Genomic DNA, 144,179 nt, shown 5'->3' with positions numbered 1-144,179 from the left:
ATGCTAGTGCTACATCCTTATCTTTGTACACGCTCCTTTGAATTGTACTTAAGTGCAGTACTCCATCTGCTTTCAGCAGTCCAGTTTGGAATTTGCATCTCTTCCCCATGAGAGCAGGTCAATCATTGCGAGGTGCTTGGGAATTTCTTTGACAAATGAGAGGGACTCTGCTCTCCCACAAAGAACTGACAAAGCATTTTCATGTGCTGCAGGCCTTTTACTCATGCATGCAGTAGCATTTGTATTCAGAGTAGTAGGAAATGATGGATACTTTTAAAATGGTTCATCTTTCATACAGATCACATATTTACTATGTCATAATCAGAACTTGGCAGTAGTACAAAGATGAAAAATCTGTGAGGACCAGAGCACTGTTTTGGTTCCCCCCCCCTCCCCCTCCCCTTTCTTCTAGGGAATAGCAGCATGCCAAAGAGCATCTGGGATTGTCAAAAGGCAGATGGGTCCATAGTGCCTTCACACCTGATACTCTTTACTCTTTACTTGTGGAGTGAAGCCACTGCATGAAAGGGAGAAATATATTCCTTCACTAATTGAATGCTTGCCTCTCTGATACAAGTAAACTCCTGGCAGAAAGCCCCACCTGACTCCCACATAGGGGTGCTGGGTGTGGTGTATGGAAAGGTCTAATATACAAGTGATGCTAAACCACATTTGAATAGTTGGTTGAAATTATGGCTGCTCTTGGGTTTACTGGTGAGTGAAGCTGTGAAGACCTAGCCCTTCTATCTTTCAGCCTGCTGTCCAGTTTTGCAAACTGTTCTCAGCCCTGACCTTGCCTCCACACTGAGATGAAGGCTGTGTCCATCTGTGATTTCTGCAAGGACCACTTATATCTTCCCTGGAGCTCTTCCTGACAAGTGAGCTACCTTGATGATTTCTGTCTACCATAGTTCAGTAAGAATAGTTGCATGAGCAGTTACTCCCAGGGGATAGAATACAAAAGGAAGGAAAGGAAACAAATCAAGATATCCTGTGATCAGAGTTAAAATCGCCTCAAGCTGTGATATTTGAGTCAATAACTGTGAGTTCTTGCACAAAAATGATGATTGTAAGCTGTCTAGGTGGTATATGGAAAGGCCCTAGCAACTCAGCTTAAATTATGGCTCCCAACTATTAGCAAGTTATAGCTTGTGATCAATTTAATGGTTGCCCATCAAACTATACAGGCAATAAAACTGATTCACAAAAACAAGATGGAACTTGGTGAAAAAATAATGATGTGCAATGTATTAATCCAGCTCCAGACAACACAAATAGTCCATTACTTTTCCTGAGTATGTTCTGTTCTGAAGTAAAGTATTTGTAGGAAAGCTCATCATCAATGAAATAAAACATTCTGTGACTCAGTCAAAGGAGTGGCACTGTGACATACAATCTGTAACACACATGTTTACGTAATTTCTCAGGAGTGGAAAAGTAAGTTAAAATTTTGTATAATGAAAATGCTAACTGGAAGACCAACTGCCAGTGAAGCTGATAAGCTTATTCACTCTGTCTTTCTGGAAGGAAGAAAAAACAAACAAACAAAAACATATTGAATCTGATTCTGATCTCCTTTGCACTCAGCTTAAGTGAGAACATAATTAGGCCCACTCATTCTTCCTTTAAAAATGATTTCTTTCATTAGGGCTAAATGCTGATAACAGCATGCTGGATGAGTTAGGGATTTTTTATAGTGTGGGTGAAAAGTTAAATATGTGTTGCAGCAGCATATGTCTGCACAACTAGATCTACCCCCTTTCTTTAGAGAGCAAATTGGATGCAGAAGACAACACATTTGCAAAGGGATGTCTCAGTGTAAAAGAATAATGTAATTTCATCAGTTAACATGACTGAAAAATAAGTCCAAAAGGAAATAGAACCATTCTGATTTAATCCCAGACAAATCAACACATCTCTAATTTCCCAGAAAAGAAACTGCACTGATGGTGAAATAATCTTCAGTTTCATGTATAGGTGCCTCGATAAACTAGGGAATACAATAGAAGTTTATCTGTTTAAATTCTAAACATGCTTAGATATCTGTTTTTATTAATTCTTTCTCAAATATTTTTGCTTGTATCTACAACGCTACATTTTTGTTCAACTACAAAGAAAGGCAGGATACAAACAAAGAAATAAGTAAATTCCTCTAACTGGAAGTCTGATGGGCTTAGCTTAAATATTCAAAGTAGTGCAAAAGAACTGGTAGGTTCTGACATCAGCTTGTGCTGTGCTTTTTAGAGAGCTACCTCCAAGCCTTAATTCCCTCACTTACTGTCTTCTTGTAAATGGGAAGTCACGATGTGAATGAAGCCAGTTACTGCATTTCATATGCAGCTTCTCCAGCACAGATTATACAGACTGTGAAGGAATCAAACTCTATCTTACATAAAATTATTGATGGAGAATATGTGAGTTCTTACGCATATTAAGTAAGAAATCTGTCACTTTATCTTTTGATGTGTTTGGCTCTAATGGGAAGAAAACAAGATTTTACGTATGGTGCTAACACCTTTCCCCCTTCACGTTGCTAATATTTCATAGTTTTAAAACCAAATCAGAATTATAAAATGCTGCAGGATCAAAGCAAACAGACTGCATTAGAAACCTAGATAAAAACTCAGATAGTCTAGAGACAATATGGGGAAATTTAGGTTTATAATTTCAAGGATTTTTCTCATGGGAAAAGTAGCACTTTGCTTTAATGAAAGAAAATAAGTAGCTAGAAGCACAACCCATTTGCTGTTTGATGTAACAATGTTATCTACTCCTTGGGCTTTTTTTTTGTTTCTGTTCAAGGCATAAAATAATTATTGGAGAGGGCCGTTTCATCTCCTTGGAGTACAAAAGTCCTCTTGCTAATTGCCACATCAAATGACTAGAGGACCCCAATGGAAACCTTCAAATGACTGTGAAAAAATTCAGGCCATCACTAAATGCTGGGCACTTTTTGTGTGTGTGATTTCCCATTGCAGATTAGGTTACTTGGGTGTGGGCTTATCACACAGGAAAGGCCTGGCTGCAGATTAGTTCTGCACCATTGCAGGTCTGTTATGCCAGTTTCATCATTGACCAAATCGATGGCTAGCACCTTTATTGTATTTTTGTGATACGAAAGAACACTGGACTGTCCAGGCAACAAAAGAAGCAGCAAAAGGCCTACTGTGTTTCTAAAGTGTTACTTCTCTACTTTTTGTCATGCACCAGTGACATGAGTGCCAAGTCCCAGACTTAAACCTCACACAGAGTGAGAAAAAAGCTGTCAGTCTCGGCTTGTTCAAAGACAATTCCTTTGTGAAGATCAGACTAAAGTGGCATGGTCCATATACTCCGTAAAGCATGCCAAGGAGTCAGAAAGTCATAATCTGCCTTTGTACTTGTTGCCATTCACATTTTCCTCCATAGCTGGTGCCCAATTACCAGTGCTGTAATTTTTCTCTATTGTTAGAAAGCCATAAGAGTTAGCTACCACTTATCCAATCAGGGTCGTGACCCGATGTATTTAGGCTTTGCAAATATAAGTAACAGTTCCCTTATCGGTGTCACCAGGACTCTTTAACACTTAGCAAGCAGAAAGATAAATATACTTGGCAGATACAATTTGATCCATTGCTAAGCCTTCCATTTTACCAATGACCCATGGTGCTCTGCCATTCAAGAGTATGTTAACTGTTATAACCTTATACCCTTCACTGTTGGCTCAGAAACTGACCAACTTATGCTCCCAGGAAAGACTTCTATGACAGCCTGTAAACCTGATCTGTAACACAAGGGTTTGCTTTGGGAAGCCTGTGATGATTCTGAGCTTGTTTACACAAGTCATGCTCTTAGCATTTTCCTCATGATTCACACAAGGGCAAGAGCTGAGCTAGAGCTCAGGTCTACTTACTTCAGGGAAGAGGAGGTAAAAATGAATTTGAGTTCTGTATTGTGATCAGAAGCATCTCTTCTTACCTACTGACATTCTTTGGTTAACTGGCAAAATCATATTTTGCTACAATGCCACTTTAGAGCTCAAACCTATCCCGAAATGTTCTGACAGCATTCCTCTCCTCTTTCAGGTGCTTTCTTTGATCTCTGTCAGCCACAAAGCCTACAAGAGAGAGGACAGTGCTGTAAAGGCCTGACTGCAGGAGAATGCTGCAGGAAGCTGACGAGAGCAGATTTGCAGGTATACATTCCATTACAAAGGTAATGTGCACTTAATTATACAGGCATACAACACCTAAAATTGCAGGTAGTTGAGTATCGTTTCTTCATTTTGTAATAATCTAATTTATCTGTAGCCTCTAAATGATGTTACCACAAATTTTACCAAATATTTTCAGAAGATGGTATGTTTCTATGGCTCCAGTCTTCAGTGCTGGGAAGATGTGCTAGTGGCTCTAAAAAAAATTACAACCAAGTTTCTTTTGCATTTATATTTCTTAACAACTAGGTCCAAAATAAACTTAAAGAATTGCAGTAATTCAAGATGTTGAGAGAGCACAATGCTGCAAAACTTATCTGTCCCTTGTAGTGTCCAAACCACCTTACAGCAGCAGCTCTGAATCTGAAATTCATGATATGCAGTTTAAACCAGAGCAAAGTGAGCAATGTCACAAGAGACACCTTAGAGTTTCACCCAGACACTAGCATAATACTGTTTCAGAGTGGCAGAAGTGCTTGAACCAAAGCCAGCAAATGCTGTAAGGTCTGTATTCCTTTGCTTGTTTACTTTAAGACCTTTTAAACTTAAGTCTATCTATCCCTCTAACAGATATTGAAATAAGTCCTTAGCAGAATTATATTTAGAAGGAACTTTTTAGAGAAATGGCTGAAAATGCAGTTTCAGATCTGGAGAAGCACCTTTTTATGTAGAATAGGACAAGAAAATTGTGTAAGTCAGGTAATAAAACTATCAAGGTGACTGGAGCTTTGGACTGTCTTGTAAAATGCATCTTGATTAACTATAGATTTGAAAGTTTGAGGGATTAAGCTATTGCCTCTTCTAAAGCTTCTTGAGAAACATATTTCTTATTTATCACAATGAAAGTTCTAAATGCTATTTTGAAATCTAAATTTGCAACTGAAGTAAGTTCATACTAAAACAAGTAGGCACTGACCAGCCACACTCTCTAGACTGCTGTGTGAATGTCCTTGTTCATTCTCACTGTACAGTTTCTTTGACTCTCACATTGAGATCTTATTTATATCACTATAAATTGCATGGATGACAAAATGGGAAAATGAGAACTGTACTGTTCTGTCAGTTCCTGGCTTTATGAGACGTTTGGCAATGAGGCAGTGTTTTGGAGCATAAGCAGTAAGAACTCCGTCACTATTCAGAGTGGACTGGTTTGGAGGTTGCCATTAAGAATCTCTTTCCAATTAGAGCAATATGCACTGGAAGAAACAATGCTGAAGATTTTATAGCAGCATGAGGATAAAAGAGTTTTGTAGAAAGAAGAAGCAGAACATGAAATTTGTATGCTAACACATCTCCACATTGTTTTGTACCACTGACTGCTAATATCATGAAATTCAGTAGAATCCCATTATTATGTTTGATTAGACAAAAAGCAACACTGGCAAATACCAGAGCTAGCCCTTGCACTAACCATGGAGACTTTACACCTTCAGATATATGTATTTAATTACAAGGAGCTTACAGACTGTTTCCATTTATTTTTACTGTGTCAGCAATTTTTATGAGCATAAAGAACAGCTTCTATCAAAATATTTTTGTTGATTGAGTGATTATATGCTTTAGTTCACTAAGGTACTTAGAGAATACTACGTAATGTATTTAAATACTAATTTGCTGGTATAAGAAAGAGGACAACATATTTTGGGAAAATTGAAGTAACCTAGTTCATACAGTGGAACTTTAACAAATCTGAAAGGGTAGCCAAGACTCCTCATTCTTGTAAAATGATTTAACCAGAATTAATGGCTGAACAGCAGTAGCAATTCACTTATGTATGCAGCTGGGTCATGACTGAGTCAGCATTTTAGTCAAGATTAAAGCACATGGTCAACCTTTCCACTTGAACATATATCTGTGCACATAAAGAATTGTTTGGTCTTCTGTCCCATGTCAGGAACTCAGAGGTGAATTTATGCACTTTAATGTAGCAAGCTTCCTCATCCCCTCTCCCACGTAAAAGTTAAAAGCTTCATATGAATAAAATGTACTTGGTCAGTTTTATACTCTGAATAGCAAGGAAATGTTGTGTTACAACCAGTGCTTTCAAGATTATGAATCCAATATTTTACCGCTAATGACGCAACATCAGCACTATAGCTACTAAAGTTAGAAGCCAGGAGAGGTCTTATTTCTTTTTTAGTTGTTAAGAATTGCCTGGGCAAAGTGAAGAGAGGGGAAAAAAAAAAATTTAAAGGGACTTGCTAAACATCCTGTATATTCTTGGACAAAGACATTACACTGACAAGGTGCCCTTCCTCCTTGGAAAAACTTTGTAGAGTTGAGTGGTTATCACTCCTAGTTAAAATCAGCAGGTAGAAGGGCATACCCACTGATTACATGGCTTCTCTAAGTCCACATGGTTTCTGCATCTGGCTGCTTCTTTCCTCTTCCTTTGAAAAACCCCGCCTGACTGACATTTTGAAACCACTGTGAATTGATAAATTAATGCTTGGAGGTTTTATTTTTCTTTCCTTTTAATACCATACAGTCTTCAAAATTACTAACATATTTTTTAGAGCACATTTTCTGATAGTTTCTAATCCAATAGTGATTTAGTTGCACTCCTAGCTCATGGTATTATGCAACAGGAGATGCAAAGACTAAGCAGAATCTCCAAGGGTAGTGAAGTCCGTGCTTTGATGATACAGTACAAACTTTGCAAGCATGGCTCTACTGCTGCCAGCTGAACTTCTAGATTTAGACTCTGCTAGTCTTAGCCCCAAATTATAGTAATATTATTGTTCAGCTAAATCTCTAGTGCAGTTGTCTTAGAGGTCACATCCTTCAGAAATAGTTCATGGAAGTTTTCTTTTTAAGTGGCATCTACATGGGACTAAAGGCAGATGATATATTTTAGGCTATCACTCTTATCTGGAGTTGAGATGCTCAGGAGAATTAGGAATTCTTTTTTGCCTTTTAATGATGTGTTAGACCATGGAGTTTCCTGAACATTTAGCAAAGGGATGTCAGGGTGAAACAGCTGCACATATTAAACTAGCAGTGAAATCCAACTCCTTTTCATCTCCTCAGTTATACAGCTTTTTGTGAAATTATTCCACAGGGCAATGTGTGAATAACTGTTAGCTAATGTATGATCAATCCAATTTTAAGGTGGTACAAATGGGACTGCCCACGTAGTGCTGACATAGGTGATGGAGCCAACACTGAGAAAACACAGTGTCGTAAATTGATTCAAGTTAAATGACCTGATTCTTTGCTAATTATTTTATAGTTCATTGACATTCAGAAAATGTGAGAACTGCAAACCTTGTAGCAACCAGGTGCCACGAGATGGTTGTAAACAGAAAGTCTTTGATGCAACAAATGGTATGTAGGGGCAGCTCCGTACAGGCATTTTAACACAAAGGCTCACTTACAGAGTTATTGCCAAAATAAAAAATAAATCAAGCCATAATAGCTATTTTAATCCTGCTTGGAAAACCCTTACATGAAAGAATCTGATGCACTGACCTTACCTTTCCCCATCAGTTCCTCATTTCTTCTCTAGTTACAGTGTAAAAGACATTTACAGAAAGTATAAAGAGGAGTCACCTAATTATTAATGTCAGTATAAAAGAAAAGCATTTCTGGAAACAGACATTGGATTCAAAAATCACTTTGTAATTTATAATAGAAGGTAGAAATCTTCAAAATTATTGTAGGACCAAGAACACAGCTAAAATAACACAACATGTTTGCAAATACCCTTCACTCTCCTTCGGAAGAAGGCAGGGTGACAAAATGGATAGTACACTTAAGTAGAGTGGAAAAGGAGTACTGATGGAAATGGTTGATTTTAATCAGGTTTTAAATCAACAAGCAAGATACACTGATTTACAAGACTGGCTCTGATCTTATTTGGTATTTGTTTTTCATTGTTTTCCCATTAAAAAAGATTATTTCTTTTGCAAGTGACAAAGCCTGCTTCTTCTTTTGGCTTACCAGAAAGTTTCCTTTTGTCACTTCATATTTATTTCAGAGTTTTCCTTGCCTAGTAGGTATTGCTCATGCATTACTCAGATCTTTCAAGCTGTGTTCAGAAGAGAATTTGGAACTAAACTAAATATACAAAAAAAATATTTTACCAAAACTGAGCTGTCTGAAATGCAGAAAGAACATGACTTGGTTTTACCAAGATAGGGCTCTGATAGATTTCTTAGATCAAAGATATGATTTTTATGTATTAAACTAAATTAATTGGCCTTTTGATTGCTACAGACTAGGATTTGATACTTGCTATATATTATCTCTTGTAGTCTGACTTAATTCGTGGTTTGGGAGTGGGAGACCAACTTCCTTGCCTTCAAATCCTGAGGAGTTTCAGAAGTTAGTGTCAACTTCTCACTGTACCAGACTAAAAGAACAGACAAAAATGGAAATCTTCTATAGTGCAACAAGCTCTGCTCAAAGAAGCTCACCCAGCAGCCATTTCAATGCCTTGGCGTTTGTTAAAAGGTAAGCAGAATTAATTCAGTGTTGCCAGAGGAGACAACAAAGTCTCATGCTGCTGTGTAGAGGATCTGACTGCAGAGATAAAATAAATAAATAAAAAGCTCAGGGTCCATTCATGTACAGTTCTTGTTTTTATCCAAGTCCATGACAAACCTGAGAATGTTCCATCCTTCCTTTTCCTTCTCCCGAGCTGGAACATTTTCAGATGATATTGTGATGTAGTTTAGGATATCCCTGTGATCAAGTGTCTCGTATAAAAAAAATCATAAATTATAAACACTTAAAAAACCTTTAAGCATCTGTTTATTGATACACAGTATTTCAAAATGTCAGTCAGGCAGGGATTTTCTAGGACCAATGGGGCTCTGTGTCCAGAGCTGTTCTTGCTCTGCAGGGCACAGAACATTATTTCCCAGAAATATTAATTTCCGTTTTCCCATCTATATCAAGGTAAACATTGATGTTGATACTTTTGTCTAGAACTCAGAAGAAAAAAAGAGATGAGAAGGAAAAAAAAAAAAAAAAAAAAAAAAAAAAAAGTAATGTTAAATTGCCATTTAATTTATCTGAAGTTCATCCCTGAGAAATAATAATTTAACTTTTTGCCACTGTGATTATAGCAGGAAAGGATATTCACATTCAAGGAGATTTGTTGTGGAACTCAATTTCACACTAAAAAATCCACTTGGATTTTCAAATCCAAAATTTTCCTAAATTAGAAGCAGAGGAGAAATGTGATTTTTTTCTAGAAAATTTGCCTACACATCTTACAATATGATTAAATGCAATTTGAAACAAAGTGACGAGTTAAACACAATATTTAGGTTAGTTTTTATTTTCAAAATTATATATGAAGATACAAATATTTTAGGTAATACTTATAATTATTTCCTTTAAAATTATTTTTAAGATATTATTTCTCTTATTTCTCTCTTTTTTCCCCCTCCTATACTGTTTTCCAAGCTGGAAAATCCTAAAGTATGTGAAAGAAGGGGAAAGTGCTTGCAAAGACCAAAAACGTGTGAAAATCTGAAACCAGAAAAACCCTAAAACAGTGAAAGGAAGTTGGAAAGCATAGAAAGAAATTTCTTCTCTGCTCCTTGTTTCATCTTCTTCATTTATTTTGTGGAAAATCTACTCAAACTGAACAGTGTTTCAAAATGGAGGATATTAGTCTTGTAACTGTTTAATTCAGTTTAAAATATTTTTATTTAAGTTGGTAAAATACATTTCCCAAGTAATAAAATAAGATCAGCTGCACTGGAGATGTGTTGGCTGATTGCAGCCCTAACTTTGCCCAGGGATGCATATTTCCCAGGCTTTTCTGTTCAGATGCTTCATTTATCTGAACTTTCTAGGCACTTAGATAATATCTACACAGAGGATCGATCCAAATCATACTTCATTTCAGTTTCAAAGTATTCTTTATAATGGAAGGCACTCAGTGCAATTGTTCAGTTTGGTACCACCAAGTCTGTGACAGCATAATTTCTGTCAACTGGGAAAATCACTCTAAGCTTTTCACCTTTCCTTTGCTGCTGCAGAATTTTACTTTCAATTTCATGTCTGACCAATTAACCTTACTTCACTTACAAGTCCTATTGTTTGTAAATATGTGCATTTGTTCTTAATTTCCATTCAGCATCTGCTTGATCTTCATTATATTTTGGGAAGGGAAAAATAAGAAAAAGGTAAAATAATGTTTCTAGACTAATTTATTAAGAGATAGTATTATTATTTTTTCTTCTTTTAAAGAAATAATACCCTCACTAGCAGATTTCTGTTAATCATAGATAAATGGTACTTGCTATTCCTATGCCCATTGGCCACAAAATCTAAAGATAGCATTTGAAGCAGGAAAATAACCTCTAAAAACAAATAAAACGGTGTTTAATACAGATTTAGTAACATTCAGGCAAAAGGAATACTCATTCTCAAATTTTATGATTCATTAGGAAATAGATTTCAAACTATTATATTGATAAAATAATTTGAAATTATGTAACAGAGTGGAGTTTTAGCAGCGTTTACAAAAAGACAGTGAAGACTGGGAATTCAGTCTTGCTCATGATCCCTTCAGAGATGTACAGGTTTCACCAAATTTATTTTGTCAGTCTCTTGGCAAGTTGTTGGCATAGGAGTCCAGCTATCAATCACTAGATCTTTAGTTTAGACATAAATAGCGTAGGTGAAGGCTTAGGGTTGTTTATAAAGAATCCACACAATCTTTTTTTAATCTGTTACTGACAGATGGAAATACCACAGCATTTTTTCAGGGCAAATTCAATGCCTGTTGCTTGAGAGAGCTTAGAATATGAAGTGCTAGCTAACTGGTCAAAATGCAAGAAAACAGCATTTTTCATTAAATCCTTCAGCCCTGATCTGAGAAGAAAGGCAGTTGGTAGCCTACAGTGCCATCCTTGAATGTCAAGGTGTTGAGCTGGGTCTCTTCTCCCTAACAGATGCCTCATATAACTCTTCAAAACATAAAATGCTTCTGTATCTTAACTTCAATATATATATATTTCTCTATATGTATTTCTCTCTATACATATATTTCTAAAATTACACATCTTTGTCTTTTGTTCTCATTATTTTTGTTTTCAGGGAGTTTCTTCAGAGCAAGAGGCTCCATTACGTGTCTTCGTGTGAGGAGACCCTGACCAGTGGGCAGCCACCCAGAATGCTGTTCTCATGCTCCCCTTCCTCATGGGGGCGTGCAGGGGCAGAAATATGATAGAAAAGCTTGTGGGCAGAGATAAAGAAAGGGAAATTACTTATTAGTTACTGCCCAGCAATTACATACCAGTTTGTTGCTTGGAGAAAATTAACTTTTTTGCCAATTGAAAGAACTTCAGCTTTTTTGAGAAACAAATTCAAAAACTGAAGACGCATCTTTCCCCCCACCTGATTCCTGATTCCTCTTTCAATGAATGGGGTGTGCAATGGGTCCACAACAGTTCCTCTCTGCCTCTCCTTCCTCTTCACATTGTTCTCTTGCTCCACTATCAGCCTCTTCAATGGGCTGCAGGTTCATGCTCTGCCTTGGAGCACCTCATTACCCTTATCTTTCTCTGACCTCAGCCTTCACCCCATTGCTTCTTTTTTTCCCCCTCCTCTGCCTGCCTAGTGCTTTTGCCCCTTCTTTAATACATTTTCCCTGAGTCACCACCGAAAAGCCATGAGAGCTCCTGGAGACTGGCGATGTATGCTGGGATGGCCACTGGTCCATCACTGGTCAACAGTGAGTATTGCATGATCACTTCTTGTACACTTCTGATTCTAATGCGAGGGAGCAGGTTGATATATAATGTCACTATTTCCAACCTCAGATATTCAGCAAGTATTTTTTTTCCCCAAATACTTTTCAAAGGCAAATGTTTTCGTTTGTATTTTGACCTCCAAGCCTTGAATGTTTCTCCAAACACATAGTCACAATTTTTTCAGAAGTCCTAAGAGTTGAGTTTCTTATGAGAGTCTGGTCCACTCCAAGGAGAGAAGCCTCAATTTATGAAAAATATTATTACAACTGTCATGCTGGCTGATGTCCTCTGCATTTACAAGAGAACAATAGAAAATCAATTACACTGACAATCCCCCTTGTGGGCTGAAACTGTGTAGGTTTTCCCAACAGACATAACAGATGTTTCTTGGGGACTGATTTCTGAAGGTAAGGAAATAAGGCATCTTTTTACGATTATTATATCTTCATTTCTGCATCTGTGTGTTGCAATACTTCTGCATTTACAGGAGTGGTAGGCTTTATCACAGAGACAACTGCTCTGTGGTGGACTAAAACCATGACTTTTTTGCTTATGGACTACCAAACAGTGTGCAGATGGTGACGCTCACAAAAAATCTCAGCAAACTGACACTGTATCAGGTGAAAAACATTTGTCCTGTTCCTTTCCCCACCACACCACCCTTCTCTGTCTCATATTTGTACACCAAGAAAAAGTTTCAATATTTGGTACCAAAACTTACTTTTGTAGAAGGTTGTGGCAGCACAAGTTTTCAGAGAAGTATTTTGCCAGGTCAGGGAAGGATTTATTTTCTTATATATATTTAAAAGCTGATAATAGTACATGATAACACCAAAAATGTTATATAACTTTTGAGAGTGTCTATTAAAAAAGTAGAGCCTTGCCATTAAATAAATAAATAAATAGAAGTCTGTGAGATTCCCACCATCTGGATGGAGTCTTTTTTCTTCCCAGATGAATTAGTTGTCAAGGGAGGAATTATTTTAGGCATCAAGTAACCCCTGATTGTGAGTGACAGACTAACACAAGAGCAGATGCAAGGTTGCCGCTGCCTATCCATTATGTGGAAAGGAGACCCATGCATGTCCTACTTACTGTGCATACTGACTTAGGTTATTAAAAGAGTAACTAGAGGTGGGTCAGACCCAGAAGATAGCTCATACCACTCACAACAGATGTTCTTTCACAAGAGAGAAAACAAACACTGGATACTTTCTGGGGGTACTGTAGAAGTCAGCAAGCAACTAGTACAGATTCTCAACAGAAGCACAAATCAACTTTTTCATTCAAATAATAGTTATTTGGTAAGCTTTCTTAGAGCCTGAATTCTGCAGAAATCATGCTTTGGGAAAACAAACTTACTTGCAAATCTCCCATGCATAACAGCAATATGATAAATTCATATAAATAGAATGACTGGTAACATTTTGAATGTAAACTAAGACAGAAATAATTTTTTATCATCTCTTATTTCAGCTTATGAAAGTCTCTTTATTTACATAGATATGGATATCTGTAAATCCCTCTGTCCTTGTAGGCACCACTAGTCTATTATGGGAATGTTTAGTAGCATCTACTCAATAGTGTTATATTTATAGATTTATTTAATACAAGCTATTTCTAGATAGACAATGAAAGAGACACTATTAGAGTAGAACTGTATGAAACGCTGTCTGGAATTTTTTGCGCATCTTACTTTGTTTCGCCATGAATTGAAAACTCAAATCCATCGAAATCTTTACCGTGGTTTTAGGAGAATGTTTGGACTGGTCTCACATCTGAACCAGCTCTTTGATTTAGTGGACCCAACGTAAGCTAAATCTAAAAATTCCAATTGATCTGGTGGGCTATGAAGCATCTTCCAGTCTGAAAAGAAAATAATGTCTGCAAGCAATAAACATTGCAAGTCACTACCCCCAGATTTTTCTACTCTATAATAAAGAGAGTAGAGGGGCCAAACAAACAGGTATGTGAAACAAATGTGTGCTAAATACAATTGCTATCTGATCATTTTCTCTTAAGGGACCGGGATGAAACACGAGAGGACTGCGAACTCTGCCAGCAGAGAATAAAGAAATAAAAAACAGTGCCATCTTGTGGTAAGTAAAATACTATGACGAGAGAAAATCTATTAACATAGTCAAAAGTGTTAGAATAAGGCTTTTTAGAAAGGGAGTTGGTGCCTTTTTCCTCCCTGTCTCGACTTCTTTGATGAGCTTATTAGTTCTGCTGTTAAGAAAAACAGAAGTGTCCAGTTCTGTCAACAAGACATGATTAATAGCCACAGTATGTTGACTTTAAGTGAACGTATTTGCTGCTAAATCCTAATTGTATTATCCTATTTTACACCCATCCATAACCCGTGTATTTGAAGTAATGAAGCAGGACATGATCAGTGCTTATGCTCAGTATCTCACTGCTGAAATGCCATAGAGGTGAAGCTGCAGCTCAGGATGGCTGTGTAGCACAAAGTATCATCCCTTGGGAAAGTCATTTTCAAGAAACAAGGTGTATTTTCTGGAAACATATTCTCTGAAGTTATGCCGTCTGCCCAGGCAGGTATGTACTGATGGGAATGATATCAAGAGTACCAGAACACAGCAGTGCCTTACTCTAATTACTGATATCACAGTACGACTAGAAATAAACCTGAAGCTTTATCAGGCTTTAACAAAATACTTCTAAGGTCTGAGTAAGGCTGTTGAAATCAGCAAGATCTTTTGTCTTTGACCTAAATGGAACAAGACTAGGGTACGCATACTTCTGACATTATCCAACATTTTCTGGTTTACTCCATGGGATTTTTTCTTAAATCATGTGATCTGTTTACCAGTTCAGTTAGTGGCAATAACATAATAAAAGCTTGATAAGTATTTTAGGACCCATGAACTGTCTGGTACAGTATCTTACAGTGAGTAATGCATACTCAGATGTTACTCCATTAATTTGTTCTACTTGATTTGGGTTTAGACATAAGAAAAGAATTCTGCAGTTTTTGTTATTAACAATTCCTTTCAAGTACCCATACAGAAAAACTTTGATTTCTTGAGATTTGTCAACAGCATTTATTGGGGGAAAAAGAAAAAAAGAGAGAGTTATGCTCTGTGGAATTTTCCAAAGTTCTGATTAAGGTTTCTTTTTTTTTTTTTTTTTTTTTTTTTTTTTTTTTTTTTCCCTCTTTTTAATTATCCTTGAGGTTAACATAATTAATTCCTGGTCCCTAGCCAAAGGTATTAGAATTAAAAGATTTGCATGTCTTTATCTAAAGTATGTTATTCATCCTAAGCAATAAACATAACTCTTTGCCATAAATGTTAGGCCTACAGTATTCTGAATGTTGCCAAGAGGAAAGAGGAAAATCTTTGACACGAAGAAAAAAATATAGGTAACTTCTTGCCAAACAGCGAGTAACCTTATTTCAATTCAGATTTGTGTCTCGAATATGCAGACTTTGGTTTTATCATATGGCTGAAACAAATACCTCTTCCTTTTATATAGCACATGTTTTAAAAGAGTGGTCTATCATTTTTATTGGACTATTTCTCACTCTGCTACTACTGAAGAGATTTGAGAGTTCATATTTCATCATCTGTTGAAATAATCTCCATGGTATCTTAGATTCAGACAAATGAATTGTCCAGAATGAGAATTTCTTTCTGAAAATGAAGATCAAATCATTTCTCATCTTTCACTTTTATTTCATGTACAGAAACAAATCTATAATTCTATCTAATTTTTTAACTGTAGATGGTGGGGAAAAAAAGAGATCAGTTCAATGTCCCAGAAAATGTGACACTTATTTTCCTGCACTGAGCTTTTCTAAAGTGTATTTATATATATATATATATATACTCATTAAAAGCAACAGGTTGCACTTCTGTAAATCATTGAGCTCTAATGGCTCAACTCATGGTCTGTGAATGACCTACTGATCCTCATGAGCGATAAAGTTGTGTATATTAAGAAAAAGGTGATGACATTATCACATTAGGTGTGTTGAAATCTATTAGCATCTAATATGGCTCCTCATCACTTTTGATTAGAGTGCTCAGGTTATCACAGTAACTGTTCAATCCAGGGAAAGAAGTCTGTAAGTTTCCCTAATGTCTCTTTATACTTACTGTCTCATCTGATTGATAAACATCTATCTACTTGCCAGAAGAAGTTCAGGGGCTATGCTCCTAATCAGTGCCAGAGCAATCCCAATATGTTCCCATGTGATCTCAGAGCATACAACATATATAATGCAAAAGAAGTGAAGAATATGTTGAGCTATGATTGTGCTCAGTAGGTATCCATCTTTATTCAGCAGCACTTTCCCAAGCACTTTGAAGTGTTTCTGGGAGGTAAATAACAAATTGTCTGGTTGCCCCTCTTTTTTTTGTTAGAAACACAGTGGTATTTTCCGAAGGCTAGAACAAGCCATACTATTCTTTTAAATACTTCCCACTGACTGAAGTAAGGAGAAGCCACGATTTTAGCTGATGGGAGTACAAACATACACTAAGACACAGGGCTTAACTGAAAGAGAACCATGCTGCTGCTTTTTTTAAATACCAGAAATGAATCATTATTTTATTATTTTCTATTTTTGTGCTGTAAATATTCCCCAGGCCTAAATCGGAAGAGAAGAATATATTCTAGACTCTGACAGGTATTTATTCACTGACACTAAAAAATACCTGTTCATAACATCACCAGAGGAATTCGTGTTAGGCTGTGACCAAAGCAGGTGCGTGTATGAATACGTTATCGGTGTACATGGGCCAACGCACAGACGAAAAGCATTTTTAGTCACATTTTGGTCATAATTGTCCAGTAGGTGGTGTTATGAGTCACAGGAACTAGACATCACACAGGAAAACAGAAGTGATCTGAATGCTAAAAGCATCTCAGGGCTTTGGGGGATAAGGAGGAGAAATAATTTGTTGAATTTTACAGGGCAGAACTGTTATGATTAACAATTAAAATTTGTTTATATATGCAGTACAGATTCTTTAGATAACGCATACTGACTTCTATAACCAAGTTATAACACGAAGAACATGGGCTGTTCTTTGGGTCCAACAGTTAGTTAAACTGGAAATATTAAACCAGTAGCATTTAAACAATGACTATTTTTGAGCACAAGGCAACAGTCTGAAGAGTACAAACCATTTGGTCACATGCAGCAGAAGTTGCATGTCTGGAAATAACCTCATTTCCAAGGTTGGAAAACTACTATAGGGAAAGTGAACAAAAGAGATGACCTTTTGTGTAGGTAAGGAGTTCAGAGTTACATGATTGTTATTCCTTAATTGCTGTGAATTACCCAGTCACAACGCTCTCTTAGGCATGTCTCTTTTCCTTGTTAAAGAGGAGCAGTCATATTGCTAATCGCCTGCTCACTGAAACAGAAATTACAACAACAGATAAGCCAGGAATAGAAAGAAAGTATATTTATTATAAACCAAAATACTGGGGGGGGGGGGGGGGGAAGAAAAAAAAAAAAAAAGAAAAAAAAAAAAGAAAAAAAAACAACAACCTATTCATCAATTATAAACTTTAGATTGTAGGATTTATCTTGCATTTGCCTTTCACCACCTGTCACAGATTCAATAGCTTATCATAATTCTCTTGTTTATTACTGATAACCCAGGTGAGTAATATGTGAGAGGGCAAATTCTGGGAGTACATACAGAGAAACTGTGTGAGCGACCATTTATTGGGATTAATGAGTGAAGGGATATAATATGAGGGAATGTTGCAGCACTGTTGAAAATAGTCGTGAACAACAGAGATGATTAAATTTGTTTGAAAAGTAATTATTGATCATTTGTAAATATGCATCCATGGGGTTAGATTAACTAATTATGCATTGTAGCCCCTTCACACTCACATTTGTGTGCCCATGCACTCACAAGGTGTATGTGCTTTGTGTTCTGTAAAATCAGTATCAAGTTCAGTGCAATAGATTTTCCATCTCTGCAGATTTACATGAAATGTAGCAATTAATAGCTAGAAATATATATGTATATATATATATAACTTGATATAGTAGCAGTTAAGCCAACCCAGGTAGGGAGTCTTCCAAAGAAAGTTAGTATGCTTTGGTCTTGCAGTTATTCCCTTGTGGAATACTAACGATCATGAACAAATCTCTACACTAAAAGAGGAAATGTTGTTTCAGCTTGGAAAGAAACTGCTAAAGACAGCTGATGAGCCTTGCCTGTTGTGTGTGAGTATGTGTGTCTGCACGCATGTGAAAACCAGCACAGAAATTCTTTTTCATCCTTGTGTTCAACTCAACTAAGCCTAAGTCTTTACTGAGCAAACTGTGAGTCCTACACTAAATCGCAAATATCCCGAGTCTTGAGTTAGCTGGTTACAATCAGACCTAAGTAACAAATATTTCAATAATGCTGACTTTTGTTTAAGAAAAGTAATCCACGTTTTATGTCTGTTGCCTAGTATGTTATTTTTATTTTAATTATCAACCATTATTTCTTTTATTCTTTTGTAAGTCTTTTATATAACTCTGTAGAATTAGTCAGAGGCAGCTGTCTGATTACACATGTACAGAGCATATGTGAGATGACTGTAAATACTAAGTGATACCTGATGGAAACTAGTCACTTCTTTCCACAAAGGTAAAAATATGATCTGACATATTTGCCACAGGATATTTCAGAAGAATTTTTGCAAAGAAAAATGAAGCTGGCATTTGAGACATCATATTCGTAGCTCAGATTGCTGTTCATTTTGGGTGTGTGGATGGTGGAGGAATACCTGCTCCCATTGTTGAGCAGCCAGACTTCCAGGCTGAGAGGTTCTCAGGGACTTTTGAACCAATTCAGTGTGAATATGCATGAAAGGGTATTTAGAGTACTGGAGGAGCTGATGTCTTGGCACAACACCCGTGTCCAGTACCAATATAGCACAATCTGTGGAACAGACTCAAAAATGTTAGCATTTTCTTACTGCAATTGTTTCATTCACTTTTGCTCTAGGCACCTTTCTTTGCAGTCTAAACAAAACTGCCGTGGATTAGGTTGAATCAACTAACTGCTAATATTTTAATCCTTTTGCAGCTCATTGACCATAGCTGAACTAAGCACTGGTCAAGTGCCATGTCACTAGTTCAGTGGAATTCAGACTTTGGCACTCTGAAAAAGGCAACAGATGTGCTTTAATGATTATCTAATAACTTGTATTTTTTTTTCAGTTTGCTGTGCTAATGAAATCTAATCTCGTAGAGAAAACCATAACATAAGAACATTAATGGCAAGACAAAGGACCTGAACAATACCACACTTTGGCCAGAGTACAGAAATCAAAGCCCTACAAAATGTACTGGGAGCAACAGGCAGGTTGATTTCCTCTCCACGAGCAGCACCTGGCTTAGATGAGAAATGGTATTGCACGTATACGATTAGATTGATAAACAAGGTGGCAGAATGTTTTCTTCAGCCTTACATGGCTAAAATGACTTTATCATTTTGTACCATATTGTCTTAAGCAATAACCTGAGCATCAAATCTATGCAGGTATATCTAGGCTTATGTCTCCAGCTTAAAGACTGGAAATCCTAACTGAATAATAAAAAAAGAGTCCTTGTGACTATTTATCTCCAGGGCTTATGTTCTGTATCATTTTACTAGTGATTGATTCCTCCTTCCCAGCTGTATGTCTTCTGCCTTATCTAGGCTAAAACAGATCTAGTTGCCCCTTTCTGAAAACCATGGTGTATTCTTTGTAATATCCAGTTTGTATCATTGGTGACATTAATGGCAAATGGGACCCATTAGAAGGCGTGACAAGTGAGTTGTCAGATGTTGAGGCCATGACTTCTCCCTATCTCTCCAGATGACAGCAAGTAAATATTTTGAGGTAGGGGATTTAGATAGAAGTCTTTCATCTTCCTGTGTGTGTTGCAGAAGCTTCTGGACTCAAACAGAGACAGGCAGGCATCAGTCATGCTAACAGACAGCTGTCACAAGAAGCAGTGCCACATATAATTGGCAGTACGATCCTTCTTTGAATGCTGAAATCTGGCTAAGATGATGGAAATTTTCTTTCTGTATTCTGCTGAGCTTCAAGGGAAAGGAAAAAGGGAGCTCAACTTACTGGCATCATCCCCAGGCAATTTTATTGACTGTGTGGCTGTCAAAGGGGACTGACCGAAAGATCAGAGATGACCTGATTGACCGGATGTAGGTTGTTGTTTTAGTTTTAGCTTCTGTGAATCCTATGTGCTTTTGGAGACACCAGAGATAAGAGGAGGAAAAATACACAGGAGGGAAATGACCTACCTTGTTGGACATAACAATCACTCCAGCAGGAAGTTTTGTTGATGTGAAGTCAGAAACTTTTAACCCCATTCAGCAAAGCTTTGGCCTATGGAATTTAATGGAAATTCTGTGTCTCTAGCCAAAGAGCTATGAAACCTCTTTGATATCTTCAGCAAATGAAGATACATTTTACTCTTTCTGTATTCCCAAGAGATTAATCAGGCTTGCTAGGTTCTCTATAATAAATTAATGAGATTCTGTGAGATCAGGGAAACCCTCTGATCCAAATGCCTATGAGTACAGCCGTGCTATTAGAAACCCATAGCAGTTTTGCTGGCCAAGAATGAATCAAGCAATGGCATTCAGCTCCAAGTTAGGACTGAGGATGCCCTATTTAGGACTTGGCATTATTAGTGGCCAGCAGTGGGTGTGAACTTAGGCAAATAATTTCACCTTTGAAAGTATACGTTCCTCAAGCTGTGAAGTTGAAGTCCTTTGCTTTTCAAAGTTCCTTGCTGAAACTTACTCAGGTAAGCATGCATGTTGTCCAGAGTTTTGTATCAAAATAGACATAAATGAGCATAACCAACTATTTAAACTAGCTCCATCTGTACTTTCTGTGTAAACAGATGTTAGCAAGACTTCTGCTGCTGTGGTCAGCAGAGCAGGGGGTAGGCAGCTCTAGTCACTAGAGCAGGAACAAGGCTTTTTACATTTCTCTGCAGAGAAAATTTATTCATTTATTATGCCACAGTCATCATGGTCATGCAACAATAAAACATCTTTTGCTCCAAGTTTGGTTCTTGAACATATCATAGGCTCTTGGAGCATTGGGTTTAACAATTTCTCTTCATGTTTTTCTGTCAACTTGTATTTTTTTCTGTCAAACTCTGATTTCCCATCTCTGTGGCTTTGAAGCTTATCCCTGATAAAAGACAGCACTTATGTCAAAATACACTAATGTCATTTTGACACAGAAGTGCACAGCCTGGAAGCCATTTCACTTGGCAGAATTATCTCCTTTGGCAGCCTCACCACAGCTGAGCTGAGCTGCTGGGCACTCATGTGTGTTTGTCCCACTCTTTTTGTCAGAGGTAAACCCTTGGGACTTTCATCAGCTCACATGAGATAAACAGTAATGCAAATAATGCTGAAAAAACGTGCTAGTCTGAGACTGTTTTCTGGGAAACAGTTTCTTGTTAGTTTTGGGGGTTTAACTCAGCATACTGGGATAATTGAGGGAAATGAGTAACGGTGCCAGATGCAGTGTTTGCTGTTTCTCCTCCTGCTGCTTCAGAATGAAGTTTTTAGTGAATGAAGGTGATAAATAATTTGAAATTATTCATTTCTGAATAGCTGCTGTGCTCCCGAGTGCATCTTATCACTTTGATAATTACTCTAGATTGTAGTCGCTTATTAATACCAGCTTTTTACTTTTAAGGGAAGAATGATCTTGCGATTTAGGAACTGGACTTTGGGTCTGAGTTCTCTCTTCTACAACTGACAGAAGAAGCCAAAAATCTTCCTACTGTCGCCTATGTCAGCTGTAGCTCACAGGCACAACAGTTCGATGTAAGTGCAAATCAAACAACATTTTTGCAGGGTCCTTGCCTGTCTCTTCTTACAGAGTTTTTTTGAAACATCACTCCCAAAAAGTAGTTTGGCCTTTGAATGAAGTTGTAGCATCTCCACTTCAGCTGTTCTCAAAGCAAGCTTGTGCTTATGCCCTGTACTTAGGCCAGTTTGATCATTGCATACTGTACCTACATTTCACACAGATTTCCTGAGTGATCATAGCTAACTGTTGCATAGTTTGTGCTTTTGAAAAATTACCATATTTGCCTATGGTTTTGTTTTAATCTCTACTAAATAAATAAATAAATAAATAAAAATCCTTCTTCCACTGTCTATATATTAGACCATAGGTCTCTGGGTATGATGCCCCTTGGTGAAACTGGTAGTTCCATACCTGCCACTGCCCTGCTCTACCCAGGCAAGGCTGGATAGCTATTTTCATCTTATTTTTCTCATGTAATGCTAAAAATTATGTTTCTCATTATCTGGCTTAATATCATAGCAATGAACTGTTCATAATAAATAAATAAATAAATAAATTGCTTATTGCTAGCATTAGACCTAGCATTAAAGTTGAATTCAATTCCTTTTTTGAACTCGGTATGAACTAGAGACTCAAGGTGAAGCACCTTGTTGTGTCTGCGTCAAGATACGAGGAATGCAAAGAAGGGCAAAGCAAGTGATGTAAATTTTGAGCTGTTAAGGTAAATACAAAAGCTGTTGTAACTTCTCTAGAGTCAGTATTCCCTAGGATCAGTTAAAAATGCAGCATGTGACAAAGTGGCACATTTTAATATTTGTGCTAAACAGTGACACCCAACATATCAGGTCTTTATGAGAAAGCAGTGTGGCTGACAAGGCCATTAAAATGAAACCAAGGTTTAAAATTATCACTGAATAGCTTTTGAAAGATAGAAGTACTACCACAACTAAGAAAAAATTACTAACAATTAGTAATGTTACTAAGTGTCACATTACTCAGAGCTTATTAACTCAGAGCAATTAAGAGAACAAATCTGTCCCCGTCTCATGCATCTGTGGCAGAGTTTTCAATAAGAAGTTTCTTTTCTTTTTGAGTTAAATCTGTATACTTTGTTCAGTGATTCCTGGCACTTGGTGCATCATTACAGATTCCTCTCTAAAATGAGGAAGATCCTTGTCTGGATGAGAGCTGAAAGCAAATAGCTGAAACAAGAAAATGGTTTCAACATCTCAATACAGCATTGTTATTATGGCAATTTATGTTAAAATGTCACTTGGAGAACCACAAAGGCCTCATCATATTCCCGAACTGTACTCTGTGCCTGGCTGTCTGCCTTGCCTTCTTCTGCATCAAATAATGAGTGATGTTTTACTAGAAAATTTTCAGAGCTGTAATAGAAAAAAATAAAAGATTTCCCACATGTTATGAAAAGGTTTTGCGCAGGAGAAATTGGCTAGGAAGTCTTTTTCTGCTAGAATGATTTTGGAAAGTAGAACTGTGTGCTGAGTGATAGGTACATATTTATACCTACCACAGGCAAAATAAAGAGAAACCGTGTTTATTAATTTATTGACATAGTGACAAATAACAAAGTCTATGGGGTTTTCTTTCTCTTGAAGGCTTTATACTACAGCCCAATCATTTATGTGTGCTGATATCCTTTATAGCTCTACTGTGAAGCTGGCTGTGAAAAGAGTATCAAAGTATTGGGGTTATTGCAAAGCGATGATTTAAAATGAGGGAGAGAGAGTGGAGCTTTTAAGTCCTCTTCAGGTTATATCTATTAAATCTGATTGTAAAGAAGAGGAACAAAGAAAACAGTTTCAACCAGACTGCTGGGGCTGAGAACATCTTTCTTAAAAAAAACCAACAAACACATATATATCTACACGGACTGTTAATTTTCTTCAAAGGGTCGAAGAAAGTAAATACTTTTATTTCTTCACAACAAGCTTTTTCTATTGGGTTAACTTCAATCAATCCTTCATCTTCTAAATTGCACTCGCACAAAAATCTGATTTTATTTTCAGAGGAACATTGCAAAACTCTATCATGCATCCTTGTGCAAAGGACTTGAAATATCTCAAGTGAGAGCATCAAAACCAACTTTGATGAGTTACATGCGGTTTTGTTTTACAAACATGGTCACTACTCAGAATTTTCCAGAGATATTTTCTCTGTGATTCTTACTGAGTCTGGCTCTGTCTGTCCAATAACAATTTGCCCATAGGAGTGAACAAAACACATAACCCACTGCTTTCTTTGCAAAAATGACCTCTGGATGTACATCACCACTGAACCTCTGTTACATATGAAGCAGGCTGTGTAAACAAAAACCCAGTGGTTATATTTCACACACACACACACCTTTCTTAAAATAAAGAAGAGTATAAACTTGAACAGTCAGTTCAGAGAGAAACAGCAGGGTGAGGAGAGCTATCTTCCTTCTTCAGTGAGAATGTTTGGTTTAGTTCGGACTCAGCAGGCTGAAAGACAAGAAAGGTGTTTGTGCCTATGGGGAGGCCAACATAAGTAGCGAGATGGTATAGCCATATGCTTCAGCAGCAGCACAAAGCTTCGTGGCTGAGTGGGGTCTTGCAGGGAAACTTGTATAAAACGCACCCAACTCATTAAAGATGAGTTCAGGGAGGTCTGTTTCTTGTGTTGCACTGGTTGTTACAACAGCTGGCTAAATTCAACTGCAATTGTAGTGGACAGCAGCAGTTGGGGGCCTAGCTTGCTGTCTGGCCATGAGGGACCCCTACTATAACCTGTCATCACTCATCTAATGAGCCTGAAACAAGAGCAAAGACTCCTTGGCCATACTTGCTATCTTTAGAAGAGATGGCATAACCCACAACTGCTGTATGTGGCAAGACCAGTTGCGGCTGAGCTCTGGGTACTGCTGACAGAGGGTCGGGATCAATTCACACACTTAATCCCAGGCTCAAGTGGGCAGATGCTGTGGGTTCCCAGTATGTAGGCACATATGCACTTCTGCTTTAAGATTTAAAAGTACTTGGAACTTTCTGAAGCCCTGGTGTCCAAACTAGACTGAAGCATCCAGCAGCTTGATTTTTATGTCTGTCCTTTGTGCGACCATTTTTTCTCATTTTATTTATCAATTGTTCACTTTTATGCTGCAGTAAAACCTAAGACTAAACAAAGAATGTTTATGAATACCATGGGTTGATCTCAACTGTGTATGATCAACTGATAATAAACATGTTACAGTATCAACAACTGCATAATGATTTAAGAATACCAAGTCCTCAGTAATAAAAACTACTGAACAACATCCATTCTGTGTCTCCACTCATAACCTCCTGACATATCAGCTAGATTTTTCTTGTGAGAGTTTTGATCACTCAGAAATTGTTTTGGGTGTTCTGATCAATGTCTGGCCTGCTGTTTGTCTGTGTGCCACAGGGCCTGGGTGATAAGCCAGGTTTCAGGGTTACCTGAGTTTTTTGTAAACAGACACCAGACTATAAGAGCTTGTTGCAGTAACAGGGAACCAAGGGATTTTAAGGAATATTTTGAGAAAGAAGGACACAATAACTCTAAGTCAGAAGAATTGTGATATCCTTAAAGTTCCTTTGTTTAGAGATATTCCCAATTCATCTGATATGAAATCTGAGCCCTGGTTACTGGGGACTGAGAAAATGGGTAAAAAGTCTTCAGAAACCTTTTTATATTCTTAAGATTTCAGCAGTAGGAGCTCTGCATACACTTTGGGTGGCTTATGTGGAGAGCTGGTTTCCATGCCAACTAATGAGCCCTCTTCATAAATTGTGGACAGCTGGCTGAAAACTCCAATTAGAGCCCCATCTTTGCAACTGTGTTTGTGCCTGTATTTGACTTAAAATGCAGAAGTTTGCTATTTGTGTGCTTAAAGCTAGCTCAGTATGTACAACTTCAGAGGGCTGATCTCTTTTCAGGATGTGGCAGCACCTTCAAGGGCTGTGCAAGCTTTGATGAGGACCGCCTCTGTTGTGAAGCCCATCCTGCCCAGGTAATGTTGTGGGTTGACCACAGGCTTGTGGAAGTAGTTGGTGGGGAAAGTGTTTTCCTTGTTGGAAGATGATGTTGTTGGTTTCACAAGTGCTGTGTTCTCTTCTGCTTTTTGAACAAGTCAAAGCATACAGCAGTAAAAGCAGTAGGGGGGGAAATAACTGTGTATTATTCATATCTAAGCATATTTAGCTTTAGGTTCTCAGTGAATCTCAGCATGAGTTATTACCCACTGAACCAAACCTTAGGCTAGTTTAATTATAGGAACATCTTATTAAAAGGAAAGGAAATGAGAATAAAAACTGAGTCAGTACTTGTGGAGTACCATCTGTGTGAGTATCTGGAGCTCATTACAGGTTTCTGATCTTACAATTAGCTATCCCAAATACAACACCCCTGAGTGTCTAGGAATAATCTTTAACTCAGAGAGTGTTAATTTGGGTTGATTCACCAGAACCAGGATCCAAGGTCTGCAAGGTCTTACTTGGTATATTTAAAGCATTGATTTGTGCATATATTTTTGGAGTAGAAATGTGCTTAGCTACATAGAGAAGGATGAGAAGTTTTAATAAGAAGTTTTAAAATGAAGATCTTGTGGGCACATCTTGGATTTTCATAAACCAAAGGTTTTCTGCTAAAGATGGCTGCTTATCTAGGGCTTTACTAATACTTCTCAACTCACACTCTTGTGCTATGTGCCATGAGCTGTGTGCTTCTGTGTGATAATTGAAAGGGTTGGGGGATTAGAGTGGCATAAATCTCTTTCCTTAAATACTTGATAATAGTAAAAGAAAGGTGAATCAAATACCATGGTTTGTGGTACCAGAAAAACCCAGAATTTTGGTATGTTGTTTGGTGTTCTGACAAGGGGACAGGTTTTTCTTGATGTTATGCAGCTGGCTTGAAAAATCAGAGATTCTTACTTCTTCTAGAAAGTTTGTCAGTATTTGTGTGCCTAACTTCGTTTTGGATCTATCTCATTCTCTTTTGAGAAGTAACATGGTGTTGGTGGCATGGGAGCACTGCTGCACGCACTTTTCCTTAATTTTTGTTTTAAATAGTAGGGACAAGATCTCTTAACTCATAGATTTGACTAATGAATTTTTAAGGAAATAAATAAGTTTTTCACTGATTACAAGAACACTTCTGGATACGTCTCTTTTGAAATGTAAGCCATTAAGTAAATGCTTAACACAACACCGTTTGAATATATTAGCATGTTTGTGTAAAACTGTGGAAAACTTATACAGAAGGAGACAGCTAAGAGTGTTGTCCTGCAATCCTTGCATGTGTGACTATTATTTACGAGTGATGATGGAACCATCCTACAGTGTAGGCACATTAGCATGGTGCTCAGTTCCTACCCCCTGCTACACTTCCTCTGTGTTTGGGCTAGCTGCTCTTGTTCCCAAAATGAAAAGTAGGCCTGTTACAGCCACAGTGCAACCTCAGCTCTGCTCACTGTGCTTGATCGTCCTTGTATACACTGCTTAGAAGACAGTTCTGACCCTCATGTAATTATTTCTCCAACCTTTACCTTTTCAGGTTTTTTTTTAAATTACTGTTACCATTTATGCTCTAGATATGATGTAGCACACTGGTAGAGTTAAATCACTTTCTCAATGCATTGTGGTACACTATACTGTCATTGTTCAACTTTGAATCAAAACAAACTCTGATTTCCCAGTGCTGTTTTGTAGCTTATGGACGTCTCAATGCAAAGTATAATGCACCATGCCTTAGAATCATAGAATGACTTAGGTTGGAAGGGACTCAAAGCATCATCAAGTTCCAAAGTCTTGCCTTTCCTCATCATGTGCCAGATAACAGAAGAAAAGTTGATCCAAAAAGAGGGAATTTGGGATGGTGCTACTTCTGGACTTTTGCATGCCAAATCTTTTTTTACTTCAAAGCATGTATGCACAGAAGAAGATTCATATTCCCAAGTAAGTTTTCCAGGACTTTATGTAGTGAATTCTCTGTCCTTGGCCTTTACTTGGACCAAAGAAACACACTGAATCATGCCCACAGGTGACTCAAATATCAGTGCTAGTCTGTGGTAGTCTCGTCAAATTAAAACACTGCAGGCAAAGGAAGTTGACGTGAGGGTGTGCTAGAGATGACTGCAGACCATTAAGATAGCGAAATTCACAGGAGAGTATATAGCAAAAAAAATACCATCTCAAAAAGCATATATTCGCAAAGGCCAACCTTACTTTGCATTCACTAAGTTATGCCTCACTGGAATAAGTCAAGGCTGCCATCTGGCGACAGTAGGAAGAATCCGGATACCAAGAATAACACTGTTGCTGTTAACTGTGTTTGTATTGACAAGGCAAGCTGTGCTTTTTGAATAGGTGACAATGTTTATGCGCTTCCCCATAACCTGCCTTGTTTTCTGTGCACGGAAAATGGATATGATTTTAACTTAAGATTAAACAAACAGATAATGCAGTCGCTGGAAACATTGTCACCAAAATAATAATTGATTTCATAATAAGTAGTTGAGGGTGGACAGGTGCAACAAAAAATACACTGGAATTTTCAGGGGACTGAAGCAGGAAGGGATTGTAGAACTTTAAAGTGACCTGTGATGTAAATGTCTTTCTGTTTGTATTGCCACTGGCCTTGGTTTTAAATCTTGCGTAAATCTATATAAACACAGTACTACATGCAGTCAATGCCATTATAGGTTAGCAAGCTTGTCTTTTATGAATGCGCAAAGGAGATTTTGCACGTATACTTGAGACAGTTTTTCAGCTGCAGAAACATATTTCTGCAGTTCATTGTGTCACCTGCTACAACTTATACACATGCCTTTTCACATTCTAAATGTAGAGAGGTATACCATGGCACTAATGCATAGAGAACAGAAAATCAGTGGAATACCATCACAAGCAGTTAATGTGTGCCTTGTAATTGTGAATGTCACAGCCAGCTACTCAAGCAGGGCTGCAGGCAAAAAGCTGGTCATGATTTGTGCAAGTACAGGATACTTGTGTTTGAAGTTGAGAATCTACCCAGAACGATGTACCTCACAAATCCGTGTTCTGATACTTGTAATTGAATGTGCAGGAAAATAATCTTGTTTCTCATTGTCTGAAATAGTTTTCAGTTTTGTGGTTAGGTTTGGGTCTGTCTGCCCTACAGTGACTAAGATTTGAAAATGAAGTAAGTTTGCAGTGGAGTCAGATAGCATTGGTTGATTAAAAGTCAGCAGCAATTTGAGTCAGTGTTTTGGAACAGTTTCAGCTGAATGCATTGTCATCAAAGTATGTTTTCTTAACTGGAGTCAAACATTTTATATCAGAATAAAAAGAATTATAGTGAAATTTCCCAGGGAAACTTTGGTCAAAAAATGTGTGTGTGTGAGAGGCAGAGGGGGGCAGGAGGAGAGAGAGAAAATGAATAAACATATTGTAATTTATTCCAGAGCAGAAAAAAACATAGTTTTCAGTTTCAAAATGTCTACAAGGTTGCCTTTGTCTACTTATACTTTGGAGGGGAAAAGGGATCAGCTGGATGGTGTTCTGACAGGGTTCAATGGTAAAATTGCAACAAATACAACAAAATATGCAGATGGGAGTAGTGAAGATGAAGATTATGTACTATTCCTGCTGAGCCTTGAGTGGCATGGGAGCAGTGAGTTTTTCAGAACTATATGTCATATTCCAGTTCAGAAGTAATGAGAAGCTAACCCCGGTCTCGTGGAGGCAGAGGTCTGCTTCCTTATCAGATAACTTTAGGCCTAGATTCTCCAAATATTTAGTCCTCTATCTCATCCAAATTGTTCTGAAGAAAAATGTCAGCTTGTGACAAGTTGGCAAGACAGAATGAAGATCATGAAGTTGTTTGGATAACTAGAGTACTGTTGCCCCCCATATTTAACTTAGGAGATTTCTTCATTTGAAATTACCAGTGCTTTAGGCTGCTCCAGGAAATACTAAAGGAGAATTTTGCTCTTAGCAAAGACAAATTATGTGATTGGAAATGCCAGCATTTCCCAGTGAACACTCTGAGAAAAATGACTGGAATACTGTTCTGATGCTATGAGCCTACCAAAACATGCTTCTTTTATTTAGCTTATTTCACATTCTGACTATTTAAGGATCTCGATATTAAACCAAAAAGTTTCAGTTAGCTAGTCTCATTTTCCTGCTTGTGATTATCTTCAAATCAACAGTTTCTCCATCTGTGGAGTTGTTTGAGGCTATGTTGGATGGGGCCCTGTGCAGTTTGCTTTAGAGGGTGGCCATCCTGTCGAAGGCAGGGAGGCTGGAACTGGGTGATCTTTGTGGTCACTGACAATCTAAGCCATCCTGTGACTGAATAAATGCGTACATTTCTTCCAGGATCCTTAAGAAAATCAGAGTCTGTAGTAGGTAAATTCCTTATACCTCAGATATTTGCATGACATCAGTGAAGGTGAATGAGGTTAAGAAGTAAAGCTTGGGGTTATAAAAGCGATGAACAAGATGTATCATATTGAATCTTTTTATTTTACATCGGACTAGCTTTATAAGACTTAAAGCTACAATGAAAGTAATTACTCTTCTATATTTGCATCTGATGCCAATTTTTTTTTTCCCAGAGCTTTTACCTGCAGTCTGCTCTGTAGATTTAATCTGAAAGTTTCCAAATTCTATTTGTTTAGTTATTCTGTGCCATTTTTTCTTTCCGAATACAATTTGGCTTATTGTGACTCAGGGACCTGGAACAGGAAAACTGTATAGATTGAGACAAACCATTTATTTTAAGTAGTTGTATTTCCCATGTGAATTGCTGGAAAGGTTTCTCTATTTCATGATCCTTAATAACAGGTACTTTTCCCAGTAGATAAATGTAGCAGTATCCAAGACTTGATTCCTTTAGAAATAAGTGACACTTTTTTATTTCTTCCAAGACTGTCAGTATTATAATTCAGTAAACATTTTTTTTTTAAACAAATTATTTTAATCTAGCTTGAAACTTCATTATAATAGATATATTCTGCTGTGAATGAAAAGAATACTTTTTTCCCCAGTAGTTTTGTACTGTTGTAAAAGATGAAACAAAAAGGGTTATGGCAAGGACATGATTGATGAATGTATTTGTCTAATAACAATTACAACGTTATGGAAAACCTAATCACAGTTCAAGTTCTCTCTTAAATGCTTTATGACCTAGGATGATATTAGAGAAAAGGGTGTATGTGAAAATCTCATCCCAAGAGTAAGTAAAAATGGGTAAAAATTGAAATGAAAGAAAAATAAATGGAATAATTATATTTCTGATATTGAAGGGAATCTCTCAAAAATTACTCTTGGCTAGTAGGAGAAAAGTTGATATGCTCATTAAGAAGCTCTGCTGTCACTACAGTGATGAAGATTTTGAGCCTGAGGAGGAAGAGTAATGGTATGAAGACAGTTGCATGAGCAAATCTGTATCCAGATGTGCGACTTTGCCAGCAGATAAAGGGTGACAGGACATCATTTGCCAATTGCAGAGCTTGCCAGAATGTGTTTAATCATTACTGAGCTTCTGCTAAAATAAATGTTTAAAACAAAGGACAATAGAAATACGATAAAACAAACAAAAATAATTCTTATGAAGTTTTCACAGTATTTTCAATGTATGAAATTTTGTATGTATTTTCATTAATCTGCCCACTAGGTATATTATAAAATTACTATTATTATTTTCTTTTGTAATACAGTGGTGAAAATGGCAAGCAATTATTTTTCCCCTTGCTTTGACTGCTGGAATTTTATTACTTTAAGAGAAAGAAAACAAACAAACAAAAACCAACCCAACCAAACGAAAAAAGACAAGTTCAAGAGAAGGATATCAGAACTGAAATGACTGTGAAATTTCAAAATATACATAGAAGGTTCAGCCCAGTTCAGACAAATGCCAGAGTGAGGAACTTGAACTTACCCTGGAAATTTCATCTACCAAGGGCACGGCTTGCTTTCTGGTGGTAACTTTTTGTCTGGTTAGATTGGGAACTGAAGGTGAGCAGGCTCTGGGTGTAACTCAGTTAAAGGTTTCTGATTTCAGAGCTTCATACAATTCACCAGTGCCGGGCTTTTAGATTCCATGGAAAGATTTTTAGAATCATTTTTTAAAAAAATTAACAGTTCTTTGCAGTGACAAAAAATACAGTGCTATTGTTTGTGGATATCAAGGAAAGGAAATAGGATAGATGTTGCAGATGATTTGGAATGGGATTGCCCAGAGAATAGAACGAGTGGAGAAAAAAAGAGGTTGCATTACTTATGTCGTTACCAGCATTTTTCAAGTGTGCTAGCTTGAAAGTATTTCTTCTAACTGCACATATTTTGTTACATGAATTTAGTGTGGTAAGAGATGGTTCAAGAGCTGAACCTTGATGCTTGCATCAAGGAGAGAGGGTGCATTTAACAAGCAGGGAGACTAGCCAGGAGAGGGCAGAATCATAAAAGCTAAGGAAAGAGGTAGCTGAAGGGTGAAGGGCATGGTCTGCAGTGCAAACCACGGGAAAATGGGGAAGGGATTTAGGCTTTTAGTTTTGTGCAGGATTATATTTGCAGAGTGCTGGTACAAAGTGAGCACGGTAGCACTGTGGAGAAGAGCAGGGAGGAAGATCCAGTTGCAACTGGAGCTTGTACATTCACTTAGCAGACACATGATGCAGATTAACAGGACTTTGTCGACCTACTTTCTTAATCTCTGTGAATGTAGGACTTCATCATAGCAGCTTTTGTTGAAACAGGATGCAATTTAAGGCAAGAATGTTCCCTCAAAAGTAAATAAACACGAAACGGATGGGATGTTATTTCTATTAACACTGATTGCTGTCTTTTCTGATTGTTGAATTTTTTGAACACCAGATTCCTGGCAGGGCTATTACTGCTTTTTTCCCCCTATTTTTCTGTGTTCTTCTTCTTCTCTCTCTCTCTCTCTCTCTTTTTTTTTTCTTTTTTCTTTTTCTTTTCTCCTCGATGAGATTGAAAACCTACTGTATTTACTGTGCATTATTCAAGAGAAATAAAGTCCAAACCTTGCATATCTTGCATATGTTCAGTAACTTGAGGGCAATTTGAAATAAGAACAAAGCCTGTTACAACAAACATTGCTATTATTCTGTTTTATTCAGTTGAATTATTATATCATAAATACAGATGAAATGGTGCCCTTATGACCTTAGCTTGATGTACTGCTAACCTTTTATTTTTCTGATGTCTCATCTGACATAAAAACTGAAAGTACCAGTAGGCTTCATGTTTCTTCAAAATCACTACTGAGCTTATTGTTAGACAACAAATCCCTTTGTCTACTTGGTTGAAGGATGAGACTGTCTATTCATGCAGGCAATATTTCCTCAACTGCTGCTGCTGCCATACTACCCTCCGTCTCTCTATGACTGTTGAAGGGAAGCATCTTCTCCCTGTTAAGTAACTTAGGTGAGGTATTAGTACCTTTTTGTTCTCCCTTGATGCTGCTGAAGGGTGTTTTGAATCACTGAGGTATGAACAAGGAAAGTCAAAGCCAAGTGGAAAATCCAGCTCTGTGACTGAGTGCTATAACAGACAGTGTAAGAATCTTTTTTTTAGCTGTGTGGAAAATGTTTTTTATGTGCAGTATAATATCTCATGCACCAGAAGTCTTGTCTTCTGTATTCACAAATCTCAGTTAATATATTATTAAATTAATTAAATTATTATATTAAATTAATATAATAGTTGGCAAATTTATCAAATATTTAAACAAGAGGGTTTGACATAACTGAAATTCTACAAAGTCTCTACTTCTTTATGTAAATGGACCCCAAACTTGGTACGCTGAGTTACAAGTTCATTTTATTAGCCAGTAGGTGGGGCCTGACACCTCTCTTGACAAGATTCAGTCACTTTAACTCAGCCTGTGAATGATTATTTGAATCAGAAAAGTAATTTTTACTTATTTTCTCGTTGTTTTGGTTTAAATTGTTGTTGTGGATAAGATATGCAATGGGAGGAAAAAGAAAAAGGAAAAAAAAAAAAAAAAAAAAGAATAAAAAAAAGGACAAAATATTCCTCAGCTGCTGAAAGGTAAATTCAGATGCTGCGGTATTGTAGAAAGGCAATGGGGAAGATTATCAATACTTCATAATAAGCTTATTGCTTCCAAATCGTTCTGATCTATGTATATCTTGGCATAACTTTAATAGAGAGTCAACAAACGTGAAACAGAGTGCAATAAGATTCAATATGAAGCTAAAGAAGACATGCTCAATCTTTTTGCATGCAAGGATAGGGTTAAACAAGATTTTACATGCTTACTGAATCTTGATATCAGCTCACTTTATTTGTTTCTGGCAAACAGTAAATTCCTCATGGATGTTTCTGTCTTATTAACATAGAAAATGCAGTTCTCGGTCTCTAGGTTTTCAATAAATTCTCATCAGAAGGGGGACAGTTGCCTGTCTCATTTTTCCATCCTCAGGAAGTCTTTACAAAATTTGTATCTGCAAATTTATAGTACACTCCATTAGTAGGAGAGCAGTGTCTGTTATCTTGGTTTTACAAGCATGGTAAACAGTTTTCAGTATTGCAGGTGGGTTTGGTGTGTGTGTGTGTGTGTGTATATATACACACACGTATTTTTCTTCTTTTGCAACAACTAGAAACTAACAAATATTTAACACATGGGGCTTTAGAGTGTACTGTGGGGGAAAAGAAGGGGCTAGTGAATAATCAAACACTAGAGAAAAAAATCATATCAGCAAACATTTAGAAACTGTAAATAACTGAGATATTGGCTCCCTCCCGGACCTCGTTTTGAACATTTTTGGATGAGACCACAAGCCCGTTTTCAGTTACCAGACCAATGATAATCATCTTGAATAACATGGGGAGGGGACTAATGCCAGAGCAAAAATCTCCAATAAACCATGCATAAGAAATTATGAGAACTAAAGGATATTGTGGGAAGCTGAGAGCTAGAATGGAAGCTGTATTTCATCTTTAACTAGAGCAAATGCCATTGCAATTACAGTAATAGCAACAGAAACAAAGCTGAACTAGGAAGATGACAGATGATCAGCGGTAGGAGGGGGTGTCCACATTCAGTATGAGTCACAGTGAGTTTGCAGATAAAACGCAGTAAAATAGTCTGGCCAGGACAGTGTGAACAGACACGAGGATAGATAAAGTCAAGTGATTCTTTGAAGGTGGTCTGATCTTTAAATATGCTTCAGATTAGAGGGGTTGTGAGAGGGTTGAGGCCTTGCTGAGCAGGGGCTGGATAGTTATTCCCAACCTTTTCTCAGCATGAGGAAATAGAGAAGTCATGTTCTTACAGATAATGCGGCAGCGCTGCCCTTGCTCTTATGCCAAGGTTTTGCAGTCTTCCCTGGTGTCAATCATCTGCAGAGATAATGCATAAGAATAATTCTGACCTCAAACAATCTGATGGCAGGAGGACAAGTTTGTTGAACTGGAAATATTGATTTTATTTATTTATTTATTTATTATAAGTACAATCCTTTAAATAGGAAGAAAACAATGTGAAGAAATCCTATGTCTCATTCAAATAATCTTACATAGGGTACTCAGCAACTGGCACTTGTATGCGTCCTTGATAACAGTTCTCTTGTAATTCATTTGAAAGCAACTCTTCTCTTTCTCATCCCTCATTCTTTCCAATTGGAATATTTATTTTGAGCTAAGCTATAACCTTTACCACTTCAAGAACCCTTCAAAGAGTTATTTCCTGCCTTGGTGAGCACATTAGAAATAATATTAGTGGTACAGAGAAATATTTAGAATCAGTGAGAAATGAAATTGACTATTTGTTCATCCAGGTAGCTTCATTGATGGTGGATTGTAGCTTTGCCCAGAAACAAATTTATCCAGCGGATGATTTTCTCGCCCTTCCATGTTTCACCTTTCTCTGTATTTGCTATTGCTTACCTATTCTGTGGTGTTACGTAGACTTTAATTTGGTGGTGGTAGATTATAGGTTCTCTGGCAAGGGAGTTGTTACTTTTGGGCAGTTAGCACAAGTTCACACTCTGAAGTAATAGTAAATACTGGGTACTTTCTTGATACAGAGGAATGTTACAACGCAGTCCATTATCAGTTGATTAGAGGAGCAGAAATAAACCTTGAGCACAAAGCTGTAATTCCCTGCTCAAATAACACTAAACCTATTTATAGTTACAGAATAGGCAGAAAGTAAATGAGGAACCAAAACATTAAGGAAATAATTTTCTCGGTCACTACCAGGCAATGACAGAATTATCTTACTAGTATTTAGCTTTTGATACTACAGAACAGAAAGTGTGTGAAGGGCTCTGGGACAGCTGCATCAACTTTCTATGCTACCAGGCGAGAGCTCCCGGTGGCAGAGAGAAGTACCAGGGAAAGGCTGAGCGGTCAGAGGCAGACAAATGTCCGAACGGAATGTGCACTGTCTGTGTTTTCAGGGAAGGAACTGAAATTAATGATACCCTTCATGATATTTTTAGACATTTTCTAACCCCTTACTCTTGAGGACTGAATGATGAGTATAGTAGAAATGATCTTGGTGGGAGAGCACCAATAATCAAACCTGGCAGAAGCTATATGTGGAAGCACTGAAATGTTGATGGATGGTGCAGGATTTTAAAGGATTTGAAATTTTTGGAAGAATGACATACTGAAGAGATAGCAAGAGATTTTATTTTCTGCCTTCATTCAAATGACATAATTGCATATAACGTTATCTTTGAAACAGAAAAGAAACAACAACATATTTCTACCATATTTGCAGAATAGGAACAATCAAAAATTTATGGATTTTTTAACCAAAAATAAGTTTTGTTAGAGAATACTTCGCTCAAAACATTTATGACATTTATGCCTCAGAGTGACTGATATTTGTAGTACACTGCCAACAGAATCTTTATCTGTCTAGTGGTAAGTTGTCCATCTTATATACAGGTCATTGGAAACTCACTCCAAGGCTACAACACCGTAAAATTCTACACTGATTTGGTGAACTCCTTGTTTCAAGTAGGCTAAGGTCAGTGGAGAAGAGAAAAACAAGGCGCAATCACTTGCAGGTGAGAAGTCATTTCCAAGCTAATTTGAAAAGTATCACAAGCTGTGAGCTCTGCAGATTTGTAGAGGTGGCAAACTCAGATCCTAGGATGGTTGTGATGAGCAAACACTTGCTGTGGAATCAAAGTCCTAACAGAAAGGAAAGAGAGAGAAAGGTAAATGAGAATAATTTTCTTTCTCTGCTTTTGTTAATTTGTTTTTAAGGAGGGTGCCTGTATGAAGTGATTCTCTAGGAATATTTTGTATCTACCGCACTAGAAAACAGGAATCTCTAAACAACCCATTACTCTTCTGTATTTTATTTTCCTCCTCTTTCTCTTCTTTTTCCATAGGGAAATGTCTGTCTTCTGGTCTCCCTGCAGCTCTTATTCCTTTTGCTTTCAGACCTCAGGTCAGGGCTCATTTTTCTGTTGCTTTTCATTTCTGTTTGTTTGTTTGTTTGTTTTTTTGTTTTTTTTCTATTTCATTGTTCTAAGCAAATCACTACATATTCCAATACCAAGCACCTTAAGGCATGCCTAAGTGTGCAAACTGCTCTCATGTACAGGTATGTGGGGTTTCTTCCCCCTGACCTCTTTTTTACTTATTCTGATATCTCTTGTACCACCATTCAATTTTGTGCAGATGAAGCTGGGAAAAAATGGAAATATTCTGAGATACCAGATTTCATACTTGTCTTTTTGTTTTACCCTTGTGGATTGGAAGCTCAGGCCTGTGGTTACATCAGTCATCTCCTTTTCCATATTAAAGCTTATATCCATATCTAGACTTAGTAAATTACGCTTGAAATTCTCCCTTTTCTTCCCTCTAACTTCTTGGTGAAATCTGCCCTACAGAGCTGTCTTTTCCCAGACCTTTCTTGTTTACTTTCTCAGCCACCCCCACTACTGAAATAAGTCATCATCATTTCTTGCTGTTCTCAGTTTCTTATTCAGATTCCTTCTTGGATTTCCCAGCTCTTACAAATCAGTTTAAAATCTTTCTCTTCCTCATAGGACTAATACAACTACTATTTCATGCATTCTGGCACTCATTTCTCCTCAGAACTCTTTTTATTATGATTGCTCCATTTTGTTCCTCCCATCAAACCATTTCCATTCTGTTCTTTTTGTCAGTGTGCCTTTCTTTGAGTTTCCCTCTGTGTTTCTTGCTCACTTAAAATCCCTTTCTTAAAACATGCTTCTTCCAGTGCAGCTTTCAATGATAATCACACTCATGCTAATACCCACCAGAGCCATGGCAAGGCTCGTTCTGTAGCTAGTTACTGAATCTTTAGGAAGTTCAGACTGTGGCCTACAGAGCAAGTTGCACTGAAGGACTGATATACTGGCCCTCCTGCTCTGCAAACCACCAGCGTGAGTTCTTATTTACTTGTTTTGGAAAAAACAAAAAAACAACAAACCCCAACCTGCTGTCAGTACTTGGAATGTACTCTTGCTCTTGCTGGCTTGTCTGCTTCTTGGGCAAGCCTTGGGAGAGTAACAACAGACACCATCTGCAGCTGTGAAAGCAGAGGCTGTTAACAGTAATGTGTTCACTGTGGGATGATGAACTTCTTCACCCAAAGTACAGATCTGTTGTTGAGCAGCCTGGAAAGTATCTGTTGCCAAATTGTTTTAGGAGTTCATGGTTAATTGCATCCCTTTTCACTCTATTTTTTTTTTTTCTTCCTGATGATACTGCTAAGCCTGAAAGTAAGTGGAATGTTACTTTCACACTACTCTGTTCCTATTGCTTCCAAAACTTATGAATGATCTTTGGGGCTGGCAATATGTTTTTTGCAAGGATGGAAGCAAAGAAGTGACATTTCAGTTGTTAAGACTTGTCATATCCATGACTAGAGGAATGACTAAGAAATGCCTTCTTGACTAGTATTCAGATAATCATAGCAATGATAAGGCATTAAGTAAGGCCAGTTAAAGTCTGCGGGAAGACTTTAATGGGCTGTGCATCAGGCACTGAGCATGGTAGCCCCTGTGGCTGCTTTGTGTTATGGTCTGCGGAATAAACTTCAAGAAGATTTAGTGAATCCAAGTTAACTTTCTTCCTGGTAACTAAATTTTTTGATATGTTTAAAATACACCGGCTATTTTATTCAATGTAACGGGATGTATTTGTAAATTTAATCTGAAAAGGAATAAATCCTGGATAATCTTCAAACCCAGAGATTGTCTAAATAAGGAAAGGACTGAAAAGAAAGGAAAACACCAGGAAGGTAATGAATTGAGAGCTTCCTGGAGACAAGAAGCAGGTATAGCCAAATGCTGCAGTCAAGGATTATTTAAAATTCCTCTGACCAGTGTACTTCTTTGTGAAATGGATCAAATACTGTTTCTATTAGATGACAGGAGTTCATTTCCTTTCCTTAGATAAACACTTTAAGGTGCCAGACTCTTCTGTGAAATGATAAATGACTTCCTAGACGTCATCATAAAGGAAGTTGTTCCTTATAACTGTTCTAAATCTGTTACATATCAAATTTCCTGTGCATGGCCGCCACTCTGCAATGCTTTCCAAACTGTATTTCACAAATTTGCAGTGTGTCTTATAACACTGAGACACTCACTTTCCAGCTCCGTCTTTGGCACTGTTTGCAAAACACAGGAGGTCATGGGTCAGATTTTTAAGTTAGTATAACACATCCTGCCTACCTTGAATTACAAAAAATACACATTTTGGATGTGTGATTTATGAATTTGTAATTACAGATGGGACTGTTCTATTTCACTTCAGCCCGATGAAGCTGAGAACAGCTGAAGTCTGCTTATTTCAGTGATGGGAAATTCAAGAGGAGGGTTATTGCCCTCTTTGTTTTGGAAAATTTGAATTGTCATATTGAAAATAACAATAGAATCAGAGATTGTGTTTGTACTCCTGTACTTTTAGGTTGTCTTTTAGGCAAGCAAATATCAGGTCAAGCGTTTTAGGTTTTCATCCATTTCCTATGCAAACCATTAAAACAAAGTTTGTCCTCTTTGCTAGGATGTCAAATACCATAAAATGCTCTGGTAACGAACACCTATTGAAGTCTAATTAGTCTGCCATGAAATGTGTGTCCTCATTGTTAAAAGAAAATACTGCAGTCATAGAAAAGCAGAGTATGTTTTGCAAGATCACTGACTTGCTTATTAAGTGACAGTAAGCAGAATGCAAAGTACTTAATGTCTATCCTGTTATTTTTGTTTTTGTTTTATTTCATCATTCGATCTTCCTTATCTCAAGATTTGAAGCATATACTTCTGGCTGTTTGCTTGTTTTCAGTGAATTCTTAGCCTTGATGTAGATGAGAAGCAATTACGTTGTGTCAGTCCCAATCTGCATTTTTCTGTCACTAAAACTGTGTTCCTGGTGATGTTCTCTAGTGTTCTTTGGGTCTTGTTGCAGGTATGTGTCAGGACTCTTAAATCTTCGTGACTAAAAAAGTCCTCTAAGAGTATGTAGGTCAAGCATTTCTATATGACCCCTTTCTTTCATCTAGCAAACCAGTCCAGTTTTGTGCCCTCAGTCTGATTCTGTAAGGCCGTCATTTAAAAACAGATATCTCTGGATACCCTTCTGGATTTACATGCTCATCTGCAATTAATTCTAAGAACTAAGAGATAAGCGTGCAGTAAGCAGAGGCACAGGAGGTGTCCTATCAAAGTTAGAAATAGTAATTTCTCAGTTTGCAAGAATGTTATGGAGGAGCATAACTGGATGGAAAGAAATGTGTGTGGGAGGGATAAAGGAATAGTTAAACACAAGTCCTAGTTACGTGTGTTTGTATTATTATTATTTTATTTTATTTTATTTTTCCTTTAAAGCTGGTTGAGATATGGTCACTCTATTGCTTTGTCTTTCAGTGACAAACCTGAGGGTTTTCAGAAATAATAGTTACTCTTGGCTGGTGCATAAAAGCAACATTTTTCAATCGCTAGATAAATGAAAACACAAGCTGGTAAGGCCAGGAAAAAATGAGCAGAGTAAAGTGTGGATTATTATCAGAAAAAAATCTAGCAGTAGTATGTACCTCCTCAAGAGATTACAAAGTCATTGTTAAAAAGGAGGCCTGAAAACCACCACTCTTAAAACAGTACCATCAAAGCATTTGTTTTTGTGCTGTGGAGACCAGATTATTTTGATGTAAGATGAGTAGTTTGGATATATGCAGGCCTTCAGTTTACTTATGTTCAGATTCTGCAGTATTCTAAAGCACATCTAGAAGCTGTTCCTCGCATTCTATGTTTATTGGCCTCATTTCTAAAAGCAGAGAATAGGGAAGGGAAAAGGAAAGCCATTTTTAATCTACTCACTTTTTTGTACCTGGCAAAACTAGAAGTCTCATCTTTCCTTTCTTTTACTTTTTTTTCCACATAAGACCTCACTTCAAAATTTCCAAAGCTAACTATAACACCCTTATTTAGAAAAAGAAATGCAGATGTTTGCCAGTGATATTGTTCTGAGGCTGTGCACTGTGCTGGGTTTTGGATAGCTGAAATCTTGATCTGAGTGGAGGCTGTACACCACACTCATTCCTTGTTTGATAAACACATGAGAACCTTGTCCAATCATAGACTCTTTAGAGTTGTGAGGGACTTTTAAAGGTCACCTGTTGAACTTCTCTGCAATGTCTGTGAGGAAGCAACAGCACCTGCTTTGTATTCAGCTCTATATAGATGAAACCAGCTCCGGCACTTAAACAGATTTTCCATCTCAAGAAGATGATAAAAGGGCTGGAGCACCTCTCTTACAAAGCTAGGCTGGAGGAAAAGGGTTTGTTCAGCCTGGAAAAGAAAAAGCAATGGGAAGACCTCACTGTGGCCTTCCAGTATTTTAAAGGAGTTGGTAAACATGAGGAAAATCAACTGTTTTACAAGGGTAGATGGCTATAGGACGAGAGGAATTGTTTTAAATTAAAGGAGGGGAGATTTAGATTAGGTGCTGGGGAAGTTTTTTACTGAGAGAGTGGTGAGGTGCTGGAACAAGATGCCCAAAGATGTTGTGGATGCCCTGTCCATTGAGGTGTTCAAGGCCAGAATGGATGGACATGGGCAGCCTGGTCTAGTACTTGATTTAGTGGTTGGCAGCCCTGCTAGACAGGGAGGATGGAACCTGATGCAAAATATATATAAATTAATAAATAAATTATCTTTAAGAATCTACCAGAGAAATCTCCCCCTAATGTGACCTCACAAGACTGGATGTATTCCAGCACAGGGGAGACCTTTAAATCTAAAATGTATATAAACAGAAGTACACAAATCCAGTAGCAATAGAGATCTTAAAAAATATCAGGACATTGTCTTTACAATAACCATGCAAGAGGAGGACAGTTTATCGTGGTTGCTCTGCCTAATATGGGAAGCTGTGAGGAGCAGCAGCTCTTGCTAGGAGGTAGTACGACTAGCTGGAGCCTTGGTTTGTGTGATAGAGCACTGCATGTGCTGACACCCATGGAGCTAAGAGTCTGCCTCTGAATACATCCTATCTGATAGGGCATGTTTGTAAATATAGTTAATTTTCAGTGTGGGAGTTATGGTCTTTTATGATAGTGTAAACTCTTCTGCCTGAAAGGTATCTAGGTGCCTCTCAATACCTTATGTGGAATTAAATATAAGCATCTGCTGACATGTTGTCTGTCATGAGAAATCCAGCTGGGTGTGTACCTTGAGTTCTTTCATTCCCCAAAACAAAATCTACCTCAGCCTCAAGGAATATATTTATGCAGTACAAAACAGGAGGTAAAAATATAACACTTAGCACTAAGAATAAACTCTACATTTTTAGCTGACTTTATTAACTGATGGATCTCCTGTAATGTAAAATGAATTACAGGGTCTTCCTTTGAAAACACGATGTAGATAGTAGGTGAATGCCAGCACTTACTGTGCCTTGGTATGTTTGGGAAAACTCAAAAATGGCTGAAAGAACTGCCAAGAAATGCTGAGAAATCACTGCCACAATTGATTTAATGATCTGATAAGGTATATATAAAACTCTGCTTGCAGCTAAAAGGACACCTCTCATGATTTTGATCCACTGCCAAAAGGAATAAAAGATACAACAACTAAGGAAATACAGAAGCAATGAAGAATGTCATTTATCTTTTTAATGATCACTTTCCTGAAGTAAAACAACTTGTGATATAAAGATGCACAAACTTCAAAGCAAAGAGAAAGTCATACATCGATTTAGGTAGTACTGCATGGGGGAAAAAGGAATGGAAATGATATTTCCATGCATGTTAGGGCTATACATCACATAATTTTAAATTGTTTGATTAAAATCCTATAATGAAAAATAAAAATCATTATGAAATTTGAGTACCAGGGACTAAACACTGAGAACATGAGCAGAAATAGATTTATTTCAACATGGCATAGATGAATAACCCCTTGAATTCTGGCTCTAATTCTTCTTCAGCTCTACCAGTTTCAATGCTTACAATGTGTTTAAAATATATATGGTTTTTCCAGATAGGATTGTTCTATGCTGATTTGGGGGGTGAGTGCCCTTTTGATAGTGTATTCCTTGTATTCTTTTACTTTTGTGCCTGAATAGCTACACCTGATGTATTTTTGTGTATCTTCATTCACTTCTTTTCATACCAGATGGTACAATCTCACAAGCAGGTCCCGTCACAAGCAGAGAAAGCAGCTATTACTTTTTAAGGTTCACTTTACTGATTTGTTGCTGCTGTGATATATATATATATATATATATAAAATTTTATTTTTTTTGTGTGTTCTTTTTAATCTTCACTCTGTATCATGCATTGTTGCAACATGGTTTGGGTTGTAATGCTGCTGTTGTAAATATGCAGGTGATCAGCTGCTGTCCTTTTCACAAAATGGCACAAATCTGGACTTCTGCTGTTTGTTTATAAACTGAGGCTCTACTGCTACAGTTATGCGATATCCCCATCCCTCACTGAACTATAGCATCCTATCAGGCAATCTGGATGGTAGGCTGGCTGTCATCAGGCTTGCTTGTCAATAGTACTGTGGGTATTGGTAAATCAAATCACCTTTTGCTTCAAAGATGGCTCCAATTTTTTTTGAAGCCTCTGAGCTATGCCCATTATAAGGACTGGAGGAAGGGTGAGGAGAGTGTGTCAGGTGTATTTCTTGTGCATAATAAGAATCAGAATTGTGTCCAGGATCAGGCTGAGTGCTGATCAAAAGCAACTGGGCTATCAGGCCATACTGTGTGGTCAGTGTGACAGACACTTGTCAGGGAAATAAGCCCAGAACATGGCATCTCTAGGTGAAGAGTATTTTAAGAGCTCAGCGTTTATGTGCCTCAGGCAGACCATGTGCAAGAACTCAGTGCATGCTCATGGGAGGGAGCTTCAAAGGGCTATTCATGTGTCATATCAGGGAAAGCTTGCACATTTCTGCGCACACTTCTCAGTGCTTTTAAAAAAAGTTCAGAATGTTTCTGAAAAGCCCACTTGACTCATTTGAGTCCTCATCTAAAATTTCCATATTAAGTGTAATTCTAGCGATTGCATCAAACATTGAATGTCTGAAAGGAAATTAAATAGCAATATTGGGGAAAGGAAGATTGTCTGCTCTTCTTCCTCTTCCAAAGTCTTCTGCTGATTTACTGCTTTCTGTAGTCCTCGGTGTACATAATGTCACAGCAAATAAGTGTTTAGCATCTGTGGAGTTTATTCTATTGCTCTATTTAAGTTCTTAAGTCTGAGTTAGAATGAATATAAATTAGTAGCCAGTGAGTGTTGTTTAATTATCTAGAAGCCTTGTCATTGACAAAGTGGCCTGTGCTGACTTTCTTGACAGGAAAAATTGAAGTTGTTATGCTAAACTCTGGACAGCTTGGTGTAAATATTTACCCACCCAATAAAGAGGTGCTAAAAGTAATTCAGACTCAGGATGTTAACTCCTGGAGATCACACAAGTTCCCATAGGAAGCCAAGCTCATGTTACAGAGGGAAACCTCAGATCTCACTACAGCAAATGAACAGTTGCTGTAACAAGGTGATGATAAAGAGAAGTTTGGATTTGATTATAAGCATGCCTGAAGAAAGTTATATACATACAGAGAAGGATCCACCTCCCATATGGTGCCTGTTACTGTGCTGTCTGACAGGGTGAGGGTTTTTTTCAGTTCTGAGAGTGAGGGTCAAAGCAAAGACATAAATCTCAATGCCAACGATCATTGAGTGCCATCTGAGATGCTCTAAAGTATCCTATCTGACTCTGTCTGGAGTTCTGTAAGTCTTCCACTGTGTGGGTATCTGGTCTGGTGTGGGTCAATGGGACAAGATGCTAGTGAATGATTGAATAAAGCCCATATCTACATAAAGTCAGTATGAGAAATGCCTGCCCAAGGCCTCCAGTTTTGGTCATCTTTTCTGTCAAGACAGAGGTAGTGCATAGATGATGATTTCTGTGTTAGCAGTTCCTTTCCATGTTCCTTCTGTGAGCAACATGCTGCCACAGTATTTGATGAGACAAGTGATTTGTGGTATCTTCTTTTTCTTCCAAGACATAAAAAGAAGTAGGTGCTCAGGCCAGGATAAGATTCAGCAGCTGTACATTGCTGCCAAAGAGATCAAACTGCTCTCCTCTGGATGTCCAGCTGCAGTTGATGACAAAGTAATCAAGCTGTCTCCCAAATGCAATAGCCACTGTTTGAACAGCACACATTTGGACAGAAAGGGCTAACTTTGTGGCCTGTGGACTGTAGGACATTTATTTTTGAGCTCTCCTCCCACTTAGTTCTGACCCAAGAGTGAGCAGGCTTTGCCCTTCAAAGCTGCATCAAGCTGATTTCTGGGCTCTACAGTGCAGCACACAGCAGTTGAGCATTCACAGGCCCCCAGGGCTGCCCCAGGACTAGGCTCTTTGAACTTGCACACCAGGCACTTGACTCCTAGGCCTCCATCTGCGATGTCTCAGGCAACTCCGCTCCCTTTGAGGCAGAAGCACTGCAAAGTCAGGGTCATCTGTGTCCCTCAGGAGAGGAGACAGCTGCTACATTTGGTTTCCATCTTCTTCTTGGCTTCTCTGGTCAGCAAACTCTGCAGAGATGTAGCTATTTATGTGTGGCCTTTCCAGATTTTTCCCACATAGTGTAAATGATCGCTGCTTGCTCCATGTTGCATCTACCCCACCCTCCCCCCCGCTGCCTCCCAGGGCAGGCTGCATGCAGTTGGCTCATGATCCTGAACAACATCTGAAGAATTAGAGGCCCACAGGGCTTGCTGGTGCTTTAATTTCAGAAGAGGTGTGGTAGGAAAATCAGTACATCTCATGTGATGTTTCCTTCTAGGCTATTTTGGAAAGCCTCAGTGTGCTGTGGGGCTTGGGTTGCCCAGACTGAGTGGGATATCTTTATGCAGTTAAAGGCTGCAGAGCCCCGTATGTTCAGGACACTGAGGACAAACACGATATCCTAGTGGCAGGATGGAACAGCATCTAAGGTATTCATCTCCATAGCTGTCACCGGAAAGAATAAGACAGCGGTATGGCAAGCATCCATGCCATTAATCAGTGAGCAGAGACTGCTGATGGTGTCAACTGTTCAGTAGAAAACTAAAAGAGACTGATGGTTGTCTCTGTAGCTCTGGTTAGGCAGGCATGCTATTCTCTCTGTCACCCTTAGTGCTCCAAATTGGATGGTGGGGCCATTGGATAATTGAGGCAAGGGATCTCAAGAGTTCTCCAGACCAAGTGTCTGCTCAAAACAGGGTCAGGCTATGAGACTGAACCTATTTGCTCAAGGCTGTATCCAACTGGGTCTTTAAAACTTTTCTGGGCAACATGTTAATCTTCTCTTCTGCCCATTATCATCCAAACCAGACAGATTAAATCCAATGTGTGCGTACAGAATCATAGGCACTGAAGGGACCTCCAGAGATCAAGTCCACTTAGCTGCTAAAGCAGGTTCCTTAGAGTAGATTATGTAAGGAAGGGTCAAGGTGGGTTTACCTATCTCCAGAGAAAGAGACTCTGCAAACTCTCTGGGCAGCTTGGAACTGGAATGTCCTCCTTAACCCTTCATGTTCAGATGGAACTTCTTATGCTCCAGTCAGTGCCTATTGCCCCTTGTGCTGTTTCTCTGTGCTGTTGAAAGGAGCCTGGCCCCATCCACTTGACTGTCACCTTTAATTATTTATAAGTGTTGATAAGACCCCCTCTCAGTCTCCTCCAGGCTGAAAATTGTCCCAGGCAGAGTAGAGGAGGATGATCCCCTGTGACCTGCTGGCCACGCTCCTTTTAATACACCCTGGGATACCATCGGTCTTCTTGACCATGAGGGCACCCTGATGGCTTATGGTAAACTTGCCTAACAGAATGCTCAGGTCCTTCTCTGCAGAGCTCCTTTCCAGTCATTTACATCTTCCTTTAGAAGAACAAACTTATCCTGAAAGCGATTTTTTTTTATTATTATTTATTGTCAAAAAAAGCCAAACCACAAGAGAACAGAATTTTACTTTACTCCAGTTAATTCCAATTTTTCCTCTGTAAATTTATCATTCCCTGCAAACTGAGCACCAGCTTTGTCAAGACTACAAGAGTATGCTATCTCCAATTCTTTTTTCTTTTTTTTTTTTTCTTTTTTCTGTACAAAAAAAAAAAAAAAAAAAAGCTGACAGAATTGTGGTGGATCTCCTAATTTCATTTTCCCAAAACAGGAACGTTAGCAGAGAATTATAGCTAGCCCTTTTCTTGGATTTTTGTTTGAAGCCATTACAAATCTGAAAAAGAAATGGTCTGACAATGAGTGTGTATATGCATATTTGGAATACCAGAAACTGTTTTGCATATATTTAAGAACACTGGGGTGAGAGGATTACTGACTCTGTATGCCCCAGCACAACCATTTACCGATCGTAAGACACGTAAGTGTCTGTTTGAATTTCAGATAAATGCAACAAGAAATAATAGTAAAGGAGCAGGGATGGATTTTTAACCTTTGTTAGGAATAAATACCAATGCTTCTCTTGACATATTTTTCACTTGTCCTAATGTGGAAGTAGAAGAACGAGGAATGCACTCAATGGTAATTTCCTTCCTTAATTTTGATCCTTCATTCTTGATGAAATTAAAATGTACTTTTACAAGACATCAAAATCATAAATTGACAGCACCAGAGACAAGTACATTTATAACCCCAGAGAATCTGGCTCCACACGTCTCAGATTGGAACTTCCATTCTGTGACTCTCTCCCCCTTTTGTCTTGCTGCTATCTCCCTTGCTGTCTCTTGTCTGCTGCACAAGAGAAACCAATGGCTCCGACCACACACAGTGTATACTTAGCAGCTGGAAAACATAGGTGCCAAGAACCAAAATGCTTTTCTTCAGTAGTGGCATCTCCCATGACTGGTCCTTTGGTTGGCATTAGGAACCAGCCAGGAAATTCCTTTTAAAATTCAGAAGGATAACATCCTTATAACATTTTCCTCGGTCTGAATGCTTCCTCTGGGGAATTTTCTATTCTGCTGTATGTACAAAAAGAGGATCTTATCGGGGTGTCTGGGGGGGATGTTCTGTGTTCAAGGTCCTAATGGCTCAAATTGAGCATTCTCAGCACTTTATGGGAAAACAGCCATGGCCCACCTTGGCTTTTATGGAAGAAGAGGAATGTGAATCAAAAATTAAATTCACGTAACTTTGTGGGTGGCCTTCTCTGCTATGCAGAATATCTTTGTGTATGCCATGACTTTGAGAAAAGAGCCTTTTACTTATATAGCAACAAACTGTCTTAAGTCAGAGTGTTTATGTTCCTAAGTGCTATATCATGTTTCCTGACTATGTTAATGAAACAAATTAGACAAAACTCCACGGATTCCCATATTCGAAGAAAACTTTCCAAATTCTAACAGATCCAGGTTGTAGTGGTAGTTAAGCACGCTGAGCTTTATTTTCCATTTGTTAAAAATCATAAGCCAGCAAGTTCGCTCTTTATTTCTGTATGTCAAGGAATGGAGGATTAGGTTATAACACTCTCAACAACTACATTCAACTTCTTTTAGTCATTCAAAAGCTACAGTTTTCAAAGTGACTTAATGGATTGGTCAACTGGCATATGTTTATAGTTAAGAAAATGATGGATACTTTGGATACAGGATACTTTGAACACACATTTTCCTGACTGGAATCGTTAAGCAAATGAATGCTTTAATTCATTCAATGAGAAAGCTGTAAAAGCATCACTATATAAGTATTTCCCATGCTGGGTACTTAATGTGGTGCTCTCTAAAGGGATATCATCAGATCCTAGAAATACTCTATTTATAGTCAGTTAAATATGCGAGAACATTTATGGCAAATGAGGCTGACTTCTTCATTTATGTTTTTCTGATCCATTTTGAAACATGAGAAAAATGATGAAGTAGCCGTATCTACATCTAAATGAAAGTGATCTCATGAAATACGCATGGATATTGCATTTCAGTTTGGTTTTGTATATCATTTAATACAGCTTTAAAAAACAACTTCAGGCTGGTCACATATTCACCTTCTGTGGCAAGACATTAAGGAAGATATCGAACATAAATATGAGCAAATATTGTTCAGGAGGTACTTAATCTTTTACCTAACCATGCTCCTAGAGAAAATAGTTTCTTCAGCAAGAAACCTCAGAAAGCTCCTCACCCATGCAGTCTCATGGGTTCTGGTGGAAACTGTCATATGAGTAACTACCTCAGAGGATAAAGGTGGTTCAGAAACTGGCCTTTTGCTATCTCACTTCTTTAACTGTTCATTTCAGAGCTTTGCATTCATGCCAATTTTCTACACTTAGTCTTAATTTCTGTACAGGCTTAATTTTGAAATTTGTTATCTGATAAATTGTATACTTAGGCTGTGAATAATAAGTGATGCTGTTCTTAAATCTTTAAATAAGTCAGGCTTGGGAGAAATTGGAATTTGAATACTTAGATGTTAAAGACTTTTTCCAATTTATTGCTGTATATTTTTGAATATATTGATGACATAATTTACCTAGTAGGAATTGAACTTTGCCACATTGCTAGTCTTACTCTAACCTCTCTAAGCATTTTCTAACAGAAAATTACAATACTACTGAAAATGTATTGAAAGTACTGACCAAAATATAATGACAGAAACTATCATGCCTCTTAAAAATACTCTTCCAGATTCAGACTGCTTCTAACAGAAAGAAACTATTGGATTCTAAACTGCATATTTCTAAGGGTTTACTCTTAGTATCCATTTTTAGAAATACAGAACAATTCTTTCAGCTTTTTTAATAGCTGAGACTTAATGTGCCATAAAAACATACTGTAAATATTTCTGTTGCTGTAATGGTGTCTCAGTTACCACAAAGAGTTGCTAGGATATTATCTGTGTCAGGAAGTTTGTTGTGCCTTCATGAAGGAAAACCAACAGTCATTTTGATACATTATGCAAATAGTATCCTGTTTTCTCAATAGATTTCTTTGGAGAAATAACAAAAGCTCCCAGCTCTGAGCAGGGTTCATTTAGACTGATGTGTTTTGATGTTGGCATCCAGGGTGCCAACACTTTCCCTCTTTAATGTTTACAGTAGTAAATAAATGTATATTTGATTTAATTCAGTGCTCGAGTTCATAGTGCAAACATACCTATGGAAAGCATTTTCCAATTCAGAAACAGGGACAACATTTTGAACGTTATAAGGAAATTGTGATTGCTGCTACCAAAATAGTACTTGGAATGGACGCTTTTAAGTTAAGGGTGAATATGAGCTTACTCTATGAAGTGATGAAGTTAATAATTATAAAAGATAATCATGGTTGTGAATCTTTTACTGATCCCTATGTACATAATATCTGCTTGGTGTCAGCCAGAAGCGATGGCTGTAAGTAGCACAAGAACATTTAGTGCAGTGCTTCTGACCCAGTCTGGCGAGGAAATGTCAATATGATGGGAAAGTCCCATGAGACCTGCAGTGTGAATTCCTTGGAAGAGTTATTCAGACAAGTATGAAGTGAATGATGCTAGAATCTATTTAAGTTACTCATTAGCAGTGTGTTTTATGCTGGTAATTTGCATGTAGACTCAAAAAATGGAGAGGATGAAAGGAAGTATTTTTCTGAAATAATCAAAATAGAAACTGTGGTAAATCTTTTTTTATCCAGAACTGCATTTACGTTTGAGCAATGTTACAATAGACTCATTCTATTTGTTCTTTATACAGAGAGAATTGTGAATAGGAATTTGCCATCTTTGGAGGGTTTTAGTAGCTAACATTTTCTTGGAATTATTCAATAGTAAGCCAGGAAAAAAGTTGTGACTCTATATCCCCAGTATATTTTATAAATGATGTTCTATCTAATAATAGGTGTAGAAATGATTCCCATCTGTTAGTATTACATGACTAACACCCATTTGTCAATCAGTTGGAATTAGCTGGGTTTTAAAGCCACTGCACAGGAGGTGCTTCAGCAATGAAAACACTGCATAGTAACTAGGTAGCTTTGCCTGATCTTGAAGATCAACCAACCAATCAACCTCTCCTTAGCTTTAATAAAACCAGTAGTATATTCTGAAGAAAACAAGGCAAGTCTTGTGGGCATTCTGGAACTTGGTCAGATTTGAATGAAATCTGTGCCAAACTAGGCTGCAGACACAGCATCAAGTTACCGTACAAATCTACCTTCTCTCTTTAACATGCACACCTTGATGTGCCATAAGAGAGTGCCAGTATGGAGCTCCACTTGTTGGAGCCACCTAGGAGGTGGTGCTAAAATGAAGCAGGTAAGGCCATCCTGAAGGGAGAAAGATTATTTCATCTAGGAAAACCTTACTTTAAAAGAATATTTAAGCTGGCAGCTTCCAGGTACTTAAAGTGCCAATGCAAGAGCATTCAGACATGTATGAACTGCACAAGTTCAAGAAGATGGTCTTTGATTCAGTGTACCAGCTAAGCATACAGAAAGCTTTGAGAGGGAAGAGTTTCCTGGTGTTTATTTTATAGATAAAATAAACATTTGTCTTCAATTTGCATCTTTCTGGGACAATACTTGCTACAGGAGGAATTCTGCAGGATTTTTTTTTTTATATATATATAATTACCAGTAATCGTGATTAAATACAATTTAGATCATGATAGTGTCAAGAGACAGCTTGAATTACAGAGTAAGATTTCCAGAAATGTCAATAACTTACTGTAAATATCTTATGCTAAAAAGAGCCTTAAGCAGACAAGGTATGATGAAAACGTTCTTTATCAGAACTGAATATATTTTATTAAGAATGAATAACATACTACCTGTATGCTTAGTGCTCATATTAGGGGATTTAACTATTAAAAATAAATAAATAAATAAATAGATGAATAATTTAATTTAAAAAAAAGTAGGAGAAATGGAGAAATGATTGCCTGTGATGTGCCCAAAGGTATACAAACATTTTAATCTATCTACATTATCTAAAACAGTAATGGGTGGGTGGGAGAGTGGGATAAAATATATGTGTTACTGTCTTTAAGCAGAGAGGATATATCACTGGAAAGGAAATCAAGTACAAAAAGCGTGTCTGTATTGTAATTCAAATGCAGAAGCATTTAACATTTGTGAAGGGATTTGGCTATGCTAAAATAGTTTCTACCCATATTTCCTGATATTTCCTTGTCCAGCAATCAGAGGGATGCTATACATGCATATTGTTACCCATATTTAGATAAGGAAAACCGAGATATTGGGTATGTCTTGCTTTACAAATAATCATGTCATACCCAGAAAATGAATCCAGATTCTGCTGATTCTCATTTCTTCTGGTTCCTTCTTCTGCTGTCCTGTACCTCTCAGCCAGCTACCTGATTAGTACTGCCATGTCAGCTTGAATGCTCAGCTTTCAGGAAGTTTTTCCAAGGACTACTGGCTTAAAACACTTCCAAGCGTATCAGCAAAGGGAATCCTTTGGATTATCTGACAGATTGGATGAACCTTTTCCAATAGTAATCTTAGCCATATGTATGTTTCTTTATCAATTCAGTATCTTTAACAGGGATTATTATTATTATTTTTGCATTTTTTTTCCCTATATCTCCTCATTAAATCATCACATGAAGTTTAAAGAATGGTAATATTAAAGTGGTTTTTGGCAGATTTCATAATTGTCAATGATTGACCCGAGATCTGTGTTTCATCTTATACTGAAGATGACCCTTTTCTCACTAGATCAGCTACGGTGCAGCCAAGAAGCAGATCCTGTTCCTTCTTGGTCATGGTCTGTCTCTTATTTTAAGGTAAAATACCTCATTATATTCAGTGAACTAAGATTATCATCAAGGAAGTTGTACCTCAGCTGCTTACCACTATCTATTGTCAAAGCCATAATTTACCAGTCTTGTGCATCCAACATCCCCCTTTTAACAAAATGCCTTATATCTTCATTTTGGTTTAAAATGTATGAAATCTTTTTTCTCCTGAAGCAGGGAACTAATTTCCCCATTACTTTACAAGACTGAAATGGGTGTCCACATTTTTGGTGACCCTGGTTTATGTTACAATAAAATGAGGCTTGGCTGCCTGCTGAGCAATATAAAGACTTGATTACAGCTCTTCTCTTTAAGCAAAGATAGGTCAGTCTTTCATGACGATGACTTTGACTTCTGAAAGTGTACATATTCTTTGCCACACAAGAATTCTGTCCTTATTCTAGTGGAAAGTTTATTCCATTTTAATAGCAAACCTTATTTAAAAGTAGTTTCCTTTTGAACCTGAAAATGGCTGCAATTCACAGTAACAAGGCAGAAGATTGGGCTGTTAGGCTGAGATTAAGAATGGCTCTCTGGAAATATAAAATTCTTTTTCTTTCTCTCTTTATTGTTTGTATGTTGAACAGTTACTGCCTATAAAGAGTGAAAATGACAATACAGAGTTGTTTATATGTAAATAAGTTAAACTTATGTCTCCAACTGCCAGCCTGTGGCTACCTAGTGTAGTCTTGCAGGCTTTTGGAAGAATAGTTATTGGGCAGTTTTGAGATGCCCTCAGAAAGAAAAGGAGCGCAGCTTGTCCTTGTAAATTTATTCCTGCTGTGACTCAGCTGAAATCTGTAGACTCTCACCTAAGGAGTCTGTATCCTCTGTTTATGCTTTCCAGTGTTTATACATCACTCCTCTGAAGAGTGCAAATCCACTTGGAGAGCAAAGAGTGTTAGCAAATACCTTGTTTGTTTTGGTATGGCGTCTGCAGCATGGTAAGAAGGACTGTGGCTCATCATCAGATTAAAAAATTTCCAAAACACAGTTATGTTCAGTTCTTTTTAAATTATGTAGATACACATTCTCATTTCCTTAGGGAAATGCTCTTAAAAGGAGACTTTGCAGTGGGAAGAGAAGGGCAATTTTTAAAGCAGAATAAATACAGAGAAGTAGGAACAGTAACTGCCACCTAAACTTCAACTTAATATTCTTATATAGCAGTTTGTTATTTGATTTGTTAGAACCCCAAGTCATGAATATGAGCAATAGGATTAACTGGTGTAAATACTTCTTATTTACAAGATTATTTCTGAAAAGACACCATGCTAGCATCTCACTCTGGCTCCATATGTATGTGTGCAATAATGATGCTTCTAACTTTAAGACTGAAAAAGAACTAAGCACGGGAATCTGTGCTTGGGCAACAGTTCTGCTGAAACTAATGCATTTTAACTTCATAAGATTTGGGCTTAGGCAGTGATTGACTAGAATAAAGGAGCCTTTCGGCTGTATTTGATTTAAAATACAAATTCCAGCTGTATGAAGTTCTGATAGCAAAATATGAAAATAGATTTTCTTCTAATTCTAGTGTTTATCACTATCAAAAGACGTAAACTTACTAAAAGGTTTAGTAAAAGTTAGTGAAGTTAACAAATCTGAATTCAGTTTAGAATTCTAAAGCTGATTTGTCTGCCAGGCTCAGAAGGTACTATCTGAGAAAACCAGGAATAGAAAAAGATACTGGCATAGAGATAATAAAGGTCATATATTACGTGAATAACAGAAACTGGGTACTCTGAGTACTACACTCTTTCCTTTTTCCTCCAAGTTTTGCTGTGCTCTTAAGATCCCTTTGAGACTCAAGATATGGAAACTTCCATGGGCCAAGACTCTAAGACAAGAATAAGAATCTCGAGTAATCTGTGAACAAAAAAGGCCAAGTTTCTTATCCTCATTCTAAATAATGAACACATTTAAGAACTATTTTGTATAAATTCAATTTCTTTAATTCTGACTTAGTTAAACTGTAATGCAAGATTTTTGTATGCAGTTTCCTGCAACCTGGACATCATCAAAGTACAACACATCTGAATTTGACAGAACTCATGAAAATGGGCAAGCAGTGTTTTTAATGCAGTTGTTTAAAAGTCTTACCTTAACCTGTAGTTTTTATTGACAAGGAATACTCCTGGACTCTTAAGAGTAACTCTTATATAGTCACTCTCTGTTCAACATACAGTAACATCCTTAACTAGGGTGATGTAGATGGTCTTCCTTGGTGGGCTACTCTGAGGGAAACACTTTCTGGTCAGTGAGGATTCTTCACATATCACTCCAGTTCATAAAATCACCAAAGTGTTGGTGGCCATCCTAAATGTTATGATCTTCCAAACAAAGTACAGGAAACATTACCTTGGCTGTCAATCTTGCTCTAATTTGCATATATAGCTCTGTATGCTTCTATATGCGTATCTCTGTATGTGTGCATATTATAGAGTCTATCCTGCTGTGCATTGTTATCTCACTGGGAGGAAGATAAGAAAATAAGTATATGGCAGATATTAATCATGTTGCTTAACTGCTGCAGAAAGATGTTCCTCTAAAGCAGTAATGAATGCAATATAATAGCCTTTGGGAAAGATATATTTCTGTATGTTAGACCAGTCTATTGCGTGCTGAATGACACTATTGTCACTGATTAACACTCCCAAGCAGAAGGAAAATGAGAAAGAAGAGACCTCAGAAGGAAATGTCAGGATAGTCATTTTCTCATAGGACTCTTCTTGGCAGCTGGAGATAGTGACTCTGTAATAACATATTGGTTTTGAAGGGGGATTCCTCCAGAACGGAAATGTCCTTAGAAAGACCATTGCACTAACTGTATTCAAGTCTGTGGGAAACTGTTACCCTATGACGAGTTCTTCTAAACTAAAAAGGGTTTATATTTATTCTTAAATTGTTTTATTTTTGGCAACTCCCCCACTGTGACTTGACATCCCAGAAACAAGACCCTTCAGATTCTCAGAAGCCAACACTGCTGACAAAACTCATTCAGAGTTCTTTGTTAGTTCTTCTCATCTGATAACTTTCCATTCTACCATTGCCTCTACTAGTTCTGAACCAGTTTATATGTGTGTGTGTGTGTGTGTATAAAATAAATTAAAAACATATTGTTGGATAAATGTAATCCAAAGCAAGGGAAAGAGCTATCTGCTTAATCTGATTAGATTTCTATTTTGAGGCCTGGCTTTTGCATACTGAGACAGGTGCTGAGTAAATCTATCTTGGAATCTAGCCCCAGATTGTGGATGTAATTGAGAGTATGATGTGAGGTTTGTGAGTACCTGAGTTCTCTCTAAAAGGTTTTATTCACTCCCCTGAATTTCAGTTGTAATTTTCCACAGTTACAGGTGTGACTGTAACAGCTTATATCATATGGAGTGGGTTGCTATGGGTATTTTCTTTCCTCCGCAGATTTTACAATCTCAGTTTGAAATCTAGGAATGAGACTGCATTAAGTACTAATTGCCCACCCTCACAAGAAACAACAGATTTACCAGTCTATTTTTGTTGATGTTTCTTAATTTCATTAACCCCTGGAAACCCATTAATGTGAAGCATATATGGACCATTCTGCTGATTATGTGCAAGGCACAAACAGATGCTAGCTCAATATTTCAGTTGTACTGCCAATTCAGATCTGACAAAAATAATGAATGGTAAAATCTGCTTTTAGATGAAGAATGATTCCAAGCACACAGTGAGGAGACATTCAAACAGAAGTCTAATTTAATATTGTGTTCAATTATTGCTGTATAACTCTTCCAGCTTTCACACAAGGGTAAAAACTTGGTGACTCTCGTAAGGTTTCCCACTGGATTCATGTGTTTCATATGCTGATATCTCTTAGAAAAGCTGACGAATGAATAACTTGGGAGCCTGTTTTTCACTTACCTGATGAAGTGAAATTCTCTCCCAGTTTGAGAGACAGGCTAGATTAGGTGCCTTTTCATACCTTCTTTAAGAACTAAATAGAAACCAAAGTACTCCTTTACCAGCCCTCTGCTTACCAAAGGGAATTTCTCTACAGTGGTACTCCATAAACAGTGTGCTCTGATGCCTGCCCTATTGTGCAAGCCAGAGGCTGTAAGAACCTTAGACAATCAATGTGGATAAAATTGTGTGATAGGGACACATCCAGGAAAAATATGCTCCCACATTGCAGACTTGTGTCTGGATTTGAATATTCCTGCTGTCCACCACATCAAATTGTTACTGTGAGCATAATTTTCAGAAAGAAACCTGAAAATCATTCTCAAATAAACCTGGCTTTAATGTTAGGGTTTAACTCAGGATTTAGTATTCAAAGTAATATGAATAGCCAGATAATCTGGAGGTTTATTTGTAAGAGACTTGTTTGCTTACAGTCATGATAAAACAGGAACAACTAAAGCAAATTACACTGAACTCCCTTTGATTTTGAAATTGAACTTGGCAAAACAATGTTAAATTGGAATTTTGCAGAATTATGATTGTTGCTTTTTTCTTAGCTATCTTGATTTACTTGCCTAGAAATGATACAGAAACTTACAGATAATGCCAAGCATTTGACATATTGGCAAATATGATCAAATACTTAGAGGTTTGTGGGGAAGATACTGAGTGCCAGAGTGACTATACTCTAAATGGTCTTTGTCATGATCCCAAATCTTCTGTGAAGGGTGAATATAAAGGAGTAAAGCTCAGCTGCCAGTGCCTTTGTGCAGGGATCTTAAGGCGGTTGTGTACTTTCACCGTGCATTTGTACAGACAGAGTCCTATTTTGAAAGAAAATACCTTATTGTGCTATAAAACCCAGAGAGTGTCATGCTAGTGGACTGTTTTTATTGCCCCTTAGAAGAATCTTGGGTGAGCAAGAGCTTACTGGAGCTTTCTTGCCTTAAGCTTCCACAATTGTTTTTCATTCCATTTAAAACAGTTACGATATATTTATATAAAAATATCCATACACTTTGTAATTGAATGACCTGAGAAACCAAACCTGACAACCAGCATATTGGCAAGCACTGACATGTGAGATCAGCCTCTTCTTCTTGAAAAAAATGCCATTAATGTGCTGGGAAAGTATGTGGTGATTCCTGTCTGAACAGTGTGGAGCAGGCCAAAACTTCCAAATGCTTAGGCACAGATTGCAACAGATAACTAACCTGGGTGCAAATAGTGTCAACACTCTTACACAGAATAGCCTTCCAGTCATTGAAAGTTGCCTAACATAAATAGAAATCTTGCTTGCAAAGCTTAAAAACCTCAGAAGGGAATGCTTGTTGGATATAATAATGCCTAACTAATTTCTACCTTTTCAGTAAAATTCACATCATTACCAAAAAGAAATCAACCAGAAGTGCATGAAATACTGGCATTTAACTGTTTTTCTGTTCATTTTCGGATGATTTTGGAAACAGTTTGTTATAACATCACTTCCATCAAACATTGGAAGCTGGACTTTTTGCAAAAAAAAAATTCACACAAACATACCGCTTCTAATCCAAACAGAAGGGTTATGAACTGAACCTTCAAACAGAAACTTTCAATATTTGGCTTCTCAGCTCAGTAGCATCAATGTGGTATGCCAACTATCATGCACTGTAATTAATAATTGTTGTAAAAAGGATCTTTAAGGCAGAATACCCGCTGCATATAGCTTGTCTGCTTTTTTAACCAAATAAGGGAATAGGGCATTTCACTGTTTATAATAGCAACATGAAATACGATGTTTCAAACTGTTAAAGAAAACACATTTAAACTTTTCCTGCCCATTTCCAAGTTTCTTCAACTTCTTAAAAAAAAATAAAAAATAAAAACTGGCTGTGATTCTCTGGCAGATTTAGAGAAACCTCAATTTTTCACTTTTCAAAACATTTAACAAAGCTTCAGAGATGAACAACATATCACCCAAGTTCTGGCATTTATGCAAGGATTGTGCAGACAGTTCAGAAAGAGTAAACATACAAAAATCAATTCCAGAGACTGACAGAAAGCGGAACTAATTAAAGAGGCCCAGGCAAAAGAGATCATTTTCAAAGACAAACAAGTCAATATTTATCACATAAATAAAGTTGGTGCTGTAGTGAATCTGGTGATATTTATAAATACACATCTGGCACAATAACATTGTGTTGATTACAAAGTAACTGCTAATAAAACGTGTAAACAGTAGATGACTCTCAAACTACTGCTTTAGACTTCTATCAAAACTTAAGCATTGCGTCCTCAGACATCATCACAGAGTTTCTTAATGACCAAACATCTGTTACTATTCCCACTTACCACTGTAACTTTATTGATTTAACAGGAGTTAATTTCATTACAGCAGTGAAAGGAGACAGATTCAAGCCATGGAGTCCTAATTATACATGTCCTTTCCTGTGCTTTTCTTACTCTGCAAGTTCACTAACTGTATAGCAGAATTACCTCTGGCTCTCCTGGTTTTGACATCAGTGCTATCTGGTGCTGATTATCCCTTAATTTTGGTGGAAGTGTTCCTGGCATCAGACACATGCCAAACTCTTGGGATTTTATTCCTTGCTACTAGTTCATATAACGTTCTCTACAGAAAACTTGTCTGCAGTTTTTCACTTTCCCCAAATAAGGGAAATGATATGCCTGTGGAATGAAAAGGTGTTGTCTTTAATCCTGGCAAAAATCAGAGCTAATATAATGTTTAAATCTTTGCGTCACTGGGGATGACATTAGTATAGTTCTGCCTGTACAGGTTGTTCTCATCAGCTGAGTGTGTGATGTTCAATAACGGCAACGCTATGAATCCTCAGAATGATGGAACTACCCCGGCACCTCCTTTTTTTCACATCCAGGCTTGTTAAAGGCAGGAGTACACATTTATTACTATTTTATTTTGTTTCTAGCATGATGTGAACAGAGACACTACAAAAGAAGGCAAATATTGCCTCTGTCATGGGCACGGACTTACACATCTTGGTGCCAAATACAAAGTGTGGGAGTGGGAAGGGTTAACTTTACACTTGTATGTAACCTGCAAGAGCTTTGTGCATTTCTACATTCAGTTGTCTTTTTTGTTTGTTTATTTGTTTGTTTGTTTGTTTTTTAAGTTCCCTTTTATATTTTAGAATCCAGTTTATCTGAGTTTTGCACATATCAAATGCATTGAAGAAACACATTCCTTTTAAGCTACCTCTGTAGAGCTCAGGAATAAAATTCAGTTATGCAGGTCAAGGTTCCTTTTGCCATCAATACAAATTCAATATACAAGTTGGGAAATCTGCAGCAAATCTGTACCAAACATGGTTGGCAAAGTGAAGGTACTTTAGTTTGTCAGCATGATCTTTATCACATCAGGAACTTATTTCCATTTGTTCAATTGTCTCGGTGGAAATATAAATAAAAAGGAAGAAAAACTAGTTTGCTGACATCATTTAAATTTGTTTCTACTTGATTAGCAATAGAATTTCCCATCTGAGGGAAGTCCCATGTTATGGAAAGAAGACTTTATTTCATTCTGGTTGATTAAAATGTTACATGGCGTGGCAGACGTAGCAAATAAAATAAGGTTTATGAGGTTTGCATCTCTCTGAACTGAAATTTTATCAAACCTGACATCCAAGATGTTAGAAACTTCAGTGTTCACAGTAGGGCATTTAGTAACTTATCCATGACAGAATGCTGTTCAGGCCCTAGTGCCACATTTAGCATCATGGCTAGGATAGGTAGGGCTCCTTCTCCTTCCATACTATGTGTGCTGCTTGTTGTGAAATGGTTTGAGGTACTTATTCAAATGAGAATGAAAAAAAGCACTTTTTTTCATTTAGCTTGTTGAGTTGTTTCTCAAAAGCCTGTGGAATCATAGTACAGGAGAAGTGAATCAGGAGTATACTAGGTTGGCCCATGCCAGTATTGCCACTGAAAGCTATCCATGTGGAACAGTAATCATGATATAATTTCCTTATCATGTATGGACTAACTTGCTTCCCTGAAACAGTGTGTTCAGATCCCCAAAGGGTTGGTTGATATGTCTGAGGAAAGTCTATGAAGTACCATGCATTGATGAGAAACAGATGCTTCATGTGGATGTTAAAAATTCCAGGACACTTTTTGCTCTGGTGTCCTTGGCTAGCTTCCCTGGTGTTGTCACATGTATTGTATACTGTTTGGAAACACTGCAGAGATGGATGCTTCAATAACGTTTAAAGTAAGGCATGTCTCTATGGTATCTGAGAAGTCTAGGCTACGCATATGTGAAATAACTGTAGATAAAAGAGGGAAAACACAAAGGAAAAGAAAGCAAAAAGAATCAAACGTTTATCTATGGGAAGGTAAACATGAAAACAACAAAAAATTATGACTGTTGAAAAGCAAGAGCGAAAGATCAAGATGTCCTCAAGTATAGATTACTGAAGCCCTGAACAAAAGCACCAGATGATGTTCAGTTGGCACTGTGGTGAGTGAGCTGATTGCCAAATATCCCAGCAGTGTAACATGGGAACAGTTCTGCTTGAAGAGATTCTGTACAGTTCAGCACAAGAAAAAAAGGAGTTTTTGCAAGTACAGGAGTCAACCCTGCTCCTAGCAGCCACAAAACAAGCAACCCTCCTATAAACACAATTGGAGACATATAGCATAATGGAAGCAAAACCACTGATATTTTTCAGAATTGAGTTTTAAAGAGGGTGAAAAATATAGCTTAGGCAACAGTTGGATGCTCCTAAACTGACCTGCTCTTCTCATCCTCTTTATCCCACCAACCAGCTCAGAATAAGTGACTGATCGAAAAGACCCTCTAGCACACCAAGTCTATTAAACCTGAGTCTTCCAAGATTTAAGAGGCTGCAAAGAACGGTTGGAAACCAATGCTGCTAAAGTTAGAAAAGTAGAACTTCAGTCTCGAGATTGCTGGTGTATGGTCTTTTTTGCCCAGTAACTGAGCCTATTGTCAGTAATGTCCACACATTTATACATGAGAATTGAAGCACAAGTTAGCTGATTCAGATGCACAAGGACTGGTGTGAAAAAGTCTCTCATCTCTTGACTCATTCTTCTGTGTTTTATCCACAGAATCACTTTTAAGTCAGAGGACACTTCTGAGCTTGAAGAATACATTATACCCTCTTTTCAGGAGATCAACATTTACAAATCCAAAGAGCTTTCTCATCTTATTCTCTGGAGTAACTAATCGGCAGATCTACCTACAAGGAGTAGGTGAGAAATAAAAAGTAATTGTGTCTACAAAGTGGAGGTTATCTGCGCAAAGAAACCTAACATCTCTAATTACACTGCATCAAGGTTATACGTGCATGCAGCTAATGCAGAGAGAATTCTGGTGTAGAATCTCAAGCCCAGCAGAGCCCTGGTTTGTGGGTAGATAATTTGAAAGTGCAGGTTGTTCCATCTGAAGAAGTCTTGAGTTGCAACCCACCAATAAATCCATCCAAAACGTGTCAGGAAGATGAACACAAGAGTGAACAGGTAGTTTTCAAGCTATCTGAACAGCATGAATATGAAAACAATTCTGTGCAGGTAAAAACATGGTAAATTATCAGGAAAATCTTAACAATGAGGTCTGTGTCATTGTAGAACCATTTCCCCAGGCAGAATAACAGATTTTCATGATTGGATCATCGTCATTTGAATGGTATGATCATCCTAGGTATGGTATGACTACACTACTAACCCATTTTAACTTTATGAAGGAATGTGCAGGGCTCAGCTGTGATTTAAAATGAATGAATGAAAACATGTTGTCTCTTGCAAAAAATCATATTCCCTCCTCGTGGCTGTTACCTGCTGAATTGATAGTCCTGTCTGAACGAGCTGCTAGTTAAGGGAGCTTGCTCTGAGACCTCAAGTTCACCTACAAAGAAGAAATTCCTTTGGAAATGAGTTCTACTTCTGTTTGGGCTGGGAAGATGGAAAGGCTAGTTCATTGATTACCTTGAGAATGAGAAGAACTTACAAATTCATTCCAGGAAGAATGAGTGTGCACCTAAAGCAGGAAACACCTAGTGAGGAAAGCCCGAATGTCTGAAGTCAGAGAAAAGATTAATGAAAAAGAAAGAATGGTGCTCTGTCAGTACCATTCACTGAACTCTCATTCACTGCACTGAAACATCACGTTCCTTTGAATTTAGCTATCTTTTATGGGCAACAGTTGAAAAATGAGTAGCAACTGATCTTTCTCATATGTAACCTTATGACCTCACATGGAACCTTTCAGTGGGGCTGAAAAAGCAAGGCAGAAAATCAGCAGTTAGAAATGTGAGTGCTTGGGTCTTAGATTGCCCTTTTGTCACACCACAGCTCTGCTCTCAGGATTTGCATTGCGTCCAGTCTCATGCTCACTTTCCACACTGGGGCAAACTCCCCTCGTTTGTATGTGCAGATGGGTGTATTTAAGTAGATGTGATTATCCTACAATTGATATTTCAAGACATTTTTGCTTAGTTTTAGTGAGCAAACACAAATAATAAAAAAAGGAGGCAGGAAATTTGAATAACACACACACCGTTAACGTTTCTATATATTATTATTCATGTGTGTATGTGTGTAAAGCTAATCGTTTTTTTTCCACTCAACTTTGCATTTTGGGGGTGGGTGGGGAGGGTTGGTATTTTTTTCTTCTTAGAAGCTCAATCACCTCTTTATGAAACAAAGGAAACAGCATTCCACCTTCCACCTTCTAGCTGGGGGGAAGAAACGGGGCAACGTAACATGCACATGCAAAAGATTTGCTTTTCAGATGCCTTCAGCTGAAGGACTGATAAAGCACTGCATTGCTGTCATCTGTTTTTGACATCCATCTCCTTGGAAAAACTATCAAGAGTTTTAACAGTTTCCTTTAATTTACTGTATGTGAGCAGCGTGTATCTCACTCCACTAGCTTGTTGGTGCCCCCTTGTGTTTAAAAGAACGTGATAAATATCTTTTGCATCCGTGAGTATACAAGCGTCATGGAGAGGATCTTAAGTAGTTGTAACTGAGTAAGGAATGGATATTAGAGCAGAGGGGGAAAAAGAAAAAGATGAAAAGCTTTTTCTTTTAGGGATTAGAAACAGGTTTTGAACTTGCATATTTTCAGAATTGTTTTTCAGATATTTCCAGATACTCCCAGCCCACTGATAAATTAAACATATAGATAACTTTATAGTAAACGTATTTTTAAATGTATCTCAATGAACGTTCAGGAAAAACAAAAAGAAAAACTGAACATTTTTCCCTTCATTCTGTTCAGGTACGTTGTTCTCATACATGTAATCAATGAATTAAATAATACTCTTTTCTTTACAAAACAATGTATTTTTTTCAGGCACCAGTATTTAAAAGCATGTGGGTTATGGGGTGTGAAGGTCATACACGGGAAAAAAAGAAAAGGGTTGAGCAGAATCAGCCCCATTTCAGACCTTGTGCCAATCAGCTTCATAGCTGTTGATATCTTTATCTTCAGTGTGTGCCTTGGCTTCTTCCCATAAGAACCCAACCCACCGTTAAAATAAAGGAAGTGTAAGTTCCTTAGGTTTAATTAGTTACTGGGATAGTTGATAAAATAGATTAAAAAAAAAAAAAAAAAAAAAAAAAAAAAAAAAAAAAAGGTAGGTAACGACCAAATTTCCACCTTATTTTTGTGCAGCAGCACAGACTGGGAACAAAATCCACACAGCTGGGTTCAGAACAGCAGGCATGCTGCCAAGTACATATTTTGCTGGGGTCCTGGTTAATGGCAGCAAATTGCATCCATCACATTTGTTGCAATTTAGGAACACTAGACGAGGCATGTCAGCAACTCAGGAACTGAAAGAGAACTGACAGACTATGGCATCAAGCTGTTATAAGAGCAATGACCAGGCTCAGGATAGGTAGATGATTACCATCCAAGCACAGCACAGGAATTCAGATAATCTGAGCGCTGTTGGAGGTCCTGTGATTTGAAAGGAAATACTCAAAAGCTGATCCTGAGATGTTTATGAGTCTCCAGAATTTTTTTCTGAGTGTATCTATTTCCCATTGTGATCTACATAAACAATGAACTTCCTAAAATCCCAAATTCAATTTTCAGCTGTGGTCAGCAAGGGGCTGCTGTGATTTGAGTTCTCCCAAAGGGCAGCTTGTCTCTGAAAGTAAATTACTCTGCTGGATACCTCTTGGGTTCTAGTCTTGACGAAAACATTATTGATTCACTTATTGCAGATGCGTGTCTGACAGTCTTAAGGAAGATCTACAAAAACTCTCAAATGACAGATTAACTGTAAGTGCTACAATTAGAGAGATTTATTAAGATTAGGTGAAGAAGGTGCCATTAAAGCTGAAGAAATGCCTTGGATGTCACACCTACCCTGGTGTCACATGTGGAAGCAGTTGATGGGAGAAACTGTACCTTGGCTTAGTTGCAGGGAAGAAGATGTCACAAGATTATAAAGACTTTTTTTCTGCCTCTTCCTGTCCATCTTCTCTCACCACCCAACCTTGCTCACAATTCCCAGCACTTGGGTTACTTTGTTTTGGCCAACCCTCCCTGCCTTACTGGCCTCCCCAACACACTCACAATGATGATGTTCAGAGGGCACTCTCTTGCACTTAAAGCACTGAATGCTGTGGGCTGTTGGTGATTGCACTTGGTGTACGGCAACAGCCAATGTGACTTTGTTATTCTTCATTATCTACCTGGGTATAGACAAGCTAGCTATATTTACAGATATATTACTGTAAAGTATGCAGTATTGAGTCTGATCAGGAAACAATCACCACCACATTATTTTATTTATATAGATTCAAAACATGATGTAAAAATGTCAGATCCATTTGATACTCAACAAAAAGTATGTGAGCATAAACCTGTTCTCCAGGATCAATCAAAATAAATACTAACATCATAGACAGCCATACCTAATTACTAAGGTGAACGCAATTTCTTTTAATTGTGTGTGATATGCTGTCTTGTTCCTATCTGCAAACCTTGCACAGGATAAATGGCTGCATGTGAAAAGTATTCTTCATCAGAACTTTTCTACATTTATTCTTTCAGTACCTGTGCAGTGAAAAAACAGAGTGGAAAAGTGAACGCAACTGTTTCTTTAACCATGTCCTCCTCTTCATATTTTCTTGTGCAGATCTTTGGACATTCCTATTTTGGAAAGTATTGATGAATCTCTCTGAACTGCTTTTGACTCAGCTCTAGACTGGACTCCGAGCTCATTGCTCACATGTTTCCCAGGGATCCACACACTGAAGGTGGGTGAATGCATGGTTAATGTGCCTAAACTACAAAGTCCTTGAGATAGGGATATTACAATAGATATGTGGGAAGGGGGGAAAGGGCTGCTGAATTCTTCCCCTGGCACCTGGGCTGAATGTAGCATGAGAAGTTGGTCTAAGATCCTGGTTGGATGGGTAGATGGAAGTACCCAGACCTTTGGAGATGATCCTTATTAATCCAGGAATTAAGTGCCCAACGGAGGCTGGTGTCAAGGGTCCTAAGGGGCAGCTGACCTCAAGGAGAGGTTAGAAGCAGCAGCGGTGGTCTTTTCCTGTCCAAGGTGCTTAGAGAGTGTTGTCCTGAATGACTGTTAGTGTCCCTTCATATTGTTAAAGAAAAGGCTTTGCTACTTCTGCTATAAATGGTGCACCCACACCAAACTTCTGGAAGTCAAGGGGATCACCCATACTAGACATGCATTGAGGGTGATGCAGGCTTCTGTAAATGTCAACTGCAAGCAGTTTTTTTTTTTTTTCAACTTTCTTGATTAAGACCTGTAGCAAAAGTGCCAAGTAACAGCCTGAAACAGTGATGGAGCACCTGGTAGGAAGGCTGGGCCAACCCAGGAGAGCTCAGATGCATGCAATGCAATGCACCTGAGTGGCAAGAAGGGGTGGATCTACCCCTTCTCAGACTTTATTTAAGGGTTGGCAGTGGAGGTGAAGGTATCTTGTTGGAGATTCCTGCCTACATGAGGCCATACAAAGGTAAGGAACTTCTTTCTTTTATTTCTGTGCCCGTGGCTGTTTGAGCAATTCCTCACTTGCTGCAGCCTAGGACCTTGCTGCTCTGTTGTCATTGCTGTGCTTTTTATTGCATTACAAGACCAAAGAAATTGAGGCAGGTCATTACACAGTGCTGCTGCTTGCACAGGCACACCTTCGGCTGACTTTTGTTTTGAGCTGTATACCACAAAAAGGGAAAACAAAGATACTTGAAAATTAATCTTAATCTTCCTGTCCTGGTTACCTCAGGCTTCAGCTCAAGAAGGCAATCAATAGCTGCTCCTAACCATTAGACACACAGATCAAAGAGGAGGGAATGTGCATTTTCACGTCCGTTGAAAATGGCCATGGATCGATGGACTTGTCTCTCATCTCAATCTCTTCTTGCTAGAGCAGAAGTGCAAGAATAATTATGTGTATAGCATTGGATTCTTGCAGCAGCTTGAAACTTGAATGGAGAGGGCTGAACTCAAGGCAGAGAGTTAACAGACAAGGAATGGGCCTTGCTTTGCTTCCCCACCCTCCGGCCTGTGCAGCTGGGCCAGTGCCACAGCTGCTGTAATTTCCTTCCATCAGCAGCAAGGGGAGATTGGGAGACCAACTGTGACTCACATGGTCTGAGTCAAATCTTCTCTCTGGATGTTTCTGAACACAGCTTAAAGCATCTTCTAATTTAATTTCAAAGCCCTGGCCAGGCTCTTGGGTGGTGTTACCTCCAACTGTAAATCATAGAGGGAAGCAATGGGAGGTTCCTCAGACTTTTGGAAAATGACACTTGGAAAATTCAGCAGCATTAATAGGAAAACCCTGCATGTATCCATAGTGGCTAATAGTAACTAGAGAAAATGTTTCACGCAGAAATGAGAAAGAGAGTAGTTCTCACACATGCAAAATCTGGGTATTCTGTCCCAGAGTTTTTCTCTTCTTAGAAGAACTTAATTATTCACTTGCCTTATGTTGTCTAAAATTGTGTGGATCAGTCATCCTAAACATCCACGCTTAGGAGATGTATGGTGACTTTAAACATCTATCTACTGTAGGCACAAGTGAACACCTATGAAGCAGAGGAGAACCTTAACTACAGATGTTTTTTGCATCAGACACTACACTGCATTCATCTTTGACCATATATATATGGCATACTAGACAATATTATTTACTAACCTTAATATGTTTCTCATTCAATTTTGACTAAAAGCAAAGAAAGAGTTGATTTAAGTAATATTTAAGTATTTACAGGAGCATTTGAAAGACTGAAGCACTGATGAAATAATATTCTTAGCAGTATTTTCTTCATTCCAACACAACTGTTTGACTTGAATAAGACTGTGACAAGCACAATGTTTTGTGTTCTAGATACTTGAGTTCTATGTGAAGATAAAGTGCTGCGCAGCCAAGAGACCTGCCACGTGCTGTCAGATCCAAGGACTCTCCAGCTCAGGACCAGTGTATGTCAGTGGCAAGCAGCAAGAGAAGGAGATAAGAAGCAGAACATCCTTCCCCACAAATGCCTTTCCAGCAACCAGGGGCTTAAGAGCTTACACAGCTGAAAATTATAGCCAGACTGCTTTGTACAGAAGACACCACTGAACCTATATTTTAAGAGATGGTTCACATCCCTTAAAGGAAAAAAAAAGTCTGTGCTTCTAGCCTTAGGTACGTTTCATGCAATTCAACTATGCTACGGTATCTATAGTTTGGCTGTACTTAATGTTATAGAGTAATTTAATAATATTACTGTTTCTTCAGAAATACCACCTGTCAGTTTCTCTGGGTATGTCTTAGTAGCTATAGCTACTCCCTCTTTTCCTCACAGATCCTTTCTGTGATTTTTAGGACTCTCCAGTATCTCATTCCCTACTTCCACTACAACTCACCCGTTCACTTTTACTTGGCACATGGGTGATGAGCAGGGGGTGGGACCAGCTGTACTGAGCCATGGCCAGGCCTCATCCCTTCCCCATGTGACAGTGCTGGCATGGCCCCAGGCAGCTGCCAGGGCTATGGTTCTTATCTGGGTGCCTCTGTTGTGGGGACTGCCTCACTGTGTGCCTCCAAAGTGAAACAGGGCCAATAAATTAGTCTGGAGGTGACCACGAGAGGCTGCAGGGCTGCCCCTGGGGCCAGTCATGAGTGGGTGTTCCTCCAGTGTGAGCACCCGGAGCCTGTGCTTGTTTTGAGATGACAGGAGGTGAGAGCTGTGTTATTGTTGTTACAAAGGTACACAGTACATTCTGCAGGAGCAAACTATAAATATTTTCAGCAGATGCACTTACTGTAGGTGTGGGTGCCAAGTAGCACTGTCTCCTTCCTAATTGTTAGGAAAGCATTTTTGTTTTATTGCACAGACAAGTAGATTCCCCGTCCCTTTGCTATTCTTCTTGCAAGTATGTGTTGAGATGGTACAGTGGGTTTATCACACGCCAAGGAGGAAAACTACAGCAGAGCCGCTGCCTCCTATCAGCCCTGCAGCCTATTTTAGCTCGGCGGCTCTTGTTATGACAAATCACGTTTCCTCTGCTCTTGCGCATGGCCTGAGTGTCCCCACAGCTCAGATGCCACCCTGGGCACAGCAGCAGTCCCACTGATGCCAGCCCTGCTCTGTGCCTACCCACTTGTGTGGGTATGTCCTGGTGGCTGGCAGCCACAAGGCCTTTGCCTGTCTGTGTGATTTTCCCATTCTCTCATAGCTGTGTCCAGCCGTGGACTTTTCTGAAGCAGCTGAGGGATGTGCTTGGGATTCTGCATGTAGCAGAGAGAAATGCCCAGCCTCCTGGTGCTGCAGGGGCAGCACATGGAGCTTTCCATTGCTATAAAAATTGGGCCAGGCTAGGACATTCTGAAATAACTGCAAGCAATTACTATAGTTTGTTTGTTTGTTTTTAAGGTTGTTTTAAAGAACAAACTTTTTTTCTTTAACACTTGTGCTCTAATCTTGTTCAGGCACTTAATGTTTACTGCTTAATTCTTTTCCATGTGTTTAGCTGGAGTATAACTTCAGTTTTTGACCTGCTGACTGTCATACTTAAACTTTCTAAACCTCATTATGAATGACATCATGGTTCAGCTGGCCTTTGGTGGGGCTTTCAATAAGGCAACGGAGAACAGGAGGCTTAGGGGAGGTTGTAGCAAGGTGGGGGATTAGCTTCTCATTGTGGGTGATGCACTGGCACAGACTGGTCAGGGAGGTGATGGAGTCACTGTGGCTGGAGGTGTTCGAGGAAAGGGCAGATGTGGCACTGAATAACATGATTTAGTGGGCATGAGTGATGAGTTGATGGTTGGGCTAAGTGGTCTTTCCAATCTTAGTGATTCTGTGATGAGCAGCAAGTGCCACATTTTGGTGAGCACCCAGCTCTGTGCAGCCCAGCCAAGTGCCCACCCATGTGCCCTCCCCAGCCACTGGCAGCAAGGGAGCCTGTGGTCACATTGAGATAGGGTGCTGGAATCCAGCATTGTTTCCAGATTTCTTTTGTTTTGCATTCATGAGAGAAATATATATGTTGGGCTGGTGCCTGTGTTTGGTTCTGCCGCAAAACTCAGTCCAGAACAAATTAGTTGTAAGCAGAGGAAGGAGAACTTGCTCTCAAGTGCCTTTGATTTCTGGTAAAGCAAGATGATACAGAGAGTTTTGTACAGCACCATCTACTCGTCTGCTCTTCTGCTAATAATAAATAGTAGACTAAAAAGTGCATTTTTAAAAATAGATTAAGTCCAAGCTTTGTCAAAATAATAATTAAAAAGCACTAAAATTACAAAGAAGAAGATACAAAACCTAGCCTAAAAGCATCCTGCTGCGGTTTTGAAGCCTCTAGAGACTGTAGTCCGTGAAGAAGTCCATATGAGTAAATCCGTTGATGTGTTTTTCTACTCACCGCATCAAATCTCAGACCTTCCTAGGAAAAGTTTCAAGTTGTGAAAACTTTCAAAACCCATTTCCACAGAGCTTCCGGAGCCACAATGAAGTACGCTCAGGGTAACACGGGAAAGCCGAGAGCGGGACCGGACCGAAACGGGGGCCGGCAGGTTGCAGCTCAGCGTGGCCGAGCATCCCTCGCTGTCTACGCGCGATGAAAGCCGGGCAGGGCGAGGGCAGCCCTCGGGAGAACCTCGCGGCCCCGCTCCGCTCTCGCCGGGCACCGCGGGCGCGCTGACCTTTGTCGGCCACGCTGCCCCCGCCCGGCCGCAGCAGCCGCAGCTGCCGCCGTCCCTCCGGCGCCCAAGGTCAGGGCAGCGACGCCGTCGCGCAGGTAGGCGCGGAGCTCCGCACGGGGCGGGGGGCGCGGGCGGGGAGGGAGAAAGGGAGGGGAAAAAGGAGGGAGGGAGTGCGGCGGCGTGACGCGGAGGGACGGCTCCCCGCGGAGGGCCGCGCTCCCGGCGGGCCGGCGCCCGGCGCCCTTATTTAAAGTCGGCCGGGGGGCGGTGGGGCGCTGCGCGGTGCCGCTCGGCGGGTAAGAGAGCCCTCCCCGTGTCACCGAGCGGGGGGAGGAGAAGGATAAAAGGGACGAAAGAAAAAAAAAAAAAGAAAAAAGAAAAGGAGGGAGGAGGGACCCTGGCAAGTTGAGTTTGGTACCGCAGCCGGGCTGCGGGGATCGGCGGGCGATGGATAAGGATGAGATTCACCTGCGCAGGCTGCCTGCCGCCGCGCCCTGGGGACCACGTAAGTGTGCGACGGGTAGAGGAGTGCGGGGCGCGCTGCGTTACGGGAGCGGTGTCCGGGTGGTGCTGCCCTGCGGGCTGCCGAGCGGTGTTACAGATCCCGGAGTAATCTCTGCAAAGTAGTAGGGAAATAAAACAGCGTTCTTACCCCACCCCCCCACCCAGAAGTGTAGAGCAGCATAGAGTCTTCCTTATCTTCATTAATGTAGTAATTAAAAGCTCATCTAGCCCCAGGAAGCCAGGCTAATTATGAAAAATTGCTGGTGTAAAAGTAGATGAGATAAACCCTTGATTTGATGGCTGCTGTCAGTTCATGCTGTGCTGTGGCAGGCTAGCAAGAAAGGTCTCACAAAATGAGCTGGGTCTGCTCAGCCGGTCAGTAGTGTCCTCGCAGCACTGGCTTAATCGTGTGTCTCTGAATCATTAACTAATGTGTGCAGCAAAATAAATTATATATATTGGAAAGGGAAAATACATTCCTTGGCTGAGAAGTTGCAGAATGTTTTGAGCCAAAGAGCCAAGCGCTTTAATGGTAGGGGGTGGGAATTTCCTTGGCTTCGCTCTGGAAATAAATCCCTGCTCGGTGGCTGAGGGTGCACACATGCACCGACACACGCGTTTGTGGAAGATATCGTGCATGCACATATACACCATGTGCAGAAAATCCTCTCGTGCACTCATTGGGGCGCAAATTTCACAAGCACTATTTACTGAACGCATTTTTCTCCTGGTTTAGAGGCTATAAAACTTGGGCTGAGATGCTAACCAGGATCGCGCTGTAACCCCCTTGGTTATCCAGCAGAATTGTATACAAATGGAGTAAATTTAGCATGGCACCATTTATGAATTCCATACTTTACAATCAAAATTCCAAATCTTACTGTTTGCAGCTAAAAATAGCGTGGGGAGCCCTTTTCTTTACTCCTTCTTTTTGGATTCCCACGAAAACCGTTATCCTGGAGTCTCCTCGTTGCATGGCCAAACATTCAACTGGAGCTCAGCCCAGTTCTGAAATGCTCTGTAAGCCATGGCGGAGCAACTGGGAGTGGAAGGAAATCGGTTCTGAGTCTGACACAGTGCAGCTGGGCTTTGCAGGTTGGCACTGGGGAACAGGGTTGCTGAGCTGAATGGAGGAGGTGGAAGTCCTCCGTGCTGTGTGTTGTGGAACAGAGGCTGAGGTGTTTTCAGAGATGGCGGTAGGAGGGCGAAGGGACAAAACTGGCACTGAGAAGCTCTGGCTTTGTACAAGTGGTCATTTATCCCGAGGTAATGGCAGTGGTAGAGCAAGTCCTGGGAAGTTGAAGTGGCACTTTATCTGTGAGGAACTCAGCATAATGCTTTGCGGTGGCATTCTCTGTTTAATTTCTGAATCACCCATCAGCAGCACAAACACTGTGCACCAGCTTTGTTAGTGAGTTCAAAGAGCAGCTTTGCTCCCGGAAGCACATGCATATTCCTGTTGGTATCCCATCCCAAAGAGCATGTTTGTGAAGCTGTTTATGGGATGAAGCTCCTGTCCAGTCCCATGATGGATCCATGCACTGCAGTGCAAGCTGTGGCCAGTCCTTGGGCACGTTCTGGACTTGTTGCTGGAGGGTCAGCTGGAGATTTGTCCTTGCACCGGGTCATTATCCCTAGAAAACCTTGCTGCAGGCTGCTGGGGTGGGACAGAGTTAGGAAAAGCTGGCATCAGAGGGAAGGTGACAGGAGAGAGAGAAGTGGAGGTGTCTTCCCATACAGCCGGAGTTACCTATGCCCAAATAATGATTTCACGTTTCTCTTGGAACAAGCTGGCTGGTGACTCCTGTATGTTATCTTTGGTTCTTTTGGTAGCAGGAGTGGCAGAGGGGTCTTCAACCCCCGCCCTGCCCCAGGCACTGAAGTTGATGGCTTGCAACTTGCTGCCTGTTCCTTCCTTACACCCTGGGCAACCAGGATGTGTGAAGAAGGGGTTGGGGCAGAAGCAGCTGAAAAGTCAGTGGTGCTTTGGTTGGGGAAAGGCCTGGGGTAGATTGTCACACCAGTGTAAGTCATGGGGAGACTGGGACAAGTACTTGGGATGCAGCTTGACACAGTTGTGCCTTCACCCCCTGCATATCAATAGTTAAAATTCCCCTGAGAGAACAGCTCAATCCTTTGAAAACAGTGGGAGTTTTTATGCGGTCAGGCTGTTGTACCAGAAAGTGAGGTGTTTCCCCTTCTTTTCTCAGGGTTACTTCACTTATGCCCCAGCATGGCCTGGGACCCTAGCATGGCTCCATCGGCTCCTCTGCAGCACCCATCTCCCCATGGTAGCACTGCAGCGATTCCATTAATGGCAAAAATGATGAAGCATATTAAGCTAATAATTAATCAGAGATGACAAGGGACTAATAACCGTATTGATTTAATTAGGACTTCTTTTCCATCTCAGTAACTTGCACTCATGTACATCATTAATGTAATATTTTAATTTGTACTAATAACTTATTAATTTCTGCGGCTGGGCTATGGAGATGTGGAGGGGATGGAAAGTGTGGAGGCAGAGCAAGCAGGCAGGAGAGCAGCAGCCCTGGGAAGGGGCAGTATTTATTGGCAACCAGAAGGGAAAAAAGTCCCTTTTGACTTTAATTGCACCCTTTGGCTTCTGGTGATTTTGAGAAAAGGAAATGCTTGGGGACATGCTGTGGTCGGAAAATACAACTGGTTTTAAATTAGGATCACTTTGTGGACAGGGAAGAGCAGAGGGGACTGTGACAGACAGGATAGGCTTCAGAGCATTACTGTTCAAAAGGCTGAGGAGCGCTGAGCTCGCTCATCTCCCTCTGCTTCATTCCACACAGTTGTTCAGTCACTGTATGGGTAAGCCCTCAGCTTGGTAAGTTCCACAGGCAGTTGTACCAATGACCAGTTTTTAGGAATGCCCAATGGGAACCCATGGCACCATCACATTCTGCAATGCTAAGCCATCCCATGCTGGCTGCCGGGCTGGTGTCGATGGGGAGGTGATGTCAGCAGCAGTGTGCAGCTTATTTTCAGCACTTTGAAGAGCGAGAAGACAGTGGTGCTTTGGTTGTTGCTGCGAGGTAATTTATGGCACGCGCAGCAGGCGCAGGAAGCAGAGAAGCCTCAGCTGCATTAGTCACAGACCCTGCCCCAGGCCTGCCCCTGTGCACCCACGGGAAGAAGAGTTGTGTTTATTTGGCTTGGCCTTCAGTTTCCTACCCTCACCCCAGTGCCTCTGAGAGTGGTGCTGCAGCCCAGCAGGAGGCTGGCCTGTCCCCATGCTCCCTCGCCTTCTTCCAGCCACTGTCCTGGGAGAGCTGGACCACATCCCCGCTCTTCAAATACTCCATATCCTGCTCTGCCATGCTGGCTTGTCCCCTGGGCCCTCAGCCCCACTGCCCCCCGGGTCCTTCTGCTTTCCCTCTTTTTCTGGTTCCCATCTCTGAGCCTTCCCCTGGCAGTCCGTCCTTCCAGCCACTATGGAAGCTCTTTCCAGATCTGACCTGATGGAAGGATGGAGATCCTGTGCCATCTCCTTGCAGTATCTTTACCCGTTGCCTTATCTACATACCTGATTTCTTCTTGGCAGCTCTGAGTCAGTGCAAGAGCTTGCTTGCGCGCTCTTACTTCTCTGAGTGGAATATTAATAATATACATAATCACCAAAATTGTCCTCTCTGACTGCACTCCAAAAAATACCACTTTTTTTTTTGTAAACTTATATGAACCTTTATGACTTTTTATGCACAACTGTAAGTAGTCTGAAACCTGTTGTGAAAAGGTTAAGTAGTGTGCAGGCGTTAACTGCTCCTTTTACGTCTTATAAATTACTTTTTTAATATCCTATGGATATGAGTTCTGTGCTCCCGGTCCTGCTGCCTTACCTCTCCTGCTATTTGTATCCTGTGGAGAGGAAGCATACACTACAAAGAGGAAGCACTTTGTTTTCTAAACACATTGCAAATATTTGTTGCCTCATGTACTTATTTATTGCTATCAGCTGATGTCCCACTTGAAGAATGAACTTGGAATATGTGATAGGCATCTGTGTGTGAAAAGGAAGGTTCTCCAAGGAAAACTGCCTACGGAGAGAAAAACACATTTTACAGCACTCAGTAGAAAAGGGAAAAGGCTGGCAACTGAAAGTGCAGATTGAGGGTGCACTTTGAATAAGTAAATACAGAAATCGAGCAGTTACTGACTTCAGCAATATCATGGACACTGAGTATTCTGAAATTACTTTGAAGCTTTTTCAACACAATACTGTGACAGTCCTATAATTGTTCTTGAGAAGAATAAGAACTCCAGTGTGGAGGTTTTGGGGTGTAGCTTCGCACCACGTGTTAGGTTTTTACTCCTTTGGTGTAAGAAGAATGGCAGAAGTGGGTCTTGTGCTGTTATTTATGTCCACTCATTTGTACTATAGCATTTTGGCTGGCGATGTACTGCAAGATATGTCAATGAGTGTGCTTTGCAATTCTTCCCGGATTTTGGCAGGCAGAGATTCAAAATATGGCATGACTTTATGCTTCTGGTATGATTGCCCAGAAAGAAATCTACTGCAGACTGCAAAAGATGGCAGCTTTTATGCAAATACAATTAAATTCATCACAGTGTGTTGTGGCACTATTGTCTTGAAAAGGTTTTCTACTGATGTATGCGTGCTATTTTGGCAATAGGAGGGGGAAAAGGGTTGTGTAGGCGTATTGCATTTGCTGCTCAGTTTTGGGGAATTGAGCATCCGACTCCACAATAAATCACGTTTGGTTTTGCTTGATGTTGACACAGCCTGTGTCTGGAGGAGCTGACTTAAGCATCAAGGCTTTCTCCCCTGTATTTAGTTTTGGTGCTGTTAGTAGATGGCATGGGTGTAGCAGTTTGGGATGTACTGGTGGTACCACAGTGTATCAGAAAAGAGGAATTGGCTATGGAGCCACTGGAAAGATGGGAAGCCTAGGCCATGCCCACACAGCTGTAGCACGCTGGTGGAAAGGCCATTCCCCAGGTCTGCTAGTGGAACAGCCCCATTATTGTCCGTATCCTGTGCTCTCTGGCACCAGGTCCTTGTGACAAAAGAAGGAAAATGGCTCTGTGTATAGTCTGGTGTGTGGTCAGCCAACCTCAGCCAGATGCTTGTATCTTGCTGCATACTTTTGAATGTTCTTTTTTTGATGAATGGCAAGAACAGGTTTCTATAAATAAATTAATAGTTTTCCCTTTTTACTTCCTGTGACTTAATATACTTTATTTATCTATATAGCTACTAGTCATCGTCATTCTTCGGCTCACAGGAGTATAAACAGAGCTGACTCCCAGCCACTGAGTGAGAATGTGGAGCCAGGCTTTATCCCGGTTTCCAGCTGAGTGTGGGAGCTGCAGAACAAGGGTGGGGATGAGGACAGGCAGGGATGGCTCTGGGCTGTGCCATGAAGGCCTTTTGTGTGAAGAAGCAGTGGAAAAATGACCCCCCTTAGTTTATCCTTAAAATGATAAATCCCGAGTGAGGTTCCAGTTAATTATTTCTCCAGCATTATCCCTACTATTGATCAAGCCAATGTCCAAACCAATGGTTGCTTTCATTTAATCAGCTCGAGCAATGTACTTTAATAAATTTAGTCTTCCAGGAGATGTATTCAATTCATCATACTGTTGATTCCGTGTCCCAGACAAATCATAAACTTGAATCAAACAGATCTGAAAATAAATTAGCCTTATTGGTTTTTTTGGGAAATGATCTCCCTTCTGTGGTGATTGATTGCCTACTAGAATTTAAGGCTGCTCTGTACTGTGGCATCATAGTGTGGTAATTTTGTTTACTTGTGAGAAATGTCCAGTATCTGATCTAAAACTCGTTTAGCATCATTTCCCACCCCAGAACATAAGATTCTACTATATGGCATAGCTTGGAAGTGCCTCTCCATTGTGCAGCAGGGCACCTGCATGTTACAGTGTAAAATGTATATTATGATGTAAACGAAATAGGAAAGGTACCTTATAAGGCATACTGAACAGTTTGAATCTGTGCTGGTTAAAGCTTAGCTTAGCGTATCCACATATCATGGTATGGCTAACAGGACTGGCTTGGTGGTCTATGCAGGAAGTGGGTTTACTACCAAGCAGAGTAATGCAGGGTGAATGTCAAAATGTTCCATTTTTTTTTCCCTTTTTTATCAGACTGACTGCTTGTATAGACGACATGAGCTGAGAAACCCTTTATTTTCATTTCCTGAGGTGGAATACATTCAGTTCAGCTCTATTGAAAGTCTGTGCAGTATATTTGGGGTGTAACACTTGATGTTGTATATAGTAGAAGATGGTATAATGTTTCCTTGACCCTCTTGCTATCCCTGTATCTTTTTTGACCTTGCCAACACATACTCTCCTAATTTCCATGTGTACCAAGTCTGTATTGTTTCTTAGGGAACTTCTGCTTCGTTCCCCTCTTTCTCTTTTCGTTATTAACTGTACCTGTCTAACTTCATCCACAGCTGTCCTTGGAGCTGCTTTGAGATTATTTGGTGAATGTGAATGCTTTGCTGGGAACTGTTCTATAGGATATTACCAAAGCTTTGCATTCTTCATTGTTTACTATCCCGTTAACTGAAAGGGCTTAAAGCTTCTAAAACCAACAGCCTTTACTCTGGATGCACGTTTGCAGTTACTGTGAGTTAACTGAAAGCTTTTCATAAGAGACTTGGGGGAACTTCATCTAGTGGAAGGTGTCCCTGTCCAATGGGGTTATAACTAATGCCGTGGTCCAAACTATTCAGTGATTTTCTGAATATTGAATCCAGAATATCTCATTGCAGTGTCATGATTTTCCAGGGATGCGGGCATCAGAGTTATGTTTGTTGGTTTCTTAATTCTGTGTGTGAACAGCTTGCTAGGGTTTAGTGTTGACACTGATGGGGACATAGATCTGAAATGCTATTTCCTCTTCACAATTGCTGTCGATTACCACTTTGGCAGATAGCTGAGTCCGGCTGGAAAAGAAGAGAGAACATCTTTAGGTACATTATGATGACATACCTCAGCTATGAAGGACAACTATTTCTATGCTACAGGCCGGTATTTCAAATTCAGTCACTTTATAGAATTATTTCACCCTGTATGCCTTGAGGCACCAGAGGACATTTGGGCTCTCATAATAGGAACAGATCCTGTTACTGAACAATTGTACGGCAGGATGTGCACCGTGTTCTCCTTTAGCTCACGTGGTAGGAAGCCAGGCTGAGAGGCAACAGCTGGGCACAGACACCCTGTCCTAGTCCTTTTGTACATGCTTTAGAAGTGCAAAATATTTCTTTAGCCACTGATCTTAGAGAACTTTATAGCCCTCAGGGAGCCTTTGGGAGAGCCCATTGTCTCCTTTTTCACATAACAGAATCACAGAACGACCTGGGTTGGAAGGGACCTCAAACATCATGAAGCTTCAATGCCCCTGCTTGGCTCCAACCCCCCCTTTCATTGTTTTCATTTGCTGTGGCAGAACTTACTTTATATGCCAGGAACTACCATGTTGAATTTAGGGGTTTGGCAGGTAACAAAAGCAAGAATTGTCATTTCAGTTCACTTGATGGACTTAGCTGAGAGAAATAATGCTTGCCCAGGGCGTAGCCACATGTATTACGTGGGTGGGAGCGGAAGAAATGGAGTGTTGTGGGTCTGCCCCAACTTAAATGGGGTCAGACTGTCCAGAGCTGAGTCTGATCAGGCCATGCTGGATCTCTTTGCTGCTTACTTTGCAGGGGACAGCTGCATGTCAGTTTAAGTGAAATAACCTATATTTTATATTACACGCAGTCCAGAGCTTTCCTTGAGGAATGAATGGCTAAATGTAACAACCAGTCATCTACAGCAAGGTAACTGTGCACATCAGTAACACTCTAATAACCTGTCTTTTGTGTGTTCCAATTAGAGTATTATCAATTAATTTGATACATTTAAGTTCATCTGCCAAGATAACTAATTAATTGGATAATAATAATAATGATTAAAAAAAAATAAAATAGCACAACATGTACCAGTTACCAATGGAAGAGCAGAAATAGATTTGAGTTTAGATTTGAAGCATCCTATTATCATATCAGAGGCATGGACATCAAATCTGAGTCTTTTAAGGCTAATAGTTTCTAAGTGGTGGATTAATTACTTTATTTTTTAAACTTTGTCCTTGTAGTGCAGTGCTAGCAAATTTCCAGTTGAAACAGACAGATTCTTGTTTCCAAAACAACATCTTTGTTGTCTTTGTAATATAAATTAATGAAAGCTTTCCCTTCTTCTCTTTGGTGTATTTTACCAAAATAGTTTGTAGGGGCTGAATCGTGCAATTTGCCGTACTCTCAGGCCCATGTCCAGTAAAGCACTTAAGCAGGCAAATAGCCCTGATTTTGGTCAAAAGTGGGCAACTGTGATCCCCCTGTGTGTCTTGCTGGCATCCATGCCCCTGGGTTTTTGAGGGAAACTTGTAGCATGCTTACCATTCTGTGTAAGCAATATTTCACCATAAAGTCCTTCTCCTTCACTGAGGCATCGCTTTGAGGAGCTTGGAGAATTATTTAAGGGAAGAAGAACCTGGAGGGTCTCCTTTAGAGGTGGATGGTGGCGAGGCGCAGGGTCCCTTGCCTAATGGGTGGCTTCTGATGAGCTCTGCTCTAGGTCTTAGTATGAGCTTTACCATTTGTCTTCATTTTGGCAAGGATGTACACATCTAGTGGTATTTGAAGAGCTCAGCATCTTGCTAGTTACAGCACTAAATCTCTCAAGTAAAATCCAGTTGAAGCAGTTCCTGGGAGCCTGCAATTGATTCCAGTCCAGCAATTACTTTGTATTGACTGGCATGTGCATGCAGTCTGTCAGCTGCAGGAATTTCCTACAGAGGCTCAGTTGCGGGAAGCTTTTACATTTTTGCAAGTGGAAAACAAATTCAGGGACCTTAGAGAATGTATTTCAACTCTGTGTGAACAATTAATTATTTTATTTTATTGTTAAGACATTTAAATCTCAGGCACTTTGTGAAGGGTGCACGAAGGCTGTCATTTAGTCATGGAAATAGGAAAATATTGATTTCTCATAAGCAGATTATTGAGGGGGAGGGTCCCTCCTCTTGGATTTGGTGTCACTGTCAATAGAAAATGGGCAGCTGACTTCAGCTTGTTCCAAGTTTGATATCATGTCTCTTTGCACCACATCCTTTCCCCAGATTTTTCTTACTTTTCTTTCTTACTATTTTATTTTTAAGATTCCAAAAGGGGAGAAAAGAGGGCATCATAGGAACGGAGACCAAACTTGGGCGTGGAAGGAAAGTGTCTCAGACATCCACAGGCAGGAAATTTGAGCTCCTTTGGAACCTGAATGAGTTCTGGAGCAGTCTTGCTATTTTTATATATTTATTTCCCTGTTTGGCTATTCTGCCTGCTTTTCCCACGTTATCATCAAAGTGGCCCCAGAAGGGATAGCTGTGAAACAGAAACTATCTGTGAGTAGAGAAACAAAAACAGAACTTTTGTTAAGTTACCAATGCCTTGGTTTTAGCAAAAACAAACAACTTTAATTGCCATAAGTATTTGCAAATGCTTTTGCTCTTTTTGGAAAGTGTTTTAAATGGGGGGAGAAGGGAAAGGCAATGGGAGATGTGCAGGGACTGCTCCATCTTGTTGAAATTCTGGACTAGAAGCCAGTGCACCAGTGATAGTTTCTCCCTCTTCCTAATCCCTGCCCTAGACTGAAGCAGATAGGTCCAGAGCTGTGGAGCTAAAGGAAAAAATAGTTTCTTCCCCTGGTTCACATGAACTGCTTTGAACTGGAACAGATGTGGATGTACAGAACTATCTGCTTATTGCAACTGTTCCATTTATAACTACAGATTTTCTATTCAGGTCTCTTTATCATTTTAACTTATTTTGTGTTTCCACATCCTTTTCCACAATAAAATACTTGTAACTAAATGGGATTTCAGCTTACATCCAAAGCCTTTGCAAGCACTCTTCCTTGTGTGAACTTTCAGTCCCTGGGTTATTGTTCAGAGACTTTTTGCTTTTTGTGATGGCTCTGGAGACCAAGTGGCATTTGGGATCATGCTGTTTGTAAGATGGTGTCCCGAATATTGGCATGTTACCAAATTAGGTTAGAATTCAGGGTCTGGTGTAGTGGTGATTTAAATCTCACAAAGATGTTTGTAATATCTAACTTTCACGTGCCATTTCCATTAGGTATCTGTTCTATGGAGCTTTTTCCAAATTTGAAGTACAAGATAAGTCTGTGTACAGCCCAAACCAAAATGGTTGCAAATAAGAGATTCAAGTTCAATATCTTAAGTTCAGGCAACAGTGTTGGTTTTGTTTTGTGTTTCTCCTGAGTTCCTGTTTTGAAGCAGGCCCACGCAGTGTTTGATCTGAGCAAGTGTTCAGTAATTAATTCCCTGTATGTTCTGTTAAGTAAGGTGAGTCTTGGAGTTCCCAGGAACATGACCTGAGGTGGAGGAAAATGGCTCACAGCCATGGATGGCATCAGCAGTGATACTTGGTTAAAGCCAAGCGGTTATGCCTTTCCAATTCTGTGCTCAGCAAAGCAGACCATGTGGCCTTTATTACAAAATTAGGGATTCATTTTTTTAGAGTTACTTCAGTTTCTCTGTTCTCTAATTTTCTATGGAAACAATCAGTTGTTTGCATATTGGAGGTTGTACGTGTCAAGTTCTTTGTTTTAGTTTGCCGGTTTTGGTCTTGATGAAGAACGCAAAAATTTCGTCAGAGTCATGGAGGCAGATAGGATTTTAATCTAAACCATGTTAAAAGCTGAAATCCTCTCTGACTGTGGGGCTCCTTAGGGCTCAGCCATGAGCCATCTTCTTTCTGCCTTGGGGGGATGCCGGGGATCTTCCTTTGCAATTTGAAGACTGGCTGTGCAGCTGGATGATGAATAAGCATTCTGCTGATATTTGGGTGCTCTATGGAGCAGTTGAAGATGGCAGAGTGTCCTGTGGGCTGGTCACGGAGATGGGGAGGTGTGTGGCTGTTATCTGGCAGCAGAGAAGTTGCATTAAGTTAAACACAAATAAAAGTAGGTGTTGCCTGTACGAAGAAGGCATAGTTTCTGTAGCTTCCCAACAACAAATAGATGAAGAAACAAAAGAAAAAAATATATTTTATTGTCTAAATGAAGGTTAAGGTTTAACTGCTAATATCTTTCCCTCAACCAGTTGGATTTTAGGCATTGTGGGAACTATCTCCTGTCATTAACGCTGTGGAAGCATGTCCTTCCATGACTCACTGATGCAGCCCAGGGATGCAGGGTCTGGTGATGGGATGGCTACTTGTGAAGAACTGAAGATAGGATCACGGTGACTTTGTGTGTTCTGCCTTTGTTTGCATGGATGAAAACCAGGCAGTTTGGTTTGGTCCCATCTGTCCAATAGCTGCAGTCTGCTTTATTAGCTTGTTTTAATTTTCATTCAAAGTTTATTCTAACAGGAACTACAACACTTCAACTATTCTTTTAATCTCTGAATGTTTCTGGTTGTACAGTGCATACAACCACATAGTAAACCCTTTCCACACTGCCCTCATGGTAGAACTCTCATCCTGAGTTTGCCAAGTGTCCTTGCTCTGCCCTTCTGCAGCTTCAACAAGAACTAAAACTTCATGGGAATGCACCCAGTCCACAACCACATCAAAGCTGTGGCTGGAGTCCTGTTTTCAAACAATCCCCAGAGTTGGTCAGGTCTGTTTTTTCTGTTTTCATTAGGAATGTTAGACAGAGACCCTGCTTGCAACATTCAGAGAGGGATGGAGAGCAGACACCAAGCTCCCAGCAGATAACTGCTGTCTGGACTGGGGCAACATCTTGTTCATCTGTTCCTGTAACTTGTCTACAAGAGTTGTTTTATCCCCTTACTCCCCAAAGCACCGTGCAATTTGTCTGGTTTTAATACTGACCGCGAGTAATGTTTTAATGTGAAGAATGTACAGTGAAGAAAAACCTGTTTGCTAGATTTGATAGATTGTTTCCATTTTTGTTTGCATCTGCTAGTTTTATTGACTCTATTTTTAAGGAAAAATAATTATGTGGAGTCTGGTTTTAGTCGAGAACTTTTCTGTTTTACGAGGAACGAAGACCTGTAGGATCAGAAGAGTAAAATTAGGTGGGAAAAAAAGTGTTCTCTTCCCTTCAGCGAATAAATCAAGTGCTTCCACCGTACAAGAATGCACTGCAATGAAAAGCGTGGGCACTAAGGATAAGCAGACACATCAACAGAGGGAAGTCTCTGACAAGCTTTAGGTATGTCGCTTGGACATGGGATGTATCTTAGGAGACAGTCTGTCACTTTTATTCACTAATAACTTTTGACAAGAGACAGATAATGCTGCAGAGTTTATTTTAAGGTAGAATGTTTAATTTTGTGTCTGTTCTCTTTCTTTTTTCTTTTTTTTTTTTTTTTCATTTTTCTTTTTTTCCTCTCTGGATACTTACCCTTTTTCATTGAAAAAAACAACACACACGCACACACAACAACACAAGTGCTCCTGCTCTGCAAAGTGTCCCCTGGAAAAGGATGTTACTCCTGAGTTTCCCCTGAGGTCCGTTTACAGGAATCCGGATTTTTCTCTTTTTTTTTTCATTTCTTTTTCTTATTTTGGTCAGACAAACACTTGAGTATGGTGAGGTAGGGGCCAGCTGCAGCACCGCTGTTCCTGCCAGCCCCAGGCTTATGGCTGGACCAGGCTCCCAAATCACATGGTTGTACTATGATGGACCAGGTGCCTAAAATGTTGATTTTCTGAAGGGTGCTTTTGAAGAGGAGATTTAAGCTGAGCACTAGTGCAGCTGAAGCCTTGCTTCCTGCTTGTGCCCATCACCTGAGAGGCTGAGGGTACTCTGGCTCTGTTACTTCCCATGCTTGGAGTGTGTGTGGGGGATGCAGGGGGGAGGCAGGGAGCAGGGTGAGCAGAGGATGGATGGAGGGCAGCTGTGCTGCAGCATCCTGCTTCCCACTCGGAACTAGAGCTTCGGAGCAGGAGGAACCAGAGTCCTCCTGAGACCAACACAGGTATATAAGGGCTATCCAGAGAGGCTGCACCTTGGAAGATGGATCAGCCTGCTGCTGTCTCTTCTAGGTTCCCATCTTAAGTAGACAGATGTGTTGTGCCTCCGTGACATGGCAGATAGATGCTCATTACAATAATTACTGAATCTGAAGGGCACAGATCTCCACTGTGGAAAACTGAAGTGTTCCTTCAGGCTGCATCTCCCCAAATGAATTCAGGCCGTAAGGGATGTAAATGTAGTGTTTCTGGGCCTGCAGGTTTCCACTGAATGTGATTTGAGCAGTGAACTCTTCAGGGCAGTGTGGTTAGCCCCTCTAGGACCCTCTTGTGGCTCAGAGATTTTACTCTGCACTCACCATTCTAGTTGGAGCTAAATGACCTTTTGGGTCCCTTCCAACCCAAAAGCTATTCTATGATCCTCTTGCTGAAACACTCGATTGACCGTTTACAGGTCTGGGACATGCAGCCTTTTCCTGTCCTTGGAGTTGATTACTCTGTTGCTTTCAACATGAACTTATGTAATATTCTTACAGTTTTAAATGACTGCCCTGTTATTTCTTGCCAGCTGCAAGTGAAAGTAAACAGATGAGTGTGTAACTGGCAGTTGTAGATAGAACATTTATTAATGGAGAGAGTTCAAGTGACCCAGAAAAGACCATTGCAGAGCAGTCTTCTAGTTTGGGCAAGAGCTCTCCCTTGGAACTTCTCAGTGCTCTACAACCTCAACAAAATGGAAGACAGATGTCTGACACTGCTAATGTTTCACTTCCACTCTTCCATCCTGTTTCACAGCTCTCTGCAGTGTCTTCTCTTATGGCCTTCCATAGCCTAGTTATCCTGTCCAGGGGGAGAACCATGCTACATGAAACCCCACTGCTGCACTGAGCCTTTCCAAAAGTGGTGAAGTAAAGGTTGTCGTTTAAACTTGTTTTACAGTGCTTTACGAGGGAGAAACTTGTAGACTGTTCACTCCTATTTTACTGCTGGGGAAAAAGTCAAGTAAAGAGCAAGTGAAACTGATAGTCACTAAAGCATGTGTTACAGTTTGGAAGTGACTGCAAGAGGCTGTCACTAAGAATAGGCCAAAGAGAGCAACTGAAAGAAAAATTATAATGAAAGTGGAAGGTAATTAAATCTATAATTGTAACTTAGGAGGCACTCTGCTTTTTTTATTTTTATTTTTTAAATTTCTGTGTGAGTAGGGCTTGCTGCCTGGGTGCCTGCAGGCTTGGTGCCTGGCTCCTGGATCCCCAGCCAGGACCTCTGTTAGGGAGAAGGAGAAGATACATGTTGTTTTACTTGATTTTTTGCATTCAGATAACAGATTTGGGCCAGAAGAGCTATAAATTCTTATAAACAGGATTTGTAAGTTCTACTATTAGAGTCTTCCTCTTACTGGAGCTGAGTAAAAGCGTGCAGGTAATTGGAGGAAACACCAGCTGCCCCTTCACCAGAAAATGTCTGCCCTGTAAGGAGAAATCCCTCATTTGCTCCCTGCAACATACAGCATGTGAACTTGATCTGTCATCCAGGATGTGGCTGCAGATGTTTTGGAAAGGGCTTTAGAGAAGTATTTCCACCTCTGTTTTCCTTGGTACCAGCTGCTGTTACACCCAGAAAAGGAAAAGGAGCTGATTCCTTCGCCTCTTAAGGCAAGGGTATGTCAAGCCAATGTTTGTATGATACATGTTCAGATTTCACATGCTGCTTGTTTAGGGTGCTCAGAGATGCTGTGCTTGCAGAAGGGCCCTAAGGCCTCCCTGGGATCAGGGAATGGGCGCCAAGGTCTCTCTGGGGTCAGAGCACAGGCCCCAGCAGTGAGGAGGTGCCCCTGTGCTGGGGAAGGGGTGGGTTGAGAGTTGTGCTGCAGTTGATGGCCACCATCATGCTGCCTGGGCCCAGAGGCTGGGCCTTGCCATGCAACATGTTTCCTGCACTGGTGCCGATGGTTGGTTGACATAAACACATCCCTTCTCTGTGCAAGGCAGAGGCAGCAGCAGGCTCACTTATATTCACCCAATGTAATAAAACACTTGGGCAGCACCAGTGGGCAGCAGCTGCTTTGAGAATAACATGATGGAATGGAGTGGGGACATTTTGGTGGCAGAAAGCCCATGCATGCTTGCAACTGAGAGTGCCCTGTCTCCCCTTTGATGCCCCAATCTGTGCCCTCGGTTCAGATGTCCTTAAGGTTGGCTGTGTTAAAAAGAGCCGCTGGTTAATTTGCTTCCCTTTTACAAGCTGCAGTTTGTGGGGCATGTGTGTAACGCAGGGCACGTGAGTGGTGCTGTGCAAAAACATGGGTCTACTCACGTCCAGGGCTTGTCCCTGGAGTAATTAGATGCAAGCTTGGTCTCTGCCCAGCAATGTGATTGAATCTTCTCTTAGGAATGGGCAAGCAAGATGGCATCCTCTCCCAGCTCCAAAGCATTTACATTTAATGGTAAGTTTCATTTACAATTTACCGTAAAAACAAAATTTGTCATTTACCATAGGAGCTGACACAGCTTGGTCACATGGAGTAATCCTGAGAGTAATCCTGAGAGTAATCCTGTAAAATTTTGTTCTGCATCTTTTTGTTAGTTCTTTGTAGAGCTCATGATCCATTTGTGCTCCCCATGCCCCCAACTGGGTCTTTCCTATGAATTTTGATGGTGACAGTACTGGAAATGTGGGGCAAAAAGATTTATCGCATGTTTAATCCATTTTCAGTTTTTTTCATGGTATACTGAAAACTATCGTATGCTTTTTTGTGAAACCAGAGGCTCTCAAAAGTCACATGAATGTTTGTTGTACAATAGTGAGAAATTCTGCTTCTGGTGGTTTGGCTGCAGAGTAAAAAAGGAGTATAGCACATTAACATTCTTTATTGTGTAGACTGATGGGGACTGATGGCTGTTGCTTTTGGAATAATGTGGGGTTTTTTGTCTCTTTGCGGTGGCTCGTGTCCATTTTTTAAACTCAGTTCCTGTCCTAGAAGAACTGAAGAGAAGTCTTTTTAGGTATGCCATGGGTGACATTCTGGTGAAGGGTGTTAAAGAAAACTAACTTAGTGCTAGATAGTAGTATAAGAAATTGTATTCCACATTTCTGTCCTTTTGCTTTGTGGTGTTGTACCTCATCCCTGTCATTAATGAATTACAGATTCTTTCAGGAACACTTCAGCTTGATCCTACAAGTTATTCAGTAATTAATCACTCCTTTCTAACCTAAGAGATCTTCACATAGCATCAGCAAGACAAATTGCCTGCTTAAACATGCTTAGGTTTGTGTTTTCCTCCATGGTTGGTGTCCTGTGTCCTTAATTTTACTTACTTATTTTCAGCTTCTGTGTAAAGAAGGCCCTGTGGCCAAGTGGTTAGAGCAGGAGCCAGCAGTCTCACCCAGCCTGCACCCACGACTCACATTGCACCGAGTCAACACACATCTCAGCAAATCCAGGCTGCAGGCTCTGCCTGTAAGCACAGCTACTGCAAATTCTGGATTTAGCTTACATGAAGTGGAAGTGGTTTAAAGGCTGTTTGAATGAGGGGAGTTCTAACTGAAGAAAGGGTTTTTTTAGCAACAAAAATAAAACTCCAATAATCTGTGTTTGCGTTCTGCTCCACCATGTATTTATTTTAAAATCTGGTTGCGCATCAACGCATTCTCAATCTGATCTGTAGATCTCAGACTGAGATGTTTCAAATGCTTGAACACAATCCAGTTTTAAAGTACTATGGTTATCTAAGAAGTACATCGAAATTTCCTTCAGTATTCATTTCTCAGTATTATCTGTTCTGGAGTGGTGATTGTTTATCAGTGTAATTAGCGTTTGTGTCACTGTAAGTTCTCTTTCTTATCTTGCATCAGATGTACTGTCATGTTTACAGAAAAGAATCTCATCCAGTATCTACAAAGCTACGTCGAAAAAGAACTTTTGCCCTTCTTCCATGACTTTAGATTTCGGATTTATGTGCTATCAGATCATGCAAAGTACTGGTGTGGTTTTCTTTGAGTGTGTGCAGCTCTCAAATTCAGCAAAGCACCCAAGCTTAGAGGCAGCGGTAGCTCTGTTCTTTTATGCCAACGTTAGGCTAACTGTGGCAGGCAAGTTGGTAACAGATCTGAACTAAAGCCTGCCAATATTATATTGCCACAAAACTTCTTTTTGAAAAACCTCGAGCAATACAGTGAGTGTATTTCAGTTTTTCATTCTGTGTTATGTGACTATGGAGTTTTGGATCTGGTGCTAGTAGCTTTAAATCCTACATCGTTAAACCACAGACTTGTTGCCTATCTTCCTGGAAAAGGATGTGTTCCCATAGCTTGGGCTGAGAACCAGACAAGCGCAGACTGTTCCATTTGGGCCAGAATAATTAGCTGAATAAAGAGCAGTTCCCCATTAAAAAAAAAAATATCAGGGAGTCACAAACTAAACATAAATCCACAACATCATATGTTGTGGGGGAAAAAACTGAGTGGTGTAAGCAAGAGATGGTGATATAATTCTTCTCAGGCATGGAAAAGCATCAGCTGGTGTACCATATCCAGTATGGGGCATCTTTCTGCAAGAAAAGTGTGTATCGTACAAAGCTGAGAGAAGAGTGGGAAAAATGATAAGAAACCCAGTAAGATACATCTAGGAGAAAGTAGTTTAAGAGTGGCATTTCCCACTGAGTTTGCAAACTTGTGTTACATTTTCTAGATAGAACTGTTTTATGTAGGGGAACATTCATTATCCTTGCCCCGTTCTGCGGTTCCTTATATTAATGTTGATATTTATTTGGAACTTGGAGGGAAAAGTCTGTGTTATAGGAAGGGGACAGAAGCAGTGGTAAACCTTCTGTGCATGTACGGCCTGTGTGCCAGCTGCTTTCAGGAACTCCAGGGTCATCATGTCCAAATCTTTGCTATTTTGGGCAACTACATCACAGAACCCCATTCATAAATTTCTGAAGTACCACTATAAAAATAGTTTGTATTTTCTTTTTGTTTTGTTTTCTTTTTTTTCCTTTTTTTTTTTTTTTTCCTCCTCCATTGCTGACTTGAACCTCAGGTATGCTTCTAATCCAAAGCATCATCTCTGGACCATCTGCGAGTGTTTTAAACATTAAGTTGGTTATATGTTCACTTTATTTGTTCTTCATTGCCCTTTGGCTGTTTAACCACCCAAATAAGAGGAAAGGAGGTAATGAAGGGAATCTATCCAAATAGCTTTTTATCTTAAAACATCAAATTTCTTTCTTCATCTTCAGGAAAGACAAGCTTCTCTGTCTACCACTGCTCCTCCCAGTCGTTTGGCTTCTGCTTAGATTTGAGTTCATGTTTCTGAAAAAGGGGTGATGAAAAATGTGAGCTGTATCCCAGAGGGTCACTGCTGTTGCTCTTTGATTTTTACCAGAAATACTTTGATTGATGTAGTCTAAAATTTGGCTTTTTCTGAGATGTCCCTCAGAGATGGTTAATTGTGCTGTGATCTACTGACATAGAAGGAAGGAGCCTTATCATGTCTGCAGTGCTAGACAGAGCTACTATGTGATACTTCTGGAGAAAATTAGGAACAGCCTGTGTTTGAGCAGAAAACACATGCCAGTTTTCTTAGAGCCTTGCTGGACTTGCAAAGGAATTACAATCATAGGAAAGATATTTTTGTGGATGTTCCTTGAAATTGAGAAGTCCTGTTGCTTTTCAGCACAGGATGGCCAGTCAGTATAGTTTTTTTTATTCATAAGGTGTTAGCCATGGGTTGGATTGGCACAGTTTAAACATATGCTGTTCGATTTGGAGAACACCCATGCTGCTACCAGATGTTCACAGCTGCATTGTGTTGGCAACATCTCACGTCACTGTGAAGAGTCTTCAGCAGTTCAGCAACTTGGAATTGTAGTTGCAGTAAAACCAATCTCTGCTTGGTTTCCAGAGACCATATGTTCAGAGGGTTGTCTCCTAACTGTCGTGTGAGAGAAGAGGTAATTTAGGGGGTGAGATTTTCTAGAGACCAAACAAGAAAAATCAGTACTGTTTTTTGGAGGGGACTGTCATAAGGCAGTAATATAAAGACTCAGAAGACTCTGAGCTAAAGATCCTTACCTGTTTCAGTAGAGAGAGTCATATGTCCTCCCTGTGGACAGTTAGTTCTGTTTGTTAGAGGAGGTATTTCTTACAGAAGGTTAGGCAAGAGATCAGATTTAGAAAACAGAAGAACTGCTTGACCATGTGGGGATTATCACATTGTATTTGGCTACATTTCATGCATTCTGAAAAGTTTGAGAACTTCAGTGTCACTGGAACCATTACAGAAACCACCTTGACTTTGTCACCTATGAGGTAAGGAGAAGGCAGAAATGTCAGTAAATGGCAAAAACTATGTATGTTCTTCTACAAACCAGAATATAGAGACTCAAGCCCAAGAGCAGTCAACCCAGAGACCCTTGCTTTTGAGCATCAGGCCAATGGTGGGGACATTGAAGCATTCTAAGTAGCAGAAACTTGGCATCCCTGCACAAACTGACAGTAAGTTTTGCACCCGTGAGGGCTGTGACTAATAGAAGGCTACCAGCATGCCTATTTTGGTTACATTCAGTTCCTGATGAACCAATGGGGCTCTGTTCAGAAGAACAGAGTTCTAAAGGTCATTGCTAAGTATGAATTTTTATTTTCTGAATTTAATCAATGTTTTGCAATTTGTAAATTTTACAACTGTTTGGTGGGGCTGAATTAATTGCATACGTGTGGGTATATGCAGATCATCTCCTTTCTCTCCCTCTTTTCCTGAGGCACATCTCCACTTTGGTTGTGCTGCTCTATTTCCATATTTAAGCAGTACTCCAGAGTGTTTATTGAAGTGGACATGTGATATGCCATCCAAAGCACTGGGAATTACACCATAAATTTCCAAAATAAATTGGCAAAAGGAGAGAAGTCAAACAGAATACAAGTACTAAAAACTCTCAAGATTAGCAACATACGATCCTGTCTGTCAAACCTGCAAATAATTTTTTCCCATGAAAAACAGCATTTCAGATGCAGATTTTTATTATTATTATTATTATTATTTGTAATTATCTGATTTTGGTACTTGGCTGAAATGCCTAAATCTTGTTTAAGAGATCACAGGCCAAGTCCTTTCCAAGACCCTGAGGCCTGATTAGTAAGCAGAGAGAATATCAGAAAAAGCAGTTGATAGTTTCTTGTCCAAGGGGGTCCTGATAGGGTACTGTAGGAATTGCTGCACTCTGGATGTTGTGTTTTCTTTCAGCTGGCAAGTCATGGTCTGGGGTGACAGCAATGATCTAAGTAGATAACTTCTCATGTGAGAGCTGGCACTCTTCAGCTTTGGGCCTGGTCAAGTCATATCTCAGTTTTTACTTGCACCAAACTTTCTACAAAGTCACTATTGGTGATTGGTGGATGGTTGGACTGGATGATCTTGTAGGTCTTTTCCAGTCTTGGTGATTCTGTGATTCTGTGAAAATACAATTTTGTTGTGTATTTTAAGCCTCTACAATTGCAGGGCATTAATCAAAAAGACTTTCTGTATTCCCTGAAGTTTCCTTGAAGCACTTTGCTGAACCACCTTGTCAGGAGTTGTCTTGCAGTGGTGTTTCTGTCTCCAGTCACTTGGGCTTCACAAGCAAGAATCTACCTTGCAGGCAGGCAAGGAATAAAGGATATAAATTGCTGATCTGTGTTATAAATACTTCTTGGAATAATGCAATTAGAGATGAGTGATAATAAGAAAGAAGTCTTAATTTAATGTAAATAGAAGGCAGCCTCCTGCTAAAATTAGGTCAGGAAAACAGACTCAGAAACTACATGATAACTGAAGGTGCAGTCACTATCCACTGTTTTAGGGCACTAATATCCTTGAGATCAATACTAGTGGTGTACAAAACTCTTGGATTTCTTCATCGCTGCTTGAGGAGCTTCTCTGAAGCAGACAGTACTACTCAAGGAGATCTGACTTAGGGATGCAGCTTGGGTGGAGATGGCTTGGTGGGTTGGACCTGATGATCACAGAGGCCTTTTTACAACTTTAGTAATTCTGTGATTCTGTGCTTAGCTTTCTCTAACCCAGCCCTCTCCAATTTGTGTCACATATGCTCTCTTACATGCTATAAAGCCAGGGAAATCAGTAGCAACATTTTGTTCCACACATTGTTGCTAATTCTCCTCTATGGCTTCTGTATTGGCACAAAACAAATTCCCACCCTGTATGGGAAATTGATAATTACAGCCTGAACCTCTGATTAATCAGGTAAGGCAGGTGTTGGGTAATGTAGCTGTGCTCCCTGAAGGGGTGGAGCTTGACTCCACCTCCTCTAGACCTTATTTAAGGGCTGACCACCACTGAGGCAGCTTATCTTAGAGATTGCTCCCTGGTGGAGACTGCCTCAGTATTTCTCAGCGAAGGCATCTGTATTGGTGAGTTTTTCTTTATAAATAATATTTTGAATATCTGTTACCATCTTTGTTACCATCTTCGTATCGTTCCACCTTACACATCCTTTGGAGAGTCATCTTGGTTGTTTTAGGCTGTGGTGGCCAAATGGGTCTGTATTCTGACATCAAGTCTGTATGTCTGTCAGAGCAGCTACTGAAATGGTGCGTTCATCTTGAGTTTGGGCTGAAGAGTGGTGGTATGAAAACAAAAAAATTATGCTTGAGTGCCTGGAATTTTTTTTAAACCACTGCAACTGATTCAAATGTTTAAATATCGTATGACTCCCAAATTGATGCATTGAGCAATAGCTGATCCAGCATTATGGCACCTGTTCCACTGTAACCACTGTTGCTCTATCACTTCACAGAGTATTAGCCAGTCATAATACAAAATAGCAACAGCTATATAGGTTCCAGAAACCCAAGTAAAGCAAGCAATTTGAGGACATTACTAGAGAGCTATCTCAGTAAGATCTGAAGACCATCAGAACTGCATCAACTTCATTTATATTTATTTAGTTGCCTTCCATTCCTTTCAGTTCCAGTGTTGACATAATCACTGTGATGAGACAGAATGACTTTTTTTTTCCTCTTAAATGGATTTTAGATTAAAAAGTGAGCCCTTTGAGGTAGTTTCTAAAAAGCATGAATAATTTTATTTAAATAAATAAACAGAATATTTGTGAGACTTTAAACCTAGCTGGAAGACCGTGTCATGCTTTTTGTAAATTGACTGTAATTATCAACCAAAATAGAGTACATGTTAATAATGATAAAGCTTACAGTTAGCAGCTTATAATGTATTTCTTTTAAGTTTATGGATAGTAGATACCTTAAAAGACAGTATCCAAATAAATAATTGTTCCAAATATTTTGGTAAAATAAGAACTTTTTTTTCATACGGAATACTGTTGTTCTAAATACTTCAGTGCCTGAAGACGTGGTGTATTAAGTTTTAATTCTGTTTTATTCCATTGTTTAGTTTTTCTCACTGAGCTTATAAACATTTACTGGATAATGAATAGAATGTTTTCATTTTCTTAAAAAATAAAATAAAATAAAGACAGCAAATGAATTGTGAACCAGAAAAATATAATAAAATTTTGTTTTATGCTTGCGAACTTAATCATGCATGGAGGAAAATAAATTCTTCTTAAATTCTAGGATGAAATCTTGGCCCTCTCCAGATATCAAGCTTACATCATTTTCAATGTCTTTGTCAGGAAATATGATAACAAATAATGTTTTCTCTTTTTCTTTGTATCTGCCTTTGTGTCAAATTCTGGCTCTTGCCAGGAATCCCCATTTCCTTTCTTACCCAGAGTATCTTCAGACAGACTGTGGGCTATGTGGGTTTGATGCATGGGTTTTGGTCCACTTCATGGTTATGTTCCACTAATGTCTTATCATGTTTTGCTCATCAGTTTTGCTAGTTACACCTTGTTCTTTAAGGGGGAGCAGTGCATTTTCTATGCACTATAAATAAGATGAAAGCATTTTTTTTTTTTTTGGTGGAGCCTTACATTGTATGGTCCAGGAGAGACTCGTGCTATTTGCTTGCTGCACTATAACTGAACAGCTAAATTTGGGAATCAACAGAATCCTTGTCTACAAGAGAGAGGCACTGTTTCAAGTGTATCATTACTAGTTTATGTCCTGGTGAGTCCAACATTTATGCTGTTCAGATCTCTTTCCTAAAGGAAAGATGACTTGTATATGTATTTAGAGTATGTCATAGCAAGACTAATGCCAGATTGCTGGTTGCTGTCTCAGCTCTTGGTCTCTTTTCATGGATGATAGCTGAAAGAATAATGAACAAGATAGAAATGGCTCTCTTTTTTTATTTTTCTCACTGTTTTTGGGGTAGAATATTGAGTTACAGTTGCTCTTCTATTGTTAAGGTGACATTAGAACAGTTTTGTTGCTGCAAGACAAACATGTAAGAGCAATTTAGGAATGAAACCTGGAGCTGAGAGATTGCTCTGATCAGCTGTAGCACCCTCAAGGACCGTCCATGTTTTTTTTGGATCTGCTTCTTAGCTTTTTATAGTCAAAACAGATTTCCTGGCAATTTCCTCTTCTTTGATCTCCTGTAGTAAAAGTGGATTGTTCAGTGTTCCTTTGTGTAACTCAGTCTTTAATGAGTCTTCTACAAAACCTACAGGGCAGCAGTTTACACTTAGACCAGGTCACCAGGTCTTGATTGCTTGTTTGATGAGAGGATGTAATAGATAGCAAAGATTATCAAAAGCTTACTAAGGGAGAGATTTGGTGAGTCTGGGCTCAGTGCTGCTGTCATTATCAGCATCCCTGCTGATGGCCAAACTGTGTAATGCACATCTCTGCTCAAACGTTTCAAATGTGCCTTTTGTCTGGGGGTCTTGAAATGCCTTAACAAAGGTCTTGGCCCCGCTATTGCTCTTTCCAAAACTGAAGGGAAAGCTGGCTTTGCTCAGATTAGTTTTCTACTACAAGAATTTTGCATTTCAGGACAGGGCTATCAGGGGTACTAAGTGGAAGTATCTGTAGCATGTGCATCCTCAGGCACAGGGAAAGCCAGCTGACTTGTGGTACCTTGCTGTAGGATCAGCTTCCTTATGGCAGTTAGATCCCAGCTCTTCCTTAAAAGCAAAGAGCCTGCTTGATTGCAATAGTGACTCCTTAGATCTTGTGCCTCTGAAATGCCTTCACTTGGTTCATTAAGACATAGGACTGCATGGGAATTCTCTCAGGCAAGAGTTAATAGCATTTTTTCCCCTCATTTGTATTCACCTGCTTGATGTGAGGTAAAGCTTATTTCATTTGCCGGTGAAACTTTGCAGTGGATTGATTGAGTTGATTGCAATGTTTTTCTGCATCCATGTTAAAACTGCAGGATCTTAATGCTTGCTAAAGCCTGTGCATATCTTCAAGCTTTGTTCAGCATACACTTATTAGTTCTATCACCTGTGGAAAGGCATCTCAAATAGCATAGAACTGAGGCTGCCCTAGGCCCTGGCTGAAAATTGCCTACTGCCACCTCACTGTCGAATCAGCTCCACCTGTTCTGACGCACCCAAATAACATGTATAACATGGAGCTCTGCCATATAGAACCCAACTCCACCCAGGCTGATTCAGATGGAGAGCCCTTGGATCCTTGAATGCAAGTGAAGGGGAGCTACAGCTGCTGCATGTGGTGACTGTAATAAAAAACATCAGGTTAGGCAAAACCTTCCAGAATATTTAGTTTTGTGATGAGGTCCAAGGAAATGAAGCATCACAAGAGGTGCCCTGCGTATTTTAGAAGCTTTGTTTCCTACCGGAAATCATCAGCTGCTGTGAGACTTCATGCCTAAATCTATACTATCTGAATGCCCTTGTGACATTGATAAATAGAAATTTAAACACAAGTGTTGATGTTTCAAGATTGGAAATTGGAAATCTTTTGTAACAGGAACAACTTTACGGGTCAGTATGTGCTATGACCTTGGTCTGAGATTGCAGTTTATGAATGATACTTTTGCAGCAAGCCTTTTAGATCATCTATTTTTTGTATGAAGAGCTGTTTTTAATAGTCTGGCAAGGGAAAATACATGCAATACTTTAAATGTATTTAAATAATCTTTAAAAGTTACTATGAGAGCTTTGATATACATTGTCCCAATGTACACCAGTACTCTCCCCACAGTATCTTTAATAACGTTTTCCTTTCATTTTAGTTCTGTCACTGGAGCCAGTTGCCTTCCCTTGGAGCATACAAACAAAAATAGTTAGCATTATAACCCTTTAAAGCATACCTGCCAGCATCCATGGCAGACAATTGGTCTTCCTTATGCAATGCATCCTTCTGTTCCCATGACGTATTTGGGGATGCGAAGTTTACAGAATACGCCCAAAGAAAACATCAGCAGGTGCTTTGGGAGGCAGCAGTAACTTCTGTAAGAAAGTGGGGTACAGTCTTTACTTCCAGTGGTGAATTGTGTCAGTGTTTCTGTTCTCATTAAAACTGGTTGAAACACAAAAATACTGTAAGGATTGTTCTGTATGTGTATCAAAGTTAACTAGAAGCAGAATTTTGCTCTTTTTGTCTGTTTTGCACTCAAATGCTATCAAATGACAGAAACATGTAAATAATTTGTAAGACTAATCAGGGCTTGCAAAGAACAGTCTGCTTTATGCTCGAGTGTGGCCTCAATGATGCTTTTCCTGGAATAGCAACAGTAGCAAATCTGAAATATTTTTCCAGTGTCTTGTGGTAGAAGTGTAAGTGTGCTGGATTTTTCCTATTTTAGAAGCATGTCTGAAAACAGATGTACTTAATAAACCATGAAATAGTTATTGGTAACTGGGGAGAAAAAAAAGTGCACTCTGTCTTAGGTGGGTGTGTGGGAAAAGGCTTCGTGTGTTTTTTGTTTTTATAAAATGTGGGATATTCCAAGGCCTACATATCTTAGTAGGATAACTTTGGTGACTCCCAATAGAATTTTTATTTGCTGATCCTTGAAAATGCCTTTTCACCCCAAAGGTTCATTTTCCTATCTTTGCATTTTTAAGGTAATTGGCTTTATGTGTTCAGATTTCACAGGGGATGTTTCAGATTGGGTGTGTTCAAACCTGGGGCTGCAATGCTGCAAACAACGCCAATTAATCTTTATAAGCGAAAATAGAAGGGCAGAAATAGAAATGATGCCATAGTTGTCCGGCCTTCTTTTAACATGTTGCTGATAATAATAGATCAATAACTTTAAAACTGTGACAGCTTTCTGGGAAAGCTGCAGCCCGATTCTGGAGAACCACAGCTGATCCAGTACTGAGAAATGTGCCTGAGCCCACGTTTCAAATAATCCTGCCTTCACCCGTGTGACAGGGGTTGGTTTTCAGGCTTCCAAACACTGGATGCACTGAATGGGCTCTGCTACATAATTGGGAGTGCTAATGAAGTTATCAGCTTCAGCTGTATGGAGACGGCCCTGCTTTAGAAATATTTTTGTTCTGTGGAGAAGGCTGTCCTTGGAGCCTCATTTAATACTGCTCTTTGATTTAGATATTTATTTTTAATGAATTGAATCATGCCTTCCTCTCTGTTCACTTCATTAAGGTAATGCTCTGTGCAAGCCCAGACTGTGGCCAAGTTCTAAAATAAATGCAGAAGTGCCAAGATGGGTGAGTTCCAGGGTGTCCCTCTAAGTGGAATGCCACAGGAGATGAAAGGAAGAGGGAGTCACATCTTGGGAAGATGTCAACACAGCTGAAAGTGGTCACCTTTATTGGGAACAGGTTGTCTGTCCCTTACAATAGCCCTTTATCTGTTCTGTTGGTGGCACTGGGGCAGCCTCCTGTGCTCTGAAGTGGTGCAGCCCAAGGCCACAGCTGGCTGCCAGCAGATGCGAGGGGAGATTTGCATCACATGCTCCCAGATGTGGATCTAATCACTTATCAACTTCTGGACTTCAAATAGAACAAAAGTTCAGAACATGTATGAGCGCTCCTTGGAGAGTGCAGTGGTTCCTGATCGGGATGTTGGGCTCCAGCCAGTGCCTCGTAAACAGGTGTCAGCCTCCCAAAAAAGCCCTCCCTGCGTGCCAGCAGTGGGTATCCTCATTGGCGTGCCTGCAGCAGGATTTAGTGGGTCAGGAGGAATGACCCATAGGTCAGCAATGAGGCGTGCTGCTGGGCTGGCACGCCTGAAGCTTCCTTGACATTTGCCTTGCCTTATTTCTCTTGAGGACGAAGCAGGGATTTCAGGCTCCAAATCTGAACGGCGAGCCTTTCAGTGTATTGGGTGTGAGATAAAGAAGAGGAGGAAGTAATGGGTGAGTTGATTGTGAGGGCTTGATTGTTTGTTTGTTTTCCTAGCCCAAGCATTAACCTCTACCTTTGATTTTGGGCAATATGGGAAGTAATGAAATGGATGAGGTTGTGCTTAAGGAGGATTCTGCTGCTAGGGGGCAATATATATTAAGCAAAAACACGCTTAGAAGTTCTCTGTATCTGCTGAAGTTTAAAAAGCACAAAAGCCTTCAAACAGAAAAGTACCCAGTATTTTGCACTGGTATTTCTTTAGAAAATAGTATAAACAAAATATTCAACTTATGTATATCTGTGTGTATATATTTCAAATTTTTTAAAATAAATATTTGTGTGTGAGTGACTTTCTCCCCTCTCCATCACAGTGGGATCACTATCAGTGATACGCACAGCACAGCACTTTTCCATCACAATTCAGATGAAAGAAGTGCCTTCAGTTTAAGGGGTCTAAAAGTGTTTCAGAGTGCTCTGGCTCCTGGTTCTTTTAAAACCTCAAGTTCAAGGAACATATCCTGCACTATCCTTGAATTTTCTTTCCAAATTCAATCACTACTTATATGAAGCAAAAAGATAAGAATCTGAACATTAGAAAATCTTGAATCATACAGTCTTTTAACTGTCCTGCTTCTTCCTTATTGAGAAAAATGGGGACAGCCAGCTCAGATGTCTTTATGACTTTTTGTTCTAGCCACTTTCTTAAGTATACTCCCTAAAAAAAGAAAGAGGAGATAAGAGATGGCTTCAGCTGCTTTGTGGCTTTCATGTTGAGTGGTGAAATAGCTGTTCAGTTACTTAAATATACTCAGCCTTGTTTTAGATCTAGAGCCAGATGGTTCTGTAAAGCTCCAATGTGAGAATACACTTTTCCATTTAGTTTAATATTTAGTGATTATAAGAGATTATGACTATGATATTCATAAGGTAGTTGATCAGGCAGGTAGTAGGAAAAATGCATCTACTTCTTAAGCTGAATTTCAGTTCTTTTTCATCTGGTCACTGAAGTTTAGTGAAGGGAAGAGGCATTGTCTAAATGTGTACAGGTTGCAGCATAGCGTGCCAGATTTCTGTGGTAGAAAATTTGTTGTTAATTAGCGTTAAGAGGAGCTTGCCTGAGGATGTTTTGCAGCTGCAACTGAAAGTTACACAAAGAAGCAGATCTTTCCAAGTATTTTTTTTTTATTTTTTTTTTTTTTAGTAATGTTATCTTGTTTCCTGTATTATTCAGAATGAGATACTCACAGGAGATTCAGGGACAGAATTAATTGGAACAGTAGTGTATATTTGGCAGGGTTTTCTGAGATTTGTACCAAATACTAAGAAATGACAAAATGGATAAAGAGAGGGCTATAAAAATGAATGGGAAAGACAGCAGCCTGTTTTGACAGGACAAGGTGAAATGGTTTCAGTCTGAAAAGGAGAGATTTAGACTGGATATAGAGAGGTTTTTTTTTACGATAAGGGTGATGAGGCACTGGCACAGGTAGCCCAGAATGGTTGATGGGTGTCCCATCCTTGGAGACATTCAGAGTCATGCTGGATGGAGCTCTGAGCACCTGATCTAATGTAGGCGTCCCTGCTCATTGCAAGGAAGTTATACCAGGTGGCCTTTTAAGGGTCCCTTCAAACTCAAGTGATTCTGTAATTCCATAATAATGCATAGAAGTGTTGGGTGGGTCTGAGTTTACAATAGCAGGAGTTTCTACTATCTTGAAATCCATGGAACACCATCGGCTGCGGAAAGGGAGGGGAGACAGCAGCTCTTTATATGGCTGTGTTGAAACATGCGAAGCACTTCTTCAAGACTTTGGTGTAGCACTTTCTGGTTAGTAATAGAAAAGAGTGGGTTAGTCAATATTAAAAAGTAGCAAAGCCAGCAGTTGTCACAATAATCCTCTTCTTTCAGCTCCCAACAAAGAGATTAAGGTGTGACTGTAGCTGAATTAGGAAGCCAGCACTCTTTGTGCTCTTCGTTTTGTGCCTGCTAACTTGCCATAAACAATTTAGAACATACCTTTAATTTCAGATTAAACTATTGTTGTTAACTCATTGATTAACTCAAAATACAGATGAGTTTTAAAATATTGTCTTGTATCAAAAGATGTTCTGTAACAGAATGCTTTGACCTCTGCCAAACCGGCATATGTGTACTACTCGTAATCCCTGTGCATTTATAATTACCAAAGTGGCTTGGATGGCTTTACTTAGCCTTAAATCCTGACATCACCTTCAAGCACAGAAATCAAACTTCTTGTAATTAAGATTGTATCAATGGCCTTCTCACCATTTCTTGTCTTTTTCCAGTCGTCATAATAAACCAAAATTTTATGATTCATTGCCTACCTTAAGCACTTGTACTTTCAGATATTGCCAGGCTACTGATGCATAAACAGAAATGTAAATATATGCTTGCGGATGGCTGATTGCTTGGGCTTACACAATAGCACTGAATCACCAGAGTAGGTCTCCTTGCTCTGCACTGCAGACTTAACAAATACAGTTGAGAAGCTGAGCAGAGCACGGAGAGTTTGTTTGGGCCCACCGAAGCTTGTGGTTTTCCGTTCCAAATGTTTTCTACCCAAACTGCAGTTTCTAGTCTAGAGCTTTTAAGTTCACAGACCCATTATAAAGTATGAAATATATTTAGATTCAATAAGTCAGTAATGGACACTTCACTCCTAGTGATCTTTGTGATCTGGTGAAGTACCTAGGTTTTATTTTCTACATGTGTGTCGGAGGAGGAAGGAAAGAGGAGTTTCATAGCATTTAAGCTATTGTTTCTAGAAAGTTATTTCAGGCATTCTTCCAAATGCAAATGTAGGTAGTTATGTGTAGGAAGTTCCAAGAGTTGCTGTACTATTATGTGAATACCTAAAAGCTATGGGGGGGGGGGGGGGGGGAAGAAAAAGGAATATGCAGCTGATAACGTACGTTATAAGCACTTGAGTGTTCATGGAGTTTGTATGTGTGCACGTATATGCTGGGGAAAAACAGAGCAGAGACATATGGGGAATTGTTATTGTCATGCTAGTTGCTCACATTAGACTGCTGATTTTTGTGTGTATTTCTATATTTTCCCATCAAGAGATTCTTTGAATTTTACAAGTTGTTATTCAAGTGATTTGCTGAGTTTGAGGATTCTGTCCCAAGATCACAGGAGTGATCTAGGAGATAACTATTTCAGAATCTTAAAGGGAAGCCAGGGATAGCAGCACATATGTGCGGTGATATGGGTGCTACGTGCTGTACGCATGAAATACATGAGGATAATTACTGCCCAAGCTCTGTGCAAAGGTTATGGTGTTAATCGGTCAGGAGTGGGGTGGATGTGGATATCAGACATCAGATCTGAACATTGCAGTTCCTAGGAATGCCTTGAACACCCAGGGAAAACATGGCACTTGTTGAATATTGCTTGGGACAGAAGATTTCCTAAGTACAGGGACTGAAATGAGGATCCATAAACTTACAGAAATTGCTATTTCCAGAGAAGCATGACTGATGGTTCCAGAGAAGCTTGGCTTTCTTACCAAGTGCTATTCTTTTTATAACTGATAAGCCCAAGAAGCACCACACCTTCCTCCTGTGCTGCAGGTGTTGCCCATGCTTACTCCTGTCCAGGTACAAACCTTGCATTTGGCTTAGCTGAGCTTTGTGAGGCCATATTTTTTCAGCCTGTCGAGACCCATGAAGTGGCATCCCTACTCTGCACCTTATCAGATGTTCTGCATCCCATGTTTTCCACAAACCTGCTGGGGAATGCGATCTCCCCTGCCTTCCTTGCCATGCCACCCCTGAAGCTCCACCACGTTCAGACAGGTCATTGGGTGTAGAGCAGCATTCCCTAAGGCTAAGAAATAGCTGGCTAAAATGTGATGTCTTTCCTCACCTCTTCCTAAAGTTAGTAGGTAGAAAGGGAGTATTTCTCTGAGGGGCTACTTCTGTCCAAGGCCCAGAGGCACTGTGTGCAATGTGTATGGTTTTGGCTGATCCCTGTTCCAGAGGCAGAGCATTGGGCAAGCTGCAGCAACAGACTGTTGCAGCCTAGCTTCTAGAATGTGCTCTTCTGCATGTTTTTCTTGTTTGTCTTTGGGGGAAAGTTAATTTAGTATCCTCTCAAGGCTAAATTCTAAAATTCTTGCTTTATCTTTGCTCCTTAGACAAGCAAATCCAGCTCCCAAGGGGTTTGGAAAAAGGCATAGCTCTGCAGTATTTTGCTTCTGTGTTAAAATGAATCCAATCTTGGAAAACTTTGCCTTCCAGTCAATGTATAAATGTACATATGCATGTTTCAATGTGCATATGCAAGTGATGGTTTGTTTTTCAAGTGTTAGCTGGTGGTACCGTTTGTAATGAAATTTATATATGAAATCCTTTAGACCACCTATAGGGTTAAATACTAAGTAGGAGCACTAAGGGTGCCTGGCAGGGTAGGGCTGAGAAAACCTGATATGTCCAGGTAAGTGGGAATGGTTCATCACATTCTACACAGTACGTACTTACTTGAGGGAAAGAGCATTTAGTTGGTGTGACAGCACCATGGTGGGGCTGTCAGTGAGTATTCCTTAGAGGAGGAGACTGAGCTCAGGGCCATGGGCTCCCGAACTAAGCAGGGGGTGGGTGGGAGCCCTGCAGGGAGTCTCATTGGCAGCTGAGGGCAGGAACAGGATACGTCTCAGCTTGGGTGGCTCTGGGAGGAGCAAGTGTTGGGATTAAAGTGTCTTAAGTTGTTCCTTTTCCTTTCAGACACAGACAGTGATTTTCATGGGGTGGATTTTCTGCCTGATAACCTCAGTGAGGTTCCAGACGAGTCAGGCATGAGGGTGAACAAGAAATACTCCTGCCTGCCTGCTGAGGAGAAGGGGATCCACATCATCAACATCCGAGCTATTGAGGATATAGGATACGACCAGCATGAAAGCACAGTGAGTAAAGGACTTGCCAGATGTGCAGCAGCTAGCATGCTGTACTTCTTTCCTTACCTTTTTCCCAAATGTTTCCTTTACTTGAAGGCTCTGCCAGTCTCCCCCTTCCCTTTCAGGGGTGCAGAGGAGGCTGCTGCCAGCCACAGCACCTGCTTGTTTGGTGGGCTTGGTGCTTAGGTGTGTGGGCTGGCAAGGGGAAACAAGGGATCGTTTTTCCTTTTTTAAAAACTCCTAGCCTAAAAAGGGTTTGGTTACTCTCAGAGTGATCTGTCAGTAAGGCTGTGGCAACCTTTAAATATCTGTCCATGCTGAGCAGAAGTGTCCAAAATTGCAAGCAAAAACTACTGTTAGCAGAGGTAGTGTTAGACAGTTTGTAACACACAGCAGAGATTTTTTCTCATAGTCAGATTTCTAGTGTCATTAATTGTACCTTGGTTAAAACCAAGCAATTTTATCAGCAATTTTAAAGGAAGTTAGTAACATAAATGCACAGCAGGATTAGGAGCTGGCTGTGTCATAAGCACATAAAAGTAAGTTTATTCAGGTGAAGGAATGGAGGTGGAGTGAGCTATGTAACAGACCATGCTGGAGAAAGACTCACCATAAAAGCAGTGCTTGATTCATTGTGCTTAATTAGGGTTGAGTGTGGTGGAATGATTCTGTCAGGTTTGTTTTGAAATAGAGATACCCATTCTTTGTCTCTTCTACAAGCAGAGGATCAGGCCATGCATGGTCTTGGCTGATGCACCTTTCCATCTCGGTGGCCTACAAGAATCTCGCAGTATTAAAGAACAACCTGCAAAGACTCTATTTACTTCTTTAAGTCAGGACAGCGAGCTTCTTTGGAGTCCTTTGGCTCATCCCTTTCACAGTGCAGTAGAGGTATTCTTATCGTTAGGGAATGTGTTGAGGCTTTTGTATGCAGAGTGCAACAGAATCTCCTACAAAATCAGCCAGTCCTCAAGAGGGTCAAATTTTCAACAGGTTCAAGGAAAGACAGAAATTAATATCTGTTAGTACTTTGGTATGTCTCTACAGTTATCCTGTCCAGTTTTCAGGCAAGTGTGTGAAAATGAGGCTGTGTTTTGAGACTTGTGTCCTGCAGCACTGCACAGCCAACCTACACAGCACTAGTTCAAGGCAGAAACAAAGCCCTTGCCACCCTCAGGTTGTGAGGCAGCCTGGGGTTTGATAAGTGGGGAGTGGTGAACTCAGCAAGGAGCATGCTTCCTTGGCTGCAGTCCATGGGTATTGGCTGCCTCGGCGCCCAGCTGGCTCCCTTCAGTCTGTATGGAGGCTGATCTCTTTCTCAGATGATACAAACTAGCAGCAATAGATAAAAGAAGTGAGAAATGTTTGTGTATGGTATCAATCTATCTGTCAGAACCAAAACACAGATGTCCCAGATGGAAGAGGACAGATGGATCTTAGTGGCAATTAACCCTCGGTGGATACAACCGAAGCTACCCAGTAGCTGACTTAAGAAGCAGCGTGCTGGGAATTAGATTAAATCCCAGTCATTTTATCTATTTACTTCTGGCCAATGAAATCCCAGCCGGCTATCAGGAAAATTGCAAGTGTTAACTTGCAAAATTGTTTTCAGTCAGTATCATGTGGGGGCTCCTCCTGCAGGCTTGCTGTCTGAGGTTAGGTCTTGGTGTGCTCTGGTAAAGCAGTGCTTGATACCAGGCCCTGGTCTGCTTGGTGCTCATTTGACTGTGCACTAATTATTCTTCTCCTTCTCACTCCCTGCTTCCAGCTATTGAATTCCCTATCCAAAAATCCAGATGCTGACTGCAAGTATGGACTCTACTTCCGAGATGGCAAGAGGAAAGTGGATTACATCCTGGTATATCACTACAAGAAGTCTTCAGCTGGGAGAACGCTCACCAGGAGAGCCCAGCACAATGATGCAGGTGCCAGGAGCACCAAGCAGGACCCACTGCCTGGGAAGGGTGTGCAGATGGAGATGGGTGAGAGCGAGCCCCATGCTGACTGCCATGAAGATGACAAGAGGTTTCGCAGGGAGGAGTACGAGGGGAACCTGGTGGAGGCTGGCCTGGAACTGGAACATGATGAGGATGTAAGGAGCAAGGAGCTGCTGTAGATGTGTTATGATAAGGAGGGTGGCTGATGGGTGGGTTTGGGGAGTGTCACAGAACCAGGTTGGAAGTGACCTCTAGAGATCAAGTCCAGCCTCCTGCTAAAGCATGTTCCCAACAGCAGGTAGCACAGGTAGGTAGTAGGTCTTGAACACGTCCAGGGGAAGGAGAATACACCACTCTCTGAGCAACTTGTTCCAGTGCTCCATCTCTCCTGACAATAAAGAAGTTCTTCCTTATGTTAGCACGGAACTTCCTGTGTTACAGTTTCTGCCCCTTGTCCTTATTCTATTACTACACTCCACTGAAAAGAGTCTGCCTATGTTGACTTGACTCATGCACTTTAGATATTTATAAACAGTTATGAGATCCCCTCTCAACCTTCGCTTCTCCAGATGTGGCCTCACCAGTGTGAAGGGGGAGGTTCACCAGGGCAACAGGCTGAGCTTCTCAGCCATTATTCATGATGGCACGTGCCTTACTGCCACACAGCTCGTTGGTGTGTTATCATAGCTAGAGGTGAGGCTCAGATGGCTGTAAACAGCAATCAGAGGTTGGTGTTATGACATGGGTTGGGTCTACTTGTAATTCTGGCTCTGATGAGGAATATCTGATGCAGACAGTAAAGTTTTCATACCTTGGTGCAGCCTCTTGAGAACCATGTTTGTGCAAGGTGCTCTGCTAAATACTCTGGTTCAATCACATGGCTTTGGGTTGCAGTTTTACTCCTTCCATTCTTGGATGTGAACATTACAGCCTTTCACCTGTACCCTGAAAACAGCCTACTCTATTAAAAGACCATTAGACTGCATGAAAAGTGATGTGTGTGAAGTACTGCCAATGTGTGATTAGTAGAAATAGCTGCAGTCATATTAATTTCAAAGAAAGCTATTACAATTAACTGATCCAACCAATATGCCTGAAATCCCCACGAGAGAGGGTGAGCGTTTGTGTTGGTTTTATTTACTGTATGCAACAGTTGGCATTAAACATCTAGAACAGAGATCAGTGTTAAATAAGTAAACCTGCCAACCCTAATTCACAAATTATAGGTGAGACTGATGGTACAGTGTGAGAAATTTTCCAATTCTCTTTGCCTGTGTGAAAATATGAATTGCTTTATGTCAGGTTGTTGTAGTGTAGCTTTGTTCACTTGTTCATTAAGTCACTGAAATGCTCTTTGAGGAAGTAAATGCAAGGATTGCTTGGAACTGATAGCTGGTTGGAAGGCTGGGGGTTAGGTATGTCCTCTGGGCAGTCAGTGGGATTCTGGAAGGCAGACTGGGAAAGGTGGCTGTCCCTTCATGCTGAAGCTGTGACCCTGTGGGTTCTGAGCAGCCCCTGTGAGGCAGCAAGAATGCCCCTCAGCTCCACTCTTTACAACGAATGGCATTTGACCCTGTGCCTGTGAATCAAATTTACCCGGTTTAGCCTATATTTGTGTTCGTAGCCATTAGCATTTATTTCCCAAACAGTCTTTATCTTTTTATCTGTTTAACCTAATGGTGATTGTTCTGGAAGACAATGGTGTTTCTGAGTCACGTTTTATATCAGCTCAGCTCAGAGAGGTACCCAGTGATTGTCCTGTTGTTAGAAACTGGTCAGCTCAAACAAACGAGCTGATATTGTTGGCTGTAATGGGCATTTCTTTAAATGTGGATGAGACACAAGGGGGGAAATACTTAATTTCTTCCCACTACTAACTTTTTTTTTTTTTTTTTTAATAAAGACTAAGATCCACGGGGTTGGATTTGTAAAAATCCATGCACCATGGAATGTATTGTGTCGAGAGGCAGAGTTTCTTAAGCTCAAGATGCCAACAAAAAAGGTAAGCTCAACTTTCCTGCTTTTTTTTTTTTTTTTTCCTTTTCTGTTTTTCTTTGTGTTTTGTTCCCCCACCTCAGAAGGCATTGTTTAAACACATTTTCATTACACACCTTTCAAATATACTTTTGTTCCCACAAGCATTTATAAAATAGTGAACTAATCTGCACAGCCCCACAAGGACTGGGAGAGTCAAAAAAAATGTCTTGCTTGGGACAGCAAAAGAACAAGTAGAAGCAGGGGTGGAAATCATGAACTCCTGACTCCCGCAGTTGCCTGTGCACAGTGAGAGTTCTTTACCCTCCCAGTGTGTTTTAAAGGAGGTTGCAGTTGATAATGAAATGAAGTTGTACCTTTTGGTGGTTTCTTTCTCACCTGAAAGGTTGGACTGCTTAAAAATGAATATACTACTTTGCACGCAGTAGTCTCACTGGGTTTAGGTGGATACTTACATACATCATCAGTCAGGCTTGCAGGAGTAGGAACTACTCTACCACAAAATAAATTACCTCTCAGAATATTTGAAATGTCATTAAAGATGCGATGGTGTATTTTCATCGTGAGCTAAATTCTCAGTCATCCATGATAGATCATGACCTGCTCAGTGAGAGTAGCTTAGAGATAGATTAATATTTAAACATACTAAGTGCATGTCCCAGACTGCGGAGGGAAGTCTGTAATGGAGAAAGAGACACTCTCAAAGCTCAGCGTCATTTATTACAAAGCTACAGCTACACATTTAGTTTGGATTTTGTATCAATCCCCATTATTGCCTCACTTCCTGACAAAGTAAGAAGCGTAATAAAAAGAGAACTGCAGTAGAATAGTGGCTTCAGGGTTATGGAAGCAAAAGTATCTTGAATAATCTTTGATTATATGGAAGAGGAGAAAATTCTGAAAGCTGCATGATGTTCACAGAAAAGCCCCTGGTACTGCTGGATGAGGTGACCACCTTCTGTCCCTTACCTCTTTGTAATGTTGCACCCAGGAAATTGTACCAGTGAGAGCATCTCTGTGAACCAGAAAATGATGAAGTTCTACCATTCTTCTGTTTTCCCTCTCAGATGTATCAAATCAATCAGACCCACGGTCTTCTGAAAAAGATCAACTCAGTAATTCAGAAGATTACAGAGCCCATCCAGCCCAAGGTGGCCGAGCACAAACCACAGACAGTGAAGCGCCTTTCCTACCCCTTCTCCAGGGAGAAGCAGCACTTGTAAGTGACTGAGGTGCCAGCAGGCCTGGACTGTTCTGGTAGTGGCTGAAAAGAAAATGAATGTCAAAAAAAACTTACAATGTCATTTATAATAATCTTTTTTCCATGTAGAATGGAAATGCTCAGTAAAATTTACAGGCAGAGTTGTGGACTGATAATGGCAAAGACAATTTCTAGTCATGTGGTATGGGCAGCTCACATGTTCTGCAAATCAGGTCTTGTCTTGTAAGTGATATGAAGTCAGTGGTAGCAGTGGACTGCTAAGAGTAGCTATAGATGTGGGTGGAGGAAAAAAGTCATAAGGTGGGGCCCAGCCGGATTTTCATTTGCCTTGGATTGCTTTGCTGCTGCTCTTCCTTGGCCAGCATCCCAGAGGCAAAGCTTTGAAGAGTGTGTTTATGTGTGTGCCAGCTGGAACAAATACCAGTCCTAGGGAAGGATTTCTTCACTCTAGATATGGACTTTTTTGATTGTTTTTAATAAAGGGATGCAGAACACTAATGGAGCTGTGTATTAGATTCACATGCCTGATAGTGGGGCCAGTCGATGCATATAACGTTTTATTCTTAGACTTGCAGCTATTATATTTATACATTTGTACTGCTTATAGGATGCTCCTGCAGCAAAGCAGACTGATAGCTCAGAGAGAGCCTAGAAGGTGCTTCTTAGCTTGTGTTTGGAAATGCCTCATTACTTGCAGAGGTAGCTGTCTTCAGTAAGACTGTCTAGGTGTTTGCTGTATGAGGGAAGCCAGAGTGCTCTTACAGGTTTTGCAGGTATGGCCCAAATATAAAGATTATTAGGAGGAAGAAACCTGAGGCCCATAGCAGGCAGGAATTCGATTAGATGAGTGCCAACAGCCTCTTTTGTGTGGAGAAAAAAACTATAAATAATAAAACATGTCTTTAAAATGCAAGAGTTGGACTTTGTTTTTAACAAGGTTTCCACAAGCTACCCTTTAATGTTAGCTATGAGAGAACCCCAGGAGAAAAGAAAATACAGAAGGGGTCAACAAGAGCAGGAAATTACTGTGTTGTTTCTTTTTTAACATAATGGGCTTCCTTCTGATCTTTTAACAGATTTGATTTGTCTGACAGAGATTCCTTCTTTGACAGCAAAACAAGAAGCACTATAGTAAGTACTGTATATAAATAATTTATGGCTAGTAGTGACTTTGTCCTGGTGTTAATAGCCCCTTTGCTGTATTTAGGACAAAATCTATTGCAAGTTTGTCCCTTTGTACCAAAGGGCAGAGGTGACCTGTGACATTATTTATCCAATAGATGTTTCCAGCTCTAGCTTGTACAATAAGTTGTGTTTGATGCTAACAGTTTGCTGTCTTTTGGTTAATGATTTGGATCTTCTTTTTGGTTCATGGTGAAAGTGAAACACGATTTCTTAGTAGGCACAGCACCAGGAGGGAATAGATTTAGGTTCTGTGTTACACCTACTTGTCCCTATCTATACACTGCTCTATTACAATGAAAGAGGAGAAAGTGCATCCTCCTCTATAGTCAGATATTAAAAGGAAAGCCTGCACAGCATCCAGGGCAGTGCCAAGCAGCAGTTGCTGCAACAATTCTGCAAAGCATGGGGCTGACTTCTTGCCTACCTTCCCTAAAGCCCCTAAGGAATACCAGGCATATAGCAGTAATGCTGATTCTGTGTTGCTTCATTTGAAATTCCTGCAAATAACCTGGTAACAAAAGGTAGATAGAGAAGTGCCCAGCATCATCTTATCCTGCACGCATTTCTCTATGTATTCTTGTTACTTAAAGATCTGCTGCCCTTCCCGAATGTATTTTTAAACCACAGTGCAAATATTGACCCTCCCACCTACAGCAAAATGAACAGGAATCCAGTCACTCCCTGGGAGGCTTTGTTGAATAGCAAAAGCCGAAGAGCTTGAACTAAAAACTTAACATCAACAACTTTTTTTTTTTTTTTTTTTTTTTAAGAAAAAAAAGAAAAAAAAAAAAAAAAAAGAAAATCAGTTCATTATGTAACTGGGCATCTCTCTGTGACAGCTCTTTAACCTGTGGGGGCTGAAGGGCAGTGCTGGGCAGAGGGGCAGCCTCAGGTGCCACCCATGACCCAGCAGGCAGCAACTGTGCAGCTCACCCCTGCAGAGCTGCCAAGGCTTATGTGGAAAAATGACCTCCCCTGCCATCCGGGCCCCAAACCAGTGTGCTAAGGTTATTTGACAATAAATGAAAACAAGCCATAGAACAAATATGTGTTTTGCCACCAGGCTCCGAAATGTTAAGGTCAAACTGTTTCTTTTACCTGTTTTCGGATAGCTGCCACACGTCTGCAAGCTCGTGGGGCCAGAGGCAGCGATGTCCTCAGGCACTGCAGTGGCAGCAGGAAGGGGGGGGTGGCCTGACAGGAGAAAAATGTAATCCTGTCCCACTCAAATAAGCAACAGTAACTGGCTGGCAAGCTCAGCCTTTCTCTCTCATACTATTAACTGCGTAAGGAAGTCTTGAAACTACTATGATGTGCTGAGCATGACAATTTTTATTAACAAGTGATGACTTCACCAGTGTCTTGGTTCTGCCAATACTTGTTTCTGAGCTGTGCATAGAAAGATGTGCTTTTTGTTGGCAATATCCCAAGTAAGCATTTCTCTTTTTTTACTCCTACAGGTTTATGAAATTCTGAAAAGAACAACATGTACCAAAGCAAAATATAGCATGGGTAAGGAACATTATTGAGGTTTAAGATCAATATTGTTTTCAGATATTGAAAGTAATGGCAAGCTGTATCTGGCTGTGGAGTTTTGGTTTTTGCCTTGCTCTCTGATTTGATGTATGTGGGTGTGCTTTATTCAGAAATCTAATTACTGTAGGTATTTGGAATTTTTTCAAATGTGAATCTATAGATTCAATTCTAAATGAGATGTGAGCATGTAGGCCCTCTGTATGTTAGTTATGACCTTTATGGCAAGGCTGGAAGGTGGTCTAAAGTCACAAGCTCTGTGGTGGTTTAGTTTATCACTCATGGTAGTGGATGAGAGCGTTACCATGCACTTCTGTAACTGCCCTGAAACCTATGGGCCACTGCATCCCCTTTGCAAGGACTTGAGTGAAATGGTGACTGCCCAAATCACTGTTACAAGTGTGAGTTCAACCTGAGGCCAATCCTTCCCTTGGCCCTCATGACAGTTGTGGGTAAATTTCATGCTGGCACAGCCAACAGTTTTAGGATTTCAGCCCTAAGTCTGGTGCTCTTAAGAAATGAATTCCTAATGCAGGTAAGCATGAATTCAAACATTGCTAGGCAGAAGTGGTATATAGCTGTCTGAGGGATCAAATGTAACAATGGTAAACCAAATTACATAAGATGGAAGGCTGTATTCTCTCATATCCTGTCATCTTAACAGATGATAAATAGAAATGTATTTGGATGAGAAAAAGTGCATGGACATGGTGGAAGGTATTTGATAACTGCTGAAGTCTGTTACAGCATTTATTTACCTACAAGCAGCTAAGTAAAACAATGGGAACTTGAACTACAGGTAGTTCTGTTCAATATTGACCCATCAGCTGCTTATAAATCCATCAGATAATAAAGAACAATTATACAAGAAGCAATTTCCATGCTTGGATTTTTCTGTTGAAGTAACAGCATACAATGTATAATTGTTGAGTCTTTGTATGCACTAAATTTTCTTGGGGTTCAGCCAATATTAACAGAAGTTCTATTTCCCTGTAGCATGGGAAATCCAAGTTGATCTGTGACTTTCAGGACCCTTTTTGAGTCTGATGCCAGATCATTTTCACTGGACGTTGTGTATGTGCACTCTTAAAGGGAGAGGATCATGTAGCGCAGTTTGAGTTTTGCCTGAGAGTTGGTTGCTTACTTGATTATTTTTTATTTTTAACTTTTTATCCAAAAATGGGAAACTGGTTAGAGATTATCTTCCTTTAGCCTCTGCCCTATTCAGATGAAGTGTTAGGATTCCTGGATTGTTCTTCTTCAATAGACTCACGAAGGTCACAAAGTATACCCAATAAAAATGTCATTAGGCCCGCACATCTGAGGGTATAATCAACATAACTCAACATTGGGCTCTTTGTGTTACGGCACTGGAATGCTGGGTTACAACCCAGCAAAGGTTGCAAATGGATTTGAGCAAACACAGATAATGCTGCAATGCTTCTGTCCAGCAGGAAAAGGGCAGCAGCAGAGCAAACACTGCAGTCTTTGTTATTCATTTTGCAAATTTGTGAAAATGTGAACCTATTGTAACTGTTAAATGCTGATATGTGGTAGGGTATTATGGAGCTCCTTGGTGGCACTACCTAAAAGGATAATTTATCTGTTCCCTAGCTGTTTGTGCTAGAAGTGTGGGAACATTTGCAGACAACTCATTGCACTGTATGATTTTAAATATGACTATAATTTTAAATATGACTTGGAAAATAATGATACTACAGGATACTAAAAGCTCCTGGAGCAGTTTCTCCAGCTAGTGCTATTGTATTAATGAAACTGAAAAATTCTTACTTTAAGAACAATCAGAAACAGCTCCCGAACCTGCAGTGATTGCTTCCTGGTTCATGCTCACTGGGTAGCAATGAGTGGATGCTCAGCAGGAAGCATGCTGTAACACATAATTTTTCCTCTCCTTTTTTTTTTTTTTTTTTTAATAGATTTTTGAGTTCTTCTGAATTCTCTGCAGTGCCAGAGATTTTTTTTTTGTTGTTGTTTTTGTTGTTTTTTTTGTTTGTTTGTTTGTTTTGTTTAGCCTTGTACAACGTGAACTGCTTGGCTTGGCCCCAACTGACCCAAAGTAGCTCTGGTTCCACAGCCAAGACCAAGACCAGTTGGTTGAATCACCAGCCATAACTCCATGAATAACATGGCATGCTCAGATGTGGGCACCCCTCCATCACTGGCAGCAGCCGTATGAATGGCAGCAGTGTGTGAGAGGCTGTGTGCACCCTCAAGGGCCTTGGTTTGGCCAAGTGACCTGTGGGAGCATCATGAAATCATAAAGGCTGGAGAGATCACTTAGATCACTTAGTCCAACCATCATCCCATACCTGTGACCACTCTAAACCACAGCCCTCGATGGACGTGCCCTTCAACCCTGTGCTTGCACCTTCCCCAGCTTGGCCTCGCTGTGCTCCAGCCCTGCTGAGGGAGTGGTACTGCACCCGACAAGGCAGAACCTGTCTCTTGTGCCCCATGCATTTTGTAGATGAAGCATTAACTGCTTTCAGGCTCATGCATGTAACTAATAAACGGATGTGTAAACAGGGAAAGGAGAGGGAAGAAAGAAGGAAACTGCCCTTTTAAATAAAAGACGAAAATGTGGTAAATATGGTAAGTATTACGCCAAGGTCTTTGCAAAGGCTTTCCCTACAATTTCTCTAATCAATCTGAAATCTAAATTCAATGCTCTGTGTGTATGATGAGTGCGTATGCGTGTTTCCTTATAACATCAATTCCAGCCGTATTCTTTTTGTGATCGAGCCTTCTGCTACATGCTTTCAAATCTGCAGGCTTGCCCTTAAATCAAACTGACTTTTCAGAAAATGTAATTTATTATCATGACTAATTTCAAGTCATTGGCTTCTAATTCTCGATCCTCAAATATATATGACTTCTTCTTGCTCTCTGCAGTTTTCCATTTCATAAAATGAATCATGTTTAATAACCTATATGATTAAAAATGAAAGTACATGGAAAGGAATGAAATGGCAGAAAAATCATTAGCTGACCAAATGGCTGTTATTTTGAGGGAAACCTCCAGGAAGCATGATGAAGTGAGACTGTCTAGCCTCGAAATTGTAAATAACCATTATGTCTTTATTTTTCAAGGGATCACCAGCCTGCTTGCCAATGGAGTTTACAGTGCTGCATATCCTTTGCATGATGTAAGTAATCTTGGAATGTATTTTCCATGTCAACTCTCTGACAACAAGCAGTCCTTAATATGTAACGTATTAATGGCATCATCCCAAACTTTGGTGCTAGAGAGCGCAACTTCCTGCTTGCTTGCGTGATGGCTATGTAGTCATTTCTGCAGGCTGTTTCCATCACTGTGCTCACTGTTAATGAATTTCCCACCTCCATCCTACCTCTGATGATCCTAAGTGATACCTTTACATGATAATAGAAGAGTTGTTTCGGTGACTTAGCAAATGAAAGTCAAAGTGAGTGATGTCGAACCTAGACATGCTGGAAAGAGCCCAATGGATGGCTGTCAAAATGGTGAGGGGACTGGAGCACCTCTCCTTTGAGAAGAGGTTGAGAGAGCTAAGACTGCTCAGCCTGGAGCAGAGGAGGCTCATGGGGAGCTCATAAATGTGTAAAAATACCAAAAGGAAAGGTGCATAGAGGATTGAGCCAGGCTCTGCTCAGTGTTGCCCAGTGCCAGAACCAGCGGCACTGGGCACAAACTGAAGCACAGAAGGTTCTTTTTGAACATCAGGCAGTACTTCAGTGCTGAGTTTGTTATGGCATAGGTTTCTCAGAGGTTGTAGGCTCTCCTGAGAGGTCTTCAGAAGCTGCATGGTAATGGTCCTGGGCATCCTGCCCTGGGTATCGCTGCTGGAGAAAGGGTAGGACCAGGTGGACTCAAAGGTCCCCTCCAACCCCAACTGTCCTGTGATTTTGTGAGCCAGAGGCACACAGCAGCTGGGTGCTGGTCACACTTTCCCTTGGAGGTTCACAGCATGGCTAGAACTGTCAAACACACCCTCAGCCTGTATTGCAAAAAGGCCTGGCAGATGTCAAGAGAACACTGCAGAAATACTACTTATGATGCGCTGGCTGCATAAGTGTCCAGAGAGTGCCAAGCCCAGTACAGGCTGCCCCATGGGGAATGCGTGAATGAAGCATGCTGTCTTAGTTTTCTGTCCTCTTTGCTGTGTCTCCTGTGTTTTATCTCTGGGTAACAGCAATCACAACAGGCCCGTCATCTGCCTGATACTTATCACAAACATCAGGCACTCGTAGGCTACAGTGATATCACTTAGAAATCCGGAACAGTTAAGTAAACTTCTCTGCATGTACTGGCCCCACTTCTTTAGATAACTACTGATAGGCTCTGTTTTAAGTAATTTATTTACTGTCTTCATTTACTCCTTTATCATACTTAAAAATAGCTTTGCAGATCTAATCAGCCCTGAATGTTTGGAGACTTTGGGTACAGATCAGCTCTCTCAGCTGCTCTCTCTCCTGTCAAGTGGCCTGAGGTGAACCCCAAACACCATGGAAATACCACATCCTTTCCCTTGACATTTTTAGGCCACCTTTATCACTTATTCATTTCTTTTTCCCCAGTGATGGACACCATTACTCTTTCTTAATGTGCCCCATGACAGGAGACAAAGTGTGCTATGACAAATGAACTCCTAAAATGCAGCATTATTTTACAGATTGCTTTTCTGGTTTTGATGCATTAAGTGAGAGGGATCCATGGGCATGCAGAAGGCATAGCAACTCTGGGCATGACTCACTAAATGACATGAATTTTCTTTCTTTAAAGGGTGACTATGAAGGTGAAAATGTCGAACCCAATGACAGAAAGGTAAGTGGATGTAAGGGGGTTGACAGACGCGAAAGTTCCAGCCTGAAGTTACCTGCTGGAATCTGGGCATTGCCAAGATTTCCACACAACATGTCATAAAAATGCCTTGCAGTAGAAGTATTGGAATACTTTCTAACATTTCAGTTTGCCTTCATGTGGAGCTCAGTATGGATATGTATAAAATGCTAGCTTAGTAACAATGTGCTTCTTAATACATCAGCAAGTATTGAGAGCACCTAGACATCACACCTAAAGTTAGGGTGCTGTAACTTCAGGTCTGCACCAGTGAGAATATGCTCAGCTATCTTCAGATACCCACACCCAGCACAAACTCTGCTTTGTGCCACAGCCAACCATGCAAAAATGCATTGCAGTCTCTGTGGATTAATGTGCTGCTACTCTGGAGCATGGCATTAACATCAGGACCAAAAGGTGGCCATGTCAGCTACTGGGAAGGATAAAGACTGGCTCATTCCTCATAAACACTCATTTTTTATTTCCATTTAAGCTTTAATATGAAGCACATCCAGAGGTGGTCTTGTGGACGTATACTTCTTACTGTATCATTTTCTGCATAAGTCTGCAGTTTAAATAGATTTTAGTGTGTGTATACTGAAAAACATCTGTTTAGTAATCATTCTGAGGGAGTACTTATCAACAGAAAATGCAGACTTCCCTACACTTTGCAGAAGTGTCAGTTTCCTAAATTTGGAGTGGAATTTCTGCACAGTGATGACTGTGCTCCTTTAGAGCACATTAACTCACTATCAGTGTGGCAAAGGAGCGCTTCAGCCTGCTCCTAAACCCTCTGCTTCATGGGAGGAATTAATGAATTTGATTGCCGTGTACCTTGGGCCCCTGGACTAGCAGCGCCTGCCTTTGCTTTCCTACTTGTTTCACAGCCACGTTTCCATGAGGAAAAGTATGGTTCAGAGTGTAGGAGAAGTGGGTCTCAAACCCTCAATGTTGGCCTTATGAAAATAGGTATCCAAAATTGGGGGTCTGATGGGCCTTACATGCAAATGAGTCATCAGGAGACAGTTACTGTCGATTTCCAACCCCTTCTTTTCCCCATTGATTTGAGTTAAAAATATCCATGCTTATCATTTCATCATTGAGCAATACACCCCTCAAACAAAAATGATGAAACGTGGATGAAAGTCCATGTTTTGTAAATCAGCTGGATTGTTGTCTTTACTACTGGCCTCACAAATGCACTTATTTCACAAGTTCACTGTCTGTTTTGAAATGTTTACCTTGGCTTTTGTCTTCTAGTCCCTTCAAATAATCTTTTGGTGTGCTTTGGCACATCTCTTCTGGTTTCTTGAAGCTTTCTTTAATCTAATCCGGTGCTAGGCCAGGCTGTGCCTTTTTTACAACAAAATTAAATTTGAGACATAGAAATGAAGTAAATATTTAGGGATAGCTCACTGATGTTCTATAATAATGGCTTTGAAGCCATGCTTTGAATATCAAGCCGATAAATGTCAGGATAAATGAGATAATTCATTTGTACTTTAACTGCAAACTTGGTTTGAAGTGCCATACAAAAGTGAAAAATGACACTGATGCAAAATCTCTTCCATTTAGTGTTTCCTGATAGGCTTGTCCAGATTAGCTTACTGAGGAATCATCTCTTTTCCAGCATTAACTTATCTTATTAAAAGGAATTAAGAAAAAAGAAGTTGAATTGTCCAAATCATTGCAGTGTTTCCCAAGCACAGGCAGCAGAACTGAAACTTTTGGAAAAGTAGTTGAAAGAAACATGCAGTAGAATGGAAATCACATATGCAAGAGTGCTGATGTTTAATAAAACCTGCCTTTCAGGTTTCACTTTCTGCCCTTATGGTTGTAAGGAAACTGGTAAAGATGAATTATTTTCAGGAAAGGGGAAAATCCATACTCCACTTTTATTTTTGACATCATATTTCTGTGTAAAGAAAGTCGTATTTTTGAATGATTCAAAAGCACAGTGGAGCAGTTCAACTTGGAAGGTTTGACCAATGATTTGGCAGGAGAATTGCTAACTGCTCTAGGAACCCTGTTGGCTCTGCAATACAGTGCTGGAGGTAGGGCAGTCTGTGGGCAGTGGCTAGAGTGCCAACCTGCCTGGCCCTGCTTTGCTGCAAGGAGTATGGCTGTGTGCACCAAGCTTCTCCTGCCACAGTCCCAGACCCTATAGACTGGAGCACTGGCATCCTGCTTGGGCTGCTCCCCTAGGAAGTGATCTCAGAAATTACCAACCAAGTATCTCCTTGACATATTAGTTATTTGTTCAGTGATGCATTCCCTTTCTTTTATAACTGGGTTAAAGCAAGGAGATAAGCTGAAAAGGAAGGCATGAATTCAAAAGCATATGTAGACAAGCTGGTCCCCTCATCCCAGGAGAAGCAGTGGTGATGGTACATGTGACCAGTGAGAACAATTCTTTCTATCCAGTATTTACTGGACAAACTGATTCCTTGTTCTATCTGTTAGCTGAACTAAAAATTAGATCCAAAGATCACTGCTAATATATTTTACAAAGTAAAAGAGAAGGTGAAGGTCTCAGAGGAGCCTCTTTTTATGAGGGATTCAATTTTATAAATCATTAGTGGGGATTGTTGTTCTTCTTGGCCTGTATCCTAACCAAAAGGGTGAGTGCAAATCATCACATACTTGTAGTTTAATGCTGAGCATCTCCTAAACGTGGGCTTCAAGGCAGCTCTGCACAACTCGTCTTGATGGACACTGAATTTCTGTGCAGTGGAAACAAACCCAGTTATGCTTGTTTTCTTTCACTTGTTAACTCAAAGCATGTTCATCTTTCCTATGTATTCTACTAGATTCTTTCTGCAGATCATAAAATCAGGACTGCTCTTCCCATCTCTGCTGTTGTTATCCATCATTCCCATTGCTGAAGAGCCTTTTAATGTACTAGAATTCATCACTGCATTATAGCATGCCAGATCATCAAATTTGCTTTTAATACTTAATGCAGACAGTGTATATTGGCAGATCTGAATTATGTGTTGAAACCACATAGAGGTGAGCCTCGGATCAGAGCACGAGCACTTCAAAGGAGAAATCTTCCCTGCTTGTGGAGCTTCAGCATTCACCTTCCTTTCTCTTTTACAGCTCCTGTGTGAGGAGTGGGCAAGCTATGGAGTCTTCTATAAGTACCAGCCTATTGATCTGGTGAGGTGAGAGCCAGCCCTGAGGGCACATTCTTGCTTTGCAGCTGTGCCTGCCAGTGCCCTGCAGTGCTTGGGTCCTTTGGAGCCACCCTATAGGGCTTCCAGGGACGGGCAGCTGTGTATGTGTGCATCTCTGATGAGCAGTAGTCCCACATACACGTCTCTAGCTAGCATGGTGGAAGCCAGGGGATCTAGGGTGGGCAGGGGGGAGGTTTGTGTGGGGTTTCAGTGCTTTCTGTGTCTTTCATTCGCTCTTGCTAAGAGCGGGTACTCTGTGGAGTTACATTGTTACAGAAAATGAAGGGCTTTGGTAAGAGGAACAGCTCTCAGAAACAATATCACTATGTGTCCCTGTGTGTGACAGAAACACAGAAAAACAATGTTCAGTTGGACTAACTGGCTTTCTTGGTGCCTGCATCACTGGATTAGCTCCATGCATGAGAAAGAGAGTCCTCTGAGGAAAACATTCCCACAGGTCATCGGATCTTACTTTCTCCATGCTTAATCCAGCTGTGATTCATAATTTTAGCCATGTTATATTTTAAGAAATAGGAAACATTTTTTCCTCTCTCTTTTTTAAAATCTTTAATGTCTTTCAGAAAATACTTTGGAGAGAAGATTGGACTATATTTTGCCTGGCTGGGAGTTTATACACAAATGCTTATTCCAGCTTCCATTGTAGGGATTATTGTTTTCCTATATGGCTGTGCAACTGTGGATGAGAACATACCAAGGTAAAAGCAAATTAAAAGACACAACAGATGTTTCTATTATTTGAGGCAATTAGAATGTAACCTGTGTAGATGCTCTGCCACTAATACCTAGAGCAAGCACAGCTGAAAACTGTGGCTCCCATTTCTTGGGCTTTTCCTGTGCCTTCTGCAGTGCCCTTTCTGTGTGTGCCACAGCATCCCCAGGTCCGGCTGCCAGCTGGCGCTGGCCAGAGTGCAGTGAGTGCTCTCTGTCCACGTTCCTCCACACATCCTGCACGTTCTGTCCTTTGGGAGCTGTGTTTGAAGGGGGTCGGTGAGCTCCATGGAAGGGGGGAGCTACAGTCCCACAGGTTCCTGTTCCCGTAAGCGATAGAGATCTACCAAGGGCCAAGTGGGCACCAGAACTGCAGCATGTCTTAAAATCATTAGCAGTTATTGTTAATGTTACTTGTTGAGCTGCGCTGATGTACTAAAATTAATTCTTGGCTGGTTGCTCAGGTGTGGGTTGTTGGTTTTTGTTGTTTTTTTTTTTTTCTAATGCAGATCATTATGTGAAACTAACAAAAGGCTGCTGATGATAGGTTTTAGTGCTCCCTTCTTAAAATGCTGAAAGGCATATTGTGTGACATAAAGATAAATCAAGAATATGTATGTCTAAACTAAGCAATTGCAGCCAGATTAACAAAGTCGTGATGTCCCACTATTTTTAAGTTTAAGTAGGTTTTGTTATTATAATAATTATAAAGCCCTATGATTTTGCTTTATTTGCCCTGCGTGCATCATCAGCTGTAGATGAAAATTACATAAAATTACATAGTTTGTACAACAACCAAGAGCAGTGATTAACAAAGCAGATTAATGGATATCAGAAAATAGATTTCTTTTTTTTTCTTCTCTTTTTTTTTTTTTCCTTTTCTTTTTCTTTTTTTGTTAAGATTGCTTTGTACTGCTTCCAACAGTGGAAGAAACTCAAAGACATTACTATTGCTCTTCTGCAGATGGATTGCAGAGAAGTTAAATTTGTTGAACTCCAGTCTGCTGATACTCAGCACTTCCCTTGTTCTTTATCTATTGCTGAGGTTAATATTTTAAAATAAGTTGGGATGTTTTTATTTTTAATAATAATATTCTGTAATAAAAAGCATAGAGTCTTCTACATCTCCTATTTCAGTCCCTCCATTAGTATGGGTTATGGATGAAGCCGCTCACTAGGCCAAGAGAGGGAAGATGACTACAGCTTGGTGGTTCTACAGATCAGAAACAGATGCTGTGCTGAGGAGAGTGGCCCATCAGAAATGACTGTCAGATCTTGGATGTTGAGCCTTATTGACATTGCCTTTCATGTGCTGTATTGCTTCTTTGCAGTATGGAAATGTGTGACCAGAGAAACAATATCACCATGTGTCCCCTGTGTGACAAAACATGCAGTTACTGGAAGATGAGTTCTGCTTGTGCAACTGCTCGCGCAAGTCATCTGTTTGATAACCCTGCAACTGTCTTCTTCTCAGTCTTCATGGCTCTCTGGGGTAAGAAGATATATGCTTTGATGTTAAGTTTTTAATTATTTAAGATATAACAGGAAGAAACAGAAGGGATAAAGCAGTATATTTATACTCAGTTAATTACATAAAGGACTTTTCTTTCTCCCCCCTCCGCCCCCGCCATGAAACTGCCACTCCCAAATTTATATTCTGGACTGAAAGCTAAAATTCAAGAAGTTGCTCAAGATGAATATCAAATGAAATTGTTAAGCATCTGTCATAAAACTGCGGCATGGTATGTCAAAATTTCATTAACAAGATTGCATAGCTTGCCAAAAAAATCTATTTGCAGATCCAGCTTCCACTTTAGAGCATTACGGAAGAAATGTATTGATGTACTTTGGGGTTGAGGGGAGGGCTCCGTGGGGAAGTGTAATGGCCTTTAACGTCTCTGGACAAACCAAGATTGATTCCTGAGTGTGTTCCGAGATGCAATTAAGTTTATCAGCAAGAAGACATCAAGCATGCAGACCATGAACCAAGAATTGTGTCATAATAGGTACTTTTTCTGATGCAGATTGGCCCTGTATTTGAGCAAGTCACTTAACCTTTCTTTTCTCATCTGCGGAATTTAGTTAAAAGCATTGTGAAACTTTCTGTGGCAGTAGTTACTGAGGGCTACATGAGCCATGGTCATCCTTGTGCCAGGCACGGGGGGATGATAAATGGGATAACGATGGGTCCAAAGCCCATGTTTGTAACTGGAATCCTGTACAGAGAGGTTACAGAGAACAGGGATGTACTTCACTACCTTCAGCTATGTAGTTTGACAGCCTCATGCTCCTGGCATTGGTGAAAGGAGTGCAAAAAGTTTGTCTTGGACTGGTTTTTGTATGAGCCATTGTAATTCCACTTAGAGCAAAGTCTTCTTCACCAGTGTCTCCATTTCAGTTGCAGTGAGCTAAGGGCAGATGCTAAGAGCTCACTGTCAAGGAAAAGGGCTGCCCTGCAGAGGGATTAAAGGTCAGCAGGGAGTCAGGAGCACTGCAGGTCCAAAGAAAAAGCTGGAGGCCTGGGGAGGCTGAACTTGCCGCAGGGAGGAGTGCCTGTGATCTTCAAGATCATCTGGCCATGTAATGTGCAGGGAGAAACACGATACACCCCAAAGCTGGGTGCCATGTCAGAGGCTTTAAATAAACTGATGTTCTCATGTGGAGAGGCAAGTATCAGTTTCGGTCTCTTTCACTTACTGTTATTGTGATCCCCATACAGTTATTGGCGAATAATGCTCTGTTGTCCAGGTCTGTTTGTCTCCTTTTCCTTAGCATGAAACTCTGGATCCCTTCGTGCACTTTTTATCTTCTGGGGCAAAGGCAGACATATTGGCAGAAGCCAGTTTCTGTGCTCTGTACAAAATAAAGCTTAATCTCAGAGATGGTTTTGGAGTGGGATGTGAAATTCCTCAAGTTCTTTTTAGGTCAGTGTAAAACTTTATTTTGGGGGAACGTCATATAAAAGATGTTTCAGTAGTGTCATTTTGAATCTGAAATCAGAAGTTTTTCCACAAGGTTATGAATTTGCATTTTTTTAAACTTCACTTTTAAAGATTTCTCAAACAATTATTATTATTATTATTATTTTTTCTAAAGGGAACTAGGAATTTATTTTCTAAGGAAGTAGTATTAAGAGAAACTGATTCCCTCTATATGTAAGTATAGGTATATTCTGCAGTGCTGTTTGTGAACACTTCTATTTGTAAGGAGTTTTATTAGGCTTCTGTACAGTTGAAGATCTGAGGCAGATGGAATCTAACCTGCTCAGGTAACGAATTGTCCTTACATAGCAAATAAATTACTCAGAGTTTGAGGGAATTCCTACAAGCACCATCTTGGGTAGGCTGCCTTTCTGTGATGTTGTTCACAGAATTGATAAAATTAGAAAGACCACCAAGATCACCAAGTCCAACTGTCAACTCATTCCCACCATGTCCCTCAGTGCCACATCTCCGTGTTTCTTGAACGCCTCCAGGGATGGTGGCTCCACCAGTTCGCTGGGCCAGTGTTACAGCGTTCTGGAGAATTCTGTTTCTATGAGAGTTAGAGCAGCTGCAGCACTAACCCATGCCTGTCACAGGTTCAGCATTACATGTGAGCCTTGATCTAGTGCTGTTTGCTCTCTAAAAAAGCAGGGTCTCCTTGGCCAGCCCAGAAGCTTACCTGGTGCTGAGTGATACTGGCTTGCTTCCAAAGGAGTGAAGCCATTGTCTTAAATGACATGAAAACATCAGAGGATTTAGATAAGATCACTTGGATAATAACCTCTAGGAAGCGTTGAGTTCTGTCTATGCTGATGGGCCCAGATGTGGTATGACAATACAGAGGTATATGTGGTGCAGTGGATGTACTCAACTACTGCAGCATACCTGGCACATTCACCTACTGCTTCACCCACAACCCAGATGCAGTGTTTTCATTTTGCATCTTTGTAAGGCAGTGTCATGAAACAGCTCCTAGAAGCAGTACTAAACAACATGTCATTCACTGTCCATATTCTTTACTGTGGGTGGAGACTGCAGGCCACAGGACAGGAGCTCCAGCAGCAAGAGATGGGATCTCTAGGACCCTGACATACTCTTTTAAGAGACAGTTACATGGTATGGGTACAGAGATGAGGTTCAGCCTTAGAGTTGGCAGGTTGGAGTTGCTCTTGGAATTCAAATGCCATGAGCAGAATCAGGTTCTGGACATGAGGGTGTCCTTCCCTCTGTGTTCAGCTCTCTTGCCCTCTCCCTGCCTCTGTTTTTCCTGAACAAGAGGGCAAACATTTGTGAGCACATCTGTTAATGCTCACTGCAGGAAGCTCCCCTGGGAACACCACTTCTGGGTAGACTTGCCTCTTTCATAATCGCTTATTTATCATACAGTGCTGGTGTATTCCCAGCATCTAAATACATCCTCTGAGAACTTGTTCAGTCTCAGAGGCAGAGGGACTGATATAGACTGGGATCTTTCACTGTGACTCAATAAATGTTTTTAGTGATGTTTCTTTTCTGGAAGTTGTCCTCATCAAAAACAAAACTTTAGTGTCTTTAAAGATTAAAAAAAACCTAAAGCCATTACAGGCTTCTTTAGCACTTTGCTCATCTGCAGCTTCAACACTTTGCTCATCTGCAGCTTCAACACTTTTATAAGTATTTGGGTTTGAGTGTGATTATTAGAGGCAAAGTAACTATTATGACCACTAGATGGATGGAATTAGAATACACAAATGCTTTATTTTGATATCTTTGAGTGAACAACTATACCAACAGTACAACACAAGTTAAATCAGTCATATTTTGTGTAGATGAAGCACAGATTTGTTTGGACTTATAAATGGAATTACGTACAGATGAAAACCAACAGTATTATTAGTCACATGCAAATATTTAAATAACTTTGGGTGTTTGACTTTCTTAGACCTCTTAAAAACTGTATGCATCATCCACATGAAGTCATGTGGGCATAGTAAATGTCCTTTGTTTTAGCTTACACAGACGGAAAAGTTGGCTGCTAGCACAGATTCCAGGCACGTACCTAGGGCTGATAGGACTCCTGAACCTTTGTAAAATGCTGAAATAATTGTTAACCTGTTGTTTCAGCTGCTACCTTTATGGAACACTGGAAGAGAAAGCAGATGCGGCTCAACTACAGGTGGGACCTGACTGGGTTTGAAGAGGAGGAGGTTTGTCCCTTCCATTATGACTCTTTGTCTTGCTCCGCGGTGCTCCGATCCCTACCATTCCCCAAGCCACCAGACCTTGGCCTGTGGTGTGCTTAAAAGACAGGAAAACCCCATATGTGAACTGTATGTTTTTTTTAGCAAGGCTATGACTAGCATGTATTGTTGCCATAGAAACATAATTGTATAGCCACAAAATCACAGTTGGTTGGTGGGTTTTTGTTTTTTAGGGGTTTTTTTGTTGTTCTTTTTTTTTTGTGAATGTACAGTCAGGTCACACCTAGCAGCATACTCATGGAATATATGGCTCACACATCACTCCCTGGCTGTTGTCAGGGTACTAACAATCACAGAACTTCGCTCATCTTGCATCACTGCTGTAAATCAGAAATTAATGAATCAAACCTGATAAAGTTTAAGTTACAGGAACACTGTGTTTAAAATTAAATTTAAAAAAAAAAAAAAAAGGCACTGAAAATTCCACTTGGGTGATGCAAGATCAGGCCATGACTTGGCAAATAGTTAAGAAGGTGCTGTCAGGCAAGTACTGGCTGCACTGGGGACATTGGGAGAAATGCAAATTTTGAGGGGTATTTATTTTGTATGCCAAAAATAAAATCCCTAGACAGGTTTCTGATTAACACACCTAAGTGGTGTGAAAGGGGAAAAAGAGGGATCTGTGTATTTAAGAAATGGTTTTAAAAATCAATGAATTCCTTGACGAAAAGAAGATAAAATGCTCAGCTTAGGACCCACCTTACACCTTTTCATTTTTAAATCTTCACAAACAGCACCTGCTTGCCCCGCAGCACAGTGACAGCAGTGCCAGTTTTGCCACGGCCTTAGGCACAATCCAGGGGTACAGGTCTGCTGTGTCACCCCATGCACTGCAGCACCCCAGGCAGGGCATACAGCTGGCATGGGGCCACTGCCCTGCTTCCTGCCTGTCCAGATTTATTTCTGTTGTTGTTACTAAAAGGAGCATGGCTGCATTTGTCATATCACAAGCTGTCCTAAATAAATACACAACAAATTTTGTTCCCCTGCAACAAAAGCCTCACAGATTTGACTTGGTGTTGTGCAGCTGGGTGAGCCCTGGGCAGTTATTGCTCCTCTCACCCCCGGACATTTCTGCTAAATTATCTCTCCTCTTATTTAGCTCCTCCTTAGTATATTTAGGCACACTATGCAAGCAGCCGCTCTGCCATGCGCTTTGCTAGATTATACCTATTCAACTGGGAGAGAGTATGGGGCTTTATTTGCTGGATGTTGTACTGTCCTTTTATTTTTGGCAGCTTGCTGATAGCACACATGAAAGTAGAAAGGATTAACTGTATCTTTCCGATGACCATATCCTTCACATCCAAGTTCAGAGCTCTACCAGGCTAAAACTTTGTGTGGCCAAAGGCAGCAGCTGTTAATAATATACGTTCTATCCTTTGTTTTGTATAGGCAACTCTGGATAATACATTTGTGAGGTTAGCAAAGCATTTGAGTCCCTCCTTATTTCTGATTTTGATGAAGCTTAAGCTAGTAGCACGCTAAGCGCTGGGGTTGCAAGTAGATACTAAAATACAAAGTGTCTCATCTTCCAGTGTTTTTTACAGACACCAGTGTCATATAGTACCTAGCGTACTGTCAATAGATGATAGCATGGAACATGAGCGGACTGATCTTCTGTTAGCATCTACCATCCACTGCGCCTGTTTGTTTCATGTAATTGTGAAAATATAAATTTGCAACAGTTCGGTAATCAATATTTTTCCCCCTTGTTCTTTTTGTTTTGTTTATTTTTTTCTGGTTTCCTGAAGGAGGCAGTCAAGGTTAGGAAACATTTTTTTTTCTAAATTGCTCCTACCTTTTTTATTACGTGTCCACTGATGAATGTCATCCTTTGATCTCCACCTCTTCTTTTTCTGAGCATCAGATTTCCCCTACAACTCCCACTGATCGCTTTTCCTTTACACCCTCCCCCTTTCCACTTGCTCAGACATTTTTCAGATCTGTTCTGTTTTCCATCCAATGCATACCTGTAAATTCTGCATCTTCTGTGAATGATTAATTATTGTCAATTCTGAAGCCACGAATCTTTCTAAATCTTTTGGCTGTCTCTTACTTCTGAGCATTTCCTACACCCTCTCCTGCAGTGGCTAATTGTGTGAATTTTGTCAAAGACAGGATTACGGGAAGACCCCAGACGACAATTTTCTGGGATCCCAAAGCCATGGGTTTTGCATATTTACAACAAATAAGTGTTTCCCTCTAGAATTGGGAGTCACTGAATTTACAGTTAATGCAAAATCTAATTGTCATCGCAAGGACAGGTCATTGAAATCTGAGTATAATGTCACACAGTTTGAACCTGTCTGCAGGATGTTCTGTGTACTCTTAAGAATTAAATATAATGTGCACAGGGCTACTGGCAAATCAATCTGCTGCTGTAGAACTGCAAATCATATAGTATTTAACATCATGTTAAATGTATAATCAACTATCAATTGACATAATATATTGAGTGAAATAGAATTCAATTATAAAATGGAGGTTATTGGGAAACAGACCTGCAAATGTTTCGTACTTAGCTGATGCTGAGAACAGGTGACTTTGCTTTTTATTCAATATGACTTATTCCACAGGCTCATCCCAGAGCAGAATACGAAGCAAAAGTTTTAGAAAAATCACTGAGGAAAGAACACAAACATAAAGAGGTACGGTAAAATATACTAATTTTTTCATCTATTAAAAAAAAAAAAAGCTTTGATAAAGGCCATTTGTAGCAGGCATTGACTCACAACCAAGAGAAAAAGAATAGAAATAGGTTACAGTGATAATAATAATAATATGCTTTCAGTGGTGTATGGTCAGATATGGAAGCATGGTTTAAGAAATCTTGTTGGGTCTGATTGAAGGGGCTCTCCTGCTAGGCTAACCAATAAAACTTGAAAAAAATAGAATAAAACATCTTACTTGGTGCTATAACAAGTGCCTCAGGAGAGGTTCGCTATCTTGTGAGCATCCATCAGCAGATCAACCTGTGGGGCTGAAATCTGGTGCTTCTCATACAGAGGTTTTGGCTATGTGAGGAAGCCTCTGGCATTGTTGTGGCTGCTTCAGGGAAGCCCCTGAGAGCCCTAACATCTGCTTTTGCCTTTTTGCTGATAGCATAGGTCAGGCAAGTCACCTCTTTAACACGGCTCTTAGAAGATGAATGTCCTGCTGCTGAGCTGGGATCTGACTGTGCTTAGGTTTTGGGACTGTTTTGAAAATAAAAATATTTTTAGAGCATTGATTGAGAGCACTAACACCAGTTTTCTTGCCCAATTCCAGCTTCGATATTAACTTTCTGCCTTTTAAAAGCATAACTTCCATTGTATTTCACCAGATAAGGTATTGCTCACTTTTGCTTTTGCCTTGCTCTTGATACTGATGTGAATAACGCTCTGCCAGCCATCCTGGAGTGCATTTCACCCACAGCCCGCAAAGTTCCTTTGAACAACTAAGTACTTCTGGACCCCTTTTTCAGGATGCTTATGTCAGTACATTCTAGTTAATGTGCAGGATGCAGTAGGAAAGCTGTCTGGTGCAATGTGGAATACCTGATTTGCAGCACTGCTTTAAAATCCCTAGTAGGAGAGAAGGAATTCAGAACGCTGCCTTCTTACGTAAACATTTGAATATAGGCTTTGTTGAATTCTATCAGAAATGTGCAACTCAGTGTTCCTTTTGGTATATTAGGAATTCAGATCCTGAATGTGGAATATTAGGACAATCAGGCAATTAATCGTAACTTCAAAGTATCAGAGTAGGAAAGCTGAGCAATAAAGAGAGGGCTTTTTTAAACCAGACTATTTATAACTTCTTGGGCTGCATTCAATATGGATGTTGCTAATTTGGGAAACGTGAGAAAAGAAGTTTTTTTCTGAAAGACTTGGTAATTATCTTTCATTGGGATCTGGAGTGTTCGGGTTCACATTCAGCAGTTGAATGTCAACTCATAAATTTTGTTAAAGGAAAACTATCTAAAGTCAACCCAGAACTTGCTCACATTCTTTCAAAAGAAGTCTGATTAAAAAGTTACATACATCCTTCTGAAAGGAAAAACACTTTGGAAATCCTTTACACATCGCAAAGGAACAAGAAGGGCACAATCCTAAATCAAAAACGGGAAATTCTTTGCGGGACAGTTTGACCTATCCCAAGATTTAGGGCAAAAGTTTGTGTTTTGCTGTTAATAAAAAAATAACATTAAGCTGCAACATTTGCATTAAGCAAACAAGCAGAGCGCTCACTTGTGGCTAAACTGCAATGTGTGTAGAGTTAGTAGAGACTATAGAGATGAATTTAGCAGTGCTTTGTAATGCTGTATTGCCCAATCCTTTTTTGTTTCCTTTAATTGCCATCAGAAGCATCGGTATTTTCCAGAAGAGGCAGCAAACAAATGGAGACAAAGAGTTAAGACAGTCATGGCTGGGGTGAAATTGGTTCTTTTTATTCAAACTTATGAGGAAGCTCAAATTATGTGTAATTATGGAAGACACAAATCAATTGTTTTTGGCTGTTGAACTCTTGTTTAATATTCACACTCAGTTTTGGGTTTCTTTCCCTTCCTCCCCTGGTTTCTTCAGCACTCCTTTAGCCACCGTTTCTATGCATCTGGAATGGCACTGCATGGCTAACCTTAGGGGTACTGTGCTGGATTGAGGTTATGTTTTGCAGTGGAGCATGGGCTGTGTGTTGAAAGAGTTGCTTGCACTTCCTTAAGGCAACGTGCATGGAATAAAAATAGAATTTCGAGTAATATTTTTGTGTCCATTAAAATGTGTGCGTCATCTTCTGTAATGCTACTTCATTGTTTATTTTCTGGTGTTTAAAAACAATTCCCGGCATGAAAGTTCATAAAAGACTTGATGAGCAATACCGCTCTAAATGAAATCTTCATCCCCAACTTCACTGTGGCAAGGTCACTAGACGGTTGATGGGATTTAGGGTAGTCTGCAGACTGTTGCTACTATGCACACGCATCTTAACTCCCAGAACTCCCAGTAGCCTGGTCCATCAGATACCATGTGGATGGTCACGTAGTTAACATTTGCTCCTGTTGAAGCAATTGTAGATTGGTCACATCACAAAACAAGAGCTTCCCTGTCAACTGTGCGCTCATCCTGAAGTTTTTTGGTAGAGTCTGTATTTCAGTGGCACCAGTTGGGTAAATGCAAAGCTACAAATACTGACTGGGGAGGGAGAAGGGAAAAAGAGGAAGAATTTTTCCAGGGAAAGGAAAATAAAATATTTAACAGTGGGAGAGATCGGGAGAGATCTTACATCATGGTTTATGACAGGCTATTTGCATGCTTCCTCCAAAAAGTATACAGAAAAATCTGTTTTATTTATATCCGCATTGCAGGCGCTTGACCAATTTGAACCTAGGTAGTAAACAACTTGCCTGTGTGGAATTGTAACTGTAAACACTGTGTCTTTGCATCTGCTAACTGGGTGTGTATTTGTTAGCCTTTGTTTCCCCTTTGTGTTTTTGTGACATGTACAAAATTACATGATCTATCTTTAGTAAATGTACCCTTTTCCCCTTCCCAAATTTTAGACAGATAAAGAGAAGCTGACATGGAAGGATCGTTTTCCAGCCTACTTGACCAATTTTGTTGGCATTATCTTCATGGTAAGCATCACGTGGCAAAGCCTGAAATTTATTTTACTATGTGATTAGATAGAACAGAAGAGATAAGAATGCCAGAGAAATCATGATAGGTTTATCAGATTGATGTGGTTCTCAACAACTTTCTCCCAGCAAAAACATTCAAACATTTTATTTTATTTTATTTTATTTTATTGTAACATAAAAACTTTTACAGAAATTGAAGTGCTTGAAGTCCTACTTTAGCACTACACCTGGAGGTGAAAGTACACTCTTTCCACTAAAGAAGTAAGCATATCTGAACATGGTAAGGGAAAAATGAAGGCATGGAGGTGGAGATTACCATCCTGATCAATGGGACAAAGCTTAAAACACAGAGAGAGTGCTCCTGGGAAGTATTTGGGAAGGAGAGAATGGCATATTTCTTTTTTATTTTTTCCCCATCTGCTAATAAACCATCATCATTTAAAACAATTTTTTAAGGAAATAATAATTCAAGACAGAGTGACAATTGGATAAAAAGGTTTAAGCCCTTTCCAAAGTTATAATACACCGGGCTGACTTAGTTCAAATGTTTCTTGAGATTTTGATGATGAAATGACTAGTAACAGTGGATCTGTTCTCACAGCGACTAGGAGCCTTAACACAATTTCTGGGGTTGGGATATGGCCCATAGATTTCATCTGCCAGGCCATGGCTAGGTCTTGTGCCAAGTGTTTACAGTTAATTTTTTTGTAAGGGGCTGTGCTGCTCTTACTTGCAGGTGGGGCTGACATTCGCTATAGTGTTTGGAGTCATAATATACAGAATCTCCACTGCAGCAGCACTGGCAATCAGTGCAACCCCATCAGGCCGGTCCAGCGTCAGGGTCACTGTCACTGCCACCGCTGTCATCATCAATTTGGTTGTCATCATCTTCTTGGATGAAGTATATGGCTGCATAGCAAGATGGCTAACTCAGATCGGTAGGTGCAAGTCTTCAGGTGGTATTTATTGGAGCAGTTAAAAATGAGAGTACCGGATGGACTGCATTGCATGATTAACTTCAAAGCTTAGGTGGATTCAGCTTTAAAGTCGACTTGCTAATCCAGTTATGTGTGACAGAGATACAGCTAAATTCCTGTAGCTACTCATGGCCTTGACTCTATCATGCAGTTACTGCTTTGTTTTTTCTTGCTTATTTGGCATAAGAGATGTCAAGTAATGGAAAACTGTGAATGCAAAGAAAAACAAGGCAGAAGAATAAAATAATTCCAAACAGCATGACTGATGAAAGGTCCAGAATTCTTTTCAGTTCAGTTCTTGTCCATCCTGCAAATGATTGTCAAGGAGATCACTCAGATGTGACAGACACAACTCCAGATGCTGGAGTTGTTGTAATGCAGCTGAACAGTGGAATTCCAGAGGGTTTACCACTGGCCTCACTGAGGGGTATTTTACTTTACGTTTCTTTGTGTAAAAGGTGGCTGAAAATGCTTTCCAAAGTCTGTTTATTAGCTCATGTAATGTTCCAGATAGGGCAGTTTCTTAATGTTTCTTACACATGTCCCATTGGTTCCAGAGGTGCCAAAAACTGACAAGAATTTCGAAGAGCGTCTGATTTTTAAGGCTTTTCTTCTGAAATTTGTCAATGCCTACACACCCATCTTCTATGTTGCTTTCTTCAAAGGCCGGTGGGTAATGAAAAAATCTGTTCAGAGTTTTGTCTCATTGCTTGAGAGGGCAGAAGCAGGGTTAAGATTTGGGTGATAAGAAAGATTCCTTGGGATGGGTGACATACCACAGGACATGTTCTTGTTAACACAGCTGCAATGAGGTTAGGTGCCTCTGTGTAGTCACATTGTGGCTCTAGTATTATTTCTGAGTGAGAGGGTGACGCTGAGGTGTTCTGGTGTGCCGGGCAGCATGCAGCTCACTTCGGGAAGTAGGCTGAGGTGGACAGCTGGTGCTCAGCCTGCACAGCTTACTGCCTCCCCTCTTCTAACTTTACCTCGCTAATTTACTCTCAAACATTTCTTCCCTGTCCCTCTCATTTTGTTTTATGTTTGTTTTTCCCCCTTTTTAATATACCTTAGAGGATTTCTGACAATATGTACGTATACTATTGAAGGGTATATGGCTTACATTTTTACTAAGCTGCTCATTCCGTCCATGGGACTTACTTTTGGAAACAAAAGACAAGAAACTTCCAGGATGATTGATTTCCTTCTCTTTTTTATAACTAGTAATTAGGTGGTTCTGCTCAATGACATAGTGTTTCACACAAATAACTTTAGGAATCAAATATGAGAAGTATGAAATCTATATGAAGTTCTTAATTCTAACTTTTGCTCTCTAGGTTTGTTGGACGTCCAGGAGACTATGTCTACATTTTCCATTCTTTACGAATGGAAGAGGTAATTGCATTTCACCCTGCCTTTGCTCTCACCACGTGTGAGCACCCTCCTTCCCTGTCACAAAGGTGCAACAGGTGTCCTGATTTCCCTTTCCTCTGCTGCAGTGTGCACCAGGTGGCTGCCTGATGGAGCTGTGCATCCAGCTCAGCATCATCATGTTGGGCAAGCAGCTGATTCAAAACAATTTATTTGAGATCGGCATCCCGTAAGTAGCAACTTCTTTTTTCTCTCTCAAATACATCTTTTGCAGTATGTCCAATTAACTGTGTGTTCACAGCCCCTCGATATAAATGTGGTTTGCAGACTACCTGCAGGTCCTTTGCAGTGAGCCTCCATATGCCATATAACAAAAGCTGTGTCCTTGCTGCTCTGCAGCTGCACTGGCATCACTGTCATTACATCCAGCAGAGCACGTCTGAAGAGTCAGGAAATCAATTGTCTTCCTACTTGTTAGCAGTAGGTGCAGTTCTGAACATGGTTCAACCATAACCATTTTTCAATACCTGTACACACTGAGTCTTGGTACTTCTTTTTAGCATATTGTTCCTCATCCACCTGAAAAGTGGGCATTGTGCACTGAGTGGCATGCTAACTGGATCGCTTCCATTTTCCCCAGAAAAATGAAGAAATTCATAAGATACATGAAATTGAAGCGTCGGCGCTCCTTGGACCATGAAGAGCACATGAAAAAAAAGCAGCGTTATGAAGTAGACTATAACCTGGAGCCTTTTTCTGGACTTACCCCTGAATACATGGAAATGAGTGAGTGAGGTGGAAAGAGGGCATCTTAAGAAGAATTATGTTGACTGAATGGGATGGATAGCTGAGGTTTTTTGGCTGTAGGTTTGGAGGACAGTGGATATGGTGCAAAACTTAAGCATATGGTCTGTACGGTGTAGGGCAGTAACCCATTTCAGCCAGTCACGGGCTGCTTCAGGGATAAATTATGCTATCTGGTGATCACGATCTCTTCGTTAGCACTATATTTTAGATACTTGCTTTTGAGCTATGTGACATGTTATTGTCTAGTGTTATATAATTAAACGTGAGACTGGGAGACAGATTGTATCATTTGTTACACCTTACATGAAAAAAAAATCAGTTTGCATTACTGAGGCTCAAAAGCCACATTTCCTTTCCACCTTAAAATCTTGGAGAAGCTGAGAAATCTATTCCTCTTAATGCTGTTATTGACAGTGTCAGAGGTTCCTGAATCTTAGACAAGCAACTTTATGTGTTTATGTGTTTTCAGGAATGACTAGGCAAAAATATTGGAAAAGAATTATGAAATATGCTAATACCCTAAATAAGCCTATTAAATATAGTGTGACTTAGAATAACTTAGAGTAGTAGCTTGAGGGAGATGCAGATCTCTCTCTATAAATACACAGAGAGGGCAAGCATTAGGATAGGTGATGAATGCAATCTGAAGAACAAAGCTAGCACAAAAGCTACCAAAAGAACTGGCACATACAATCACGAAAAGAGTGGGCTGGCATGCAGAAGGTTTCTAAACTTCAGAAGAGAAAGTTTCCAATGGGCTTAGAGAGGGCTGAAGCCTTGCCACATGGAGCATGACAATCTTACGTGGGAGATCATGCTGCCGCAGGAGGCAGCAGGTGGCAGAAGAGCTGTTGTCATCCCACATTCCTCATTTCAGATAACTCCCACGGTTGAGACCTGCATGGAGCAGGACTCCATCCTTGCCCCTTCTCTGCTGGAGGAACAGAGTCAGTGAGCAGCAGGGCCAGCATTGCTGTGATGAAGTTGTGCTAGGGACTCCCCTGACACTATGGCCATTTAGCCTTGCTGGACATCAGCCTGATGTAGAAAATGCAGTTTAGTCTCCCAGAAGGTGTTGTCTTATTAGAATCTGAGGGAACAGCACTGGCATGATGATGTTGAAGCGTCTGGACAGCTCTCTTAAAAATACGATCTGATTTTTGTGTGGCCCTGTGTAGAGTCAGGAGTTGGTCTTGATGATCCTTATGGGTCCCTTCAAACTTGGGATATTCTATGACTCTATGTATTGTGTATGACTCTATGTATTGTGTTGATGAACACAAATCAATCCATTAACATTCTTTTTTTCTTCTCAGTTATTCAGTTTGGATTTGTAACTTTGTTTGTCGCATCCTTCCCACTGGCACCTCTGTTTGCTTTGTTGAACAACATCATTGAAATCCGTTTAGATGCAAAAAAATTCGTTACAGAGCTGAGGAGACCAGTAGCAGTCAGAGCAAAGGACATAGGTAAGTGCTCATTGCTGCTGTCACTCTCTGCTTGTTTATTCCTGGACTGATGGCAGGATGCTATTGTGCTGAGTTGGTCTCATTAACAGGAAGACATTTATAGGACAATTCAAAACATTATACTGTGGCTTAACTGTGAACTGTCATAACTTACCAAGGCTTTGCTTTCAAAATAGAAAGACCAGTGCTTTAAATCCAGATGAATATTTTATTAGGTAAACAGTGTCATTTTTCAAAGCAAAATGATCAATACAGTAGCAAAATATCTCAGGTGGCTCTGCACACCAACAGTTCTTCCTAGCAATGCAGTTTTCTTGCAGAAGCAAAAATTTCTGTGTTTAATAACTCTGGATTGGGCTGGAGAAATAGACTTGGGTAAGCATGTCCCTTCATCCCTGCTGGAGCTGCCTGGATATTTAACCTGTCCAGGCTGGAAAGGTGCAATGAACCTGGCTGGAACTCAGCTCTGTGATCGTACAGCAGCAGCAGACCAGTCCTCCCCTTCCCTCAAAACCTCTACAGAAATGGGTACCTAAGCCTAATTTTGGAAGAAAGAGTTGGAGTCATTTTGCTTATGGGTCCTTAAATTAGTCTCTTACAAATTATTCTTTTTAATTTCAATATTACCCTAGTTTGGTACAGTCCTAACCCTGTTATCTGAAAAAATGTAATTTATCTAATTTTAATGACTAGCACAGCATTCACGTTTGTCTCTTTCCTTAGGAATCTGGTACAATATCCTCCGGGGAATAGGAAAGCTTGCTGTCATAATAAATGTAAGTAATTCTGCATGAATAAAATTTTACTTCAATAAGCTGGCTTTTCCATTCTGCTCCATTAGTTTTATCTCAGCTTAAATCTCTCAGTGAAAGTAAAAGATTCAGAATTTTGTTAAAATATTGGGGAATTGGATCCAGTGGTTCCTTTAAAGTTGAGACAGTTTTGCACAGTGAAGCACTGGGGAAAGAAAACGGCCAACCTTCAGTATTCAGAACAATTGGGAGAACTGAAAATCTGCACACAATCTGGCCTCAAAATGCAATGTTCTCACTCAGTACTGAAAATTGATGAAGATATTTTTAGTTACTTAAGCACTGAATATCCCATCCACTGCAAAATTTTAGGCTACCTTTATGTTTGTATATTTTACACCATCTTTATTCTTCAGAAAAGTTGTGTTCCCTCTCACTTTCTTTCCATCATGTTCATTTCTAATATGCTAAATAAATGTAAATCCATGTTTGTCACCTTCATCTGGCAAAAGATGAAAAGAAAAGTTGAATGGCAAGCTGAAAACATGTTTCTAAAGCAGCACAATAGCAGCTGTGCAGGGCTTACAGCCACATGTCGATGGACTCTCCTTTTTTCTCCCCATTATCCAGAGTGGAAATCCCTTAGCTTTGCCAACAGGTGTCTGTTCTATTAAGGCCAAACCATTCTAGTGGGTATCTGGAATGCTGCCTTAGTTTGTCTTTAACATTTTTCATCTTTTCCTTTGGAAATAATTTCTCTGTTATTCTCTTTTCTCCCCGATAGTGTCTCTGCATTGCTATCCAGTGTTATTTTCCTTCTTTGACCTATGCACTGTCCCTTTTTATCATAAAATAAGTAAAACATTTTGTTCTGTGTTTGTTCCACGTGTACATGAGACTTATGCCAGCAAAAATGTTTTATAACAATGATAAATAAGAACAGAGAGAGTTATGAAGAAGTCTGTTGATTTGGCTGTGCTGCGCTTTGTGTATGACGTTTTTACAAAACCTTTCAAAATAACCAAACAACGTGGAACTTTTGTGACCATAAAAATACAACTGGCTCTGTCCACTCATCCTTTTATCCCAGTGGAGCTAAAGAATATGTAAAATTGATGGGCTTTCACAGTGCAATGAGAGTTTAGAGAGTCAACTCACTGTAAGTTGTTTGCAGAACAGAAAAGGAAATAGTGTAAATAAATCAGTTGGATCTCATGAAATGCATAGGGGTCAGGTTGTCATAGGGGCACAAGGGAACAGCAGTGTTTTGCTTTCTCCTGATATTGGGTTGCAGCAGCTCCATGCTTTGGGGAATTCAGATTGCTACCACATACAAGTCTTAGTCAACATGGAACTGCTCCATGTCATGTCCTGCAACTCAAAAGTGTCAGCAGTAAATACTACCTTTTTACAGCAGTTAATATTCAATTTAGGGGCCTGTACTCTGCGGTCTCCACTTTGTTTCTGCAGCAACCCCTATATGACATCCCCTTATTTGTGTAATCTGTGTGGGCAAGACATAGTTGAGTGTGTTGTTAACTTTAAACAGTGCCTGAATATTGCGCTCATTCTTTACTCTTATGGCTTAGGCATTTGTGATCTCATTCACATCTGACTTCATTCCACGCCTCGTGTACCTGTATATGTACAGTGAGAATGGCACCATGCATGGCTTCGTGAACCATACACTATCCTCTTTTAATGTCAGCGATTTTCAAGCAGGAACAGCTCCAAACGACCCCATGGAACTTGGCTACGAGGTTCAGATATGCAGGTATTCTCTTGAGTAACAACTAATTTTAAGCGTTTTACTAGCTAAGAACGTGACAAACTCTAATGTTCCTGGGGTAGACTTTGGTCCCTTGTATTTTCAATGCTTTCTGAGCACTTTGGTAAACTTCTATATTGAATAGAGCCATTGCCTTGAAAATCTTGCCTTACAGATTAACCACAAGACCTAAATGTGAAGTACTGCATATTTTGGGGAACAGAGAGTAGTTTTAGCAAATTCAGCGTTTGTTTCCACAAAGATTTCTATTATGATGTATTCCTGTTTTCAGGAAAGGAGATAACAATGAACAGCATAATGACACTTTAAGGGAATAAAATGGTGTCAGTCATGTTATTTTATCACAGCCTACTAATTGGATGACAGTGACTTCACAGTATACTTCTCCAATTTCTGTAGCAATTGCTGATGGCAGTAATAGATGCCTGATGTGCATTGGAATTTAGGACACACACTGAAAGTGTGATTGCACAGGAAATATACATACCTGTAACAATTTCTACATATTATTTTCATTGCTAAAGGCAAATCATTGTTTGCATTTTTCAGCTTATCAAGCAGTCTGGCCCTGAAATGCTGAAATGCATACTTTGCCTAGATATGCATCATCTTCAAAACATGTTTTCAACCTTATAAATTGGGGACAAAAACCAAATGGAAGCACTTTAAGCAGCAAAACTGAAAGACTAAATAGTAGGCATAAGTGATGGCAAGGAGGAAGGCAAACTAGAGGAGAGAAAATAAAAAGAAAGAAAGAAAAATGATTCTAGTATACACACACTGAAAAATTACACAAACTGATAAGGAAAAAAAACACATTTATAGTTTTATTTTTAAAAAAACTTTATTCTTTATGAATTGACATAGCAGATTAACTCGCACTGAATTACTGCTAAACAGAAAATTCACCCTGAGATGAAAGAGAAAGCCAAACAAAATTACATACATATTAATGTAGCTTATTTTTAATTTCTTCTGATTTATTCCTGGTGATCTTTGTACAGAGGATAAATTAGGCAGGTGAACACGTTTTTAGCACAGAACTTACAGAAGAGAAGAGTTAGGGTGTATTAATGTCACAGTCCAGTGTAAAAATGGCAGTTTAGTACTTTTTAATCCCACCCTCTTTCTTCCATTCCTCCCATATTCCAGGGATTTTTAAATCACTTGAAAACAGGGTTCCTAATTCCTCCTAAATATTAACAGGATGCTCTATTTTAAATTAAATGTATTTTTCTGGTCCAATTCCTAAGAGGTTTTTTGTTGACTGGCTCATAGATTTTTTGGAAGCCATAGCTAAGGGGAATTTTTCATGTTCTCTCTATATTTTGGCAGCGATCTTTTGCCAGTTATGAACAAGTAGAATGCCATGTAGCACATTATGGACTTGAGATCAGTATTTTCATCTTTAAAGTTTGTCTGAAAAATGTTTGCTAATTTGTTTTCATTTAAAACTTATTTCAAACAGCAACAACAACAAGAAAAAGAATCCAGACTGAGTTGTGTTGTTTGCTGTCTTTATGCAGAGTTTATTGTATTTGTAATTAGAGTTAATATTATTTATAATCAGAGGGTATTAAGATTGAAGAGTTAATTTTGAATAAAACATAAAGGCTATGTGAGGTTCAGCTGTGTCTTGTTTGTGAGAGGTTACTACAGAGCCATGCTGTAAGAGGGAACTTTCTTTTAGACTATTTGACCTACTGTTCAGCCATTCAGCATTAACTCCTAAGTGTGCTACAACATCTGAATGACATCACTGATTTACTTTTGCAGGTACAAAGATTATCGAGAACCCCCCTGGTCTGAAAATAAGTACGACATTTCAAAGGATTTCTGGGCTGTCCTAGCAGCAAGATTAGCATTTGTGATAGTTTTCCAGGTATGTTATGACAGCAGGCGCTTTTAATATGAGAACAAAAAATAGTCGTCATATTTCTTCAGCTAAATACAGCAGGTCAAAGAAGGTATCTTCCTTCACAGCTGTTTCTTGCAAAATCAAAGAAATTTGCCCATTCTCCTTCACCTTTCCACATACAGTCCCAGATGTACCCCCAGTAGTGGGCTACTTCATCCTCAGTGATGCTCTGAATTGGTTTGGTGCAGAAACAACAAGCTTAGTGAACAGAAGCATGCAAAACTAATCTGATTAGGTCCTTCCCGTAGGACAATTACAGGGAAGAAATGTAAATTTCCTCCAAAATAATTTCTAAACCAAGTCAAGAAATGAAACTTCCAAGACTTCCCAGTTGAATTTTATTTCATGTCTGAACGAGCAGGCAAAACCTGGTAATTTTTCATGAATTACATTCTTTAACCCCAACAGTCAAGCTGACTATTGTGATACAAGCGTTTTAATACCACCTTACCTAAACTTGTTTCAGTTATTATTTTTTTGTAAGCCTTTGGGAAAATCTTCCCTTTCATGGAATCAAGATTTTAAATCAGAAATGTTTAGTTTTTGTTTGTTTGCTTGTTTTGCTAGCTTTCATCATTTTACCTCTTGTTTATTTGCGTCTGTCTTGTTGATGTAAAACTTTACCAGATCCAGTATTACCTTTTGATTTCTAAATGACTCTAACAATATTTGTAGATAAATCATAAAGAACTGCACCTGGCATTTTTCACTGTTTCTTTCATGAACAGGGAGCTGAGGTAAATTTGTCTCAGTATCACATTTGTGGCATGCAGTTGAGCCCAATTCAAATATTGTTTTTTCCTCATTCTTCCTTCTCAGCTACAGTAAAATGACCCCTTCCCCTACAGTCATCCTTACACTTGCCCTGACTGACATTTTCTCACAATTTCATTTTCAGAATTTGGTCATGTTTATGAGTGACTTTGTTGACTGGATTATCCCAGACATTCCCAAGGACATTAGTCAGCAGATTCATAAAGAGAAGGTTCTCATGGTGGAGGTCTTCATGAGAGAAGAGCAAGGGAAGCAGCAAATGCTGGAAACCTGGAAAGACAAGGACAAGAAAAAAGGTGAAAACTGTAACAATCACAGCCCCAGACTCTCCCTGAGCCACAGTGGGAGCTTGTCCTCCTGTCACTCATATCCTGTTGACGTATAGAAGAGGATGGATTTGAGTGTGTTGGGGCATTCCACTGGTACATAAGCCATCACGTAAAGGGCAGGACTTGAATAATGGACAACCTGCTGCATGTTGAAGGATGTGCTGCCATTTTGCTCCCATCTTTGTGAGAAATGCTCTTCTTACAAATATGGAGGACCACATTCTATTTCTGATAATGTTTTATTTTTTTCTTTTGCACAAGCAGTAATGCAGGGAATTTTTATATTTCATCATTAGGATACACTATTTGCATTGGCGTGCATTGATAAAGATGTACTTAGTATGTCTTATAGAGATATTCTCTGAGAATTTGACCTTAGGCTATGAATTAAATCATTAAAGCTAAATTTTAAGTAACAAAAATACTACTAATTTAAAATATTCTTGGAGCCCCAGGCTTGCAGCTCTATCAGGAAACTTTATAGAGTATATGCAAAATCAGTTTTAGAGTGTGCCCTGGTATTCCTTTTGGCAGGAGAGGAACCATATAAAGTTTACCAGACTTACTTGCTCTCAAAGATACGGTTTAGCTCTGCTGGCAGACATCTGTGTTTGAACCTGCAGGTCTGAAACAAAGCTTCCATTGAGTTTTAGGGTCATATACATGCCTAGGGCATGTGTGGTTATCTGCTGCATGCCTGAGACCTCCATCGAGCAGTGCTTTCTTCACAAGTATCAGGAAAGTGGATCTGGAAAAGGCCCCCTTACCAATACATGGCTGATGTAGTGGAAGCTGCCTTGGTGCCCTAGGCTGCATCGCCTGTGTTGAAGTGGTCCCCAGAGACTCCTCACCCATAGCAAGGCAGCAGCAGCACAATTTTGGAGATCTTCCCAGCAGGTCTATTACTATGGAGCATTTTGGTAAATGCCCTGAATTAATGAGCACATGTAGAGCTACAATGACTCAACTGCCCTGCCTAGTATGCAGACACCATTCTTGCTGAGGGGAGTCCCTTTTTCCCTTCCTTTTAGCACATCTCCTTCTTAGCCAGGTTTTTCTCTGTAGCCTTCTGTCCTCTGCAGGAGAAGAGAGCCAGTTGCCTTTGCAGACTTTGTACTGCTGAATGGCATTTCTCACAGGCTGTGCTGGAAGAGTAAATCCAAAACATGTACCACTCAGTGTCTTCAAGGGAAGTTTAGCCTGCACTGGGGCTACAGGACCAGACCTTCAGTTAGTTACAGAACTTCTCTTTTGTCTTAAAATACCCTGTCTTTTATACATGGAAACTTCCTTAAATAGAAATCTAAAATCCTTCCTTATGAAGCCTATCTAAATCTCATCGATTCGACTCTTTTTAAGTATAGTATATTTTAGTTTTGCTTTGTCAAATGATGAACTGCACTTCCAAATAATAATGGTGCAATTAACCTCATTTCTTTTATTGCTTTGTCTTGTCCATGGCACTTGCATTATGAATATAAAACCGAAGAATAAAATAAAAAGTAAAGATTTCTTTAAAGTCTAACTACTGTATGGTTTGTTACAAAACCAAACGTCCAGACTGTTTTCAGTAGTCATTTCTTTATTCTTTTCCTCCTTTCTTTGCCAAACTAATTTAAAGATTCATGCCAGAACTTTAAAAAATAAAGAGGAAAAAAAAAAAAAAGCAAAAAAAAAAAGCCATATCTAGCTTTTGATATATTTATTTGTTTTAAAGTATGTGATAAACTTGATATTTTTCTGTAGTCTGTCCAAAGAAGGCACCAGAAAAGATATTATGTGGAAGAAGGAATATGGTATTAACCAAATATTCTTGAAGCTTATTTAAAATATTGATCCAACCAAAGATTTTTATTAATAAAGGGCTTATATTTTGTTAACTCTTGTTTCTGTTGTATTTTGACTTGCAGGAATGTCACTATTTTTTAAATCTGTAATTTATGATAGCTTACTCCTATAGGTCCAGATCCTGCCTGATTTATTCACACTATAAGCATTGAGCCTGGCAGTAAGTATTTACAGGGTCAGGCACATGGACTGCAGTAAGTGCAAATAAATTTAGCAGAATTTTGTCTGTAAATCCTATAGAATGTTCTTTCTCTCATTCCATGGTAGCCCAAAAGATCTGGAAGAAAGTTAAACATGAACTACCTATTCTGAAGAGACATCTTACGGAACTTCCTCTAAGGAATTTCGTCTGTAAATACTGATCTGAAAGTGTTCCCAGCTTAATACTGACATTCCTGTAAATGGTAGAACTATATCCTGAACACATACTTAACAAAAGTTTTCATTCTTTGCTGAAATCATGAAATAGTAACAGTGGCTTATATTTTCTTTTGTACAGTAAATTGTTTGAAATGGAATTTTGTATATAAAAACTGTATTACTACTTAAATAACTATAAAACTTCCATGGAATCTTTTTTTTTTTTTTTTTTTTAAAGAATAGTAAATATTTACTAAATCTGTTTTAGTTCTTTTTTATTTTATTTTATTCCTTTCTTTGAGCATTTATTTGAAATAAACTTAAACATGCCAGAGCTGCTTCTGTGGGGTAGGCTCACTTCCCAGTCCTCCTTGTGCTCGGAGTGCAACTACAAGTACTGTTAGATTGGAGAAATGTAGTAACTTGTGTTTCTTTGCATAAAAACGGATTATTGACAGTCTGCCTTGCTCCTTATGTACTCAGACTGCAGAGACCAGAACCAGGAGGTTTTTCTGCAGATATTGACTACTCTGTTTATAGACATC

The 144,179-nt window shown here is 39.9% G+C and overlaps 1 protein-coding gene and 1 long non-coding RNA gene across 3 annotated transcripts in view; both read left to right on the top strand.

The window, feature by feature from the left end:
• The window catches only part of LOC140253369 (uncharacterized), a 7,990-nt gene extending 3,819 nt beyond the window's left edge, over nucleotides 1–4,171 (top strand). The window contains exons 6-7 of the long non-coding RNA XR_011903837.1: nucleotides 755–878; nucleotides 4,065–4,171. This is a non-coding gene — a long non-coding RNA (uncharacterized lncRNA). The remainder of the gene's footprint in view (nucleotides 1–754; nucleotides 879–4,064) is intronic.
• A 67,147-nt stretch (nucleotides 4,172–71,318) lies between these two features.
• Nucleotides 71,319–143,747, top strand: ANO1 (anoctamin 1). 2 transcript variants are annotated; one of them, XM_072338927.1, is made up of 28 exons: nucleotides 71,319–71,623; nucleotides 103,610–103,788; nucleotides 105,548–105,871; nucleotides 107,620–107,718; nucleotides 108,779–108,930; nucleotides 110,010–110,064; nucleotides 111,579–111,630; nucleotides 114,199–114,264; nucleotides 114,763–114,818; nucleotides 116,435–116,476; nucleotides 119,594–119,658; nucleotides 120,252–120,386; nucleotides 121,731–121,891; nucleotides 125,487–125,569; nucleotides 127,378–127,389; nucleotides 128,203–128,274; nucleotides 129,970–130,017; nucleotides 131,166–131,240; nucleotides 131,980–132,181; nucleotides 132,778–132,889; nucleotides 133,555–133,612; nucleotides 133,717–133,817; nucleotides 134,229–134,374; nucleotides 135,712–135,864; nucleotides 136,588–136,640; nucleotides 138,206–138,390; nucleotides 140,182–140,287; nucleotides 141,222–143,747. In XM_072338927.1, exons 1-28 carry the CDS (start codon nucleotides 71,566–71,568, stop codon nucleotides 141,480–141,482), a joined length of 3,111 nt encoding a protein of 1,036 aa, XP_072195028.1. In that variant the 5' UTR covers nucleotides 71,319–71,565; the 3' UTR covers nucleotides 141,483–143,747. The 2 variants fall into 2 exon arrangements, with proteins under 2 accessions (XP_072195028.1, XP_072195027.1); XM_072338926.1 differs by lacking the exon at nucleotides 129,970–130,017.
• Nucleotides 143,748–144,179: the final 432 nt, after the last annotated feature.

The sequence above is a fragment of the Excalfactoria chinensis genome, chromosome 5 (assembly GCF_039878825.1).
Source record: "Excalfactoria chinensis isolate bCotChi1 chromosome 5, bCotChi1.hap2, whole genome shotgun sequence".
Lineage (NCBI taxonomy): Eukaryota > Metazoa > Chordata > Aves > Galliformes > Phasianidae > Excalfactoria > Excalfactoria chinensis.
The sequence above is the reverse complement of the archived record's forward strand: the minus strand, read 5'-3'. Positions and strand labels throughout refer to the sequence as shown.

Coding starts and splice junctions, on each gene's coding strand:
- ANO1 (XM_072338927.1), top strand. CDS start 71,566: ATGGATAAGGATGAGATTCACCTGCGCAGGCTGCCTGCCGCCGCGCCC. Junction 71,624..103,609: donor CGCCGCGCCCTGGGGACCAC/GTAAGTGTGCGA, acceptor TTTTCCTTTCAG/ACACAGACAGTGATTTTCAT. Junction 120,387..121,730: donor GTGGATGAGAACATACCAAG/GTAAAAGCAAAT, acceptor GCTTCTTTGCAG/TATGGAAATGTGTGACCAGA.